General features: G+C 44.6%; 1 protein-coding gene across 1 annotated transcript; it reads right to left on the bottom strand.

Moving 5' to 3' along the window:
• Positions 1-29,929: 29,929 nt before the first annotated feature.
• On the bottom strand, positions 29,930-133,488 carry BACH1 (BTB domain and CNC homolog 1; the record flags this gene model as incomplete). The annotated part of the gene is made up of 5 exons (XM_082246626.1): positions 133,356-133,488; positions 51,226-51,510; positions 48,362-49,690; positions 43,889-44,095; positions 29,930-30,355 (listed from the first exon to the last, which is right to left on the bottom strand). The coding sequence occupies exons 2-5, from the start codon at positions 51,463-51,465 to the stop codon at positions 29,930-29,932; spliced, it is 2,202 nt and encodes a 733-aa protein (XP_082102752.1). The 5' UTR covers positions 51,466-51,510; positions 133,356-133,488.
• Between the last annotated feature and the right edge of the window lie 10,691 nt (positions 133,489-144,179).

The raw sequence follows: 144,179 nt of genomic DNA, 5'->3' as shown, positions 1-144,179 counted from the left end.
CCTGTGAAACTAGAAGTAATTTTGCCTGTCTGAATCAGGGCAAACAAAAAATTTTATTAGTCTATTTTCTCTCCAGGTTAAAAGTTTAAACGCAGAAAATATTGCATTGTGGACACAAGATGGAGCTAACGATCATAGCAAAAAAAAAATGGATTTTTGTAAAATCTTACCGTAAAATCCTTTTCTCTTAGCTCATTGACAGACGTAGTCCTCGGTGATACAGCACCTTCGGGTTATGTTGCCTCCACAGGAGCAGGACTAGACAGGAAATTAAAAAGCTCTGGCCACACCCTAGGGGCAGTCCCAGAGGGTATATCCTCTCTCTCTCTGCCTCAGCAAATCAGTTATGTGAAAAAGCAGTCTTTAGAGATTTTAACCCAACCCAACTCAAAAAACAGAGGGGCGGGGACTACGTCTGTCAATGAGCTAAGAGAAAAGGATTTTACGGTAAGATTTTACAAAAATCCATTTTTCTCTATCGCTCATTGACAGACGTAGTCCTCGGTGATACAGCACCTTCGGGACGTCCCAGAGCAGTATCACAAATGAGGGGTGGGAAAAATGGAAATCAAATCCCAATCTAGAAGGCCCAACCGGTGCCAACTAGAAGTTTACAATGCTCATCCTTAATGATGAGACTCAACAAAAAAGAGAAAATTTTTTTTTTTTTTTTCAAACAGAAAAAAACCCTCGAGGTAGACCACCGGTCTCCTCAAATAGCGGCCTGCAAAACCTTGCGGCCAAATGAGGCATCCGCCGATGCCGTCACATCAATTTTATAGAATTTTGTAAAGGTATGTACCGACAACCAGGTGGCCGCCTTACATACCTGGACCACTGACGCCTGATGGCGAAAGGCCCAGGAAGTACTGAGCGCTCGAGTGGAGTGCGCCCTAACAGGGAACGGAGGACTCTGACCCTTAATAGAATAAGCCTGTACCCCCGTCTGTCTAATCCATTTGGCAATGGTCGCAGCAGATGCAGGCAAACCCTTGCTGGGGCCATCCGTGATCACAAAAAGTGAATCCGTCTTACGGAATGATTCCGTAGCTTTCAGGTATACCCTGATTGCCCGAACCACATCTAAGGAATGCAACGCATGTTCCCGATGATGCTTGGGCTGAGGACACAAGGAAGGTAGTACAATATCTTCATTCAGATGAAAATCTGAAACCACCTTAGGAAGAAAAGATGGCTTAGGATGAAGTACTACCTTATCCCTATGAATCACTAGGTATGGGGACTGGCATGATAATGCAGCCAGTTCTGACACCCTGCGAGCAGAAGTGATAGCCACCAAGAAGGCCACCTTCTGGGATAAAGTAAGCAAGGGAATCTCCCTGATGTTTTCAAAGGGAGGTTTCTGTAGAACCGACAAAACCAAATTAAGATCCCAGGGCGGTAAGGGTGCGCGGACTGGTGGAGCCAGGTGCCGCACCCCCTGGATGAAATTCCGCACCAAGGACTTGGTAGCTAAAGGTTTCTGAAAGAAGATTGCTAATGCTGAAACTTGACCCTTGATGGTGCTCAAGGCTAGCTTCTGCTCAACCCCTTGTTGCAAAAAAGCCAATATTCGAGTCACCGAATAGGTACGTGGAGGAAATCCTAAAGATTCGCACCATGCAATATAAGTCTTCCATGTGTGATAATAGACCTTGCTGGAAGTCGCTTTCCTTGCTTTAATAAGGGTAGGAATGACTGAAGTAGACAAACCGCTTTCCTTCAGTACTTGGGTCTCAATGGCCAGGCCATTAAAACCAGCGACTGTAAAGCACGATGGTAAATTGGTCCTTGAGACCACAGACACTCCCTGAGACGAAGTTCCCACGGAACGTCTGCGACTAGCATGTCCACGTCGGCCAGGCCGGCTTGACGAGGCCAGCCTAGAATTTCTAGGACCACTGGCGCTGATTGGATCTGAACCAGGCGTCCCTAGAGGTATCTGGCCCCGACCATCCGAGAAAGTCTGGTCGTTTTCTGTTCCCACACATTTATCAGATACCTGATTGTTATCAGGAAGGGTGATCTTTTCTGGTTGAACCTCAGGGACCGAAGTCACCCGACTAGAGGCTTCTTGGCCTGTCTGGTCAACCAGATCCGATTCCTGTGAGGCATAGGGACTAATCTTAGGAAAAGGTAAAGGAAAAGATCTATTCAGGGAACGGTAACTACCGCTTCCTGTAGTACTTAAATGTTGGAAGGGAAGAATCGCACCGGTAGTAGTGGTTGATGCTCGATCTAATGTCCTGAATACCGGTGAAAACGTCCCCCCACCCTGAAACCGGGTGGGGGCGCACCTTCAGGCTGTGTACTCCTTTGCTTCGGGTTTGGCTGGGTTGGTCCTATGTTTGTCCGACCAGCCCTTCTTGAACCCTCCTGGAGGAGTCTTGCCTTTCCCGCTTGTACCAGCCGGGCGCCCTTTATGGGCGGTAAAGAAAGGTCCTCGCTTGTTGCGAGGTCCCTTAGCAGCCTGTGGCAAAAAAGTGCTCTTGCCCCCAGTGGCATCCTTAATGATTTCATCTAGGTTGGCCCCAAATAGACGATTCCCCTGAAAGGGGAGATTTGTCAAGGTCTTTTTGGAACCTAGGTCAGCTGACCAGCATTTTAACCACAGCACACGTCTGAGGATGATCGCTGACATAGATGCATGCCCTAATAGGGGAGTAGTGTCCAAGGCTGCGTCACAGATAAACTGTAGCCCTTGTATAATCTGTTCCATCAAATCAGATGTCTCCTGGGGAATATCTTTTCCCCTAAGGTCTTGGCGTACCATTCTCGCCCATTCCGTAAGTGTCTGGGAAACTAGACCAATAACAATTACTGGTCTAAATGCTGACCCTATCAGAGAGAAGATGGTGCGGGACTCTGCTTCCATCTTTCGATCCACCGGATCCTTAAAGGACGAAGTGTCCTACACTGGGATAACCGTGGCTTTATTCAGCCTGGAAATAGGTGGATCCACCACTGGTGGTACCGTCCATTTCTTAATGATGGATTCCTCAAACGGATAGCGTCTAGCAATACGCTTGGAAATAGTAAAGGTACGTTTAGAATGCTCCCATTCTCCTTTAATCTTATTACCAAAACACTTGGGTACAGGAAAAACCTTCACCGTTTTGATGGGCTTGTTAGTACCAAAAGGAATCTCTGTTTCAGTTGCCTCTGCCGGTAAAACCTCAAGTTTTAAGGTTTCCTGCACTGCCACAACTAGTGCGTCCACCAATGCTTCTTCCTGAATTATAGCGGGAGAAGAAACGTCCTCCTCACTGTCTGAGGGAGCTTTACCTGAGGTAATAGCCCTTGCAGAGGGACCTGCAACTGCAGTGACCATCTCTGAATCTGAGTCAGAGGTGTCAGATAGTATAGGGGTAGGCGGGGGTCGCTTCCTTGACCCCCGTCCCTGACAGGCCGCCTCCACCCGAGCCACCATAGACTCCAAAATTGCTGTAAATGCCTCTACACTCTGTGCACCGGCGGGTCCCGTGGCCCCCTCGAGGGAAACAGGTGGGGGAATATGTGTGGCAGGGTCCATGATAATTCCAGTCACTTCCTGGATAATATAATTCAAAAATAAAAAACTTTTTTTTCTTTTTTTTTTTCAGACCCCCCAGCGCCACAAAAGCCCCTTAGTGTTACCTGCTAGGGATCCCTATCGATCGAGAGAGAGAGAGAGATAGACCCCCAGGCTCACCACTTGATGCTCAGAGTTTAACTGCAACAGGTTACAGCGCTGTCTAGACAAACAGGAAGTCTTTTGGCTGGCTGCCCAGGAAGAAAGGAGGCGGCTCCGCCCCTCTGCACGCCTTCCGGCGCCTCCCCTAGCTCCACGAGGTGTTTGGATCACCTCAAACATGGCCGCCCCCATGCTGGAGACACGAGGCTACGCCAAAATGGCGGCTCGTGCGATCCAGCAAAAAAAATGGCGGCGGCCTGTACTGAATAGCGGTGTGCTGCAGGGCACACAACACTCTCTCTGCATGGGGATTTGGCGTGGTTGGCGGTACCTGCCCTGGCGGACCGCATGGCCGTTCCGGAGGCCTGCTTATAGCTGGAGATCTGATTTAGGAAGGCAGTCTACATGTCCGTGGCTTCTGACTGGTAGGTACCTTATTCTTATCACAGTAAGATTCCCAGAATGCCACTGATTACAATCTTTTAAACATGTATACAATTAGATTGTTAGCTCCCAAACCAAGCCTCCTGGCTTTTTGCACATAAAATCACACTCAAAGTAGGGGGATCTGTGTCATGTTATAGGATAGAGGGGGACTCTATCTTACCATACAGAGAGGGGCCCGCGTTCACCACAAGACCCGTCAGGGGAAAAGGGGGAACATACTACTCACCATACCGGAACCAGGCGGGCACCAACTCCTGACAGTACCCCTCTCCACCGGGGCGGGAGGGCTGTCGACCGATATGGACGCCGTGACTCATGGTCTTTGGCGTTTCAGCGAGACGTTTAACTCGCGGGGTCAGTCCCTTAATGGGACTTTGTCGCGGCCGACCCAGCGCGGAGCTATGGCCTGCACGCGCTCGTAGGCTGAACTGGGGTGACCACCGGATCTCAACATCCAGCCCGTCGCCCAGTTCAGCTTTCTTGCTTGAAGATCTCACAGGAACACTGGAGAAAAAAAGCTGTCTAAAAAATCTTTTAAGAAAAAAATCTTGCCAAGACCGAAGATCCCAGCAAGGTATCTAGGTCCTTACTCCTAACTAGACAGAAAATAACTGATTTGCTGAGGCAGAGAGAGAGAGAGGATATACCCTCTGGGACTGCCCCTAGGGTGTGGCCAGAGCTTTTTAATTTCCTGTCTAGTCCTGCTCCTGTGGAGGCAACATAACCCGAAGGTGCTGTATCACCGAGGACTACGTCTGTCAATGAGCGATAGAGAAATACTGATTTACTATGATCATCAGGTCCATCTAGTGGACATAATGCAATATCTTTCGGATTTACACATTAGTCCTGGAAAGAAAATAGCCTAAACATTTGATTTTTGACTTACTGCAAAATCCATTTCTCTGAGTTCATTGACAGACACAGCTCTCCATTATTCAGAACCACAGGGTTATATTGCCCCCTACAGGAGCAGGACACTAGGCAGAAAACAGACTTGGCTATGCCTATGGGCAGTCCTATGTGGTATACAGCCCCATCTCTGCTATAGGCCTTTAGTTTAGTAACAAGCAGTGTCAGAAGTATTAAAACTCTATAGAGGGGTGGGTGCTGTGTCCATCGAACTCAGAGAAATGGATTTTATGGTAAGTCAAAAATCCCATTTTCTCTTTCGTTCATTGTTTGACACAGCTCTCTATATTGAGAACCACAGGGACAACCCCAAGCAGTACCAAACATGAGGGGTGGGACAACAAAAAAAAAACCGCAAGGCTCAACACAATAGCAAACCAGATAACACAGCCAACTCCACCAGCAGAGGTGCTAGCCACAAAAAAAGGCCACCTTCTCAGACAGCCTAAGCAGGGGGATCTCCCAAAAATTTTCGAAGGGAGACTTCTGGAGAACTTAAAGCACCAAGTTCAGATCCCACTGCGGTTGAGGAGGCCGCATGGGTGGAGTCAGATGTCGAACCCCTTGAATAAAAGTGCGCACCCGGGAGGGCGAGGCCAACACCTGGTCCTTGATGGTACTCAAGGCTAATTTCTGCTCAACAACTCTTTGAAGGAAGGTCAAAATGCGAGCCACTGAAAAAGAATGAGGGTGAACTCCAATCGACTCACCAAGAAATGTACAACTTTCCACGTACCATGGTAGATCTTCCTAGAGGTAGACTTCCTAGCCTTCAACGGTGTTGTAATCATGACCCAGGCAAACCTCTATCCTTCACCACCTGGCCTTCAACAGCCAGGCGGTCAAAGCCAGCGACTGTAAAGCAGAATGGAAGATCGGCCCTTGGGACAGTAGATCCTCCCTGAGAGGCGGTGACCAGTCGTATTAGGTCGGTGTACCAAGACCGGCGAGGTCTTTCCAGGTCACTAGAATGAATCCCTTCGGCCTTGATCCTGCACAAAAGTCACAGCAGAAGCTTGAGAGGAGGAAAGGCAAAAATCTGATGATCCTGGCCCCAGGGGGCCACAAGCACACCTGTGGCATTCGCCAGGGGATCCTGTGACCTTGCCACAAACTTCGGTACCTGTCTGTTGAGTGGACACCAACAGATCCACCTTGAGGGTGCCCCACCGGAGACATATCTGATGAAACCTGTCCGGGTGAAGAGACCACTCCCCTTGGTCCAACACCTTCCAACTGAGATATTCCAGGAGTAGAAAACTGGCAGGTGGACTATGTACAGCGGAGAGGGCCGAAACAAAGCATTCTGCCCACCGGAGGTTGCTAGCTGCTTCAAGAGCTGCTAACACAATTTGTTCCATCCTGGTAATTGACCTAGGCCACCGCCATGGCATTGTCCAACTGGATCCATACCAGGAGCCCCAAAGTCGCTGTGTCCACTGATCCAAGCACAGCCTGATCACCCGAAGTTCCAAGACATTGATCGGTAGTCTGGATTCCTCCAGCGTCCAACAGCCTTGTGCAGAGCTCAGTCCCAGGACACCTCCCCACCCAGACAGCCTAGCATCCGTGGTGACCACTGTGCAATACAAGGGGAGAAAATTTTTACCCTGCCGTAGAGCCAGGCTACCAGACCAGGGACCCCAGGTTTCCTAGTTCAGCTGAATCTGATGGACCAGAGACTTCGGACACTTGTCCCATGGGCCTGATGGTAGATACCATCAGGCCCAGCACCTGCATGCAAGTCCAGGGGGAGAACCACCTGCTAGAAAGCAGTAGATTAATTGCAGCATGCAACATATGGAGTTTGTCCAGAGGAAGGAACACTCTGGCTAGAGCTGAATCTAGAGTCAGACCCAGATAATCCAATTTTCTGGATGGAATCAGAGCAGACTTCTGGTAGTTTAGAAGCCAGCCAAACTCAGGGTCTGTATAGTGATCTCCACGTCGTCCATGAGGGCAGCAGAGGACGCAAGAGGAAGTCGTCCAGGTAGCCCAGTACTGCAATCTCCTCTGCTGAAGTAGCAATGCCAGAACCTGGGCCAAAACTTTTGTGAAGACCCGAGAAGTGAAGGCGAGACCAAAGGGTAACACCACAAACTGATAATGCTCCTCCCCCACAGCAAAGAGGAGGAAGCACTGGTGTCGTGCACATATTGGAATGTGCAGGTAAGCAGCTTTGATGTCGATAGAAGCAAGAAAGTCCCCCTGATGAAGGGATGCCACCACTGCGCAAATAGACTCCATTCTGAACTTCTGTACCAGCACAAAGCAGTTCAGGGCCTTAACCACTTTACCACCAGAGGATTTTGCTGTCTTACGTCCAGGCCACTTTTTGCGATTCGGCACTGTACGAATTTAACTGACAATTGCGCGGTCATGCAATGCCGTACCCAAACGAGATTTACGTCCTTTTTTTTCCCACAATCAGAGCTTTCTTTTGGTGGTATTTGATCACCTGTGCAATTTTTACTTTTTGCGCTATATACAAAAAAAAGAGCGACAATTTTGAAAAAATAACATTTTTCACATTTTTTTATATGAAATTCCCCAAAAAAAAAAAAATGTAAAAATCAAAATTTAACTTTTTTGCCAATTTGTTTTCTGCTACATATTATTGGTAAAAAAAAAAAATCGCAATAAGCGTATTTTGATTGGTTTGCACAAAAGTTTTTGCAGCTACTAACTATGGGAAATTTATGTCATTTTTATTGTTTTTTTTTTTTAACTAGTAATGGCGGCGATCTGCGATTTTTTTAGCGGGACTGCGACATTGCGGCGGACAGATCGGACCCTTGACTGACATTTTTTACACTTTTGGGGGTACCAGTGACATTACTACAGTAATCAATGCTATAAATATGCACTGTTACTGTAAAAATTACACTGGCAGGGAAGGAGTAATTTTTTTTGGAGAGGGAGGGGTTAATGTATGCCTGGTGCTTACTAACGTGTGTGGGGGGGAGGTGACTGAGTGACACAGGGACAGATCGCAGGTTCAGCTATGCTGAACCCTGCAATCTGACCCTGCCTGTCACTTAGGAGATCCGCCCGCTTTGTTTATACAAGCGGGCGGATCTCCACGCTCCTCCCCTGGCCCGACTCCAGCTGTAACTGAATACAGCGGGAGAGAGCCTCCGGCGGCGCGCGCGCTGCGCCCACAAGGGGAGGAGTCCAGCGACGTAGGTCTACGTCGCTGGACGATAACAAGCCCCATTGCCGCAGTAGCAGCAATGTGAGCAGACGTAAAGTGGTTAACCACTTTACCGCTGAGTACTGGAATAGCACTGCGGCAAAGTGGCACGATCCCGTCTGACGACGTAGACCTACGTCGCCAGGCTCCTCCCCTGTAGGCGGCGCTCACGGGAGTCACAGCGGGAGTCGGGCCAGGGGAGGAGCAGCGGCGATCGCCGCTGCTCTGCCCCGATCGTCGGGGATCTAGTGTGGAGATCCGCCCGCCTGTGTAAACACAAGCGGGCGGATCTCCTCAGTGACAGGGAGTGACAGATCGGAGTGTTCAGCATAGCTGGACATCCGATCTGTCCCTGTCTCACACAGTCACCCCCCCCCCCCCCCCCCCACACGTCAGTAAGCACCAGGCATACATTAACCCCTCCCTCTCCAATAAAATTAACCCCTTCCCTGCCAGTGTCATTTTTACAGTAACAGTGCATATTTATAGCACTGATTACTGCAGTAATGTCACTGGTACCCCCAAAAGTGTCAAAAATGTCAGTCAAGGGTCCGATCTGTCCGCCGCAATGTCGCAGTCCCGCAAAAAAAAAACGCAGATCGCCGCCATTACTCGTTAAAAAAAAAACACCAAAAATGACATAAATCTTTCCCTTTGTTAGTAAACGCAATAACTTTTGCGCAAACCAATCAAAATACGCTTATTGCGATTTTTTTTTACCAAACATAGGTAGCAGAAAACAAATTGGCCAAAAATTAAAAAAAAAAATTGGTTTTTACATCTTTTTTGGGGGGAATTTCATATAAAAAAAAGTTAAAAATATTGTTATTTTTTCAAAATAAACGCTCTTTTTTTGTTTATAGCGCAAAAAGTAAAAATCGCACAGGTGATGAAATACCACCAAAAGAAAGCTCTGTTTGTGGGAAAAAAAGGACGTCAATTTCGTTTGGGTACGGCGTCGCACGACCGCGCAATTGTCAGTTAAAGTCGCACAGCGCCGAATCGCAAAAAGTGGCCCAGACGTAAGACAGCAAAATGCTCTAGTGGTAAAGTGGTTAAAGTCCAGAATTAAATACAGTTTTTGCATATACATGCAAACAAAAACACCCCTCCGGGACTGTGAGGCAGTTACAGATAAGGTAATAAAGTTTAAAAGGCTAACACCAAATTTCATTTATATATTATAATAAAAAAGCAAATACATACAAAAATATGAATGCAAAGATTTCATATGAATCTGGAAGATACAACCTACAATAGCTGCCCATATGGATTAGTCTAATTAACGGGATCTTACAGTCCAACCCAACATGTTTCGGAGGGATTCCTTCTTGGGGTACAAAAGAAATCTATGAAATAATACATGACAATTAGCATAAGTCATCTGTAATGTATAAGGTGATGTATTTAGTGTGTAAAAGCATCATAATACAGTACAAGAGGCTACTTACATTTGCATATAGTCAAAAAGACATGCCTTCAAATTGAGCTGGAGTGAAACGTTCCAGTTTGCTAAGAGGATTATAGTCGCCTGTGCCAAAAATGTGCTACCGCAAGGACCCACTCAAAGGGGTCAAGGAAAGTTGAGGTCCAGAATTGGACGTACCTTGCCATCTTTCTTCGGGACCGTAAATAGGTTTGTATAAAAACCCTAAAAAAATTGTTCTGATACCAGAACCGGGACAATCATACCCTGAAGCAACAGGTCTTGCACCGCCGCAAAGAGAGCTTACAATCAGCCTGGGGACAGACGCACATTGGAAGGGAAGACCCCCACCGGAGGGGAAAAAAAGGAAACTATCTTGTAACCCGACTGGACCCATTCATCATTTACCAAGGAGGTCCAAAGGCCTGGAAACTAGTAAAGACGCCCCCCCCGCCCCAGACATGGGGGATGAGCGCACCTTCATGCAGAAGAAGCCTTGTCTACAGGTCTACAGAATCCTGCTGTAGGCTTGCCAGACCAGGACCACTTGGAGATGAAAGGTTTAGAACCCTTGTCAGTGAACCCTGAGGGACGAAAAAAAACTTCTTGTGAGCCGAGAAAGACAGGCCACATCTACAAGTAGGTTCTTTTTCCCTTCCCAGACCGTGGAAGAAAGGTACTCTTCCCCCCTGGGAGACTTCTTGTAGACAACACTTAAGCCACAACACACACCTAAGCACCACTGCCGTAACAGATAGCTTAGAAATCAAGAGAGCCATGTCAAATAAGGCATCGCAGACAAACTGCAAACCTTGCACCAACTGATCCACCAACTCAGCAAAGGCAAGGGGAATCTGCTCACCCTTTAGATCATGGCGCAAACGTTTTGCTCATTCAGTTAGTGTTTGTGACACCAGGGCAATGGCCAGGACTGGCCTCAGCGCCGAACCAGCAATAGTGAACATAATGCGGGCCACATATGCCTTCATGTTAGCCGAATCCGTAAAAGCAAGAGATTTCTCTACCGGAATCATGGTTACCTTGTTCAACCTGGAAACAGGAGAGTCAACCACTGGTGGAACAGACCGCTTCTTGAGGAGTGACTCCTCAAAGGGGTACCTCACAGCAAAGCGTTTAGGAACCACAAAGCGGCATTTTGGACTCTCCCATTCTTTATAGACAAATTTGTCAAAACAGGAGGGATAAGCAAAAACTTTCACCACGTGAGACGGCTTGCTTGGCACCTCCGCCGCAGCCCCAGCTGCATCCTCCATTTTTAAAGTTTCCTGCACAGATGTAATCAGTGTGTCAACCAGCGGCTTCTTGTGTTAAAATTATCTCAAATTCATGTCACCTGTTTGCGGCAGTCTTAGTTTCTTAGTATTTTATGAACAATTTTATATGTCAATTGTAGTGCTGGCAGCTTCTATTGGATAGATAGCGCAGGGTGTTTACATATTATTCAAATCAGGGACTGTGGCTGAAAACCCAGCAGGGTGGGCCACGTCTGCGGTGGCAGAGTCAGATTCAGGATCTGATCAGACAGAAGAGGCAGGGGATGCTTTTTGTCAGCCCATCACCCAAAGGCCACCAGCTACCCGGGAAACAAAGGACTCCAGGACCGCCGTCAGTGCATCAATGGAGGGCTGAGACCCCGGGGGGACCTGCAGCCTCCAAGAGGGGGTCAGGTGGAGAAACATGCTCCTGAGACTCCACAAGTAAAGAGAGACTCCACCCCGCCAGTAGTACCACCGGGTTACCAGCAAGCACAGCACCCCACAACCTGCAGCAGAGAGAGGTAGGGACCCCACCAGACTCACCACCCCACCAGAGTAGCATCCAGGGGGAAGGAAAAACCAAGGAGTCACACCAAGAAAAAAGGAGGAGCTCTCACAGCCAATATCACTGCCCAGAGGCTCCCCTGTCATGGCCGCCGCTCTAGTAGCACACTGAACCAACGAAAAATGTCCACCGGACTATACAAACATGTCCACGGCCATTGAAACACAAAGGGTATGGCAAGATGGCCACTGCACACGGCTCCAGGAGGCTCCCAGGAGGGATCCCTGGAGCCCTGACATTGTCCAGCAAGGAGAGGGGGGACTGGGCACAGGACCCCAGTAGCAACCAGTGCCCCCTCCAGCCGAGAAGCCAAGCCGTGCACCTCCCTCCCCTGGTACACCAGCCACTGCCACTATCCCAACCCACCACGTTACCCCCAGATGAAGAGGGGGGGGGTGCGGTGGAGGGGTGCCAGGTGACCAAAACCACCACCAAGGGTGGTCTGAGGGGAACCCACAGGTCTGACCATCCAGGGGAGAGGGGGGATATCTACTCACCATACCAGGAACCAGGTGGGCAACGCTCCAGACAGAACCTCCTTGCCATCGAAATGGGGGGGGGGCTGTCAGCCAGCATGAACACTGACTCAGGCCGAGGCCCAGTCGTATGCAACCTCGCGAGGCATTTAACTTGCAGGCCAGCCCCTGTCCAGTGCGGCTATATCGTAGCCGACCTAGCACAGAGCTGCGGTATGCACACGCTCGCTGGCCAGACTGGGGTGACAACTGGATACAGATATCCTGCCCCTCGCCCAGTCCGGCAGTTGTTTGTAGATCTCGCAGGAAAAAAAAAATTCTGACTAGGCAGAAAGAAACTGAAGGTCTATAGCAGAGAGAGGGGTGTATACCACCTAGGACTGCCCATGTGGTTAGCCAAGTCTTTTTTTTTTTGCCTAGTGTGCCTACTCATGTAGGGGGCAATATAACCCTGTGGTTCTGAATAATGGAGACCTGTGTCTATCAACGAACGAAAGAGAAACATTTTTCCTGCATTAGCACACAACAAATGTACATGCAAGTCTTACAGGATGAACAGCCCTGCAAAGTTTTTGTAAGTACACCCCTCAAATTATATCCAAAGCCCCACTGGTATTTTAGACAGTCATTATTCATTTTCATAGATAAAGTTGGCATTATGGGTGTCATAAAAAATGCACTTTCTGCCAGACTTGGGATGACCCTTTGACCACCTTTGCTTGTCTATTGCTAGCCTAGGACTACCTATATATAGCCCAGTTAATCTGGGTTCATACATGTGCAGTGCGAATTGAAGCTCCGTTGTCACAGTACTTGTTCAGCGTTTTAGGTCATCAGTATCAGGTCAGGTTTACATCAGGATCAGGTCAGGATTTTATCTTGTTCGCAACTGAACAACATGTGTGTTTCAGAAGCGATCCCATAGAAGTCAATGGGCCTAAATTCACACCTGAGCCGGAATGCAAAGCTCAGAAAACTGACAGGACTCTTTTTTTTTTTTAATCCGCACTCCGGCTGCATCGGACATATGTGAACAGGCACTGTTCTTTTACATGTCATGCAAATTGGATGCAGTTTAAAATGCATCCAATACGCATGTGTGTGAGCCTAGTTTAAAATTAAGCAATTAAACCAATTAATCCATTATTTGTGGCCTCCAGGCCATGCAAGGTGTCATAACAGATGTCATCGCACAATGAGATCAGTCCCTCTGCCATGGAGGAAAAGTAGGAAGCTTTCATGTACGGGTGCCACTTCCACCATCATTGAAATCAGGGAGATGATTGAGAAGGAGAGAGTGAGAAAGCTGTGTACAGGTAAGTGCCTATCCTATTCAGTAGCCCATCTGCCCTTTTGTAGTCACATGGAAAACCAAAAGCAGGCAGAGAAAGTAAAACAGTACCCTCATTGGTACACTGTACTATATACTATGTTTATGTATTATACAAATTATTAACTGTGATCAAAGCTGAACTACTGGCAAACAAAGTTGGTGACCCGCTTTTCCTCCATGTAGTTAATAAATAATATAGATTGGTCACCCAACTTCCTCGAGCCTGCTTATGGTGTCATCGGCCTTCCTGTGCTTAACAGCACTGTGCAGTGTTTATAGTTAGCTTGACAAGCACTAGAAGGCAGATAGCCTATTGTATGTGTAGTTAGCACCTGCCTGCCCAGGTCAGGGGGAAGGGGCCAATTTTTTTAATTTCGTTTTTGCAGGTATGTTCACAGTCTTTCGCTGGAATCCAGCCTCCCTCTCATGTCAAATAAAAGGGAAGATGTCCAGATCCTTTAGGAGGGTTCTCCGGGAAAGTGGTTGGGGAGGTGGGCTTTACACGATACCAACAACTTGACAGTGTAGCAACACAATTACTATACAAGAGGAATAGCCAGCAGGAGGAAGGATGTCCTGATTTCTCTATATAGAACTTTAGTAAGACCTCATTTAGGCAAGCTTTAGCTGATTCAAATTTTGGTCAGTTCAGCAGAGACTGGCCAAGATTTAAACCACCTATGGGTAGGCTGATTGTACCCAAGTCAATCCATCAAACTGTTGAAATTTTCATGCGCTTACAATTAAATCTGTGTTCTCCCGACAGGGACAGCTCCCCGCACACCTTGGTGAAAGAACACAATGGGTCAGCGGGAGAGATTCTCCCATCAACACAGTCAGTATTGATAGGGGAATCGAGTAATTTTTCGCACCATTTATGGCCGGCTTTAGACTGTGTCCAGTTCTGGAGACCTCACTTAAAATACTGAGAAGATAAAACCAGTCTAGAGGCAGGCAACAAAAAAGATGAAAGGTCTGCCGTCGTTCTTCTATTTCTACTTTTTTGGTTTCAATGATCACTAATTTTATTTATAAAAAGAGCACAGTCAAGTATCTAAATCTAGTGTTTTAATTTTACTGGCTGCTGAAGGTATAAGAAGACAATCCACTAGCAAAACTATATAATATGATGACCTACCCAACTATCCAATCAATTTATGAGAATTCAGGCAGACTATGGCACTAGATAGTTGGTAGATCAAAGAGAAATCGTGTAATCAGATTATAACATTTGTGGAGAGCTTAACTCCTCCAGCCTCACAAATAAGAAAGAAGTACACTACTCGAAAAAAATTAAAGGACAACTTTTTAACCAACGTACAGCATCAAGTCAATTAAACTCCTGGGATATTGATCTGGTCAGTTAGGTAGCGGAGGTGGGTTGTTAACCAGTTTCAGCTGCTTTGGTGTTAATGAAATTAACAGGTGCACTAGATGGGCAACAATGAGACTACCTGCAAAACAGGAATGGTTTTACAGGTGGAGGCCTAGCTCATCTTTTCTGACTGTTTTTCACTAGTTTTGTATTTGGCTAAGGTCAGTGTCACTACTGGTAGCATGAGGCGATACCTGGACCCTATACAGGTTGCACAGGCAGTCCAACTCCTCCAGGATGGCACATCAATACGTGCCATTGCCAGGAGGTTTGCGGGGTCTCTCAGCACAGTCTCAGCATGGAGGAGATTCCAGAGACTGGAAGTTACACAAGGAGAGCTGGACAGGTTCGTAGAGGGTCCTTAACCCATCAGCAGAACCGACATCTGCTCCTTTGTGCAAGGAGGAACAGGATGACCACTGCCAAAGCCCTACAAAATGACCTCCAGCAGGCCACTGGTGTGAATGTCTCTGACCAAACAATCAGAATCAGACTTCATGAGGGTGGCCTGAGGGCCAGACGTCCTCTAGTGGGCCCTGTGCTTATTACCCGACACCGTGGAGCTCGATTAGCATTTGCCATTGAACACCAGAATTGGCAGGTCCGCCACTGGCGCCCTGTGCTTTTCACGGATCAGAGCAGGTTCACCCCTGAGCATGTGACATACGTGAAAGGGTCTGGACAACCCGTGGAGAATGTTATGCTTCCTGTAACTTCATTCAGCATGACCAGTTTGGTGGAGGGTCAGTGATGATTTGCGGAGGCATATCTATGGTCGGATGCACAGACCTCCACAGCCTAGACAATGGCACCCTGACTGCCATTAGGTATTGGGATGAAATCTTTGGACCCATTGTCAGACCCTTACGCTGGTGCAGTGGGTCCTGGGTTCCTCCTGGTGCATGACAATTCTTGGCCTCTTGTGACAAGAGTATGCAGCCAGTTCCTGAAGGATGAAGGAACCGATACCAGTGAATGGCCCCCACGCTCGCCTGACCTAAAGCCAATGGAACAACGCTGGGATATTAGGTTTTGAGCCGTCTGATGCCACCAGGTTGCAACTTAGTCTGTTTGGGAGCTCAGTGATGCCCTGGTCCAGATCTGGGAGGAAATACCCCAGGACACCATCCGTGGGGGCCATACAAACTACTGATTACCATTCTGAGTTACTGCAATATTTCAGCAAAATGGACTAGCCTTCTGCATCATTTTTTCACAAAAAAAGATGACTGATTTTTGGGGTGTCTTTGAATTTAGCCATCTGTAGGTTAATAATTTTTTTTCCATTAAATGATGTGGCATCCTTTTGATCCTAACACATTACCCAGTCCATATCAGTATAGATATCCAGCATATTTTTCCCCATTAAGATCGGATGTGTTTTCAAAGCGTTCCTATAATTTTTTTAAGCAGCCTATATCAACGGGTATTCCTGTCTGGAAAAACAAAAATCAACAACCAGCCTATCGCTTCGTGTGTGACTGGCACTTTCCGGTCTCTGCCCACTTACAGTAAAAAAAAAACAAACAAAAAAAACACAAGAATAATGGGCTTCATTCATTACAATACTGAAACTTTATTGTATTCACATAAGTATTAAAATGACATAGCATTGCTTTATCTTGCAGTGTCGTTTGATTATCAAAAGACAGAATTATTGAAACCACAAATACATGACATTACAAATGGTTATTAAACATCAGCTTAGATATGTACTATGGAGCAGGACACAAGGCTGGGTCTTTGTTAGGATGAAAATAAGTTACAACACTGAGGATTAATTCAATGGAATTGCTGCTGGAATCCATAATTTGCATAATGGAAAGTCCTTGAAGCTCTCTTTACTGGCTTATCGCCCCACTCCCTTACAGGATAAAAAGTCACAGAAGCTTAAAATATTGCTGTAGAACTGCCCAAGAATCCCATGGTGTCAGGTGCCTCTGACTTGTTCCCATCTGCTGTTGGTTAGTGAGGCTGTCCTTCACAGTATGGGGTCAATAGTGAGATGAAAGAGGGGTGGGCCAGAGGCAAGTACCCAGGGCCACAGCAAAAAGACCTGGAGGAGCCTACAAAATGCATCTGCAGGACTGTGCAGTGTGGTAACAATGGCACCTCAACACAGTAGCCTTCTGTGCACCACAACGCTACGCTGCTTTAACAAAATGGTGCACGCCCATTGAGGTGCTTGGCAGTCCATTCATAATGCATTACACACTGTAGTGGATCATACAGGAATATATGGGTCCTATGACAGACAAGTAGGCATGATCGTTGAGGGGGGATCTATTTTGACAAGTAGGCATGATCGTTGAGGGGGGATCTATTTTGACTAGAGTTCTGCTTGAAAATAAATCCAACAGTCATGTGCAAAACCCATTGCAACCACGTACAATTTATATCCCAAAATTATGTCAACACCATGTGGCCCGTTTTTTAGGATCATAACAATATTCCATCACCATATGCAATTCCATCAAAAATATCCATCAAGGTGTAACCCAGAACCCTATGTCATTGTCAGGATACTATAAGAAACATTTATGTTAGTAATAAAAAAAAAAGTAATTCATAGTTTATTAAATACATCACACCATAAGCCTATTGTGTACCATTATCCCTGAAAATAGCCATAATTTACTGCTATGGCAGGCGTATAATATTCAGTATGATCAACAATAAACATGGATTTCTCACTAGATAAGACTGTAGTTCAGAGTGGCTTTGTGCCCAAAGAAATTCAATGGATTGTCATGGATGTCATAATAAGGAGCATAGAGGCTAAGGAACCGGATGAATTGTTCCAGGCAGAGCTTCTGACTGCTCTTTCATTTTAAGGGCAAATACATAAATCTTAATAACTAGATCAGATGTATGCAGCGAAGAACATACCCAAATTTTACAGGCTATTTTATTGTACAGAACTTGCATTTGAAAATGAAAATGTGCTTACATCTGCTTTGAAGTACAGTACAACCCAGTGTTTTAGGCTAAAGATACACCCGAAAATACAAGATGGAAGGTGAATGATCTGACCGATTTTTGATTTAACTGGGAGACGGATATACAGCTGGTCAACTGATCTCCAGAGGAGAATACACTAGCTGGCCTGAAATTGGGTCTGCATGGTGCATTCATTAGTAAGGGCCTTTATCTGTAAGCACCTATACCCTTTAAGACTTCCTGTTGGGCCTTTACTATTCTCAGGAAGAGGTTTGTGGGAAATCTTCCCAAAAAATAAAGTTGAATTACATTGTAATTTAGAACTCTGCTATACTGGCAATTTTTGGTTTTAACCTCTTTAAACCATTGCTGCTCCTGAATGAGATGTGTTACAACGAACTTGCAACAATTGACGAAATGCGCAGACCACCATTGCAACACAGCAGCTCACATTAAAAGCGAGGCAAAAATTTAAATGCCGTCCATTAGTTATGTATTTATTAACAAAAACCACCATAAATATTTTAATACAGCTAGCATAGGTATTTAAAATTGATATTTCAAATAGCCCCCACAATCCTCTGCACAGCACAGATGAAAGTGGGAAGGCCAACACAGTGAGCCAACTGGGGCTCAACTGCTCTTCACAGTGCTATCCATCTTAAGGTGGTTACTGATAAACTGGGCACAATTCACTTTGTGGGTGGCTCTTTAAATGAAATATGTAAGGAGACGAGTGGAAATTGTTAGTCGAGCACCAGCTTCATCAAATCACATGCAGCTATTGTCAGGGGAAATCTTAAAGCCATGAGTGTCAGAATACAATAGTCATAGTGGGAGAATCGTCTGTTTGCGCCATAAAGCATGGATGGAGGAATCTGTTTGTTTCCTCCATCTGTGTCTATACCCAGCCTTACATTGACTGGGATCTTCTTCGAAGGAAGGAAGAACATGGCCAACTACATCAGTGTGCTAAGTAGCAGAAAAAGATGTAAATATATGGAAGGGACGCCAGACCAGGTCTGACGCTCCTTCCATCTTTGCATGTCGTCTTTTGGTAACCGGCTGGAGTACCCACAGGAGGGTAGCCTTGTCTGTTATAAGCAGCCTAACCTGCGCCAATGGGATCTTCAAATGTTTTTTTGCCTTCTCAATACTATGTTTAAACTCATATCAAAGTCCCAGCACCTATTTGATGCCCTTTTTTTTTTCTTTGGACTCTCCAAGTAAGCAGGCTGGGGTTGGGAGAAGTACCTAAGCTATACTACATAATCATAATAGGAAAAAAGTAAGGTCAACCCCCCAGCTATGCAATGTCTGAAGAGAATGGCACAAACATACATCAAATTATAAAGTCATTATTTTTCAGTAGAGCAGCACCATCAAGAACATACCATATAGCAAAGTCCTTACAATTACTGGCCCTTTAACTGAATTCTGATAACAAGGTGTCCATTAGTATATTGAACTGACACTGTAAGCCACTGATGTTGATTTATGAGGAATGAACTTCAACCCAGAGTCATATCATCTGAACGGTTTTCCAGTGTTTTGGTTACATCAGCAAGGTTATCTACCAGTCAGGGTGAACCCGGCCAGTTCATTTGCCTCTACTACTGACTATACCATGACAACCAGTTAAAAGAAAAAAGCATTCAAAATGTATACAAACATCAATGAATAATAACAAAAATAAATCTCCCAAATGTTGCACTTATATTGACTCCGCATACATATTAAAAAGACAAAAGTTGCATAATATTGGCTGCTGAACAAGCACCTACCTTAAACTATACAAATAAAATAAAAAATCAGATAATGCTTTCATCAGAAGAACAATTGTTGCACCCTGAAATCATCTGGAAAAGAGGTAGTGTATGTATATGTATATGTTTTTTTTTTTTTTTTTTTTTTTTTTTTTTAACATTGAGAATGACTGAATCCAAGTTTCTCATACCAAAGACTAAACAATTAAAATACACTGCTTCACAAAATAGTGACATCAAAGAAACAAGCATAACTGATAAGGCAAAGTGCAACATACAAAGTGGCGTGACCCAGAGCAACCAATCAGAATGCATGTTTAACTAATCTAGCAGCAGAAAAGCGATATCCGATTGGCTGCTCTCGACTATGGCACTTTTGTACATGTGGATGCTCTTTGCTCTGGACTAATAAAGAAAGTAAAAAAAATGGTAATCTCCATATACTGTACTTGGTAGCGTAGAGGTTTAAAGGGTTTGTGTTACCTGGGCAAGACAGAAGCGGCCATTTTATGGGTTAGACTGTATGTGGCTAGGTACCATAGGTGTGTTAAAATAAAATGCCTTTATTCTTAAATAGTACTGAAAGCCCAACAGAGATTATCCACAGGGGCATACTGGCTCCCATTATTCGGGACAGTAAAAGAACTTCCTTGCACTAGACCAAGAGTCATAGCTTCTTCCCAGCGCAACCTAGTCTAGAGCCGCACAAGTAAGAAGCAATGTTTTTGTACCAGCATGAGTGTGAACAGTCCACCCTGCTGCAATTTTCTGATGCTTTTCGCCCCCCCTGCTGGGACTTATGGGCCATACACACTATACAATTGCCTTTAGATCTACCAAAACCATATAAAATGAGGTCAAATCTAAACACTTTCAATTTGTATGCAATCAGTCAGGCCCCTGCACTACATAGTTGAAGGTAAATCTAAAGGAAATCTAACAACAAAAGTTGTATAGTGTGTATCCAGCTTTATTTATAGAATCATAGTTGGTTTAGTCATAGCTGACTCCACAACTAAGCCCCATGAGTGACAAAACACTCAGAGGGGCAGCTAGGTGGAGCATTTGTATATGTGCCAGAAAAATAAATTTGCTTTGAACTACATGGAACCAGTATGTGGCTCCAGACTACGTAAGTGCAATGTATGGAGGGAACAGACCTTGGAGGACTGTGCACCCTTGGACTGAAGAGGGAAACAGCAGTGCTCTTTTGAGTTGCATCATGCCCAATGCAATTGTTTCGTAGAGCATATTTAGGATAGTAGTGTACCCATGCTCTAAGAACACAGTCATTCACTATAACTACACTCCAGCCGATAAGGAACAGGGGTGGACAAGTTAAAGTGGTGGTAAACCTCTGGCATGAAACATGAACAAAGTATATCACTGTATAGTTAGTGTGTACTTGTCTCAATCCAGAGTACTGTCATTTCTCTCTGCTGCCTCCATGATTGGCTATGTGCAGGAGTCACTTCTGACAGCAAGAAATAAAAAGGTGACAGGGGAGAGGGCGCCAGCACAAAGCTTGTGATCGACAGCCTCAGCCCTGGTGCTGTGTGCAGGGGGGGTCCCTTTCCTTCCAATCAGCTCCCAGAGCTCTCCTCACCGAGCTCTGCATTGTGTAACTTCTGTACTTTGAACAGTCCTGGATAAGAGGGCTGCAAATTACCAGGTCCAATTTTTGTAGGAAGATTTAATTTCTTCATCAACTGGGGCCTGTTACTTCAGTGGGTATATGTAGGGGTTTAAAACCACTTTACTGCAGAACCTAGAAACCAGGCAATTTAAAGAACCACCAGATTGTTTCAAGGAGCCCAATAATAGCTTCAGTTAACAATAGTAGCACAGGTAACTTGTCTCACACAACAGCAGGAGCCTTTTAAAGTCCACAGTTCACTTTTCTGTACTGTGACTGAGAAGCATGCACCTACAAGAAAAGAAAGGCTCGGCCCAACCAATAGTCATCCATTGGCCTCCCTAATGCTACAACAATCCAACAGGGAGAGTGGGACCCCCTTGTACAGACCACAGCATGCATGCAGTCCTGTGAACCTAAGCACAGATATCTTACCACCGTAATCTCCAAGGTCTCGTACATACAGCTTTAGCTCTTGCACCTTTGCTGAAGCCTCTAGAATGGAGTGTTAAACTTCAGGCCTCAGCTTGCTTTCAGCAAGCTTGAAGTAACACTGAAGCCTACTGAAACATGCTAAGTAGTACAGCCAGCATTCCTATTAGGATCTATGTTTAACCTCCCTGAACTAGAGCTGAAGGGTGCTTTGAAGGCTTCAAACAAAAGGTGCTTGAAGCAGGTTCAATGCTTTGCAAATGATTTGTAAAGCAAGCTGTAGACACTGGTCTTATACAAGCTGAAGTCCATATGTACAATGTATTGGAGACATATTAACCTGTCAGAAGGTTAACTTAACCCAAGAACAAACAATAACATATTGCAGCTTACCAGTCCTTAAATGTGGTGGCTGCATTCGTTTTCCCTTTGGGGCAAAGAACATTTTTAGCAAGTACAGAAAATATCTTGAATTTGCCAGAAATGCACCTGTCAATTCCTGTAAGCAGAACATAAAGTACAAACAACCTCATCTTACTTATGTAAACTACTAATCATATCAGCCCTCAGTGTAGTAGAGACACACCAAGGCAAACATGTTTGAAATCAAGCCTAGGTGACAACTATAGCTCCATCCATAGATACAGTGGAAGAGTGAGCATAGCCACCCAGGTACAGAAAGTATGTTAATGGATGGATTACCAGTCCACACAAGGATAACACTGCTTCAGGTAGAGAGCACCCCACCACATATACAGTCCCCAGCTTGCAGCCGAGATGTAAGATGTATGAAGACAGGATGACGGCACACTCTACTAGAAACGTCAATTCTTTATTGAAGTATGAAAAGTTCAAAATAGGAGACATGACAGCAAAGAGCACACACAGGTAGGAGGGTTGACACGTTTTATGCACAGCAGCGTTTATGATTAAATGCTGCTGTGTGTGAAATGCGTAAACCCTCCTACCTATGTGTGCTCTTGCACTGATGTCTCCTATTTTGAGCTTACGATAATCTAAAAATTGGCATTTTGCCATCCTATCTTCAAATATCTTGGAATGAATACCAGGTGAGAACAAAGGAAAGGAAGCCGGAACTAATGTAGCACCACAAGCTGCAATAGATTAATTTTTTTGTTTTTGGGGGTAGATACACTTTAATTTTCTAGTATCATCAAAAACACAAATAACATATTTGAATGGCCTGAACCTTTAAATTGGGGATTAAAAATGGCTACCATGGAGTGATACATGGATCACAATTTGTCACAGTAACATATATAATACATCCTCATCCCAGTTACTTATTAAGCATATGATGGCAAGATGGTCAAAATGCAACAAACAGAATTTACATAAGCATGCATTCAGTGGAGTCATCAATTTTACATTTATCATTTTTTTATCTAGTTTAAAACCCCATAACGATTGTTCCCCGATATCCAAGGCAAGTGACAAATGTATTATATACAGCGTCAGGAAGAGGGTTACATCTTCTGTATGTAGAGATACACGTCAAGTTTTGAGGTAGGATTTTTTTAAATGTCCCTAAATTAAATGTTAATCACATTTTTTTATATACATATACATGCTGTTTTTTTTTTAAGGGCTGCTTTTTTTTTTCAGGGATTTTGCTTTTATTATTTAAAAAAAAAAAAAAAAAAAAAAAAAAAAACTTATACTGTATTTAACGTGTTCAACCTAAATCAATACATATATATTATATATTTTCCACTATAAATTTTTGTTTATGTATAAGCTGAACAAGAGGTATATAAAAACAAGCACATAAGATCATGCCCACATTGAATATGCAATAAAATTCATTTTTGATTTTAGCTATTATCTAAATAAAAATCGCCATTAGAAAAGCTGAATGCTTATGTCCAGCTAAAGTCATATTTACACAATAAAATAGGCAGGGCTATATATTATTTTTAATAATCAGAATTAGTATTTTTCTATTTATGACATGCAAGAAAAAAAAAACTTGTGCTTTACAGTGTGTAAAAAAACCAAAGGGAAGTATATGATTTTCTGTACAGTTTAGAGTTAAAGGACATATCCACTATCCAGGGTTAGGCGGATATGCTGTATAAATATTTTACTTGGGTAGAATACCATCCATTCACCCAGGATTTAAACAAAATCATGGGTGTTGCTAAGTGCTAATAAAGTTGCCTTTTAATATACACTCTACCCCTCACTAGCCTTACTGTTACCCAGTTAGCCTGCCAATCAAAGGGATAGGCCAATACCTAAAGTGGTTGGTAAAGAGTTATTCTTTTTAGAGCATTTAGAGCATTCTATTATGCACGAAGATTAAAAAAAAACCTTCAGGGTGCAGCTCCCCCCCCCCCCCAGCAGGCCCCCCAATAAATTCCCGAGCCCAATCGCGATCCAGAGATGTGTATGACAGCGGCTTGTTTCCAGGGTTTCTCCATCCTTATTGGCTGAGTCAATGGCTCCCAATCACAGCCATAGAGGAGAGAGTGGGGGGCGGGACTGAGCTGCGCTCTGCGTCTCCCATAGAGGGCGAGCATGCACAAGTGCCCCCAGAGCAAGCAGCTTGCTATGAGGGCACTCGGCAAGGGGGAGGGGGCAGAAGCAGGAGGATCAGGGCTGCTCTATGCAAAACCATAGCACATAGCAGACAGGTATGATATGTTTAATTTAAAGGAAAAAAAGCAAACCTTTAGAACCACTTTAGGAGCTAGCTATACTGTGCATTGATTTCCCTTGTTTAGTCCGCCGGCTGAATGAGAGAAATGTAAGAAATCTGCGAGGATTGAGGAATCTCCCCGGACAAAAGTGAACAATCACTGTTTGGCCAACAATTCTCTACCATTTTTCATTCAATGTTTACTATGATTTTTCATTCAATGTTTACTATGTCAGGTGGTACCAACAGAGCAATCCACGGCTCAAAACTTGGCCAATTCAGAAAAATTATCATCCGAAATTCAAACCGTGTATGGTCAGCTTTAGGCTCAGGAGGAGGAAAGCAAAACTCAAGGCTCTGACCCCCAAGAAGCTGTATAGAAACCCTGGAGGTTCCAAGATGCTGTTATACGCATCATCTGATATTTAGAATCTTGTTTTGTGCTTCTAGAGGAAGTTTCTGGTATACTGATGTCAGGTTGCAATTGTTGGGGGGGGGGGGCTCCTATCATTTTAATTCAGAATTCTCCTTTTGTTAACAATTCCCAGGGCTGAAGACCAAAAACTGCATTTAGAATTACTTTCAGGTGCTGTTCTACCTGCAAGGTGGCTGTGAGCTGAATGCTGGATGGCCAGCAAGCACAGGATAGCGCTCCAATCTGCAGTCATTGTGAAAAATTGATAGTGCGCTTATTCAAAAAGTGAGGTGTACCACTAAAGTGATAAAAAATGAAAACTTTTCATGGATGTGAGTGTTATAAAAAACCGATAAGGAGTTTACACAACTCAATTGTGATCCAAAATTATACAAATAATCTGTTGCTAATACACATAAAAAACACCTTCTCACAGGTGTATACTGCTGTGAAAAAGAAAATAAATATATATAAAGATATATGAATATAGTGAAAGTCCAGTTCAAAAACAACACAAAAAGTGAATGAGATGTCCCTCCACCTGGTGAAATTCCTCCTTACCTGGCGGATATAGGTAAGTGCGATGTGTATATATTCTCTGGTATAACCTGTATACCCTTTTGTATTCCACCTCCAAAAGTGCACGAACACCAGTGCAAGAAGACAAATGACGCCTCTTACCAGATATAGGAAAATAACAGGCTCAAAAGGTATCTGAAAAGGATCTGAGACCGGAGCTGGATTCCCTTATCCCTCTGATGATAGCAGTCCCCTCTTGGTTACAGCGGTGTTTCTCCAATTCACATATAATGAATAAAGGAGGCTAATAGTGCATTATCTCTGATAACATTTATTTACATAAAGAATTGCACTTACATATGCACGATGAGCAGTGAGCGATGAATATACACTTAAAGCTGAGAAATCTCTGGAGCGGCTCGGGTCCGGCTGCAGCACGGACCGCGAGTGACGTTGTGACGGCACGCCTCCCCTGCTAGCACTCGCGGTCCGTGCTGCAGCCGGACCCGAGTCGCTCCAGAGATTTCTCAGCTTTAAGTGTATATTCATCGCTCACTGCTCATCGTGCATATGTAAGTGCAATTCTTTATGTAAATAAATGTTATCAGAGATAATGCACTATTAGCCTCCTTTATTCATTATATGTGAATTGGAGAAACACCGCTGTAACCAAGAGGGGACTGCTATCATCAGAGGGATAAGGGAATCCAGCTCCGGTCTCAGATCCTTTTCAGATACCTTTTGAGCCTGTTGTTATTTTCCTATATCTGGTAAGAGGCATCATTTGTCTTCTTGCACTGGTGTTCGTGCACTTTTGGAGGTGGAATACAACAGGGTATACAGGTTATACCAGAGAATATATACACATCGCACTTACCTATATCCGCCAGGTAAGGAGGAATTTCACTAGGTGGAGGGACATCTCATTCACTTTTTGTGTTGTTTTTGAACTGGACTTTCACTATATTCATATATCTTTATATATATTTATTTTCTTTTTCACAGCAGTATACACCTGTGAGAAGGTGTTTTTTATGTGCATTAGCAACAGATTATTTGTATAATTTTGAATTTTGGATCACAATTGAGTTGTGTAAACTCCTTATCAGTTTTTTATAACACTCACATCCATGAAAAGTTTTCATTTTTTATCACTTTAGTGGTACACCTCACTTTTTGAATAAGCGCACTATCAATTTTTCACAATTTATCATTTACATATCCAGTAGCAGCTATTCACCTATCAGCGCACCCATCTTCCTCAAACTTAAATCTGCAGTCATTGCTCTACAAAGCAGCCGCTCCTCTATTTAAACACCACTTCCCACAATCCTGGCAACTGCTGTCTGAGAGCTCCCTCATATACAGTCCACTTACAAGACATGAGCGATCCAAAGGGTAAAGCCGTTGAAGTGCAAGCCGAATTTTTTTGGGTTGCAAAAGTATAAAAGAAGCGCAAAGTTTAGCAATAATTGCACACAATTCTCACCCCACTTTTATCTCCTTTACAATATTTAAATATATAAACTGAGTATTTAATGGCTGTAGAGCAGATAAAACTAAATTGAAAAGTGAAGCCGACGTCCGCTTATTCCTAGATATTGCATTTTTTTTTTCTAATTTTGTGTTTTAATTGGAAGCACCAAAATATCCCCGAATGACAGGGGATACAAGCATCACCTCCACTGGGTATTGTTTTACGACACACAGTGTAACAAACACTAATTCTAGGTACCCGGACAATCAGCGCGTCTCATATTTAGTATGAGAGAAAAAAAAAAAATGAAAAAAGACAAATCCCTATTTTCTACAAGCTGTTGTGTAACTGTTTTCCAGCACTTTTGTTCTTGCTGGGATCGTCCTGTTTTTGCAGGACATACAGTGGGAGTTCTGAACAAACAAATATAAAAAGGGGGGCACAGAGCATTTTAAGGAGGATCTCAAGCAAACTGTATTCACAATAATAAAATATGAACGCAAACTCAAATAAAAGGGTATAAACACCTAGAACACCCCAGTATAGTAATTGCCAATGGCACTCAAAGCCAATAAGTAAATAGGCATGGGTCAGCTGAACAGGACATGATTTATACCTGCTAGAAATTCCAATGCTAAGATTACCCCATTAAATCTGCCCCCCTATGTGGTCGCAACACTGTCCCTCTCAATTATCTGTTTATTCTACCATGCAGAGTCCATCAGCGGTGTGACACCATCCTTTAGCTTTGTAATGCCAGCAGCAGTTAGATGGCCAGCTAGGCCGGCCCCACATGGATCTAAATTTTGATGGTTTAGCGGGGATTAGCCGAATGTCAATCCATGCACGGGCAGGCTGACTGTACCAGCTTGATCAATCAATCAACTTGGGTACAACCAGGAATCTGATTTTTCTACATAAAAAGGTTCCTGGCAGCAGCTACAGCCGCTAGCAGTAAACATTACATTCTGCTGGCCCAGGAATGCTCCCTGCGCCCCCTGTTGGCAGACTGCAATAGAGTAGCTGGAGACATTCCCCCATCAACACCAACTGTGTCGATGGGGGAATCGAGCGATTTTCTTTCCTTCCACCCATGATGGAAGGAAAGAAAATCGCATTATCTATGGTCAACAGAATCTCTGAAATCAATAAGAAACCAAAACGTGATTCATGTTATCAGGCAGTTTGGAAAAAAAATACCCACGTTGGGTGGAATTGGCCTTGAAATTAAAGCAGAAATAAACTGCAAAAAATTGCAAACAGGTAGGTTCTTTATTGCTAAAGTGACATAAGAAACGCGCAGTATATACATTCACAGCACACCTTGGTGCTGGAATAATTGATCTTAATTGGTCTTAAATGGGGTATGGTGGGCAGATCCACCTCTTAGTGTTTGTCTCCTGAGAACTCTAGTTAGGGTCCTTTCACACGGAGCGGACCGCTTTTTGATCTTTTTTTTTTTACGGACACGGATGACACTTAAGTCATCCGGTCCGTATTTCTGTTTATCATCCCATCCATTTGCGGATGTGAGCGGATGAAACCACCGACATCCGTTTTTGCATCCGTTCTGGTTTTTTTTTTCTGTTTTTTTTAACAGAAGAAAAATAAAGTTCTCTTCCATTCGAAAAAACAGAACTGATCGGAAAGGATGCAAATCGGATGTCAGCGGATGGTCATTCGCTGACATCCGCAATCCCATTGAGATGCATTATGTCTGTTTTTCATCCGCAAAAAAATGGGATGAAAAACGGACATGTGGACCGCCCGTGTAAAAGGACCCTAACAAAGGCTACTTGCTCCTATTCCGCCTAGTGCTCAGGCCTGAGAACTAATGCACACAAAGTCCCCTAGAGACAAAAGAGTCCATAAAGTGTCTGCACCAAAAAACTCAAATGTCAGCGCTGAGTGAATCACCCTAGCTCAAATGTAAGCCCAGTACATGAGTCATTGTGTAATCCAAAATATTTCCAGGAAATACAAGTTGCATTGTAGACAGTTTAAAAAAAAAGACCTTTACCTCAAGTTATTTAGTTACAGGGAGAGGAAAATGCGCATATCTTGTGTGTAAAAATCAGCGTACCTTTGAACCCCCAAGGTGTGAAGATCCAATATACCAGGTGTTTCCTGAAACCTCCGATCTGCTTCACACACTCTTCACCTGTCAGAAACCTCTGTGAACCCCATTTCATGTAGAATTCTAAACTAATCTTTTAGTTTTTTAACAAAACTGTCATTTGGTTCTTTATATGAGCAAAATTTTGAAGACAATCTGAGTTCAGGTGTTTCCAGTGAAGGCAAACAACAGATAAGCAATGCATGTCCGGATCACCAGAGGAGGTGAGATATCATGCACAAGCTGTGTCTACCATACACCCCAAACAGTAGAAATAGCAAAGCTAGGCAGCCGGAAGCTTGAGGCATCCATATGCAAAAATTCCTTGATTTGCTACAGGGTGATTACATAAAGGAAAGCTTACGCGTTTCGACCCAAAGCCTTTATCTAAACACCCTGTATAAAATAAAGGAATTTTCTTATATGGATGCTTCGAGTTGCTGGCGGCTACCTTTGCAGTTTCCAGTGAAGGATATGGTTAATGCTGCAAGATAAAAATACATTTTTGATAACTGTAAGCTTCTAACAATTTTGGGACTGCCCTTTTCTGTTCCAGTAAAACTATGCCCCTTAGCACAAAGCCAGCTTCATAAAGAAATGCTTTGACAACTTTGGTATGGGGGTACTCAAGGGGCCTGCAAAGAGCTTGGACCTCAACCCTTGTAAACATTGGAGTTCATTTGGAACACCAACTGCAAGTCATATCTTCTCATCCAACAGAGACGCACAACGAAATCTTGCGGAAAGCCTTCTCAGAGAGGTGGAGACTGTTCAAGCTAAAAAGGTATGGGGCGGGGACCCCATATTAATGCCCATAATTCTGGAAAAGGGGATCCAACTCGCTCATACATAGGTGTGATGCTCAGGTGTCCACAAATCTTTTTCAGGACATTTCCCATTGCTATCCCAAGTGACAAACAGAACAAAGAGTAAAAGTAAATATACCAAACAAGAAGCAGTAAAAATCTGCCAGAGGTTCTAAGCTTTTACTCTTTGCAAAAACTTAACATTTGAGTTCTACTTTAACATCTAGGTAGTAAGGGAGGCAGAAATTGGCATTCCGAGTCTGCACAACGGCGTAGTAAAGGCAAGCAACATGTTACACACAGCCTTTCCCATCGCACTTCCCTATTTATAATGCTTTAATGATTATCTGTTACCTCTAAATTTTAGGATTTTTTTAATGCTACTTTAAAGATAACAAAAAAAAAATTCTTGTTAAGATACAAAAATAAAATATTGCTTTTTTTTTTTTTTTAAATAAACAGCTGTCCCCCTCGGGGTCAGGGTTAGTTTTGTTCGTCAGTAGTGCATTTAGCAGTCATCTGTTGGCAAAAATCAGCAATGCCCCCTGCTGTGGCAGACTGCCTTGGTAAAGCTGTTGCGGGTGGTTTAATTGCCATGGGAGGGGCATTTTGCTGAACACCGTTACCCTCCTCTGCCGGGTGCCGAGAAACCTCTCCAGTGTTTAGTAACCCTCCAGTGAACTCCTGCAATAAGGCTTCACGCTGAAGGAACTTCTTGCCTTTTTCTGGCACCAGGAAGGACAGCGGGCACTCAGAGCTGGAATATTTTGCCAGGATGTGGAGCTGCTCGCGGCTCAAGGCGGCCTCGCGGCACACTTGCTGGCAGAGTCCGGTGAGGTTTTGTTTGGTTTCTCCCAACGTTGATAAAATTTGGTCCCTCTCCTTGAGCAAATGTTCTTTCTCGTTTTGCTGTGGGTGGGGAAACAAAACATGAATTTCTTTATTAGGTTGTATGCAAATGTTTAGGCAAGCATGCTAAAATTTCAGGTTTTGTTGCTCTTCTATACAAAAGCGATCACAACCTGTGCAGAGAACTTCTTGTGAATTTTAATGCATCATTGCTAGATTATGTAATTATAAAGTCCAATCATGAGATGATTAATCATGAAATATGCTCGCTCCAGGACATCTCCCAAGCCTCCCCCATCCTCTGAAACTCCCTACCCAAATCTGTCTGACTATATCCTACTCTGTCCAAATAGACAATCCCTGAAAACACTTCTTTTCAGAGAGGCCGATCTTGCCCCCTCTCAACCACTGCCAGGCCTTTTTGGCACTTTGTCTACATGCAACAAATCAGTACTGTTTTGCTACAAAATTAATTAAGTACCCCCAAACATTTTATATATATATATATATATATATATATATATATATATATATATATATATATATAAATATAGCAGGGGCTCTAGAACAGGTATCCTCAAAACTATGGCCCTCCAGTTGTTCAGGAACTACAATTCCCATCATGCCTAGTCATATTCATCAATTGATAGTCATCAATGTCAGAGTTTTAAAATGCCTCATGGGAGGGCCATAGTTTGAGGCCTGCCTGCCCTAGAAAATAAATTGGTGGGTTTTGGAATTTTTTTTTATGTCATAAGATATTTGTGCCGTGCAACTTTATACCACCTATATCACCTATCTCAGGACCAATCCACTCTTGACACCCCTTCCTCCCCGTGCCTGGGCCTGTAGAGCCCAGAGCATGGGCACGTGCTATGCCATGTCCCTCTCGTGTGGTTGGTCCCTTCTGGGGCTCATATGACTTTTAAGGTATCCATGTTCTTCTCCATAGTTGGGATTCCTTAGCATACTGGCTCGTTCTTTCTAGTTTTTTTTAGGGTACCTTTTAGGGTACCTTCCGGGTTCATGGCTGCTCTACCTAGGCACAAAGACACACTCTGACCACCCTGGGTGACTTCTGGTTTACATTTGCTCCGGATGGTCGCCGCTACTTTTGTTCTTATGTCATTTCTATGTGATGGTGGGGTTGTTTCCTCTCATACTGTTCAATTGTTGATGTTTACTGTTCATGACTGTATCCTTGCATATGGCTTTCTTTTCCTGTAATGCTCCTATATTTCTCAATAAAATGTTTTGGAAAAAAAAAAAAAAGATATTTGCGCAGCGGTTTTTCAAATGCAACTTCTTTGGGGGAGAAAAAAAACACTTTTTTGAATTTTAATGCAAAACACACAATACATAACCCACTTTTTTTAATAAAATATAAAAGTTGATGTTATGGCAAGTAAATGGATACCAAACATGCCACGCTTTAAAATTGCATATGGCCGTGCAACAGCGACAAAGGTGTAAATTTTACTATCCATAGGTCTATGCTAGAATTACTGCCTATGATCTGATGTTCATGGTGATAACTCACGTGTAACAATCGCTGTTTGCGTGTATGCGGGACTGCTCGCACGTTCGCCTTTGTGCACGAGGACAGGTGCACTTACCTTTTTTTCTTTTTTTTTTTTACACTTTTATTGCTGTCACAAGGAATGTAAACATCCTTGTGAAAGCAATAGGCAGTGACAGGTACTCTTGATGGAGAGATCTGGGGTCTATAAGATCCCAAATCCCTTCTCTGCACTTAAAAACACTCAGAATCTGAGTTTTGGAATGCTTTTGATTTTTTTTAAAAATGGCGCCATTGACATCCAGGTAAGCCGGATAAATAAATTCAGTCATTCATATGATATAGAACACCACACATGATAAATCATCATAAACAAAAATAAAAAGTAATAGCGATATCAATAAAAATAAATAGTGAATGATTATAAAAATTGATGAGAAGGTGATGTATGATCCCAATCACCAGTGCTGTGAAAATAGTTGAAACGATATGACTGCTTGTCAGAAGTTTCGCCTCCACTCTTGCGACCCTCCCAATGGGTGGGTTCTCACCTCATTGAATGTGACCTCACAATTAAGCTTGGTCTAAAAGAGCTGATATACCCTCACAGGGTGATGGTGGATGGTTTCCTTTATTCCTCTTTTAATCCCTCCCCTGGCGAGTGTCGGTGAACGGAGTACTCCACAAAGGCAGGTACGCTGGAACGGATCCCACTGAAGAGGGTCTACCCTCGGCCATCCGTCATCTATACATATACCATCATTACATTTCCTGCTGGGATAGATTGGTGCGCTCAAGCACCAACTGCATATGAGTGAATTTACGTTTTTTTAATAAAGCTGATTTTACCATACGTTATTTGCACTATGGTTTTAGGTTTCTCCCCATATGCGAGAGAGCTGCTGGAGCTATATATCTAACACTGGGAGCTTGGATTAAAAGAGGAATAAAGGAAACCATCCACCATAACCCTGCTAGGGTACACCAGCTCTTTTAAACCAAGCTTAATTGCGAGGTCGCATACAATGAGGTTTGAGAACCCACCCATTAGGGGGGGTCACAAGAGTGGAGGGGACACATCTGACAAGCTGTCATAAGTATTGGAGAACGAAGCCATCTCTAGAGACTGTGCATTTTTTTCCCATGTCACCAGAATCTCTTTTTGCAGAGGTCTCGTGTGGAACTGTGCAAACAGAACCGCCTCAAAAAGGTAGACACCATCAGGCCCAGCACCCGCATTCAACCCCCGAGGGGTGACCGTCTGGTCTGCTGGACAACAGAAGCTGAGTTTCCTCCTTCAATTTCTGGAGTTTTTTCAGAGAAAGCAACACTGACTATCTGGCCGAATCCACTCAGATAGTCCAGTTTTGTGGACGAAACCAAAGCAGACTTCTGAAGGTTCAGAATCTAACCAAACTCCCTCAGAAATCGCAGAGCAATCTCCAAGGTGTCCATCAGGGGAGTCGCAGACTGTTCGCAGAAGAAGATCGTCCAGGTAGTTTTTTTCGCACATTTGATGCTTCTGCACCCCGGCTTCTGCCCTTCTATTCCCCTGGGTATATAAGGTATGCAACCAAGGTGATATATGTATAAATAGTATCACACTTATAGAAGACTACCGACTGTGCGTTACTACCGCAACACCCCAGGGAAAAAAATATGTAGACGGACATATGCATTTTCTGAAGTGCCGCTAGATGAACTGGACCCAGGCGTCTGCCTTACCCCCGGAGGATGGGCCGTGGAGAGCTTCATTTTTCCCCCCAGCAAATGTCCGAGCTGCGATAGCCTTGGAGTCCCGGCATCTCCTCCACGTTCCTTAGGCATGCTACAAAGCATGCAGTGCATTGCGCGCGTCCTGCCGTTGCGCCGTAAGTTTCGGTCTGAAGACGAAGCTTGAACTGCCCGCCCGTCAGAAACTTCAAGAAAAACTTCTGTGGAGGAGAGCTGCTGGCGCCGGACAACAATACCTGGAAACACACCGCAGGTGACCGAGGGCTTGTACGTCTGTGGGCAACCTGTGAGTTCTCGGAGGGGTGGCAGGTAAAGCTCTGCTCGTAGGGTCCCCCGGAGGGAACCCGTGACCTTCTGCTGAACCTGGCTCAAAGGGGTACCGTTCGACTCTCAGAGTCTGCAGGTCAGTGAACATAAACGTTTCGCTACTTGTGGGAAGAAACACATTCTAAACTGAGGGGCAGAGGGAAGGGTGGGGCCTTTTAACAAGCCTGGAATTGATTATGTTTCCTGTGGGGAGGAGCCCATCATCTCTCACTGTTGGGCCACCCTGGAAGGGGGGGAGAGAAATATATATATATCTGTATACTTACCCATTTTTTATTCTTCTCCTGCCTGGTCATGTGTTCCTACAGCACCTGCTCAGGGAGCACTCGAAAATGGCTGGGAATTCCAGTTATGTCACCCAAAAATTTCCATGGTCCAGCCATTGTCAATACTCCCTTCTCTCCCCTGCAGCAGCCACTCACTGACACAGCTAGCTGGAGCTGCAGGAACACGTGAACGGACTGGATCATAAATAGTAGTTTTTTTTTAATAATAAAAGTTAGGCAGGATAGGTGGTGGTGGTGGTGGTGGTGGTGGTGGTGGTGGGGGGGGGGGGGATTTATAAACATAGCTAGTTTTAGGCTTTTCTTTCGCTTTAACAGCTTCAAGATTGGGAACTTTCACCCCCTTCCTGCCCAGGCCAATTTTCAGCATTCAGTGTTCTCACACTTTGAATGACAATTGCGCAGTCATGCAACGCTGCACCAAAACTAAATTTTTATCATTTTTTTTCACACAAGTAGAGCTTTCTTTTGGTGGTATTTAATCAACGTTGGCTTTTTTATTATTTTTTTTTCTAAAGTAATTTTTCTCCTTTATTGATGTGCACTTATGAGGCAGCACTGATGGGCACTGAAGGTCACTGATGAGGAGGTACTAATGATTAGTGCCCTGATTACCTGTGCATGTCTCCCCTGTGAGAAAATGCTGCCGATTGGCTCTTCTCACACTCTTTCAATGTGAGGAGAGAAGAGCCGATTACCAACACTTCCATGTTTGCATGTGCTTAGACACAGCTGATCTCATGGGTAAAGAGCAGCGTCATTGGCTCTTTACCAAGATCGGGGTCACAGGAGACATGCGAGACATGTGGGCGTGCGAAAGTGGTGAGACTGGGGCAACGTCATCCTAGAACAAGAGTGCATCGTACCCGCCGTCATTTGACTATTCGGCGGGCAGGAGGTGTTTAAGACACTTACCAGGATTCCCGCTATACATTAAAGCAGAACTATACCCATCACAGCTTGATAAAAAACTCTTTAGCAAGGAATAAACATTCCACATTATTATGCAACCAAAATTAGTGTGCTGTAAATTGCCTCCAGCATTGCTCCTGTTTCTTCTTGCTGGAGGCTTCCATTTTGCTGAAGCCCAGAGCCCTTGAGCAGTAGTAAATCATAGAGTGGAACTAACCTCATTGGTTTCAAAAAAATAGTTTAATTCCTGGAATGCCAGGATTGCTAACTGTCACATTTGCTTGTGTCCTCAACCAAACTGTCAAACTATCAAAAGTCTGGTGTCATAACTGATCACGTGCAGCACTATGGCAGTTGCAGATCAAACAGAAGCAGCTTTCTTAGCTATAAAGGACAGGAGGATTCAGTTCTTTAAGGCTGTCAGCAGATCGGCCTCTACATAATATTTTACCTAGCTATATCTGCAAAAGGGGTCACCCTGAAGTGATCTAGCAGGACTTCATTTTCTGACTAAAGTTCTACTTTAGGAAGGACAGATTACAAGGTTCCATGGTTTAGAGAGGATATCGGGAACTAAATATTCATTGTACAAAATAAACCCATAAGAAAGTTTAATTCTCAGAGATTTCAGTGTGTCCTCACCCCCACTATCCTGCCAGTCATGCTGCGTCATGCAGCATAGTTATCTGCTGTAAACACTGACATACACAGCCTTAGTCAATGTATCACATCTGCTCACTACACACGCATTCCAACATTAACCTCTCTGCTTTCCTGAGCTGCCCAGACCAAAGTTATATAAACATATCAGGCTAGCAACCCCATTTGTAAACCCTATTATTAAAATCTCATATAATCTAATGCAAATGAAGAAATGGGGACCCTAAAATCACCAAGGGGCCACACAAAGCACTTAAAAGTAATACTAAAGCCTTCTCATTTTTACTTGTAATGTAGTGAAAGGCAATCAACTATTCCATGCCAAATACTGCAGAAAGACATTATTCGCTTTTCACTTCCACATCCTTTATCTTCTTCTTTGTCATCTATATGAATTCCGGGAGGGTAGAGCTCTCTCTAATCCTAACTTCAAGTTAAAGTGTTTGTAACCTTTTTTTGTAGTAAACTGTAATAAATCTGTCTCTTTAAAGCTTTCAACTGTGCTTTTCATATCATTACATAATTTTGTATTGTACTCCTTATGTAGTACCTGGTCGATCCTGCTAGTTCCCCATTTCCCAGTTGTAAACTGCCCATGCTAAGCATGGAAACAGACCAATGCCAGCATGATCAGTTTGTGTCCCTTCTCATCCAGTTTGGAGTTACAGGCACACTGTGCAAGCGCAAAGCATGCCTGTATCTTCCCTGGTCAGTTTTTAGCCATGCCCCCCCCCCCCCCCATCCATGCATTCCTCCTCTCCTGATTGACAGCAGGCCATTCAGTGGATTCCCAGCCTTGCAGTCAAACTGCAGCATCTCCCAGTCATGACTAGGTGATCACGCCCAACAGCAGGTGTGTGATGTGCTGAAGGAGGCAAAACAATCACATGACCTGGATCACTGATGTTATAAATAGATATACAAGCACCTTTTTTCTGTTTTTTTAATCAAGAACCGTAGATTATTGAAAGATATGCTTTCATAGGGGTGGCTCCATAGGACCCAGCAAGGGAAAGCAGCCACTGTAAAACTGGAAGTGAGGGGATGCACCTTTGAGGAGACTGAAAAAGACTGGAGGGAAGGCAAGCCCTGAAACATGAAGGTGGTGCATAGAAGGAGATGTTCATATGAGCAGCTAAAATTGGAAAATAATAAGGGTTTAATATCACTTTAATTACAACTGCATCTGATTTTGATGACGTCACAGACGAAACGCATAGAGCGTCAATACGTCACTTCCAGGTCGTGGAATGCACGGCCTTCCCGGAAGCATCGTCTTTGTACTGCTTGGTTTACTGCTTGTTTTTACTGATTGTTTGTGAGTATGAAACTATTATTTCAATAAATCTATTATACTAAACAGAATCACACTATGAGGCTATTTTCATTCCTATATATCCGTGGCCGCTGAGACGGACTTCCAATCTACTGGCATGCGAGGCTTATGTATTTAAAGTTTCCAATACTGGGCATATACACAAGAGCCATCCTAACTGTGATTGATGCTTGTTTTTCCAGTAGGTGTTACTTTATCTAGTTAGTGCGGTCCTGGGAGAGAGGGGGAGCACGCATGCTTTCACAGTCACGAATCACCATTGAAGATGGTGTGATGAGACCCTTGCTCGCTCCCTTCCGCTCTCCCGACACTCCTCTGTTTCTAGTGAGTCAGCTTGTAGATCGCAACGTCTGATGGTTCGGTCAACCAAGGCTCCGGGATCCGAACTACAGCTATGTGCCGTTCGGAATCCATTAGAACAAACACCAAGCAGGCTGTATGTAAGTTCAAACAGGAAGACAATTTATTGGAAGCACACAGCACACTTTTATACAGAATTTTGAACATCCTGTCCCCAACAATCGCTTTCCCATTGGTCAGTTGCACAGTACATGCCGTTCTCCTTCAGGTCCTCCTTAGCCATGCAAATGAGGACTTGAAAATGAGTCAGCAGGGATTGGTTAAGGACTGTTATGTGTAACGAGACAGAAGCCCCCAGGGGGCAATCAATGTACACAATAGCCAGACACGGAACAATGGTTCCATAACGAGCCCCCCTAATACACATTACTCTGAGTGTCAATACATCCCTTAGCAGACAACAGGTGGGTTCATTAGCACACCCGACAATAGGTGAATGGAAAGCCACCTCAGACAAAAGCAACATTGTTAGACAGTCTGTCTCCTCATTGAACTTCCTGGAATGACCATATTAGGAGTTGTACTTCCTGGCCAAAGACCTCATGGCAAATGGGAACAAATCTCAATATTTCTACATGGAGACCTTGCTGACAAATATGAATCAATCCAAACCAACACCCATCTGTCCTTAAATTCCAGTGACGGTGAACACCGTCACAGGTGGATTAAACCTTGGGATTTGATCATTTATTTTCATATTTTTTTTAATTTCTATACTACTATTTTTTGCACAGATGTCACTTTTTCCACTTTGTCACTTGTTTCATACACTCTTTAGTTACAGTACCGTTAGTACTGCTTCTTCTATTTACATTTACACTATTTTCTGCACCTTAGCACTTTACTTTTTCATATACATGTTTTGGATTATTGACATTTGTTAGATACACTCAAATTTATGACTGGTTTATACTCCTTTTGGTATCAGGCAGCACCATTAACCTCTCTCCCCTTTATTAATTTGGATCCATTTATTGGGATAACATATGAGATAAGTTGCAGCCGGTTAGGTATACCATAGCTCTGAATTTTTACATACAAACAGGATCACTAACATGCTGCTTGTCTGTCATTTTGGAATTACTCCCACTGTAGCTGACGCAGCAAGATTATGCTCCTATCACTAGCGATTGAGATTTAGCAGTGTTCGGGCCAGTGATAGAGCGACATCGACCTGCATCTGACTACAGAGGGAGCCATTACCTAGGGACAGACAGGCAGCCTCCTTAGCCATCCGACCACTGGCGGTTTGTCTCTAGTGGCAAAATCACAAATCGCACCTCATTCTAAGGGTTTGGCAACCCTGGATAACTTACTTATGACCTATTGGCACCCACACTTTACCATATCTATTTGAACATATCCCCCACCACTGTCATTCTTTTATTGTCTATCGGTCTTCTTTCCTCCTTTCTATTGCTCTCCTGAGTGTCATTTTCCCCTTCCAGCTCCCTACCCAACTTCCCCACCTTTTCCTTCCCTACCCTCGATATGCATTCTACTCCACCCCATGGGACACTTCAGGCTCCACCCTGGTCTATGACCCACAAACTCCTACCCCCCACTCCCCTTCCCATGCCCTTTCCTTGTCCCACAGCTAAAGGTTTGCACAGTTATATACTATATTACCAAAAGTATTGGGATGCCTGTCTTAACACACAGACATGAACTTTAACCACTTAACGACCAGCCACGTAGATCTACGTCGGCTGACTTTGAGTGGTTATACCGGGATGATGCCTCTGGGTAGAGGCATCATCCCGGTACCGTTGTTTGAAGCCGACGGTCGGCTTTCCGTCGGTAAGCGGGAGCCGCTCGATCGTTACCCGGGGGGGCGGGAGGGGACGTCGCAATTTTAAACCGTAACATGTTTGGTATCTATTTACTCGGCGTGACATCATCTTTCACAACATACAAAAAAAATGGGCTAACTTTACTGTTTAGTATTTTTTAAATGCAGTGAAATGTGATTTTTCAAATTTTTTCCAAAAAAATGGCGTTTTAAAGACCGATGCGCAAATACCGCGTGACAAAAATTTTTGCAATGACCGACATTTTATTCTCCAGAGTCTTTGCGAAAAAAATATATATAATGTTTGGGGGTTCTAAGTAGTTTTCTAGGAAAAAATACTGGTTTTAAACTTGTGAACAAAAAGTGTCCGAAATAGGGCTGGGGGTAAAGTGGTTAATGGTGTCTTAGTCCATAGGGTTCAATATTGAGTTGGCCCACCCTTTGCAGCTATAACAGCTTCAACTCTTCTGGGAAGGCTGTCCACAAGGTTTAGGAGTGTGTCTATGGGAATGTTTGACCATTCTTCCACAAGCAAATTTTTGAGGTCAGGCACTGATGATGGACAAGAAGGCCTGGCTCGCAGTCTGCGCTCCAATTCATCCCCAAGGTGTTCTATCGGGTTGAGATTAAGACTCTGTGCAGGCCAGTCAAGTACCTCCACCCCAAACTCGCTCAGCCATGTCTTGCTTTGTGCACTGGTGTGCAGTCATGTTGGAACAGGAAGGGGCCATCCCCAAACTGTTCCCACAAAGTTGGGAGCATGAAATTGTCCAACATGTCTTGGTATGCTGACGCCTTAAGAGTTTCCTTCTCTGGAACAAAGGGGCCAAGCCCAACCCCTGAAAAACATCCCCACACCATAACCCCCCCTCCACCAAATGATTTGGACCAGTGCACAAAGCGAGGGGCATAAAGACATGGATGAGCGAATTTGGGGTGGGGGAACGCGACTGGCCTGCACAGAGTCCTTACCTCAACCCGATAGAACATCTTTGAATTCGAGCGAGGACTGAATGCCAAGTCTTCTCGTCTAACATCAGTGCCTGAACTAACAAATGTGCTTCTGGAATAGACACACTCCTAAACCTTGTGGGCAGCCTTCCCAGAAGAGTTGTAGCTGTTATAGCTGCAAGGGTTGGGCCAACTCAATATTGAACCCTATGGACTAAGACTGGGATGCCATTAAAGTTCATGTGTGTAAAGGCAGGCGTCCCAATACTTTTGGTGATATAGTGTATATGTTGCATATCTATAAATAATGGTATACTATTCCAAACGAATCTGGCATTATTGGTTCACATTATGGGGTTGATTTACTAAAAGCAGAGAGAACAAAATCTGGTACAGCTCTGCAAAGAAACCAATCAGCTTCCAGGTTTTTTTTTGTCAAGCTTAATTGAAGAAGCCGAGGTTAAGCCGGTCATACATGGGTCGAATTCCGAACTAATTTTCTTTTTGAAAATCGTGATTAAGAATTATAGTTTAAATCTCACACCATTAGTGGACCGCAATGGCTGATTTTCGTGCGGCTATTGAAATTGAGTGATCAGACACCTTGAAATTTTTTTAAAAACACACAAATTTCTAATCAATGATGAAAGAATCATGCGAGAAATATTGAAAAATAAATGTGCATGAGTTGTGACCTGGGGAAAAAAAAAAAAAAGGATTCCCAGCCATAACATTTCTTTTCTGTAGCAACATAGGGTAAAATTGAAGGCTTAGTTGGTCGAATTACAAAATCAATGATGACACCATCAGATTACAAAATTAAAATTTCTGATTTTCGAAAGAAAATTTGTTCAGAATTCGACCCATGTATGGCTTGCATTAGAAGCTGATTGGCTACCATGCAGAGCTGCACCACATTTTGCACTCTCCAGTTTTAATGAATCAACCTCTATATGTCCTGCATTCAATAAAACAACTAAAAACAAAATAAAACAATGAACAGAAACTTGAAAAGCATAGCAAGGCAACAAAGCCGTATGAACTAGGTGAACATAGAATACAAGTTGTTCTGTCAAACGTTTTATCAATTCTAACTTTTTCTTTCACAATTGCATACTATGAAGTGTGTTGGCGTATAAATGCAGCTTCCATGCGTCTCCTCCCACTGGAATGTCTACAGACACTGAGTCATCACACACTGTACATACAGTGACTCCGGGACATAATACTCATGACTCAGTCACATGGTAGGACAAGTCAGAATGCGGAAATAATGATTTTGCTTTAACTCTGATCAGAAATATCAGCTTACTCTCTGAAATGAAACTTTACACTTACATGAACTTTAATGGCATCCCAGTCTTAGTCTGTAGGGCTCAATATTGAGTTGGCCCACCCTTTGCAGCTATAACAGCTTCAACTCTTCTGGGAAGGCTGTCCACAAGGTTTAGGAGTGTGTCTATGGGAGTGTTTGATCATTCTTCCAGAAGTGCATTTGTGAGGTAAGGCACTGATGTTGGAGAGAAGGCCAGGCATTCAGTCTCCACTCTAATTCATCTCAAAGGTGTTCTGCCGGGTTGAGGTCAAGACTCTGTGCAGGCCGGTCAAGTTCCTCCACCCCAAACTCGCTCATCCATGTCTTTTTGGACCTTGCTTTGTGCACTGGTCCAAATCATTTGAAGGAGGGGGGATTATGGTTTGGGGTTGGGCTTGGCCCCTTAGTTCCAGAGAAGGAAACTCTTAAGGCATCAGCATACCAAGACATTTTGGACAATTTCATGCTCTCAACTTTGTGGGAACAGTTTAGGGATGGCCCCTTCCTGTTCCAACATGACAGCACACCAATGCACAAAGCAAGGTCCATAAAGACATGGATGAGTGAGTTTGGGGTGGAGGAACTTGACTGGCCTGCACAGAGTCCTGATCTCAACCAAATACAACAGCTTTGGGATGAATTAGAGCAGAGACTGCAAGCCAGGCCTTCTCTCCAACATCAGTGCCTGACCTCACAAGTGAGCTTCTTGAAGAATGGTCAAACATTCCCATAGACACACTCCTAAACCTTGTGGACAGCCTTCCCAGAAGAGTTGAAGCTGCTATAGCTTCAAAGGGTGGGCCAACTCAATATTGAACTCTACAGACTGAAACTGGGATGCCATTAAAATTCATGTGCGTGTAAAGGCAGGTGTCCCAATACTTTTGGTAATATAGTGAATTAGGACAGAAAGGAAGGAAGGAAAAAGCTTGCACTAACCAAACCCTCCACCTAGGTTTGGCTTTGTACCAGCCCCCAGTAATCCTCCCTAGAACAGGAAATCTACTTAGATGCTCTTTTTTTGTACAGGTGGTGTTTAGTCACTTTAAACCTGAACTCTTAGTAAAAGGGTGCCCCCTCCCCAACCCTGCCAGGATACTGGACTGGCATGGCTCATGCCACTGGGTAGAGGTGAGGGAGCCAAGTGGACATGGGGGTCTTTTAAAGCCCTGATGTTTCAGTAAAGAGAGCCTGGTGGTGGCACACCAAGAGGAGGAGGAGCCAGGAGCACCGGCGGGAGACCCGAGAAGAGGAGGATTGGGGCTGCTCTGTGCAAAACCATTACACAGGGCATGCAAGTATAACATGTTTAGGTTTAAAAAAAAAAAATTGAATTTAAAATCACTTTAACCACTTGCCGACCGCCACAAGTAAATATACTGCGGCGGTCAGCCCCTCACAGGCAAAGTGACGTATGGGTACGTCACTAGCCTGTGAGGCTCTGGGGAGTGAGCGTTTACCGCCGGAGCCGCGCTCCCGCTCGGTCACGGACCCCCCCCCCCCCCCCCCCCTGCGTGTGTGTGCCCGGCGGACCCGATTGCCTGATGTAAACAAGCCGCCTGTCATTCTCCCCTGTGTATGAACAGTGATCATACGGTTCTACTATGTAGGACCGTTGATCACTGTTCCCACACCTCAAGCCACAGCCAATCACAGTTAGAATCACGCCCCTAGGGACACACATAACCCCTCCCTCTCAAAAAAAGTTAACCCCTTTACTGCCAGTGTCATTTTACAGTAACAGTGCATATGTACAGCACTGATTACTGTAGTAATGTCACTGGTAACCCCAAAAGTGTCAAAAATGTCAGTCAAGGGTCCGATCTGTCCGCCGCAATGTCGCAGTCCCGCAAAAAAAAAAAAAAAAAAAAAACGCAGATCGCTGCCATTACGCGTTAAAAAAAAAAAAAACAACAAAAATGACAAAAATCTTTCCCTTAGTTAGTAAACGCAATAACTTTTGCGCAAACCAATCAAAATACGCTTTTTGCGATTTTTTTTTACCAAAAATATGTAGCAGAAAACAAATTGGCCTAAAATGTTAAAAAATTTTGATTTTTACATTTTTTTGGGGGGAATTTCATATAAAAAAAATGTGAAAAATATTGTTATTTATGCAAAATTTACGCTATTTTTTTTGTTTGATCAAAAAATCGCACAGGTGATCAAATACCACCAAAAAAAAGCTCTGTTTGTGGGGAAAAAAGGACGACAAATTTGTTTAAGTACAGCGTCGCACGACCGCACAATTGTCCGTTAAAGTCACGCAGTACCGAATCGCAAAATAGGCCCTGGTCAGGAAGGGGGTAAAATCTTCCGGGGCTTAAGTGGTTAAGATTCATGAAAATTCCCATGAAAATCCACAAATATAATAAACGTTACCACAAACCAGCAGCAACCCACCAGCTTCATGATCTCAGTCTCCAGGTTCTGGATACAGTCCAGTTTTCTCTTTCGGCAGCGCTGAGCAGCAATCCTGTTCTTGCTTCGTCGACGTATATCGTGGATACAGTCCAACTGCTCCGTTGAAAGGGTGTGCGTTTTCACCAAGGACTGGAAGTCATAGCGTGAGAGGGAAATGATCTTCTGAGCATTAAATGGCAGTGTTTTCTGCAAGTCAAGAATAAATACAGTAGGTAGGATGAAACAATGTATGCTGGGATAGCAAATACAAGCCTTCAGATGACAATAGGCCCATTTTTCACATGAGTGGACCCATTGGGTTCACCTGTCAGTTTTTCAGGTGGACCCAATCGGATTATCCATTATCCTCTATGGAGCCACGTACCCAATCTGATAAAAACAGACGGATGGGGATCGTTCCCCATCAGTTAAGCGGATCAAATCGGATGGCAGTCGAGTGAAAATGAACAGGCGGTCCATTTACATCTGACTGCTCATAAAGGAGAGCGGGCTGTCTCTGCTCTGCATAAGTGAAGTGGACATGGAGCAGCCATCTGCCTGCTTAGCAGGGATCAGCAGACAGATTCCCCGCTTAGCTGGTGGAGTCTGCCCCGCATGGAAGGAAACTAATGGCGCTTTTCCACTGCATGGAACCGAATGGTTCGGCTCGCTTTTGTGCTTTTCCACTGCTGGTACCGCATGGTATGGTGTAGGAACGGTTTGGTACGGTACGGCGGCGCTTTTCCACTGCATGGAACCGAATGGTACGGCTCTCAAAAACAGTACCTCCTCGATTGTGGTTCCAAGAGGTACCATACCCGGTACCATATCCCACAATCCTTTGCATGCAGTCACTACTAGCCACTGATTGGTCAGAGAATCCCACCCACCCCGTTGTTATCCCACCCACTTAACTTTAGTACTACTTTAGAGGAAAAGCAAACCATACCGTACTGTACCGAACCGTTCCAACACCGTACCATGCGGTACCAGCAGTGGAAAAGCAAACCGGGCCAAGCAGGGCCGAGTAGAGCCGAGCCGGTACTTGCAGTGGAAAATCACAATTTTTTGTGAAATTTTTAACAAATGAAATCCTTACTATAAAAAATCCCTACTGTATTAAAGTGTAATCATTAATCCCAAACGTTTTAGTTTTGGATAGCACGGGGAAGGATTAGACCTCCTGTCAGTTATCTTTGCTGATATAGAACCTCAGTAAAAGGGACATTCTGGAGTATTGCTGAAGTGCTTGCTTTTCTCTACACTTGTATTTGTGTTGTGTCACCCTAATATCCAAGCACCCATTTATGTTTTTTTTGGGTCCTCAAACCAAGCAGAAGTGGGACTTTATGGGCAAGAAAAATGTTATGTGATTTTATAGTAAAAATTCATTATAGATAACGTCATATTGTTGTATTTTTTTTAGACATGGCGATATCCTTGATAAAGGCACCTGTTGAACCTAGCTGAAACGCGTAGAAATTCAGATGCTGTTTCATCCATAGTCTCACCAAACATGGATGGCGGGAAATGACATCAGAAGTCACCATTTCACACGTCACATTTTCTTACCTTCTTATCACCTTCATGGACCCTTAGCCCAATGTATGCAATTCTTTGTGCATTATTTTAGCCATGATATTTTGAATAAAATGAATTTTTACTATAAAAACGCATAACATTTTTCTTGCCCATAAAGTCCCACTTCTGCTTGGTTTGAGGACCCAAAAAAACCCATAAATGCATTTTAAGATATGTTGGAAAGTCTGTTAAATTTCTGTTAAATTTCAGGCCATTTAGAGAATTGCACCCCCCCCCCCCTAGAAATATCCAAGCACCCATCTCTCCAAAAGGGTTACAAGAGGCCAGCATGGTGTGGTGTGATGTATTACACGTTTTACTAAAGTCAAAGGTTCTGTTGGAGAGATACTCAAACTTCCTGTCTGGTAAAAAGGTTGTCCCCGGGACAGGAAATGAGAAGAAATCTCTCTCACAGCAACATGGATAGAAGTAAAAAGCTATTTGTAAACTGTCGCTTGTTCCTGTTGTAGATTTTTCCTCACTTTCTGTCTGATAAAAAGGTTGATTCCAGAACAGAAAGTGAGGGGTGATCTTCCTAATGTGGCCCCGTATATGAAAAAAAAAAAAAAAAAAGCCCAAGTCGATCAAAAAGAAAAAAAAAAAAAAAGTTTTGCACAGGTTATACTATGTGAGAACTTAAGCTACATGACAACCTGCACAAATACCAGCAACCCTGGACTGTGAACTTTCCTCCCCAGGCCGTAAAATATAAAAATGTTTTGTTTTTCAAGAATCTAGGCTAGGACATTACTCACATATACCTAGAAACCTGGTAACCCTGGATTTTAAACGTTCTTTCCTCATGCTGACTCAGCTCTTCTATACCCGTAGAGCTATGGCTTCTTACAGTCTTTTCTACCTCTCTTCGGGTTCAGGAGGTTTTCTTCTAACAGAAAACAAAGACTGAAGGTATTGTCCATACTTGAAACTCCCACCAAGATGCTCCAAGGCTGGCATTGCTCTGGGCTGATTGCTATACCTGCATGGCCCAGCCTTTGTACACATTTGTTGTGAAAGGTTTTTCCATGGCTGGGCTACTTTATTCAGGGATAAGCCAAGTAATGCTAAACTAGGGATGCACCGATCCGATATTCGGATCGGATATCGGCGCCGATATGGCCATTTTAGATGGATCGGGGGATCAGTAACATTGACCGATCCACTGGCCGATCCGGTTTTTGCTTGGTAACTGCTCAGCCATCCCTTACTAGGTACAGTAGTAGTATGGGATGGGAGCCGCTACTTTCTGTATAGGTCCGGCTCACAGGCGAAGTGATATCAGATGCACTCCGCCTGTGAATGGAGGAGCCGTACACATGAAGCAGCGGCTTTGCTCTGTACTGCAGCCGCTTGCTTTATGTGTAGCTCTGGATTGGTTCCGGTATCGGCGATTTCACAACGCCAGATATCGGTATCGGGTCCAAAAAAGTCGGATCGGTGCATCCCTACGCTAAACGGTGGCAACTTCAGGGCTAGTCAACAGTGCTACTCAAAAAGTAATTAGTGGGGGCTTACCCTGTGCTGACCTACAGTTTTCCATTTCAGTAAGCTGTCTGAATGGACACCATCAAATGTGCACAAGTTTGCTTCTCTTCATTCTTCTCTATGCAATTCACACATTGAGCTCCAAGGTACTTTGTGAATCCAACAATGTCCAATCCTATGCACACTAATTTACATTGAACGATCGACTTCATGTTAATGATAGCTCCATTCTTAATGGAGATAAATATTCCGCAGTCAAAACATGAAAATGCAAAGTGATAAGCTAACTATGTCTAATTCAGTTCAACAATCTGAGTCTCAGGGTAAAGCGCAGACTGAAGAAATCAATAGCAGGCAATCATATAACTACAACAAAATGAAATCTGCTTGACAGTTATTACACATTTTTCATGATTATTCACAGCTTTACTGACCAATTAAATTAGTCTCACAGCCTGAAAAATAGTGAGCTCTCCAACCTAGGAAAATGCTATTGCATGCCAGGACCGTAACTACAGGGGTCACACTTGCGACCTGGCCCCATATGGCACCCCTATCACACTTGGCTCTACACCCATGTCCCCCATTTTACTCATGCAGCTGCTGAAAGCCTGCTTCTTCTCCTCTCCCTCCCGCAGGCATTAAGTGGCATCAAGAGGAAAATGGAGGACAACAGTTCCTCTATATGAAGCTCCTGCCGTTCCTCCTCTTTTGGCTGCCGTGTGCTCCTCCCCCGTAGCAGTCACAAAGGTGTGGTAAATATGTCATTTTGTGGCCCCTTCCTTTTCTGAATGGACACAGTGAGTGATCTATACCAATAGCTCATGTGTCCATTTAAAACTGAAGCATAGCTTTGTGCTTTGGTTTGTGAACAAAAAGCTCTGTACAGATCTATTCCTGTCAATTCATTCTGTGCAGCTGAGACTGCGGATATGGAGACTGAGTGCCGTGTCCTCAATCTCCTTTCTCTGTTCCTAAGGGAAAATACCAGAGGTCTGTTTAGACCCCTGATATTTCACGGGGCTCCTAAAAAATTATAAAAAAATAAAATTGTAAAAAATAAAAAGAATGGTAAAAAAAAATAAAAACGACTGAAACTAGTGGCGAAACTACCAGGGTCACACAGGGCACAGCATGCAGGGCCCCCAAGACGGCAGGAAGGAGCCCGCTGCAGAACATGTGAAAGGGACCTTTCTGAGGGACTGTAATAAAAGGGCCCCATGATGGGAGTCAAGGGCCCTGGGGATCAGTGTAAGGACCCTGGGCCTGCAGCAAAAGGCCCCAGATGGGGGTCAGGTGGGCCCTTCATGGTTTCTTGCACTGGGGCCCCTAAGGTTCTAGTTACACCTCTGTTGCATACTATTTAAAGCCTTATTTCAAGCTCAGAAAAGTGAAATCAGATTTTACCTCACATTCTTGCTCTTTGGCAGATGATGACTCAATGCTATCATCTTCCTCGCTATCACTATCCGAGTCTTCATCCAAGTTGATGGAACAAGCATACGGGCACTCCTCTTGGGTCTTACTTGGAGCACTATCCTCACTGCTTAGCTGTGGACTGTTGGCACATGCATCATTAGTGAGATTGTTGATGAAGGGGCAAGATACTGGGTTGAGTGTTGTAAAAGTCCGTTCAGGGACCTCATTGGATATGGAGATGCCCAGCCATGGACATTCAGTCCTTTTCTCCATGTTGTTCTCTAACTGTGATTCCTTGTTGGTCACAATCTCCAACTGTTGTTGGCATGGATATTCAGCAGGGTACACATCAGACCAAAAACCTTTGGCAAGATGTTCAGCCACTTCTCTTTCCACATTACTGCGCTCCCTTAATAATGGAGGTTTTCCTGAAGCACAAAGTTGAGGTTCTACTACTAGCTCTGAGGTTAGAATTTCAGCTGCCTGGAGGTTGCTCTGGCGACTGTTGCTCCCTTCCGGCAAACCTGCGGTGCTGGAATCATTGGGGGTGTCCGAGTAGTTTAGGCTTCGGTATGGTTGATATGCACTGAAAGGCACTGAGCTGAAGTCTTGAGGACCCAAAGGAAAACAAGGTGAGTATGCAGCAGTCATGACTACTTTGTCATCAACACAGGTAAGGTTTTGATAAGAACTGCCAGGGCCCTGTGAAGGTACTAGATTTACTTCCATGTCAGACTTGGCTGCATGAATATCCTCCACCTGAGGTTTGGGCTGGCTGACTGGTTCAGAAGCATCACTGGATGGTGCTGGGGATGGACTCTGAGCATCCAGATTGCTAGAACACGTACTGACTGATCGCACCCGGCCACTTTTACAAGCTTTCTGAAACTTTCTGTACTTTGGACAAAGAGAGGAAAATCCGGAAGCACTGTCTCTGCCAAGGCAAAACGATTCACAGGGCTGCTTGGGGCTCTCAGGAGATGGGGAAATATTTTCAATCTCCGCTGGACATCTCAGGTTCTGAGTAAATTCCCCCCTCCACAGTTCCTCCACCTCATGCACCGGTGGTCTTCCCGACTCACTCTGTGGCCCAGCCGCCTTCGGGCAGAAAGACTTGCAGCATTTCTTTCTTGGGTCTGCCGGCTTGGCTTTGTTCTCCTGGAATTTTAACTTCAGGAATTCAAAACAGGTTTCTTCAACATCATGGATTTCGAGCAACTTAGCACACTTTCGGATTTCTGATAAGCTATCTCTGGTGATGAGAAGCTTAGAGGTATATGCAAACTGAAGAAGAGGCAAAAACCCTTTCACAGTTACCTAAAAAGTAATAAATTAAAAAAAGAAAAAGTCAACAAATCTGCATATGCACTTCAATAAAAACTTATGTCGCTAAAAGATTTAAAGTTCCATTCAGCCATTATCTAAAATGTGCCAGATTACTATAGGTTAAAGGCCAACTCCACCTTCAGCAACAGGTTATACCCGTATTTAGGGTTCACTGCTTTGTAGGTCCCTGTAAAAAAATAAACAAATGCACATTTTTTTTTTTTAATGCAAAAATATGTACATTTATTTTTTTTAGGCCCGAGTGTAAAGGAAACGTGGGCATGTGCATTTCTGCCTGCGTTTTTACAAATGTGAAAGGCGCCCCAATACAGGTAGCAGTTGTGTGTCTTGTTGGATGATTTTTGGCCTAAAAATACGCATCACCAAACACGCTTGGCTCAGTACCAAAATTTGGTACGTGAGCCTCATTGATGCGTTTTTCATGCAACAGGCAGCCCATTCAAGTCAACAGGCTGTCGCGCCAAAATGCGACACTACATATTTTACCGGATAAGTTCACCTTTAAAAAAAATAATAATAAATCCACATTTTTGCAGGTAAAAAGAAAAAAATGCATTTATTATTTTTGTCTTAGGAGCCTGTAAAGCATTGCACCCATGATCAGCAGATTGCAGGCTCAAGCAGACTGTGAGTAGAGCGGTCTGTCCAAACATCTGAGTTGCATGAAGATCAATGAACTACAAGGATGCACCCTTGTAATTCATTGAGAACTACATGCTGTCAGCAGCAATGGCTGACAGTAGTTGTAGTTCATTCATTCAAAGAACTCGGTTTTTGAATTGAGACAGCTGGTGCAGGGAGAAGTTCCCCCACCTGCTGTCAAAATGAAGGATCAGGTCGCGGTGTGGGCAGGTGATTTAGTAACATGTTCCTAAAAAAAATATCCTTTAAGTCCAATGAGGTACATGCCACCTGGTGAATTTAATCTCTTTAAATTTACATTTTTACTGAGCACATAGCTAGCGGTCTCTATACTTCCGCCACCTGACCTTCTGGTCTCCGCTCCTTGCGGCTGCATAGATGTTTGCAGCCACTCTGCCCACTCCTGCACTCTCCCTGCCCAATCACAGTGCAATGTATCAAGTGGACAAACAAGATACAAAGCTTTCAGAAAATGGACAGGGAGGGGGGAGGCGGGCAGAGCTGTTCCTGTGTGAAAAAGCAACAGCTCTTCTGTCAAAGTCCAGGGAGTGTGGTACTGTGAGCTGTACTCCAGAAGCTCAATAAAACTGTCAGTTGTAAATCATAGAGATAAGTCCACAAGGTGCCATGCATCTCATTTGACTTAATCCATAGTAAGCCAGCACATTTTAGTTTATCTTTAAAGTTAGGGCTGCAATGTGATTAGTACTGTAACTTGGGCATGCTGCTAGAAGAATTATTGGTTAATCATATGCTAACTTTAATATCAGCAGGTCAGCCTTACTGTTAGCAGTGTAAAAAGATAGACTCTGCATTAGCAGCATACAGGACATCGCTGCAAGATCAGTGCCATCCCCTCTCACCTCTTCAGGAAGGGCGATCGTGAAGTCCCCATCATAGGACTGGACAACACGGGACAGGAAATAATCACTGGAAGCTGCGAGCACAGTGCGATGAGCCCGGAACCTCTGATCTTCCACTACAACAGTCACATCGCATAGCAGACCCTGTTCCCGATGACTGTTCAGACGAAGGAGGACATTAGTGCTGTGGACCGAAGACTCATAGGCAAAAGGAGCATCCTTCTTCTCACTACAAGACATCCTGTATACGGTGCTCAGCAAGCATGCTTCCCTGTATGTCCACCACTGCAACACAACAGGAACAGAGTTAAATCATTGGCCATCAGTTCGGCGTCTTGTACAGATATTGAGAAATGAGTACACGCATACAACCTAAGGCTGAGCTCAAAGAAGATTAAAAAAAATTGTCAAGCAGTCATGTGCTCATTGTGTATTTTCATAAGCAACTGGTGTAAGTACTTGAATGTGACATGGTATCAGCCTTTTGCAGTCCCCTGTACAGCAGCACTCAGAATAGGAGAGTGAATATCCGCACAAGGAGTCAGGTGTTAAAAAGGAAAAATTCACATTTAACCACTTCAATACTGGGCACTTTCACCCCCTTCCTGCCCAGTCCAATTTTCAGCTTTTAGCGCTGTTGCATTTTGAATGACAATTGCGCGGTCATGCAAAACTGTACCTGAACCAAATTTATGTCATTTTTTAACCGCAAGGTTTTTTCTTTTTTGCTAAACAAATAAAAAAAAGACCGAAAAGTTTGAAAAAAAAAAAAAGTTTTTTTGTTTATGCTATACAATTTTGTAAATAGATACGTTTTTTCCTGCACTGATGAGCACTGATGAGGAGGCACTGATGGGGTGGCACTAATAGGCAGCACTGATATGCAGCATTTGTGGGCACTGATAGGCGGCACTGCTGGGCACTGATAGGCGGCATTGATCGGCACTAATGGGCACTGATAGGCGGCACTGGTGGGCAATAATGGGCACTGATAGGCGGCACTGGTGGGCAATAATGGGCACTGGTGGGCAGCACTGAGGGGAAGGCACTTGCGGGAAGCAACGATTGGGGAGGGCACTGGCGGAGATTGCCATTCCTGGTGGCCATGGTGGGCATCCCTGGTGGTTCTAGTGGCACCCCCCCCCCCCCCCGAGGGTCTGCACTGGTAATCAATCAATGATCTGATTACCAGTGCAGACCCCCCCTTTCAGGAGAGCCACAGATCGGCTCTCCTCTACTCGTGCCTGTCAGGCACGTACTGAGGGAAGCCGATCAATGGCTTTTCCTGTGTACTGTGTGACCAGCTGTGATTGGACACAGCTGGTCACATGGTAAAGAGCCTACGTCAGTAGGCTCTTTACCGAGATCGGAGATGCGGTGTGTCAGAGTGACATGCCGCATCACTGATCGCCGCGCCCTCCCGGGGGCATTATCCTGCCGCCATCATGACGTCCGGTCAGGATAATGCAACCACTTTCCCGCCGTCAATTGCCTATAGGGTGGGCGGGAAGTGGTTAAGTTAAAAAAAAAAAATGGATTTTTGTAAGATCTTACCGTAAAATCCTTTTCTCTTAAGCTCATTGACAGACGTAGTCTTCTTGATTCTCAAGAGCTGGGTTATGTTGTCTCCGCAGGAGTAGGTCTAGGCAGAAAGACAAAACGTTCTGGCTCCATCTTAGGGGCAGTCCCTGAGGGTATATCCTCCCTCTCTCTGCTACAGGGAATCAGTTCTGTTCTAAAGCAGTAACAGAGAATTTAACCCAACCCAACTCAATGATAGAGGGGCGGGTACTACGTCTGTCAATGAGCTTAAGAGAAAAGGATTTTACGGTAAGATCTTACAAAAATCCATTTTTCTCTATCGCTCATTGACAGACGTAGTCTTCTTGATTCTCAAGAGCTGGGACATCCAGAAGCAGTGCCACAAAATGAGGGGTGGGATTGACAGAATCAAAATCCAATCTAGAAGGCCCAACCGGAGCCAACCAGAAGTATCAAAGGACTCATCGAGTAAACAGATGAGACCTACCCCACAAATCCTCGAGGTAGACCAACAGTCTCCTCAAACAGTGGCCTGCAGGAACCTTGCAGCCAGAAGAGGCATCTGACGATGCCATCACATAAACCTTATACAATATTGTAAAGGTATGAACCGACTACTAAACAGTCGCCTTGAAAACCTGAACCACTGACGCCTGATGGCGGAAGGTCCAGGAAACTCTAAGCGCCCGAGTAGAATGCGCCTTAACAGGGAACGGGGGATCCCGACCCTTAGATAAAATAAGCCTATACCACCGTCTGTCTGATCCATCTAAAGATGGTCGCAGCAGAACAGGCAACCCCTTCTTAGGGCCATCCGTGATCACAAACAGTGAATCCGTCTTACAAATTGAATCCGTAGTATACAAGTATATCCTGATCGCCCGAACTACATCCAAGGAATGCCATGCAAATTCGAGGATGATTGGGCTAAGGACATAGGAAGGACAATACACTGTCCTTATTCAATGAAACTTTGAAACCACCTTAGAAGGAAGGATGGATTCGGATGAAGAACAACCTTATCCCTATGAACCACCAGATCTGGGGAACAACAGGATAATGCAGCCAGTTCTGACACCCTGCGTGCAGAAGTGATAGCCACCAAGAAGACCACCTTCTGGGATAAAGTAAGCAAGGGAATCTCCCTGATATTTTCAAAGGGAGGTGTCTGAAGAACCGACAGCACCAAATTAAGATCCCAGGATGGTAACGGCGCGTGCACTGGCAGAGCCAGGTGTCGCACCCCCTGGATGAAATTCCGCACCAAGGAATGAGTAGACAAAAGCTTCTGAAAGAAGATAGCAAATGCTGAAACCAGACCCTTGATAACACTCAAGGCCAGCTTCTGCTCAACTCCCTGTTGCAGAAAGCCAATATTCGGACTACCGAATAAAGATGTAGATGGAACCCAAGGGATTCACACCACACAATATAAGACTTCCATGTACGATGATAATCTTTCTGGAAGTCGCTTTCCTTGTTTTAACTAGAGTAGGAATAACTGAAGCTGACAATCCCTTGTCCTTCAGCACCTGGGTCTCAATAACCAGGCCGTTTAAAACCAGCGATCGTAAAGCAGGATGGAAGATCGGTCCCTGAGACAGTAGATCCTCCCTGAGAGGAAGTCTCCACGGGACGTCCGCCATCAGTCTGACCAAGTCGGCGTAACAAGCTCGACGAGGCCAGTCCGGAGCTGCCAGGATTACTGGAATTCCTTCCTCCTTTATCCTGCGAAGAAGTCTTGGCAGTAACCCAAGAGGAGGGAAGGCATACATTAGCTGGTATTGCCCCCACGGGGCGATCAGTGCGTCTGCGGTTTCTGCTAGAGGATCGCGGGAGCGAGCCACGAATCTCTGAACTTTCCTGTTGAATCGAGATGCCAACAGATCCATATCTGGGGTGCCCCATCGTAGGCACAACTGGTGGAAAACGTCTGGATGGAGGGACCATTCCCCCTGATCCAGAGTCTGACGGCTGAGATAATCTGCCTGCCAATTCTCCACCCCCGGAATGAACACCGCAGAGATTGCTGGAACAAATCGTTCCGCCCAGCGAAGAATGCAAGCCACTTCTTTGGCCGCTCGGACACTCTTGGTGCCCCCCTGGTGATTGACATAAGCCACGGCCGTGGCGTTGTCCGACTGGATCCGAACCGGGCTGCCCTGGAGCTGCTTGGTCCAGTGAATCAGACAAAGTCTGATCGCTCTCAGTTCCAATACATTTATCGGTAACCTGGATTCTTCCGGGGACCAAAGTCCCTGGACAGATAACTGACCGAGAATTCCTCCCCATCCAGATAGACTGGCATCCGTGGTCACTGTCGTCCAATATATTGGCAGAAATGACTTTCCCTGGCTGAGCATCGGAGACCGAAGCCACCAGACCAGAGACTCTCTGGTCTGTTTGCTCAATCGATCTGATTGTCCAGGGATTCCGGATTCCGATTCCATCTGAGAAGAATCTCTTGCTGAAGAATTCGGGTATGGGACTGGGCAAATGGGACTGCTACGAAGGAAGCCACCATCAACCCCAGAACCCTCATGCAAGTCCGAAGGGAAGACCAGCTGTTGGATAGTAACAACTGGACTGCTGATTGAATCTTTCGGAGTTTCCCTACCGGAAGAAAAAACTCTTGTCCTGACTGTGTCTAGAATTAGACCCAGATATTCGAGCCTCTGGGTGGGAACCAGAAATGACTTTTGCTGGTTCACCAGCCACCCGAATTCCTGTAAAGAAATCATAGTAATTTCTATGTTTTGTAGCAAGGTCTGAGGAGACTCTGCATGAAGCAGAAGATCGTCTAGGTAACCAAGGATCGATATGCCTCTTTGGCGTAGAAGTGCCAACATTGGGGCCAACACCTTCGTGAAGACCCGCGGAGCCGTGGCGAGAGCGAAAGGTAACGCCACAAACTGATAGTGGTTCTCTTCTACGGAAAAGCGTAGAAACCGCTGATGTCCTGCGAAAATGGGAATGTGAAGATATGCGTCCTTGATGTCTATGGACGCTAGGACATCCCCTGGATGCAGAAAGGCTGCTACTGTGCGAATGGACTCCATTCTGAATCTTCTTATGTTGACAAAAGAATTGAGTGCCCTTAAGTCCAGAATTGGACGCACTTTGCCCTCTTTCCTGGGTATTGTAAATAGGTTTGAATAAAACCCTTGAAACCGTTCTGTCCAAGGAACGTGGACTACCACTCCTTGTTGTAGTAAATCTGTGACTGCTCTCCGCAGATCGTCTAAACGATCCGGGGATAGTCGGCTATTGGAAGGGAAGAATCGCGCCGGTGGGAGAGATCGAAACTCGATCTTGTACCCTGACCTTATGACTTCCCAAACCCATCTGTCCGGGATTCTGGAAAGCCATGGATCCGGGAACCGGCGAAGACGTCCCCCCACCCCAGTTATGGGTGGGGGCGCACCTTCAGGCTTGGACGGTTTATCTTCAGGTCTAGAGGGGGCGGGCTTTTGCTTGCCCGACCAACGACCCCTGACGCCTCCTGCAGGAGCTTTGGAGGACTTAATTTTTTCACCCGCGGGACGAAAAAACCTCTTGTGAGCAGAAAACGAAGGCCCTCGTCTTTGACGAGTTCCTTTACCTTTAAAATTTTGCGGTAAAAAGGTGCTCTTTCCACCCGTGAGATCCTAATGATCTCATCTAAGTTGGCTCCAAATAGACGCTCTCCTAAAAAGGGGATATTAGCCAATGCTTCTTTGGAACCTTGGTCGGCTAACCAACCTTTTAGCCACAGTGTACGCCTGAGAACCACCGCAGAGACAGATGCTCGCGCCAATAATGAAGTGGCGTCTAACGCCGCATCACACACAAACTGTAACCCCTGTATCATTTGTTCCAACGAATCGGATACCGCCTGAGGGACCTCTTCTAGGTCCCGGCGTAACCACTTGGTCCATACAGTTACAGCCTGCGAAACCAGACCAATAGCAATTATTGGTCTGAAAGCTGATCCAATCAAGGTAAACATGGTGCGAGACATAGCTTCTATCTTGCGATCCACTGGATCTTTAAAAGACGGAGCGTCTTCTAGAGGAATAACCGTGGCTTTATTCAATCTAGCAATAGGTGAATCCACCAAGGTGGTTCTGTCCATTTCTTAATGAGGGTTTCCTCAAACGGATAACGCCTGTTAATGCGTTTTAGAAATAGTAGAAATGCGTTTTGGCAGACGCCATTCTTCTTCGATTGGATTGCCAAAACATTTGGGCAATGGAAAAACCTTCGCCACTTTGATGCGTTTTTTAGTCCCAAAAGGGATTTCAGTTTCAGCTATTTCTGACGGAATACCCTGTAATCTTAAGGTTTCTTGAACAGATACAATGAGTGCGTTTACCAACGCTTCCTCTCTGGCTATGGCTGATGCCGAAACATCCTCCTCACTGTCTGAAAAGACAGTACACGAGACACCAATACCAGATGAAGTACCTGCAACTGCAGAAATAGGCTCAGAGTCTGAATCCGAGGTTTCAGATAATAAGGGGTTAGGCGGGGGTCGCTTACTTGCGCCCTGTCCCTGACAAGCCACCTCCACCCGGGACACAAAAGCTTCCATAATAGCGGACAATGATTCAATCGTCAGTGGGGTGCTGGAGGATCCCGCAGACCCCTCGAGGGGATCCGGAGGAGATACATGAGTGGCAGGGTCCATGTTAATTCAGGACACCTTTGCCAGAAAACACAAAAAAAACTTTTTTTTTTTTTTTTTTTTTAAATAAAAAATACCTCTTTTTTTTTTTTTTTTTTTTTTAAATTTCTTTTTTTTTTTTTTTTTTTTATGTGTCTCCCCCTAGCGCAATAGCGCCCCTCAGAGTACCTGCTTCTCGATCCCACAGAGAGAGAGAGGGACCCCCAAGGCTCACCAACCGATGCAGTGAAGTTTCCAACCAACTGCAGTCAGCGTCTGTCATTTACAGACTGGAAGGAGCTGTTGCTTTTTCCCGGGTAGAAGGACGTGGCTCCGCCCCCTGTGTACGCCTTCCGGCGTTCCCAGCTCTCCACGAGGTAGCTGGGCTCATGAAACATGGCCGCCCCCATACAGGAGACATTAAACTCCAAAAACATGGCGGCCGACGTGACCTGAGGACATGCATGCACCTGGTCTACGGCAAAATGGCGGCGGACCGCCGAAATCGTTTTTCCCAGCACATCCACCTGCATCTCTGCTGAGTGGCGATTGATTGATCTACAGGAGATACACTACAAATAAGGTAGGATTATACCTCCTATGTCTGCTGTAATGCTACAGTCTGCTGGGTAGAGTGTTAGCTCTCAAACCAAGTCCACTTCCCACAAACACATACTGTATTTACAAGGGGGACTTTTAGTGTCAGATATATACTGACCATGTATGGAGGGGCCCATAATACATACTGCCTCATAACGAGGAAAGAAAAAAGGGAACGTTTACTCACCATACCGAACCGACAGGCACCCTCTCTTCACAATACCCTCTCCACCGGGGTGGGGGTTTGTGGACCACTCCGGACGCCTCGACTCTCTGGTTCCTGGCGTCCAAGCGAGACTTTTAACTCGCAAGGTCAGTCCCTCCACTGGGACTCAGTCGCGGCCGACCCAGCGCGGAGCTCTGGTCTGCACGCGCTCGTAGGCAGAAACCGGGGTGACCACTGGATCTCAACATCCAGCCCGTCGCCCGGCCCCGCATACTTACTTGAATGTGTCGCGGCCGACCAAGCGCAATGCCATGGTCTGCGCGCGCTCGTAGGCCGGCTGGGGTGACCACAAGTGTCGCCCAGTCCGGCATTTTTGCTTGAAGATCTCACAGGAAAAACACTGGAGAAAAACTACCTAAAAAATGTCTTTTTCTTAAAGAAAAAAGTCTTGCCAGGACCAAAAGATCCCAGCAAGGAACTTAGGTCCTTACTCCTGACTAGACAGAAAAAAACTGATTCCCTGTAGCAGAGAGAGGGAGGATATACCCTCAGGGACTGCCCCTAAGGTGGAGCCAGAACGTTTTGTCTTTCTGCCTAGTCCTACTCCTGCGGAGACAACATAACCCAGCTCTTGAGAATCAAGAAGACTACGTCTGTCAATGAGCGATAGAGAAATAATAATAATAATAATAATAATAATAATAATAAATGCACATATTTTTGTAGGTTAAAAAAAAAATGTACACCTATTTTCTTTCCCCACACAGGAGCTTGTAAGGTTATTGCACCCACGATCAGTAGATCACAAGTGCAATGTCAGGCTCCTGAACACTTTCCCTCCAGCTTTCTGCTCATACCTCCCTATGGGCTTTCAATCAGAAAGCTTGAGGAAGAGTCAATGGGGTTAATTTACTAAAAGCAAATCCACTTTGCACCACATGTGCACTGCAAGTGCAGTTGCTGTAGATCGGAGGGGGGACCTGCAAGGAAAATAAAAAACAGCATTTTAGCTTGTACATGATTGGAAGATAGAAATTAGAGCTTCCCCTCAGATCTACAGTACTGCACTTCTAAGTGCATTTGCAGGGCGCTGGTTGTGCCTTTAGTAAATAAACCCCAATGTCAACAGCATTTTGTATTCAGTGTTTTAACATGAATAAAATGGCATCCAGTTTGGGATGATATTACTTTAGGGCAAATTCACACTGCTTATCAGTTAAAGTGTTACTAATCCCAGGAGCCTGCATTCACTATATCTGGTCTCCCACCGTACAAAGAACATGGAAATGCAATAATATTAGTAAAACTGCTAAATACCTTTTCTCATCAGCAGTATATAGCAGTCTTGTGACTTCTACCAATGTCTGGCTGAGCACTGATTAAAGCTTGTAGTTTGTAAAGTTTTCATTATCTTCTGTCTTAGGAGGCTGCCTAACCCCTGACCCTCAGTCTAGACAGTGCTAATTGGCCTGTGCTGATCACATGTACCCTCCAAAAAAAAGAAAAACTCTCTCTAGCAATACACACCAAGCTATGCGCATGTGCAGAGTACCTCCAAGTCTCTGTTTTATCAGCAGATGGATTGGGGACAGTAAAAGAAGGGGAGGATCAGAAGACAGGAACAAACAGCCTTTTTACACAATGCAGAAGATTAACCCCTTAGGTTCCAGTGAGTATAACAAGCATGCTTTACGGCACATACATACTGATATTACTGTTGTGGGTTTAGTAACATTTTAAACTGCAGAGGACTGAAGTAATTCAGCGCACCATACAGAACCCTTTTTTTAGCACAAGCTTTATTAGAAGTGTACAAAATGCACACTTCATTCACTGCAATGTCAGGCAGTGTGATGGGCTGCTACAGTGCGATTCAGCCCTGTGCCCTGCGTTAAAACACAGCAGGTCTGCATTTTAGCACAGCTCTAGGCTGTGGTGCAGTATGAATGGGATACATAGGAAACAATCCTAGGAAAGAGTCTGTCACTGCACCCTATATAGTGTGAACTGGCCCTTAATCTAGACAGGGCGTAGCTTTCGCACTGGTTTGAGTAATTCCCTCTACATGTTCCCTGTAAACTGAAAAATAGTTGATCATCACATCAGAAAACAGCTTGCTATGATGAAGACAGTAATGTACTGAGCCAAGCAGAAAACGTTACTTTGGATTAGGTGACTCAGGACATTAAATGACACATACAGATAATGGGTCATGCGGGGACAAATGATAATGGGTTCTTTTGACAAAAAAATAATAAATGCACTTTTTTTTGCAGGTAAAAAAAAATGTGCATTAATTATTTTGCTGCAGAAGCCTGTAAAAGCATTGCACCATTGATCAGCAGATTGCAGATGCCATACAGCTCTCTTGCAGACCTGTCAGTGTATCTGTGTGCATAAGGAACAAACTATTCAGAGAAAGGGAATACAATAAGACTCGTGGCCACTCACTAAAACTAGAGGAAAGGCGGTTTAACCTTAAAGTATGCAAGGGGTTCTTCACTTTAAGAGCAGTAAGGATGTGGAATTCTCTTCCACAAGCAGTGGTGTCAGCAGGGAGCATCGATAGTTTCAAAAAACTATTAGATGGGCACCTTAAAGACCACAACATACAGGGGTATACAATGTACGGTTAACAGCAAACACACACACACATCATAGGTTGAACTGGATGGACTGATGTCTTTTTTTAACCTCACTAACTATGAAACTATGTGAGCTCGAACATCATACAGGTATAGCCAATACATGCTGACAAGAAGAATCAATTAACTAGTACTACCACAGCCCTCACAGTACCAAGGTAGTTCATCGACAACTATAAGCTGACAGCCGCTAAGGCTGTAGGGACTTTGTAGTTTTCCATTCACAGAACACCAAGCTAATTTTTTTAAAATAGTGACAGCTAGCAGGGGGAGAAAAAGATCCCTGGCTAGCTGTCAAAAGCGGGGGAGTGTGTAACATAAAATGTTACACACTGAATAGGAGTGTAACAAGCAACATATTATGAAAGGTGAACTTCTCCTTTAAGAGCATAATGTGCTAGTATGCAACACATACTAGCACATAATGAAAGATTACCTTAAAACAAAGCCCTCCAGTGGCACGCTGTCACCATTGACAGGGCTTCCATCTTCGCCCAGTGTTCCTTCTGGGTTCGCGGGCTTCAGACGTTTGAATGGCCGAGCTGTGATTACGTCGCTCCCGTGCGTGAGGACGTCATTGGCTGCTAAAAAAACAAATATCTCCTAAACGGTGCAGGTTTAAGAGATATTTACTGCATCTTCAGGTAAGCCTTAGCCTTACCTGTAGGTATAAATAAACAAGCGGACTTTACTACCACTTTAACCACTTGCCGACCGCCGCACGACTATCTACGTCGGCGGTCAGCCCCTCACAGGCAAACTAACGTAGGGCTACGTTGCTTGCTTGTGAGGGTCTAGGGAGCGAGCGCGCGCCCCCGGGGGCGCGCTCCCGCTCCCGCGTGGTCACGGACCCCCCCGCGCGTGTGACCAGCGGACCCGATGTCCGCCGGTCACTCGGCGATCGGCGGGGGAGAGGGAGAATGTCAGGCAGCTTGTGTAAACAAACTGCCTGTCATTCTCCTCGCTGCAAAGACACTGATAAAACGGATCTGGTATGTAGATCCGTTGATCAGTGTCCTTACAGATAGAGCCACAGCCAATCACAGTAGAAACCACGCCCCTAGGGACACACACAGCCCCTCCCTTCCAAATAAAGTTAACCCCTTCACTACCAGTGTATTTTTACAGTAACAGTGCATATGTATAGCACTGATTACTGTAGAAATGTCACTGGTAACCCCAAAAGTGTCAGTCAAGGGTCCGATCTGTCCGCCGCAATGTCGCAGTACCGCAAAAAAAAAATCGCAGATCGCCGCCATTACGCGTTAAAAAAAAAACAACAAAAATGACAAAAATCTTTCCCTTTGTTAGTAAACGCGATAACTTTTGCGCAAACCAATCAAAATACGCTTTTTGCGATTTTTTTTACCAAACATAGGTAGCATAAAACAAATTGGCCGAAAATTTTTAAAAATTTTGATTTTTACATTTTTTTTTGGGGGAATTTCATATAAAAAAATGTGAAAAATATTGCTATTTTTGCAAAATTGACGCTCTTTTTTTGTTTATAGCGCGTGATCAAAAAAATCGCACAGGTGATCAAATACCACCAAAAGAAAGCTCTGTTTGTGGGAAAAAAAGGACGTCAAATTCGTTTAGGTACAGCGTCGCACGACCGCGCAATTGTGCGTTAAATTCACGCAGTGCCGAATCGCAAAATACCCCCTGGTCGGAATGGGGGTAAAATCTTCCGGGGCTTAAGTGGTTAACCACTTTACGTCTGCTCACTGTGCTGCTACTGGGGCACAGTGGCTCGTTATCGTCTGGCGACATAGACCTACGTCACCAGACATTCCCCTCTCTCGGCGGCGCGCGCGGCGCCGGAGGCTCGCTCCCGCTGTATTCAGTTAGAGCGGGAGTCGGGCCAGGGGAGGAGCGGCGGCGATCACTGCTGCTCTTCCCCAATCGTTGGGGATCTAGTGTGGAAATCCGCCCGCTTGTGTAAACAAAGCGGGCGGATCTCCTAAGTGACAGGCAGGGTCAGATTGCAGGGTTCAGCATAGCTGAACCCTCGATCTGTCCTTGTGTCACTCAGTCACCTCCCCCCACACACATGTCAGTAACCACCAGTCATACATTAACCCCTCCCTCTCCAATAAAGTTAACCCCTTCCCTGCCAGTGTCATTAATACAGTAACAGTCCATATGTATAGCACTGATTACTGTAGTAATGTCACTGGTACCCCCAAAAGTGTCAAAAATGTCAGTAAAGGGTCCGATCTGTCTGCTGCAATGTCGCAGTCCCGCAAAAAAAAAAAAATTATGCAGATCGCCACCATTACTCGTTAAAAAAAACACACCAAAAATGACAGAAATCTTTCCCTTAGTTAGTAAACGCAATAAATTTTGCGCAAACCAATCAAAATACGCTTAATGCGATTTTTTTTACCAAAAGTATGTAGCGGAAAACAAATTTGCCTAAAATGTTAAACAATTTTGATTTTTACATTTTTTTGGGGGGGGAATTTCATATAAAAAATGTGAAAAATATTGTTATTTTTTCAAAATTGTCGCTCTTTTTTTGTTTATAGCGCAAAAAGTAAAAATCGCACAGGTGATCAAATACCACCAAAAGAAAGCTCTGTTTCTGGGGGAAAAAAAGGACTTCAATTTAATTTGGGTACAGCGTCGCACGACCGCGCAATTGTCCGTTAAATTAACGCAGTGCGGAATCGCAAAATAGGGCCTGGTCAGGAATGGGGTAAAATCTTCCGGTCTTAAAGCGGTTAAAAATACGCTCATTGAGAATTTTTTTGTCAAAGACATGTAGTTAAATACATTTTGGCCTAAATATATGACAAAAATTTAATATATTGGATATTTTTTAACTGTCAAAGTAGAAAAATATTGTTATTTTTTCAAAATTGTTGCATTTTTTTTTATTAATATCGCAAAAAATTTAAATCGCACAGGTGATCAAATACCACCAAAAGGAAGCTCTGTTTGTGGGGAAAACAAGGGCGTAAATTTTGTTTGGGTACGGCATTGCATGACCGCGCAATTGTCAGTTAAAGTTGCACAGTGCCGAATCGCAAAAAGTGGCCTGGAAGTAAAGCAGCAAAATCCTCCAGTGGTAAAGTGGTTAATCTCATGTGCATGACCCCCCCCCCCCCCCCCAATGTCCCCATCCCCACTCTCATGCTATAGCTGATCCTTTACGTGATGCACGAGGATAGTCCGACTCGAACATCATGTGTACCGTAGCCCTAAAAGATTGTCAGAAGTAGACAACGACATGGATTAAGTGACAAGGACAAGAGCAGAGGTCACGTTGCTAGATGGCAGCACACAAGAGGGTATGCACATCAAGGCAAGAGTCCACCAACCCCAAAAACAGTGAGGTTCATCTTTAGCCGCATATATTGTAGATCGATTTGAATAGTACACAGTTTCATAAACACACACACAATGCTGGTTTTGCAAACTAATATTTCAGACAGGGTGCACACAGAAGTCACAAACCATTATGGCTTTTCTAAAGAAGCAATCTCATTTTAGATACTGTCTTTGATCGAGACCTTCTACAAAACCAAATGAAGGTGGAAGTGGAAAGTAAGAAATAAGAGGAGTCACAGCTTTGACTCATTTATATGTGTAAATTTCAGCTTGGGCTTATGAGCTCCGTAAACAGCAGCCTTTCTTCAATGGAAGGAGAAACCAAGGAACAAAGAAAATGGCGTCCATACCTCCACCCGGTGGCTAAATATGAGTATTGCGATACACAATATTTTCTACTTCAAATGTTTTTATTTTTTAGTCCAGACATGTCTGTACCATGTGATCACTGTGACCAATCACAGAGATCAACACAAGAGTACACAATAAAAGGCATGAATCAAAGCCATTCATTGTGTACAATTGTCATGCGATCTGCTGTGATTGGTCACAATGATCACATTGTATCGGCAGTGGGCTGGTACACTGATCTGTCATCCGCTGTGAGGTCATATGACATTCACCCAGGATAATAGGGCTTCCGTTCGGCCACCATTTTACAATAGGCCAGGCGGGAAGCAGTAAAGAGAAAGTACAAGTTCATTGTGCAATTCATATAAAAAGGAATATAAACAACTCCGTAGCTCTGACATTTGATAACATATGCTGTCTCATGGCTTCTGAGAAGGCATAATGTTATCAGCATCAGGTCTGCCACAACCGCAGCTGTCAGAGCGATCGACTCCCTGCTCCACAGTGCTGTCAAACAATGATAACCAAGGGGTAAAATATAAATAGTTTACAACTGGTCCTCTTTAAAGTAAACCTGGCAAGCCCTGGGCAGTTCCAACTAAGCATTAGATGATAAAATGCATATGTAGAGATTACCTGGTTCAAGCTAAAGCAAATCACTTGATTCAGAAACTATATGCAAACCTTGACTTTATCCACCTTTTATTTTAAATTGACTGTAGAAAATTAGGAAATTTCCATTACAGTGTCATAGCGCCAAACATTACCTGCCAGCTAGCCAAACAAACCACATTTTATTACGCGGCAGTTTTGTGCTTTCGCAGAAAACCGATGTGAAACCTGCATGGCAGTCCAAAGTCCACTTTTGTCTGTTTACACGCACACATCAAAAAATACAATGGGTCTATTAAAACGATAGCATCACATGTTCTAATGGAAAAACCAGCAGCTCTGATGTGCCATCATTTATGGTAATTGTCAACACGTTGGATAGCCAGCTCAAAGTATTCATACCTACCCAAAATAATTATCGAGGACTCAAAAAACATATTCATTTATAAAAATATAAGTAAAGGGATCCATGCCATTCCCTCTGCTATCCTATATAAGAGTAGCTGTGCATAGAGATTGTTGTAAGCACCGTATTGATCCCGCTGTTATGTCTCAGCTCTCTAGCAATCCCTAGTTAGCAGCTGTGAAATGGTGTGTAAAAAACCAACTTTAGACGAGCTGCTCATGTGCCTGTGTACAGCAAGTCTGCCTGAACTTGATCTCTCCTTTCTCAATTGTCTAGAAAGGGTCTCTATGTACATAAATGGTTTAATAGAATGGCAAATAGAATAGCTAGGATCCCTTTAAAGTAACCCTGGTTTTACCCATGAAAGGAAAAGCTGCGATTTTGCTTTAATTATTCCTTTCCAGTTGCATATACTCCTCTTCCTTTCACTACCCCACTGCTGGGAGCAAAAAAAGATGTCCCTGTGACAACCTTGAGCACCTATATGACAGTGCTGAGTGTCTAAGTAGCCAAATATTGTCACCAGAAAGGGGGCAAGTCACATGCTCCCCATACCCAATGTACTAGGTAATTTGCTTCATTCCTGGTAGAAAGGATTAACAAAAAAAAAAAAAAAAAACAATCCCTGTGTTAGTAAAACAAAATGAATGAATGTGCAACTGATAACACATTCAGACCCCGTTCACACTGGGGCGACCTGTCAGGCGACCTGGTCGCCTGACAGGTCGCCTGCCATAGAGAAGCTGTGGACCCGTTCTAATAGGAGCGACACAAGTCGCTCCGACTTAGAAAAAGGGTCTGGAGCTTCTTTGGGGCGACCTGGAGCGACCTGCATAGAGTTCAATGATATGAACTCCGTGCCGGCCGCTCCGAGGTCACGGTGCGAGCTGCGCACCGCGACTTCACAGGTCGCCCGGCAAAGTCGGGTCGCCCCAGTGTGAACGGGGTCTCATTCTTTCATAACTGACAAGTACTACAATCTCTCTCCTTCCTTTGTTCTAAGGGGAACAGTAGGGATCAACAATTAGCATGTGATCGCTGGGATGATCAAATCACTTCGATTATATGGTACCCAGCCCCTCAGGTTGGCTGGGTACAGTATCTCGGTGTTGAAAGTAAAGGTTAACCCGCTCTACGGACCTAAAGAGTATATAAGGTTGGTACGTGCGGCATCAAAACCAAAATGGAATGGGTGTAACCATTCACAAGATAAGGTGATACCCACGCGGTGTGAAGGGTAAAAAGAAATACTTTATTCAAAAATTGAGAATTAATAACATGTCTGCAAACACAAATCACAAGACATGACATTAACATGATTAAAACATGCGACTGCTGCCCTCACTGTGGACTGCCACCTGGTGGTAGTGCCCCATAAAATACAAAAAATGCTAATGTGCAAGTGAGTAGTGGCGCTGCCTATTGATAAATATAAACTGAATGTAAACACATATGTGAAATGTTGATTAAAAATAGGTTTACAAATCAAAAAGATAGTTAGCACATAAACCAACACGATAGTGAGGTGTATTATTGGTGCTATAAAGTTGAATCTGACATGTGCAAAAAAAATGTATAAAAATAAAAAAACACAAGCAGTTGGGATATATACATAAGAGCTTCATACGAAGGTGCCTATGTGCTAAGTAAATAATACAATGTGCAAAAGGTACAGTATATATAGTGCAATGTGCAAAACGTGGCAGTGTATATGGAACAATGTGCAAAACGTGGCAGTGTATATGGAACAATGTGCAAAACGTGGCAGTGTATATGGAACAATGTGCAAAACATGGCAGTGCCAATGCACAGTGAATGTTTTTAGCTACAAGAGGTCCCTAAAGGGGATCCTTCTAGCCATACAATGAGAACAGTGGCAAACTTTGGTGGGATGTTAGAGTCCGTTCGTCAAGGGGCTAATGTTCCTTTAACAAGCCTCCCAATTGACAGTACAGTATATCCAATGTTGAGATTCAGTCCCAATCTTCTATGGTATTTCTAAGTACCTTCCTCCCTTCGCCACACCCAACCCCTATTTTCTGCTTTTGTTTCCTAATTTTAGTGATCAGCGTAATCTCTGACACTGATAGGTCTTTGCTGAAAAGGAGAGACTAGAGAGCCTAGGGCTTGCCTACCCTGAGGGAAATTTCTGAAGACTTCATGAGGGTTATGTCTGGGGAATTTCCTAAAGAGACGGTGATGTTACAAACTGTTGTCACATAACATGCCCACATACCAGGGTGCTAAAGTAGGCCTTGGTCAGAGGTTTTGCACCAGATTTAATATATGCACACTTAATAATGTCACATTATACTGTAGGTATTACAGAGATCTCGCTAAAGACGCCTTTATTTTCCTCTCTGCCCATAATGCTGGTCCTCAGTCAAGCATCATTCAAGTCCAACATCTACTTTCTGGCCTAACAAGCAGATCCGGAGAGGATACATTATTGTAAATCCTCGTAAATGTTCTTAGCCATCTGTAAACTTCTCACACCTCCCCTCTGCTTCAGAATTTACCGTATTACAATATATGGTTTAAGGGAATGTTCAATAGGGGAAATTGGAGAAAAGAAACACTTTCTCCTGCCTGCAGCAGACTGATGATCTCCTTCTCCCAGGCAGCACCTCTCAAACCTAGATACAAGACCTATGACTGGAGCACAGATAAAGACAAAAGGTACTAGCTTTTGAGAAAAATATACTGCTGCAGTATATTATGTCAATTTAGAAATGTAATAGATGGACTGGAGCCGATTACTACCCTCGAGATTGTTAAATGTACAGAACCCAGCCACCTCATTTCCATATTCTACTCCGAGCTCCACACACCCTCTTCCACCACTATGGCGTATGCACTCAAGACTCGTTGGGAGCGGAGTGTGGGGGCAATGGAGGATGAGGAGTGGGAGTATGCCCTGGAGACAAGTCGTCGTGTGTCGCCGAAGCTGTCGGACCGCTTGACCCAGACCTTTATACAGTACTCCACCAGGCCTATCTCACCCCCCTTAGACTGACGAAATATAACACAGACCTGGTCCCCTCTTGCCCTATGTGCAGAGACCCTGAGGCCTCCTTTTTTCATCTACTATGGAGCTGTCCCCAACTGCAGGCTCTCTGGCGCCAGATTGTCGCTTTCCTCCATGACAAAATGGGATCTCCTCTACAGCTCTCCCCTAAGGCGTGCCTCCTGGGGGTCAACCCGGATGCAGAGATGCCCAAGTCCACTATAATATTCCTTCAGGAAACATTGTTTGTTGCACGTAAACTGATAGCCAGACAGTGGATGAGGACCACTCCCCCTACTTTTGGGCTCTGGATTAAAGAAATAAACAGTATCCTCCCTTTTCATAAAATTCTCTACAAACACAGGGGATGCCCTCAAAAGTTTAACAAGATCTGGGACAGCTGGGTGCAATGTCCGGATACGGGCCAGTAACACTGCATATTACCGCCCCTTGATGGTCATGTCCCCTATTGTTCATATAACCGAATGTATGTTGCTCAGCTATTTCCCTGCCTTATGTGCTTGTATAGTTTTATACGTTCTCTTGGTTACTTTTTGTACCTTTGCAAAAGTTGTACAAGGCAAAACAATTTCAGTGTATATTTTATTTTTGTATTGTACCAAACTTTCAATAAAACTCACTGTTTTGAAAAAAAAAAGAAAAAAAAAAAGAAATGTAATAGATATAGACTTGTAAAATTACTGATAAGTCTCCTTTAACCACTTTTGTACCAAGGAACGTCTATCAACGGCGGATAGACAGCCCTTTGCTTACCCAGTGCTGTTTATAAATGACACTGGATGAATAGCTGTCAGACAGCTGACCCGCCTGGTAATCACTAAACCAAGATGTCATTATTCAGCCGCGTACTCAGAGAAAATGTACCAAGCCAAACCAAAGGCCTGGGTAGCATGTGATCACTGTGATTAGCATGGCAATCACATGGTATTGTTTACAGGGCCGATTCCTCACCCTTCCACTTGCAAAAGGAGAATGAGAGATCAAGTATTTGTGAATGGGACAGAATGAAGGGATCAGCGGCTACAGATTCATTCCGTTTCATTGACACAGGAATATTTTTAATTAATCCTCTCTCCTTTTAAAGCATCACGGAAAATATAGGGTACTGGCATGTTTAAGGTTTGACATGTTAGGTATCTATTTACTTTTACTCTTTAATGTTTTTTTACTAACATTTTGTGGTAATATTGTGTAGAGCTGCACGATTAATCGTATGAAAATCGCGATCTCGATTCACCCCCCCTGACGATCTAAACCTGACATTTGCTCGATTCTTTGCATAGCTGCATAGCAGAGAGAACAGCTGTGGAAAAAAAAAAAAAAAAAAAAGCCTCCTGGCAAATGCCTATCAGCATTCTCCCAGTAACTATAAACAAAAATGATTACATTGTATCTTTTCCTTCCCTCTGCCAGGGAGAAAGGAAGTTTAACCTCTTAAAGACTAGACCTTTCTCTGACACTTGTTGCTTGCAAGTTAAAATCAGTTTTTTTTTTGCTAGAAAAGTACTTAGAACCCCCAAACATTTTATATATTTTTTTAGCAGAGACCCTACAGAATAAAATGGCGATTGTTGTAATATTTTATGTCACACTGTATTTGCGCAGCAGTCTTTCAAACGCAATTAATAGACTTTAATGAATAAAAAAAAAAAAACGCAACAGTAAAGTTATCCCAATTTTTTTTGTTACACAGAGAATCGTGAGAGAATCGTGATCTTTATTCCAAGCTAAAAAATCGTGATTCTCATTTTGGCCAGAATCGTGCAGCTCTAATATTGTGTGACATAAATTGGAACTACCACTATTTTATTCTCTAGGGCAGTGGTCCTCAACCCTGGCCTACAGGGACCACTAACAGGCCAGGTTTGCAAGATAACTGAAATACATCCCAGGTGATATAATTTGCTGCTCAGTGATTGCAGTACTCTAGTCTGCATCTCCCCAAGGTAATACTTAAAATCTGGCCTGTTAGTGGGCCCTGAGGACTGGAGTTGAGGACCACTGCTCTAGGGTGTCTGCTTTATACAATATTTGGGGGTTTTATGTAATCTACAGGCCTCAAATGATTTTTTTAAACGCGTGCATAAAACAGGATAATAAAATGTTTCACCTGTAAGTTTTGTTAGCTAAAAAATACTGGCTCCAAACTTTTATATCTGGCTCCTAGATTGAAAGCAAATGTGTCAAACTCTGCATTAATGTATATGGTAAACAATTCTCAAGCTCCATGTTTAACCCACTCAGTACTGGCATGTTTCTTCATTTCCAAAACATGAAGGCAAAAAAAGAGGAGATTTTGGGGTGTCTACTTTCCAAAACAGGGTAATTTCAGGGTTTTTTCCATACTATTCTGACATATTTTTAATGCAAAGTAGGGGAAACAGTTTTGTGTTTTCATTTTTATAATGAAAAAATAAATAAATAAAAAATTGTGATTTTGACTTACCGTAAAATCCATTTCTCTGATGTTCATTGACGAACACGGCTCCTGATCTTCTTAACACCATTGGGTTATACCTACAGGAGTAGGACACAGGCAGAAAAAAAAAAAAAGTCTGGCTACACCTATGGGCAGTCCCAAGGGGTATACTCTCTCTCTCTGCTATAGGTACTCAGTTTTGTTACAAGCAGGGTCAGAAGAATTACAACTCCACAGAGGGGTGGGTGCTGTGTCCGTCAATGAACATCAGAGAAATGGATTTTACGGTAAGACAAAAATCCCAATTTCTCTTTCGTTCATTGACGGACACGGCTCCTGATGTTCTTAACCATTGGGACATCTCAAAACAGTGTTAAACATGAGGGGTGGGAACAGCGAAAAAGAAATTCCTAAGGCTAACTATAGCCGACCAGGTAAACAGGAGCTCAACCAAAACAACTAGAGCTCACCTGAAAAAAAACATACACCCTCAAAGAGGACCAGGTCCTCTAAACAGCAGCCTACAAAACCTTGTGGCCAAAAGGAAGCATCCGCAGATGCCAACACTTCCACTTTAAAAAACTTTGTAAAAGTGTTGCAAACCTGCATCACTGATGCAATTTCATTTGGATGTTTTGGCCTGGGACACAGGGAAGGCAATACAAGGTCTTTGATCAAATGAAAATCAGACAACCCGAGGAAGGAACGACGGACAGGGGCAAAAAAAAACACCACTGGAGGGGTCAAATGCCTAACTCTCTTAAGAAAAGAACACACCAAGGAGTATGTGGCCAAGGGTCATTGAAAGAAGACTGCTAAGGCCAACACCTGACCCTTGATAGTACTGAAGGCCAGTTTCTGCTCAACCCCCCACCCCTGTTGAAGGAAGGTCAAGATCTATGCCATCGAAAAAAGAGCGAGGATGAACCCCAAGAGACACTCACCACGCATTGTACGTCTTCCACGTACAATGGTAGATCTTCCTAGAAGTAGATTACCTAGCTTTTAACAGCGTTGGAATCACTGACTCAGACAAACCTCTATCTATCAGCACCTGGCGTTCAACAGCCAAGCTGTCAAAGCCAGCAACTCTAAAGCAGGATGGAAGATTGGTCCTTGGGACAGCAGATCCTCCCTAAGAGGAAGCTTCCAAGGAACGTCGGCAACCAGCCTCACCAGATCGGTGTACCAAGCCCAGCTAGGCCAGTCTGGGGCTGCTAAGATGACCGGAATCCCTTTTGCCTCGATTGTGTGTAGAAGTCTTGGCAGAAACTTGAGAGGAAGTAAGGCATAATACTGATCCCACGGGGGCCACCTGCGCATCCGTGGCGTCCGCCAGAGGATCCCGTGAACGAGCCACAAACCTCTGCACCTTTCTGTTGAGCCTGTGAGGCCAACAGATCGACCTCGGGGATGCCCCACCGGAGACACAATTGATGTAACACCTCCGGATGAAGGGACCACTCTCCTTGCTCCAACACCTGCCGACTGAGGTAATCCGCCTGCCAGTTTTCCACCCCCAGAATGTGTACGGCAGAGAGGACTGGAACAAAACGTTCTGCCCACCTTAGACTGCCGGCTACCTCCAGAGCCGCCAGGACGCTTCTTGTGTCCCCCTGGTGATTGACATAAGCCACAGCCGTGGCATTGTCTGATTGAATGCGCACTGGACATCCCTGAAGATGATGCGTCCAATGTTCCAGGCACAGCCTAATCGCTCGGAGTACCAAGACATTGATCGTTAGTCTGGACTCTTCCAGTGTCCAGACCCCCTGAAAATAATTTTTTGCTGAGTTCACCTCCCCAGCTGGACAGGCTGGCATCCGTGGTGACCACTGACTAATACAAGGGGAGGAAGGATTTGCCCAGCCGAAGCGCCGAAGAATGAAGCCACCAAATCAGGGACGCTTTCATTCCCGGTCTCATCTGGATCGGAATGTCCAGAGACTGTGGATTCTTGTCCCATTTGGCCAGAGTCTCCCTTGCAGGGACCGCGTATGGAATTGTGCAAACGGAACAGCCTCAAAGGTAGACACTATCAGGCCCAGCACCCGCATGCAAGTCCGGAGGGATTACCATCTGCTGGACAGCAGGAGACAAATTACAGGCTGCAGTTTCTGGAGTACGTCCAGAGGAATGAGCACTCTGGCTAAAGCAGAGTCCAGAGTCAGACCCAGATAATCCAGCTTTGTGGACGGAACCAAAGCAAAGCAGACTTATGAAAAATTCAGAATCCAGCCAAACACCCTCAAGCTCGTATGGTGATTTCTAGGTTTACTACCAGAGCAGTAGCAGACACCGCTCGCACGAGGATGTCGTCCAATTAGCCCAGTACTGCGATCCCCCACTGGCATAACAATGCTCGTGCCGAGACCAACACTTTCATGAAGACCCGAGGAGCAGAAGTGAGACCAAAGGGTAACGGCCACAAACTGATAATGCTCCTCTCCCACGGCAAAGCGGAGGAAGCACTGGAGACCGACACATATTGGAATGTGAAGGTAAGCATCCTTGATGTCGATGGAGGCAAGAAAAATCCCCCTGATGCAGGGAAGCCACTACTGCACGAACTGACTCCATTCTGAACTTCTGCACCCACACAAAGCAGTTCATCGCCTTGAGGTCCAGACTTGGGACGCACCTTGCCTTGTAAATAGGTTTGAGTAAAACCCATAAAAATGTTCCGACTTCGGAACCAGGACCATCATCCTTTAAAATAAAAGGTCTTGCACTGCCCCAAAAAAGAGCCTGTAAGCGGACCGGGACAGTCGCACGCTGGAAGGAAGAACCTTACCGAAGGGTAAGAATGAAAATCAATCTTGTAGCAAAGCAGAATGAAATTACTTCGTGGACCCCCCCCCCTGACTTGTACCAGGGTAGTCCACGGGTCCGGGAACCAGAGAAGACGTCCCCCCACCCCAGACACTTGTCCACGGGTCTGGAGAACCACCCCTCTTGACTTAGCAGACCAAGTTCGCTTGGATCCTCCAGAGGAGGCCCCAAAAGGCTCAGACGAGGGTCCCTGCCCTTAGTAGCCTGCGGAAGAAAGGTACTCTTCCCCCCCTGAGACTTGATGTCATCCAGGGTAGCAACAAACAGGCGATCTCCTTGAAAGGAAAGATCAGTCAAGGCCTTTTTAGAAGTCTGGTCCCCAAACCAGCATTTGAGCCAAAAGACACGCCGAAGGACCACTGCCGAAACAGAGACACAAGCCTTTAGGGGAGCCGCATCCAAAGAGACTTCATAGATAAACTACAGCACCTGAACCAGCTGGTACACCAGCTCAGCAAAGACGTAAAAGCCTAGCCCATTTGGTCAGAGTCTGCGACACCAGGGCCATGGTGAATATTGGCCTCAGCCAGGGTGTACATATTGTGGGCCACAGCCTCCGTCATCCTGTCAGCTGGGTCCCTAAAGGCCCGGGATTATCCAGCCCATCGCCCAGTCCGGCAGTTGATTGTAGAAATCCAGGAGAAAAAAAATATCTAAAAAAAAAAATTTTGCCAGGACAAGGAGATCCCAGCAAGGAATTAAGTCCTTACTCCTGACTAAGTACCTATAGCAGAGAGAGGGAGTATACCCCCTAGGACTGCCTATAGGCGTAGCCAGACTTTTTTTCTGCCCAGTGTCCTACTCCTGTAGGGGGCAGTATAACCCAATGGTTAAGAAGATCAGGAGCTGTGTCCGTCAATGAACGAAAGAGAAAAAAACGTTTTTTTTTTTTTTTAAACCAGCAAAAATGCTCTGTCTCCAAAAATGATATAAAACAAATTTGGGTACAGTGTTGCATAATGTCCATTAAGCTATAACAGCGCTAAAAACTAAAAAATGGCCTGGTAATAATGGGGCATTACAGGCTGGTACTTAAGCTACTTGAGTTTAAACTGAACCTGTGACTTTCTATGTAGTGGGACAGGGTTATGGATAACAGGATAAATCAGCCAGCAATGACAGACCCCATCTCTCACAGGTTCATTTTAATACACCTACAGATCTGCCAACTTTGATGGCTTTAAAAAAAATGTCTTTGATCTGTAGGTTTGCACTGACTGTCACTCTGTGTTCACTATACAGCTGACAGCCAATGACACCTTCAATGCTGGTGGATCTGTGCAGGTATAGATATGAAGCCTGTTTCCAAGTCACAGATGTCAGGCTGTTATGTTACAAGATGCTAGGAAGCAAACTTTCCTAAGCTAAGTAACCAGAAACTAAGACCTGATCTACAGTAAGTCCACCTGCAGCTAAACTGTACCCCAACCCAAACTTCAGGCTGATCCATTAAACTTCCAATAAATTTACAGGGACCCATATGTACCAAATCCACCCAAATAGCGCCAGACCTCAAGTTATCCTGTATTATGGGTATTAATGGGCAAAGAAAAGTGGTCAACTGTGCAAACGCTATCAAACTGCCCTCTAGCACCTCTGGCAGTCAGGTACTACCAATAACACCAATATTTTGGATGATGAATTTGTGTTACAGCAGATTTCCAGGTATGGCAATTTTAACACAGTTAACCTTAGACCAGTGTAAGATGTATATACCATACCTGTGGGATCCCCATTGAAGCTGGAAATCATTTCTACTGCAATGGTCATCACTAACTTCCAGGACCCGTGCCAAGAGGCTGCCCTGCTGCATTCTGAACACAGGTGGTCACATGCTCGGTATGGGCACCATTCAGAGAACTCTTTCCATTTTCTCAATGAATGGAAAGCATTTTCTGACTAGACAAGGTAGAGAGGCGGGGCAGTGCTGTCACAATCTCCACCTTATCCAATCAGCATAGGCTTTTCATTCTTTTTGAAAATGGAAAGAATCCTCTGAATGGTGCTTGTGCTGAGTAGGCACTTGGCACGGGGCATAGAAGTTAGCGGCAATCAATGTAGTAGCAGCATCATCTACAGGGTTTTCCACGGGGATCCCACAGGTATGCCACATGCATACATACATTTGAAAAAGCTGGAACAATGTAACTATGTAAAAGTTACCAACCGTGAAAATTAGCTTTACAAACTCATCAGCCAAAATGTTTGTGTTATTGGTAGTGCCCGGCTGCCAGAGGTGCTAGAGGGCAGTTGGATAGTGCCTGCATGGCTGATCACTTTTTTTTTGCCCATTAATACAGGATAACTTGGGACCTGGAGGTTGTTGGTATGTAAAAACTGCCATACCTGGAGTTCAGCTTTAAAGTCAATGAGAACATGCCAACTGGATTTGTAAGGCAGGTTCTGCCAGTGCCACTAATCTCAAGAGACAGGGAACAGATACTCTAATCAGTCCCATCAATGTAATCAGTCCCATCAATGTTCCCCCATAAGCAATCAGCCAGCAAATATCTAAAAAAAAAAAAAAAGTCACAAAAGTGGTTAGGTCACGTGACTGCCATCTCCCATCTGTGGTCTGTGTATGAGAAGATATCCGGTATGGACAGTTGCTCGGATATGCCTGCACTTTCTAAGAAAAACGTCAAGGGCCTCCACGGTCAATGCAAAATAAACTTCTCCTGCAAGGTTAAATTTACCAAACAGCCATCATTCACTTGTTAGATTTCAGCTGTGTTAATAACACATGGAAACTCTCAGCTGGGATGACCAGTTTATTTACTTTTGGCTTTAACTCTTTACGCCCTTTGAATGAAGTACAATACTACAGCACTGCATATCCCTGGATCTACATAGAATTATAAAAAAGCGCTATGGGCTTATATTTAAAACTGTACTCTAGACAGATAAATCAAATCAATCAAATTATCAAATGAACAGCCCTTCTCAACCAAGGCTCCATGGAATCTTTGGTTTTCTCCAGTGGTTTACAGGGGTTCCCTGAGCAATGAGCAGTTCTCGTGTCTCTACATGGAACCCCTGAGACCAATAATCTTTTTAGCTATCCAAGTTGTATACTCTTCCCAATGGCCACCAATCTAAGATGGCTCTTCTCCACTAACCACCAATATAAAGGAAGCATTTCACTGACCGCCAAGGTAAGGGTGAATGTCACTGACTGACAAGGTAAGGGTGAATGTTACTGACCGCCAAGGTAAGGGTGAATGTTACTGACCGCCAAGGTAAGGGTGAATGTTACTGACCGCCAAGGTAAGGGTGAATGTTACTGACCGCCAAGGTAAGGGTGAATGTTACTGACCGCCAAGGTAAGGGTGAATGTTACTGACCGCCAACCTAAGGGTGAATGCCACTGACCGCCAACCTAAGGGTGAATGCCACTGACCGCCAACCTAAGGGTGAATGCCACTGACCGCCAACCTCAGGGGGAATGCCACTGACCGCCAACCTAAGGGGGAATGCCACTGACCGCCAACCTAAGGGGGAATGCCACTGACCGCCAACCTAAGGGGGAATGCCACTGACCGCCAACCTAAGGGGGAATGCCACTGACCGCCAACCTAAGGGGGAATGCCACTGACCGCCAACCTAAGGGGGAATGCCACTGACCGCCAACCTAAGGGGGAATGCCACTGACCGCCAACCTAAGGGGGAATGCCACTGACCGCCAACCTAAGGGGGAATGCCACTGACCGCCAACCTAAGGGGGAATGCCACTGACCGCCAACCTAAGGGGGAATGCCACTGACCGCCAACCTAAGGGGGAATGCCACTGACCGCCAACCTAAGGGGGGATGCCACTGACCGCCAACGTAAGGGGGGATGCCACTGACCGCCAACGTAAGGGGGAATGCCACTGACCGCCAACGTAAGGGGGAATGCCACTGACCGCCAACCTAAGGGGGAATGCCACTGACCGCCAACCTAAGGGGGAATGCCACTGACCGCCAACCTAAGGGGGAATGCCACTGACCGCCAACCTAAGGGGGAATGCCACTGACCGCCAACCTAAGGGGGAATGCCACTGACCGCCAACCTAAGGGGGAATGCCACTGACCGCCAACCTAAGGGGGAATGCCACTGACCGCCAACCTAAGGGGGAATGCCACTGACCGCCAACCTAAGGGGGAATGCCACTGACCGCCAACCTAAGGGGGGATGCCACTGACCGCCAACCTAAGGGGGGATGCCACTGACCGCCAACCTAAGGGGGAATGCCACTGACCGCCAACCTAAGGGGGAATGCCACTGACCGCCAACCTAAGGGGGGATGCCACTGACCGCCAACCTAAGGGGGGATGCCACTGACCGCCAACATAAGGGGGGATGCCACTGACCGCCAACGTAAGGGGGAATGCCACTGACCGCCAACGTAAGGGGGAATGCCACTGACCGCCAACGTAAGGGGGAATGCCACTGACCGCCAACGTAAGGGGGAATGCCACTGACCGCCAACGTAAGGGGGAATGCCACTGACCGCCAACGTAAGGGGGAATGCCACTGAACGCCAACGTAAGGAAGAATGCCACTGACCGCCAACGTAAGGGGGAATGCCACTGACCGCCAACGTAAAGGGGAATGCCACTGACCGCCACGGAAAAAGTGCAATTTTCTACGGAGCGTAAATGAAAGGATGTCATTTCTTCACCAATCTAAGTATGAAAGAAAACTACAACTTTTATTGTCTTCAATTATCTTCTGGCCAATATATTTTTTTTAATTGTATTATTATTACTACTGAAAATAATTTACGGTATAGAGTAGTCCTGGGTGTCAAATGTGAATCACATTTCTTTTTATAATTTTTTTTAATTTATTCCTAATTTATGACACGCTGTTTATGCTTATGTATTGTGAGCTATAGATAAAAGTAATTACCAGGAGGTTTCCCGAGACCTAAAATTCCCTTTAAGGGTTCGTCTATGTTAAAGTGGTTGTTAAGTTAGTGATGACAACTACTGGCAGCACCTCTGTAATAACAAGATATACAGTGCAGTGTCTTTTTTTTTTTTTTTAAATCATGCAGCTAAATACCTTATTTCACATCGCTGCTGTGCGGGCACGTGACATCCCACCACTCTCCTTCCCTGATCTAAAGGACTACAGCAGGAGGGGCTGAGATTCCCCTCTGATGTCAGAGGCAATGTGAAATAAGGTGTTTTAGCTGCATGATGGAAAAAAAAAAAAAAAGACAAAGACACTGCACGGTATCTTGGTTATTACTGAGGGGCTGCCAGTAATTGTCAGTACTAGCTTTACAGACACATGGAATAGTGGCAGGAGGGGAGGGGTGGGGAAGGAGATGGCTCACAGACAAGGAACTGAAAGGCAGGGAGGAAGGGGGAGAGGGAAGGACTTTGAACACGGGGTGACGAAGGCATGTAAAGTGACCAGGCTATCATGGATCAGCAGCCATGAATACTGTGGTCAGTTCACCTAGGGTGACACAGGAACAGGCTAAATAAACCAGGTATTTATTTTACAGCATAGAAAGGGACAAAAATACTGCACAAGCAATATGCTGTTCAACATACTTTAACAGCTTGCTGACCAAATAATTTATATATATATAGCGGCAAGGCAGCTTTGGCTATGGGTAGGGGCACATGCGCACCGCCAGCGGACCAACCGTGCAGATGTCGATCCCCAGATGCCAGCCAAAGGATTACCTCGGCACCCGGAGATCATCATGATGTCACATAGGACAGAACCCTGCCTGGGTAAGCAAGGCAGAGCCCTGTCCTGTTAATGGGGGAGTCATATTTTCTTTCCTCACAAAGCAGGTAATAAAATCTATGACTTCCCCTAGTAAAAGAAAGGGAGGAAGGGGCTGGAAATTTCTTGGATCGCCGCACAACGATTGCGGTAATCCTACCCAAAAGTGGGAGCGGGTACCTGGTAATTAACAGGTATCTGTTACCCCCCGAAAGGTGCCAAACAAGTGGCGCTTCCCCTTTTGGGTGGAGCTCGGCTTTAAGCTCAGTGTGCATTGACCCTTAGGCTTTGGGTGCAACGTTTGAATATCGGACCACCCCAAGATCTCATAGACCAGGATGCTTGAAAAAAAAAAAAAATTAATGAGGGCCCCCCCTTCACACTACAGCAGTGGTGTGCCTCAATGCACATGCATTGGGGAGCGACTCATCGCACTGCAACGTACAATGATAACTATACAGGGATAAGCCGCTCTTTTCCGCTGCTGCCTATAAGCTTAGGCCTACTGTGCCTAATGGTAAATACAGCCCTGGGTGTAAGGTGTTAAACTATGTGCATTGAGGATCCTTCCAGATAACTAAAGTTCATCCACAGGGATGTACTGAAATCCTGCATAACAAGCTGCCTGCACACTATATGCATGTAACCTCTGTGCCAATGTTTACATAGTACAGCGCCCAGTATAAATGGACCCCAATGGCCCGTGGTCAAGGCTGACATGCAAACAATGTGTAGTCACCAGATTCGCACACTACTGATGTTAACATCTCAGCCCTGAATGACTGAAGGCTTAGGTCATTCTGCCCAGGTACCACTGCTGCGTAAAGGATTTATTTAGCCTTGTTTTCACAAGCGGCCAGGAGGATGTAAAACCAGGAGGTGGAGCTGCAGTCCCCCACCCCCTTCCAGAACACCGACATCCAGCCGCTCATGGCTGTACACAAGCTGTGGCAAAACTGAACCGCACATCATGTTTGTTAGGTGTTACCACATCCAAAGGCAACCAATGCATGTCAATGAAGCTGTGCTGTAATCACATGCAGCATTGACAGGGTTAATTGAGGCAGTGAGAAGGTGACATATCTCCTCCTCGCCGCCTGTCAGATGTAGAGGTACAGTGCATGTAAATAATATAAATCAGGGACAGCAGCCAGTAGAGTCCAGGTATGCTGGGACACTGTACAAATGTAAACCTTAGCACAAATGTTTACTTGTATACAAATGTAAAATATAGAAAAAGTATATAGCTAAACCGGCGCTATGCTAACAAAGTGCTACAAAATGTGCAACTAAAGTAACAAAGCTGCTGCAACCTCAAAATACTAAAATCACATGAATAAAAGTGCTGCTTCAAAATATATATAAAATATAAGCGCACAAGTGCAATAAATAATATAAAGTGCTAATGCAAAAAATGAATATATTATATATATATATATATATATATATATATATATATATATATATATATATATATATATATATTATAAAGTCCATGATTAAAAATGATTAAAAATAAAGTGCAATAAAGTGTCTGTGCCAATAGGTATCTATTTGATCTATACTTCTGGTTTGTAGGGACCACAGGAGGGGAGCACATAGAAGCACTGTTAGATCACAAGCAGAAGATACCTATCAGGACGAACACTTTATTGCACTTTTTGCACTATATTTTGAATTTTGCCATAGCACTTTATATTGTTTATTCCACTTGTATGCTTATATTGCACAATATTTTGAAGCAGCGCTTTTATTCATGTGATTTTACAATGTAAAATATGGCTCCAAATATGGCCCCAGATGCATCTTTATTTTTTTTTTTTTACACTGTTTAATTATACTTTAAAGCGGAGTTCCGGCCTCAAATACCTTTTTTTAACTAAAAATACCCCTATAATACTAATCCATCGCCCTTTACAGAACTGCTATTCTCATACTTACAAGGTGTACAGTATTGGATTTTAGTCAAAATCTTTCTTTTAAAAACGCTGTCTGGGCACGGCCATCTTGGATGTGGGCATCTGAAGCCGCAGTGTAATCTGCTGTGTCCTTCTTCCTGATTCCAGGGAGTGTTCTGGGGGTTCTTCCTGATTCCAGCCTCCTGGGAGTGATGACAAACAGCTCCCAGGATGCAGTGCAAAGGCGGAAGTGATGTCGGTGGCCGTGGCCACAGAGGGGGGGGGGGAGGAAGTACAATCAAAAATGCCCTGAAAATAAGGTAGGGGACCCCCGGAAAAAAATGTAAAATGCCCAATTGTTGATCAGCATAGTGAGCACTCCAGGAATCACTAAAGTTGCAAAATAGGCCGGAAATCTCTGCTTTAAAGGCAAAATTTATTTCTTTTAATTTTGGATAGAGGGATTCGAACCCCTGTAAGTTTTTACTACTGCCTGTGCCTCACCCTCTCTATTTGTCCTGTTTACTATTATCAGTGAAAGTGAAAATAAAAGAAAATCCCACATTTTGGGTTGTCCCCAGAAAAGTAAGGAGGGAAAATCTTCCAATGGGGACACTAGTTCTAGTGACCTAGGGGGCCCCAAGAGATTCCCTTAATTTTCAGGCATTTCCACTCACTTCCTGTTCAGCTATGGGACAGGAAGTGAATGGAAATCTCCGAAATGGGACATTGATTGGAGAAAAAAAAAAAAAAAGGACTCTCCACCCCTTATTGGTTGAGAGACAGCAGCGGGAGCCATCGGTTTTCATTGCAGCCAATTACAGTCAGTGAGCCCATGAAAAAAGGGAGAGGGTGTTGGGTCGAGACACGGCACTGTGTGTGAATGAACATGCAGAGCAGTGGCTACAGAGCAGGTCTGATTGGGTTCCCACCATTGCAAGCTGCTTGCTCTGGGGCCACGCGCATGAGGGAGGGGCCAGGAGACCAGAGAAGAGGAGGACTGAGGCTGCTCTACTGCTCTATGCAAAACCACTGCACAAAAGGTAAATATGACATGTTCGTTATTTTAAAAAAATAAATAATTAGTAGACTTTTTTATCACTTTAACGTTGAGCAACATTACGCTGCCAAGAGCAGCTGAGAATGACCCATTGACTTTTATAGTGCTGTGTACAGTTGGCTACAAAGCTATACACACCGGAATGCAGAGTTTTTACAGAGAGGTGAATAAACATGAAGATAAGACATAAGAGGGTCTTAAAGTGGTTGTAAACCCTTCTATATGCCCCGTGAAGTGCCAGAGATTAAACAGATTCTCCTACATAAGTTGCACCTATCTATCTGCAGTCTCCTCTTTTCTACAGCCGTTCAAAGTCCAAAATGTATAAAGTTGGTCTAAACTGCCAGAAAAAGGGGGGGGGGGGCAGGGTGTAGAAGTTACACTCTGCAGAGCTCAGTGAGCAGAGCTCTAAGGGCTGATTGGAGGGAAGGGAAGGGATACCCCCCCCCCCTTCACACAGCACACAGGAACAGAGCGAAGGCTGTCAATCAACTGCAAATCCCTTCCGTTACCTTTTTTTCTCTTGGTGTCAGGAAAACTTGTCAGAAGTAAAGGAATGAAGCAGCAGACAGAAATGACATGTAGTGCTCTTGACACAAGTACACACTTTACAGCATGTGTGTCAAACATAAGGCCTGAGAGCCGAATCGGGCCCATTAAGGCCATTTCATGTGGCCCTCGCACCTCTCCTGCAGCAATCCCCCCACCTCAGCAGTTGCCAGAAGAGAGGTGGCTAGAACTCCTCCTACAGATCCTGCACCTCTCTGTGCAGCTGCACTACCCCCTCATCTCCCCCTCCCGTGGTCTCAGCATTCAGCAGACTCTGGCAGCTGACTCCAGCCCTCCTCTGGTTCCTCCTCCAGACCCTGCATTTTTTGCTTCCCAGCTCCTTCCAAGTAGAAAAGCACAAGGTAAGGTTTACAATCACTTTAAAAAAGAGACCCTAAAGCCCCATAAACATGGGCTGAATGTCGGAAAACATCAGCTGGTAAAAAAAAAAAAAATGGGCAACATTCGGCCCTTGTGTATGCCATCCTGTTCGATAGAAGCCGGATGTTTTGCCAACATTTGGCCCTTGTGTATGCCATCCTGTTCGACAGAAGCCGGATCTTTTGCCAACATTCGGCCCTTGTGTATGCCATTCTGTTCGACAGAAGCCGGATCTTTTGCCAACATTCGGCCCTTGTGTATGCCATCCTGTTCGACAGAAGCCGGATCTTTTGCCAACATTCGGCCCTTGTGTATGCCATCCTGTTCGACAGAAGCCGGATCTTTTGCCAACATTCGGCCCTTGTGTATGCCATCCTGTTCGACAGAAGCCGGATCTTTTGCCAACATTCGGCCCTTGTGTATGCCATCCTGTTCGACAGAAGCCGGATCTTTTGCCAACATTCGGCCCTTGTGTATGCCATCCTTATCGACAGAAGCCGGATCTTTTGCCAACATTCGGCCCTTGTGTATGCCATCCTGTTCGACAGAAGCCGGATCTTTTGCCAACATTTGGCCCTTGTGAAAGCCATCCTGTTCGACAGAAGCCGGATGTTTTGCCAATATTCGGCCCTTGTGTATGCCATCCTGTTCGACAGAAGCCGGATCTTTTGCCAACATTCGGCCCTTGTGTATGCCATCCTGTTCGACAGAAGCCGGATGTTTTGCCAATATTCGGCCCTTGTGTATGCCATTCTGTTCGACAGAAGCCGGATCTTTTGCCAACATTCGGCCCTTGTGTATGCCATCCTGTTCGACAGAAGCCGGATCTTTTGCCAACATTCGGCCCTTGTGTATGCCATCCTGTTCGACAGAAGCCGGATCTTTTGCCAACATTCGGCCCTTGTGTATGCCATCCTGTTCGACAGAAGCCGGATCTTTTGCCAACATTCGGCCCTTGTGTATGCCATCCTTATCGACAGAAGCCGGATCTTTTGCCAACATTCGGCCCTTGTGTATGCCATCCTGTTCGACAGAAGCCGGATCTTTTGCCAACATTTGGCCCTTGTGAAAGCCATCCTGTTCGACAGAAGCCGGATGTTTTGCCAATATTCGGCCCTTGTGTATGCCATCCTGTTCGACAGAAGCCGGATGTTTTGCCAATATTCGGCCCTTGTGTATGCCATCCTGTTCGACAGAAGCCAGATGTTTCGCCGGCTTCTGTTGGACGAGCATGCTGGAAAACGAGCAGCCGACCAACTCCCGATCAGCGCTCTCTGCCAATGGTGGAAATCGCTAATCGGAGTGTTCTGGCGGGGGGCTGTCAGAACACACCCACTCAGCATGGGAGATCACTATATCAACTTTGCATAGTTAGTACAACGGCTCCGACCAGAGTTGACCCTTTTTTTTTTTTTTTTTAACTCAAACCCAATGGGTTGAACGAAAAAGAAAAAACACATAGTGTGTACCAGGCTTAAGAGTAATATCTTTACAGAGTGTTCTGCTAATATAGAGCTTTTGCACCCAGGTATCCTATTCTCCATCACTCCAGTAATGTTTTTGGTAATGAAATAGGTGGTAAGCAAGGAAGAGAAGGAGACTGGATTAAGGTAGTACACAGTGCTAATATTCTCCATGCGCTAATGTACAGAACCAAGTAAATATTGGGGAAAAAAAGCATAAGAAATAAAATGTGATTGAAAAAGAAATCAGAACTGCTGTGTATGTGATCAGTCTATATGAATCGGCCCATCCCGCTCCCAGAAAAAAAAACACTGAACAAGACTTTCTTGATATCTCAGCCACTTGTCAACATTCCATTGTACACAAGCCGTGCTGTGTCAGCTGGAGTGTGGTGAAAAGGTGACACGCTGATATGACCCAGGAAACAACGTATGAATGTCACTGTGCAACCTGCATCACTGGAATACCTTCATCAATGTTCTTTGTGGACATTGAAAACAAAGCAAACACAAAGATTTGGTTAAAATTAGGGGAAAATCCTGGACGTGGAAATATTGACATTGTGCTGCTTACGCCATAGGCAAACTACACAGGTTTACTTAACAAGACAACAACCCTGTGGCAGGACCCAGGCCTATTATGCTAACTAAAGCACATGCTGTACAAGTAAAGGGTTTCTGGGGCTTTCCCAAAGCAGAACTATCCTTTTCCCTCCAGTGCTGGGCGGATCTGATCTTCTCCCAGGTTCAGGATCTTCAGCCATCATGGTTGGCCATGCCGGGAACGTACGGACACAAACATTTCTTCCTATCTATACAGAGAAACAGCAATCGGCAAGTATCCTACACTCCCTGTATGTAAGCTTTGAGGCTTTGGCTGGAGTGTACCTTACAATTTTCTGTTCACACTTCTCCGTTCCTGTATGTTGCACTAATGTGCTAATGTTAACATTGCGTGTTAACGTGATAATAAAGTCTGTTCTTTTTTTCTTTAAAAATAACAAAATATGTTATACTTACCTGCTCTGTACAGTGGTTTTGCACAGAGCAGCCCAGATACTCCTCTTTACGGGTCCCTCGCCGGCGCTCCTGGCCACTCCCTCCTGCTGGGTGCCCCCACACCAAGTAGCTTGCTATGGAGGCACCCCAGCAGCTGCTGTGTGTCCATTCAAACAGGCAACTGTGGCTTGGCCCCGCCCCCTCTCTCTCATTGACTCGACTGACAGCAGCAGGAGCCAATAGCCTCAGTTAATACACAGAGATTAAACAAATCCTCCTACATTCAGTTTTACTCATAAGTTTACATACCCTGGCAGATTTTAGGATTTCTTGGCCATTTTTCCGAGAATATGAATAACACAAAAAATTTTCTTTCACTCATGGTTAGTGTTTGGCTGAAGCCATTTATTATCAATCAACTGTGTTTACTCTTTTTAAATCATAATGACAACAGAAACTACCCAAATGACCCCGATTAGGGATGCACCGAAATGAAGATTCTGGGCCGAAACAGAAACCGAAAATTCAGGATGCCCTTGGCCGAAAACCGAAACCGAAAATGACTTTTTCCCCCCCAAAACTTGTGTGATTAACATTCCCGCACGCCGGCTCCTCCATGTCAGAGAGAGAGAGACAGAGAATAGTTGATAATTTAGATGTGGCACATTGATATCCAGAAAAAACAAGCCACCAGTGACTCGAGAGAACATGCTGGGACTTGTAGTCCTGCAGTCATGGGAAACTGATGTTGAAGGCTATACTGTTCCTATAATCATTAAAGTCATTTAACAGGAAATCATAAAATGTAGCGAATTACACCAATGAGCATACTTGTCACTGATATGGAGAGAGAGAGAGAGAGAAAGAAAGAAAGAGAATGAGAATAGATCATGCAGCAGTCAGCCAGATTACCTTCCGCAGCACAGAGTGCACATGAAGGGAGGAGGTGGGTGGAGCCATTCTGGAATAGGCGCAGAGGACGACGAGGAAGATCCTCCTCCGCTCTGCATTCTGGGTCCTCTCCTTGGGACGTCACTGGTTACTAGACACCAGTCAGCTGGCCTAGCAACCAGCGTAGCTCACACTAAAGCGCCCGGCGGAGGAACAAAGCGGAGATACCCGCCTGACAGGGAAGCGAAGGGCTCACTTCATTACAGCTATTAGCGGTCGCCCGCCTGCTGTGTTAGTACTTCACCTGCGCTGTGCCCCCCTTCTGCGCCCATTCATTTTTGTCATCTTTGACCCGTTTTTGGCCCAAATGGGATAGGCCCATTTTTGGCCGAAAATGTTGGTTGCGGAAATTTCAGTGCACCAGTAAACCTGATCAAAAGTTTACATACCCCAGGTCTTAATACCGTGTATTGCTCCCTTTAACATCAGTGACAGCTGAGACAACTGTTAAACTTACCCATGTAGTGGTGTCCTTCCAACACTGCATAGGTTAAGTGGTTGTTTGGCTAGAAGGGGGGGGGGGGGGGAAGACTAGGTACAAATAATTTCCTTATTCGTTGCTGCAGGTTTTCTTCTCTTCACACGACCAGCCCCCAAAGCGGTTTATTTTGCTGCCCGGCCTATCAAAGCTTTCTGACTTCATCACATACAACGCTAGGTCAGCAGTCCTAAAATGTTCATGAGGGCGGTGAAGTTCCAACTACATCCTAAACCCTGGTACACACCATGAGATCAGAAAACGACCATCGTTTTGTTTTGCATGCTAGTCTCCATATCAAGAAAGAAGAGAAGTACAAAAATTCTCATATGACATAATGAAAATTTGGAAGTAAAGTAATGTGTTGTATTGAATGGCATTCGTATTGAATTTTCGAAAGGCTACTGATTAAAACGAAAATCGTACAATCTGGTAATTCAGATAATTTTGGACAAAGCGGTATACAAACAATCAGATTATGGTATGATCAATTAAAAAGCAGCATTTTCCATTTTATGATCGTGTGTACGGCCTTAAGAGCATAGAACATTGTAGGAAAACAACTTCTGCCAGGAGGCGAGGAACAAGGGAAGTATTCCCACTTATTATCTTCCTCCCTTAGCCAAACAAGCATTTCATTCATGCCATGCTATGGGGGGACCCCACTGCATGGGTAAGTTATCAGCAGCCTGGAGCTGGGCTTTAAACATTAAGGCATGAGATATAGCATTGCCTTCTCTCAACTCACTCTTTCCAGCACAAAACCCAAAAACAAGGATTTCTGCTTATGGGCGAGTAGGGAGGAGATAGCACTCTTAGCTATCTGTGCATCCAGAAACTCTGGTGTATATCCATACATCGATCAGCCATAACAAATATGACCAACTAATATTGAGTAGCCCCCCCCCCCCCCTTTGCCACCAAAACAGCCCTGACCCATCCAGGCATGGATGCCACTAGACCTCTGAAATTATGCTGAGGTATCTGGCATCAAACCATCAGTAGCAGATCCTGTAAGTTGCAACGTGTGGTCTCCATGGATCGGACTTGTTTTTTCCAGCGCATCCCACAGAGTGAGATCTGGAGAATTCGGTGGCCAAGTCAACACCTCAAACTCGAGGGTGTTCCTCAAATTCTTCTTGAACCATTTTTGCAGTGTGGCAGAGCATATTATACTGCTGAAAGAAGCCAATGCCATCAGGAAATGCAACCAACCTACCACCCACCACTAAGATCAAATAAATCAAGAGTGTGATGAACAGTGTGTTCCGACACTTATCTATTGGAATCAGCAATAACTTTTTCAGCAATCTGAGCGTCGGTGGCTCTTCTGTTGGAATGGACTACACAGACTGGCCTTCCCTCCCCATGTGCATCATCGAGCTTTAGCCACTCATCACAATGTTGCCGGATTTCCTTCCTTAGACCACTTGTGGTAGGTCCTGACCATTGCAGACCAGGAACAACCCATAACAGCAATTTTGGAGATGCTCTGACCCAGTCATCTAGCCATTACAATTCCTCCTTTTGGCAGAGCTGGAGAGGCGGGCCAATGACATCATGATCTCCAACTCAGCCAATCAGTGAAAGCTTTATACAAATCGAAAGACCACAAATCTGCCTACGAATGGCTAAGCACTGCTCAGCCCGAAGCTATATTGCTCTGGGTGTGAGACAGGAAGGAACTCACTGCTGTACACTGTATGTAGCTGAGGCTAGATACAGTGGATACAGCGCATCCAACTGGCACACACAATGGGAAAATAGGACGAATGATAATCCATTTGTTTTTTGCATGCTACATCTTATTGAAAATGAGTAATAATCTACATTGAAATGAATAGGTTAATAAAATTTAGAAAATTCTCCTAAAACAGAATACAATACGATGATGTATTCTATGTATGTATGTATTCTTTCATTTCTGAGCATATGCGGCCATTCAATTTTTTATGGATGAATACTGAACAGATTAAATGAAAACCATTTGTTTTGTTATCGCTAAAAAGAACACATTTTTATGCTTGTCCATTCCGAAAATTTCACACAAATTGTCGTGATCGGTTCTCAAAAGCTGTGCACCAACAATCAGATTATTGGACAATTGCTTCGAAAGCAGTATTTTTCGTCTGATTTTCTTATCATACGTACTAGGCATTAGCGTAGAAAATAATTTATTTGGGCAAGCTTGGCACAAACAAGGTATTTACAGTGAAAGTAAAGTCTAGTATCAGAAAATAATACTAAAAATAGCGGCTTTCAAATCGCTCGTATGATAATTTTATCGTTAATACACAGCTTTCAATAACCGAGCACGACAGTTGATGCAAAATTATCTGATGGGATAAGCATGAAAATTTTTCTCGTGCGATAACAGAATGGAAGATTTTCGTTTAATCAGTACAGTATTTGTCCAAAGTACAATACAAATTCATTACGTTACATCATTCCTGAATTCTTATTCTGTCGTATGAGAATTTATGTAACTTTATTAACCTCTTTTTCGATATGGAGACTAGCAAAACCAACATATGCAGCACATCTCCACAATACATGCACAGTTTGCAGTGTTCTGTCTCTTTAAAATGCTGCATTTACAGAGGAAAAAAATCATCCCAAGGGGCCTCTATCTTCCCGTAATGGGCTGAGCAGCAATACAGAACCATGTAAGGGGCGTCTTGCATGGCAATTTCATGTTGTTCACATGCCGGCTGCAATGTAGATCAATGTCCTACCTAATGTATATGGCAGGGGGAAAAAAAATAATAAAAAACAGTATACAGTTCTCCTCTACAATACATGAACTCTTCCCATTTCTCTCTCTTTACAAATGCCACAAGAACAGAAAACTGTTGATCTGCCAGAAATCCGGTGTGCTACTAATATTCTGATTGGGCTGGCCAAGTCCTTTGCTGCACTGCCCTAGCAGCATTATCAGCTCTGCCTGATATCTTCCATGCTGGACAAACCCCCCCCCCCCCCCCCTTTATGGATGAAGATCCTAAGAGCATCTGCAGACATCAAATACAATCAGAATCTACAAATACAAATTTGAAAATGCAACTCATAGAAAAACATTGTTTAAAAAACACAAAAAGCACTTACAGTATCTATATATATATATATTTTTTTTTTATCTTATACCTTTTCATGTGACAACACTGAAGAAATGACACTTTGCTACAATGTAAAGTAGTGAGTGTACAGCTTGTATAACACTGTAAATTTGCTGTCGCCTCAAAATAACTCAAAACACAGCCATTAATGTCTAAACCGCTGGCAACAAAAGTGAGTACACCCCTAAGTAAAAATGTTCAAATTAGGCGAAATGTGTTGATATTTTGTGTTGCCACCATTACTTTCCAGCACTCCCTTAACCCTCTTGGGAATGGAGTTCACCAGAGCTTCACAGGTTGCCACCAGAGTCCTCTTCCACTCCTCCATGATGACATAAAGGAACGGGTGGACGTTAGAGACCTTGCGCTCCTCCACCTTCCGTTTGAGGATGCCCCACAGATGCTCAATAGGGTTTAGGTCTGGAGAGATGCTTGGCCAGTCCATCACCTTTACCCTCAGTTTCTTTAGCAAAGCAGTGGTTATCTTGGAGGTGTGTTTGGGGTCGTTATGTTGGAATACTGCCCTGTGGCCCAGTCTCTGAAGGGAGGGGATCATGCTCTGCTTCATTATGTCACAGTATATGCTGGACTTCATGGTTCCCTCAATGAACTGTAGCTCCCCAGTGCCAGGAGCACCCATGCAGCTGCAGACCATGACACTCCCACCACCATGCTTGACTGTAGGGCAGACACACTTGTCTTTGTACTCCTCACCTGGTTGCCGCCACACACGCTTGACGCCATCTGAACCAAATAAGTTTATCTTGGTCTCATCAGACCACAGGACATGGTTCCAGTAATCCATGTCCTTAGTCTGCTTGTCTTCAGCAAACTGTTTGTGGGCTTTCTTGTGCGTCATCTTTAGAAGATGCTTCCTTCTGGGACGACAGCCATGCAGACCACTTTGATGCAGTGTGTGGTGTATGGTCTGAGCACTGACAGGCTGACCCCTCACCCCTTCAACCTCTGCAGCAACGCTGGCAGCACTCATACGTCAATTTCCCAAAGACAACCTCTGGATATGATGCTGAGCCTTGCACTCCACTCCTTTGGTCGACCATGGCGAGGCCTGTTCTGAGTGGAACCTGTCCTGTTAAACCGCTGTATGGTCTTGGCTACTGTGCTGCAGCTCAGTTTCAGGGTCTTGGCAATCTCCTTTTAGCCTTGGCCATCTTTATATAGAGCAACGATTTTTTTATTTTTCAGAGTCAGATCCTCAGAGTTCTTTCCCATGAGGTGCCACGTTGAACTTCCAGTGACCAGTATGAGAGAGTGAAAGTGATAACACCAAATTTAACACACCTGCTCCCCATTCACACATGAGACCTTGTAACACTAACGAGTCACATGACACCGGGAGGGGAAAATGGCTAATTGGGCCCAATTCGGACATTTTGACTAAGGCACCTTTCACACAGGCGGACCGTTCAGATTTTTTGGCGGATCTGAACGGTCCCCCCGGCGGTCCGTTTCCATCCGATTTCCCCCACAGAGATGCATGGGGAACATACCTTGTACATTGAATACTTTCATGTTTCACTATGTGATACAGCCCATATTCTAATACTTTGATATATTATTCCTTGCATTTTCAGCCAGTGTCACATCATCTTTAATTGATCACATTCACATATGTTTCCTTGCCTGGCTCCCCATTTTCTTGTGGGTACTCTTGTCTCTTCAGCTCCCGGATCAGACGTTGGCACCCCACCTCATGGCAGCATTTCTCAATCTGATTTGGCCCAATGTAAGTGTTTCCCCACTTGGGTCATACATTTGTTGAAACTTCACAGTTGTTGGCCAATATAAACGCACAGCAAATATTGATATTTTATTATTTACTTTTAGATCTACTTATATACTCCTGATGAGTGGGCATATTAGACCCACGAAACGCGTAGAGTTTTCAATACAGATATACCCAATACTATGCTACACGGATGCTGCAATGCTGTCATCATGCGCAATTTGCTGCTATGTTGTTATTAGGTCAATTGTTTCCTACATGCTGTACATGTTTTGTAACTATGCTTATTGCTATACATTTATATCCATTGTATGCTTTTACTGTACTAATACATTTTACTCTTTGACTCTTCATGACTATTGTGGCAACCTCATAAAAAGTCCCGCCTGGGCGACCGTTCTCTTGTCTTTACATGGGGACTGACAGCTGTGTCTCCGCACACAGCTGTCATCCTCCTGCTCAGCGGGGGATCGGCGGATCGATCCCCCGCTGAGAAAAGCGGAGTCCGTTTGACGGACTACAAGTGTGAAAGAGCCCTTAGGGGTGTACTCACTTTTGTTGCCAGCGGTTTAGACATTAATGACTGTGTGTTGAGTTATTTTGAGGGGACAGCAAATTTACACTGTTACACAAGCTGTACACTCACTACTTTACATTGTAGTAAAGTTTCATTTCTTCTGTGTTGTCACATGAAAAGGTATAAGATAAAAAAAAATATATATATATAGTCGTGGTCGTCTCGATATCGTCGTGGTTGGGTTACAATATTAAAAAGGACAGGTGTCCGTCAAAAAGCAAGAGGAATAAACACAGTCCCGCGGAACAAATCATTGTTAACTACATAGACCAGAGTTTAAGGATTTTTTTTACTGTTTTTTTTTTTCTTGCAATGTAGATATTTTGATCTTTCTGATGAAAAACGTGAACATAAGCTAAATGATCGGTCAGTAATTTTTTAAAGGCTTTTTGACTGACTATTTTATTTAAGTTTAAGTTATGCTCCTAAATACCAGTTTTAAAAGGCTGCCTTTATTTGCCTTGCACATTTAAACCTGACTTAACTTGATCTTTGTTTGCACTTAAAGGGAATTGCCTATTGTTTGCTTACAATTGTTCTAGCTGCTTCTTAAAAACGGAGTTCCGGGCACAGATCTCATTTTTTAATGAACATACCCCCGGGACAGTCAGGGTTAGCACATTCCACAATGGCTAGCCTCTGATCTGTCCTGGTTCGCACTTACCTGCAAGAAGAAATACTTACTTTGAAAATTTCTTCCACAGCGTTGCCATCTCTCTTGTGGGCAGCTGAAGCCGGCGCGGTCCTCTTCGGTGTCTTCTTCCGCGTCTTCTTCTCCCAGAATGCGGCGTCGCCCGGAAGTGACGTGCGGGGCCGGTGCCGTCGCATTGATTCCTGGGAGCGATGACGTTCAGCTCCCAGGAATCACCGCGAGGCCGGAAGTGACGGGGTGAGCCTCGGCGCTGGAGGAGGAAGTACCCTGAGGTGAGTATTTACGATCTTCGATTACGAGGTGAGTATACAAAAAAAAAAAATAACTATCCAATTCCTTTTCAGGTTATGTGTAGCTAGCGGAGGGGCACAAAAAAAAAAAATACCGATTTTGTGCCCAGAACTCCGCTTTAACTTGAACATTGCACAGAAGAATCAGTTATGCAACCAAATATTACTATACAGAATATTGATGTTCCTGACTACAACTTGCACTTTAAAAGCACTATGTGATCAGTGTTTTATTTTGTCATGGATCCCTAAATACAACAATAAATTGCCTGTTGACTGGCAAAAGCAGAATAAATGTCGGTATTATTTCGCTATTATCATCACAAACACTATCATGAGCTATTTAACAATACCGTGAGCTTTTCCACAATATCGCAATAAATATCGTACCGTGAGGTCAATATCGAAATTGTATCGTACCGTGAGATTTTGATATCGTTACATCCCTACTCATATATAATATGACTCCCTCATATACAGTCCACAGACATGTATAATATGACCCCCCTCCCCTATATACAGTCCACAGACATGTAAATGACCCCCGTCCGCCCACAGTATGCAACACACAGACATTTATATGACCTGCCCTCCTCCTGTATGCATAGAAACATAGACATAGAAACATAGAATGTGTCGGCAGATAAGAACCATTTGGCCCATCTAGTCTGCCCTATATATCTGAATCCTATGAATAGTCCCTGGCCCTATCTTATATGAAGGATAGCCTTATGCCTATCCCATGCATGCTTAAACTCCTTCACTGTATTTGCAGCTACCACTTCTGCAGGAAGGTTATTCCATGCATCCACTACTCTCTCAGTAAAGTAATACTTCCTCATATTAATTTTAAACCTTTGCCCCTCTAGTTTAAAACTGTGTCCTCTTGTGGTAGTTTTTCTTCTTTTAAATATGCTCTCCTCCTTTACCGAGTTGATTCCCTTTATGTATTTAAAAGTTTCTATCATATCCCCTCTGTCTCTTCTTTCTTCCAAGCTATACATGTTAAGGTCCTTTAACCTTTCCTGGTAAGTTTTTTCCTGCAATCCATGTACTAGTTTAGTAGCTCTTCTCTGAACTCTCTCTAGAGTATCTATATCCTTCTGGAGATATGGCCTCCAGTACTGCGCACAATACTCCAAGTGAGGTCTCACCAGTACAGCGGCATAAGCACTTCTCTCTTTCTACTGTTTATACCTCTCCCTATACATCCAAGCATTCTGCTGGCATTTCGTGCTGCTCTATTACATTGTCTTCCCACCTTTAAGTCTTCTGAAATAATTAATTATGCAGCACACAGACATTTATATGACCCCCCCCATCCCCCAGTATACAGCACACAGATGTGTATATGACCTGTCCTCCCCTGTATACAGATCACAGACATATATATGACCCATCCCGCCCCTGTATACAGCACACAGACATGTATATGGCCTGTCCTCCCCCATATACAGGACACAGATATGTATATGACCCCCCACCCCATATACAGGACACAGACATGTATGTGACCCACCCCCCACCCCACCACCACATACAGCACACAGACATGTATGTGATCCATTCCCGTCCCCCCGGTATACAGCACACAAACATGTATATAACCCCCCTGTATACAGAACAAAAACATGTATATGACCCATCCCTCCCATATATAGCCACAGACATGTACAGTTGTGCTCATAAGTTTACATACCCTGGCAGAATGTATCATTTCTTGGCCATTTGAATGATATCACAAAAACTTTTCTTTCACTCATGGTTAGTGTTTGGCTGAAGCCATTTATTATCAATTAACTGTGTTTACTCTTTTTAAATCTTAATGACAACAGAAACTACTCAAATGACCCTAAATCAAAATTTTATATACCCCAGTACACCTTTAACATCAGTGACAGCTTGATGTCTTTTGTGGTATTGATGGATGAGACTCTTAATCTTCTCAGATGGTAAAGCTGCCCATTCTTCCTGGCAAAAAGCCTCCGGTTCCTTTACATTCTTGGGCTGTCTTGCATGAACTGCATGTTTGAGATCTCCCCATATTGGCTCAATGATATTGAGGTCAGGAGACTGAGATGGCCACTCCAGAACCTTCACTTTATTCTGTTGTAGCCAATGATAGGTCGACTTGGCTTTGTGTTTAGGGTCATTGTCATGTTGGAATGTCCAAGTACGTCCCATGCGCAGCTTCCGGACTGATTAATGCAGATTTTCCTCCAGTATTTTTCGATAACATACTGCATTCATCTTGTCATCAATTCTGACCATAATTCCTGTGTCTTTGTAGCTCACACATCCCAAAACATCAGCGATCCACCTCCATGTTTCACAGTAGGAATGGTGTACCTTTCATCATAGGCCTTGTTGACTCCTCTCCATATGTAGCGTTTATGGTTGTGGCCAAAAATGCTCAATTTTGGTCTCATCACTCCAAATGACTTTGTGCCAGAAGGTTTGAGGCTTGTCTCTGTGCTGTTTGGCGTATTGTAAGTTGGATACTTTGTGGCATTTGCGTAGTAATGGCTTTCTTCTGGCGACTCGACCATGCAGCCCATCTTTCTTCAAGTGCCTCCTTATTGTGCGTCTTAAAACAGCCACGCCACATGTTTTCAGAGTCCTGTATTTCACCTGAAGTTATTTGTGGGTTTTTCTTTGCATCCCAAACAATTTTCCTGGCAGTTGTGGCTGAAATTTTAGTTGGTCTACCTGACCGTGGTTTGGTTTCAACAGAACCCCTCATTTTTCACTTCTTGATTAGAGTTTGAACACTGCTGATTGGCATTCTCAATTCCTTGGATATCTTTTTATATCCCTTTCCTGTTTTATACAGTTCAACTACCTTTTCCGGCAGATCCTTATGCCTCGTACACACACAACGATTATCGGCTGACCGATCGTTCGACTTTTGTACAGTGTTGTTGTGTTGGTTGAAATGTGCTCTAGACTGCACACGAATTTTCTCGACCAACAAAAATCTACTTCAGAAGTGATGTCATGTGCTGGTTTACTTTCCGTGTGTTTTTTGTTCTCTCAGCATGCCCAGTCTTGCTCATCAGATTTTTGTCTGCCGAAATCTGTACTGACTGACGGAAAATCGGCCGTTGTGTTGACGGCCAACAAAAATTTTATAGCCTGCACACCAGATTTTATTCGGCCGAAAAGTCGGAGTCGGTTGTCGAAAGCATCATACTAACAAGCCGAAAATCGGCCGATCGGACATTGGCCGAAAATTCCCGGCCAATAATCAATGCGTGTGTACGAGGCATAAGACTCAGAATCCAGAAACTTTAGTGCAGCACTGGATGAAAGATTCAAGGGCCTGTCAGAAATCCAGAAACTCATTGACCTTTTATACACACACACTAATTACAAGCAAACCAATCACAGGTGAGGATGGTTACCTTTAACCACTTACCGCAAAGTAACGTATATTTATGCTGGCAGACTTTGCGGGGTTATACCGGGGTGATGCCTCTAGCTAGAGGCATCCCCCCATTACCGTTGTTTAGAGCCGGCGGTCGGCTGTCTGGGGGTAATGACCGATGCGGCTCGGGAGCCGCTCAATCATTACCGCAGCGAGCGGGAGGGGACGTCCCCCTCCTGCGGCTTTGCCCAGGTCTCCTGTCCCAACGGGAGACCCGAGCATCCAGCCGGCATGTCCGCCGGCTGGAGGGAGTCCCGATCTAAGCTGGATGCGGCTTCGATCAGGTCTCCGATGACGTAACCAGGAGGCGGCGTCCATGATGTCACATCCGGGTTACTCTGCTGCTAAAGGCGGCAGATTAAAAAAAACGAGTGTATTCAAAAATGCAGTTTTCAGCGTTTTGAATACATGGAAGTGTAGTGGAGGGGTCTTTTAGACCCTTGATCCCTCCATAAAGTGTACCTGTCACTGCATATTGCTGTCACAAGGGATGTTTACATTGCTTGTGACAGCAATAAAAGTGATACGATTTTTTTTTTTTTTTTTTAGCCCCCGTTCACACTAAGGCGACCTGTGAGGCGACCTGGTCGCCTCACAGGTCGCTGTAGGTCGCCTCCCATAGGGAAGCTGCGGACCCGTTCTAATAGAAGCGACACAAGTCGCTCCGACTTAGAAAAAGGGTCCGGAGCTTCTTTGGGGCGACCCGGAGGCAACCGCCATAGACTTCAATGTTATGAAGTCCGTGGCGGCCGCTCCAAGGTCGCGGCGCGCTGCTCGCACCGCGACCTCGGAGGTCGCCCCCCGAAGTCGGATCGCCCCTGTGTGAACGGGGCCTTAAACCTGCGATAAAGTTAAAAAATAAATAAATAAATAAATAGGAAAAAAAAAATTTAGCCGCCCCCGTCACCGTTAGCTCGCGCACAAAAGAAAACGTATATGGAAGTCAAGCCGCAAATGAAGTCGCTGTTCAAACCACACGTGAGGTATCGCCGCGATTGCCAGAGCATGAGCAATAATTTAACAAAAAGAGCTACACTCTAACTCTAAACTGGTAACCGTTAAAACATTTTAAATCGTCGCCTATTGAGATTTCTATTGACCGTAGTTTGTCGCCATTCCACGGGTGTGCGCAATTTTAAACCGTAACATTTTTCGAAATTTTTCCAAAAAAATGGCATTTTAAATACCGCATGACAAAAAACTATTACCATGACAGCCATTTTATTCTCCAGAGTCTTTGCTAAAAAATATATATAAATGTTTGGGGGTTCCAAGTAGCTTTCTAGGAAAAAACACTGATTTTATCTTGTAAACAAAAAGTGTCCGAAATAGGCCTGGGGCTTAAGTGGTTAATAGCCAGTGTCAACTTGTGTGCATGTTATCAGGCCAAAATGACCAGGGTATGTAAACTTTTGATCAGGGTCATTTGGGTAGTTTCTGTTGTCATTATGATTTAAAAAGAGTAAACACAGTTGATTGCTAATAAATGGCTTCAGCCAAACACTAACCATGAGTGAAAGAAAAGTTTTTGTGAGATCTTTCAAATGGCCAAGAAATTATACATTGTGCCAGGGTATGTATACTTATGAGCACAACTGTATTATGACCCATCCAACCCCCCACCCGTATACAGCATGCAGACATGTATATGACCCATCCCCCCCCCCCGTATACAGCAAGCAGACATGTATATAGCCTGTCCTCCACCCAATATACAGCACGCAGGCATGTATATGAACGGAACCCCCTATATACAACACACAGATATATATGACACTCCCCCCAGTATACAACACAACGACATGTACATGACAACCCCCCCGTATACAGCGCACATGTATATAACCGTCTCCCCGTATACAGTGCACAGACATGTATATGACCCCCCCTGTATACAGTACCCAGACATGTATATGACCCCCCCTGTATACAGTACACAGACATGTATATGACCCCCCTGTATACAGTACACAGACATGTATATGACCCCCCTGTATACAGTACACACAGACATGTATATGACCCCCCTGTATACAGTACACACAGACATGTATATGACCCCCCCTGTATACAGTACACACAGACATGTATATGACCCCCCTGTATACAGTACACAGACATGTATATGACCCCCCCCTGTATACAGTACACAGACATGTATATGACCCCCTGTATACAGTACACACAGACATGTATATGACCCCCTGTATACAGTACACACAGACATGTATATGACCCCCTGTATACAGTACACACAGACATGTATATGACCCCCCTGTATACAGTACACAGACATGTATATGACCCCCCTGTATACAGTACACACAGACATGTATATGACCCCCCTGTATACAGCACACAGACATGTATATGACCCCCCTGTATACAGCACACAGACATGTATATGACCCCCCTGTATACAGTACACAGACATGTATATGACCCCCCTGTATACAGTACACACAGACATGTATATGACCCCCCTGTATACAGCACACAGACATGTATATGACCCCCCTGTATACAGCACACAGACATGTATATGACCCCCCTGCATACAGTACACACAGGCATGTATATGACCCCCTGTATACAGCACACAGACATGTATATGACCCCCCTGTATACAGCACACAGACATGTATATGACCCCCCTGCATACAGTACACACAGACATGTATATGACCCCCCTGTATACAGTACACACAGACATGTATATGACCCCCCTGTATACAGCACACAGACATGTATATGACCCCCTGCATACAGTACACAGACATGTATATGACCCCCCTGTATACAGTACACACAGACATGTATATGACCCCCTGTATACAGCACACAGACATGTATATGACCCCCCCCTGTATACAGCACACAGACATGTATATGACCCCCTGTATACAGTACACACAGACATGTATATGACCCCCCTGTATACAGTACACAGACATGTATATGACCCCCTGTATACAGTACACAGACATGTATATGACCCCCCCTGTATACAGTACACAGACATGTATATGACCCCCTGTATACAGTACACAGACATGTATATGACCCCCCCTGTATACAGTACACAGACATGTATATGACCCCCTGTATACAGTACACAGACATGTATATGACCCCCCCTGTATACAGTACACACAGACATGTATATGACCCCCCTGTATACAGTACACACAGACATGTATATGACCCCCTGTATACAGTACACAGACATGTATATGACCCCCCCTGTATACAGTACACACAGACATGTATATGACCCCCCCTGTATACAGTGCACAGACATGTATATGACCCCCCCTGTATACAGTACACACAGACATGTATATGACCCCCCCTTGTATACAGTGCACAGACATGTATATGACCCCCCCTGTATACAGTACACACAGACATGTATATAACGTGTGGTTGCCTCATCCCTTTAATCTAGGACACACAATCATTACACAGGTTCTGTGGATGGTAAATAAACTCACTTGGTGCATTATATCAGCCTCAGAACCTGGATTAAAGGGAAGAGGTGACACCCCTAATATAATGTGTACACAGAACAGTCACACACTTACAACACACGGCTCTCAACAGTCCCGATCCCAACCCGCCGCCGTCCGGATCGTACTACGGAATTCCCAGCCAGGCAGAGGACCCGGAAGTGATGTCGGGGGATGGAGCGGGGGGCGGGGTTCGCGGTGCTCACAGCTCTCAGCACACAAGTTCCGGGAAAGAAAGTTACCAGCCGGAGCTGTGTGTCAGTGACTCCGTCACAGTGTACACAGCAACATAGAGGAGGGGCGGCCCAGCACTGTGTAGGGGGGGCGCTGTGTATAATGGGGTGTGTGTATGGGGGACGCTGTGTATAATGGGGTGTGTACAGGGGACGCTGTGTATAATGGGGTGTGTGAAGAGGGGTGCTGTGTATAATGGGCTGTGTGTACGGGGGCGCTGTGTATAATGGGGTGTGTGTACGGGGGGGCACTGTGTATAATGGGGTGTGTGTACGGGGGTGCTGTGTATAATGGGGTGTGTGTACGGGGGGCGCTGTGTATAATTGGGGTGTGTGTACGGGGGGTGCTGTGTATAATGGGGTGTGTGTACGGGGGGCGCTGTGTATAATTGGGGTGTGTGTACGGGGGTGCTGTGTATAATGGGGTGTGTGTACGGGGGTGCTGTGTATAATGGGGTGTGTGTACGGGGGGCGCTGTGTATAATTGGGGTGTGTGTACGGGGGGTGCTGTGTATAATGGGGTGTGTGTACGGGGGGTGCTGTGTATAATGGGGTGTGTACAGGGGACGCTGTGTATAATGGGGTGTGTATGGGGGACGCTGTGTATAATGGGGTGTGTACAGGGGACGCTGTGTATAATGGGGTGTGTATGGGGGACGCTGTGTATAATGGGGTGTGTACAGGGGACGCTGTGTATAATGGGGTGTGTGTACGGGGGGTGCTGTGTATAATGGGGTGTGTACAGGGGACGCTGTGTATAATGGGGTGTGTATGGGGGACGCTGTGTATAATGGGGTGTGTACAGGGGACGCTGTGTATAATGGGGTGTGTGTACGGGGGGTGCTGTGTATAATGGGATGTGTGTACGGGGGACGCTGTGTATAATGGGGTGTGTGTACGGGGGACGCTGTGTATAATGGGGTGTGTGTACGGGGGGTGCTGTGTATAATGGGGTGTGTGTACGGGGGACGCTGTGTATAATGGGGTGTGTGTACAGGGGACGCTGTGTATAATGGGGTGTGTACGGGGGGTGCTGTGTATAATGGGGTGTGTGTATGGGGGACGCTGTGTATAATGGGGTGTGTGTACGGGGGACGCTGTGTATAATGGGGTGTGTGTACGGGGGTGCTGTGTATAATGGGGTGTGTGTACGGGGGGCGCTGTGTATAATTGGGGTGTGTGTACGGGGGGTGCTGTGTATAATGGGGTGTGTGTACGGGGGGCGCTGTGTATAATTGGGGTGTGTGTACGGGGGTGCTGTGTATAATGGGGTGTGTGTACGGGGGTGCTGTGTATAATGGGGTGTGTGTACGGGGGGCGCTGTGTATAATTGGGGTGTGTGTACGGGGGGTGCTGTGTATAATGGGGTGTGTGTACGGGGGGTGCTGTGTATAATGGGGTGTGTACAGGGGACGCTGTGTATAATGGGGTGTGTATGGGGGACGCTGTGTATAATGGGGTGTGTACAGGGGACGCTGTGTATAATGGGGTGTGTATGGGGGACGCTGTGTATAATGGGGTGTGTACAGGGGACGCTGTGTATAATGGGGTGTGTGTACGGGGGGTGCTGTGTATAATGGGGTGTGTACAGGGGACGCTGTGTATAATGGGGTGTGTATGGGGGACGCTGTGTATAATGGGGTGTGTACAGGGGACGCTGTGTATAATGGGGTGTGTGTACGGGGGGTGCTGTGTATAATGGGATGTGTGTACGGGGGACGCTGTGTATAATGGGGTGTGTGTACGGGGGACGCTGTGTATAATGGGGTGTGTGTACGGGGGGTGCTGTGTATAATGGGGTGTGTGTACGGGGGACGCTGTGTATAATGGGGTGTGTGTACAGGGGACGCTGTGTATAATGGGGTGTGTACGGGGGGTGCTGTGTATAATGGGGTGCTGTGTATAATGGGGTGTGTGTATGGGGGACGCTGTGTATAATGGGGTGTGTGTACGGGGGACGCTGTGTATAATGGGGTGTGTGTACGGGGGACGCTGTGTATAATGGGGTGTGTACAGGGGACGCTGTGTATAATGGGGTGTGTACGGGGGGTGCTGTGTATAATGGGGTGTGTGTACGGGGGACGCTGTGTATAATGGGGTGTGTACGGGGGACGCTGTGTATAATGGGCTGTGTGTACGGGGGTGCTGTGTATAATGGGGTGTGTACAGGGGACGCTGTGTATAATGGGCTGTGTGTACGGGGGTGCTGTGTATAATGGGGTGTGTGTACGGGGGGTGCTGTGTATAATGGGCTGTGTGTACGGGGGCGCTGTGTATAATGGGGTGTGTGTACGGGGGACGCTGTGTATAATGGGGTGTGTGTACGGGGGACGCTGTGTATAATGGGGTGTGTGTACGGGGGCGCTGTGTATAATGGGCTGTGTGTAGAGGGGGACACTGTGTATAATGGGCTGTGTGTAGGGGGGACGCTGTGTGTAGGGGGGGGACACTGTGTATAATGGGGTGTGTGTACGGGGGCGCTGTGTATAATGGGGTGTGTACGGGGGGACGCTGTGTATAATGGGGTGTGTGTACGGGGGGTGCTGTGTATAATGGGGTGTGTGTACGGGGGGTGCTGTGTATAATGGGGTGTGTGTACGGGGGGTGCTGTGTATAATGGGGTGTGTGTACGGGGGACGCTGTGTATAATGGGGTGTGTGTACAGGGGGGACACTGTGTATAATGGGGTGTGTGTACGGGGGGGACACTGTGTATAATGGGGTGTGTGTACGGGGGGACACTGTGTATAATGGGGTGTGTGAAGAGGGGACGCTGTGTATAATGGGGTGTGTGTACGGGGGACGCTGTGTATAATGGGGGTGTGTGTACAGGGGTGCTGTGTATAATGGAGTGTGTGTATAATGGGGTGTGTGTACGGGGGACGCTGTGTATAATGGGCTGTGTGTAGGGGGGACGCTGTGTATAATGGGCTGTGTGTACGGGGGGGGGACGCTGTGTATAATGGGCTGTGTGTACGGGGGGACACTGTGTATAATGGGGTGTGTGTAGGGGGACTCTGTGTATAATGGGGTGTGTGTACGGGGGGACACTGTGTATAATGGGGTGTGTGAAGAGGGGACGCTGTGTATAATGGGGTGTGTGTACGGGGGACGCTGTGTACAATGGGGTGTGTGTACGGGGGGACACTGTGTATAATGGGGTGTGTGTACGGGGGGGACACTGTGTATAATGGGGTGTGTGTACGGGGGGGACACTGTGTATAATGGGGTGTGTGTACGGGGGGGGACACTGTGTATAATGGGGTGTGTGTACGGGGGGGACACTGTGTATAATGGGGTGTGTGTACGGGGGGGACACTGTGTATAATGGGGTGTGTGTACGGGGGGGACACTGTGTATAATGGGGTGTGTGAAGAGGGGACGCTGTGTATAATGGGGTGTGTGAAGAGGGGACGCTGTGTATAATGGGGTGTGTGTACGGGGGACGCTGTGTATAATGGGGTGTGTACGGGGGACGCTGTGTATAATGGGGTGTGTGTACGGGGGACGCTGTGTATAATGGGGTGTGTACGGGGGACGCTGTGTATAATGGGCTGTGTGTACGGGGGACGCTGTGTATAATGGGGTGTGTGTACGGGGGGACACTGTGTATAATGGGGTGTGTGTACGGGGGGGACACTGTGTATAATGGGGTGTGTGTAGGGGGGACGCCGTGTATAATGGGGTGTGTGTAGGTGGGATGCCGTGTATAATAGGGTCTGTGTCGGGGGGACGCCGTGTATAATGGGGTGTGTGTAGGGGGGACGCCGTGTATAATGGGGGTGTGTGTACGGGGGACGCCGTGTTTAATGGGCTGTGTGTACGGGGGACGCCGTGTATAATGGGCTGTGTGTACAGGGGATATTGTGTATAATGGGGGGGGGGGGTGCAGTATGGTGGGTGATGTATAAATTGAGGAGCTGTGTTATTTCTTTATTGGGGTGCTGTATATAATTGGGTGCAGTATGGTGAATGATGTATATGATGGGGTGCAGTTTGTTCCTTGTATTGAGGTGCTGTATATAATGGGGTGCAGTATGATGGGTGCTGTATATAATGGGGTGCAGTATGATGGGTGCTGTATATAATGGGTAGCAGTGTGGTCTTTATTTTGGGAAGAAGTAACGTGGGTTTTGTACATATTAGGCTGCATTCACACTTTGGCGTAGCGTTTTACCGCGTTTTTTATCGCGATTTTCAGATGTTTTTGGAGGCAGGCATTGACATTTATCAAAAACGCTGGTAATCAGCCCAAAAAGAAGCTCATGTACTTTTTTCAGCTACAGGCGTTTTGCAAAACGCTCAGATGTGAACAGGGCCATTGAAATGAATGGGGTTTTACTTGTTGGGCGTTTTGGAAAGTTTTTTTTTTTAGCGTTTTTGGAGCTGAAAAACACTCAAAAACGCCCAGGTGTGAATGGAGCCTTATGGTGCAATATGGTCCTTGTTTGGGAGGTTAGAATGTTGGATGCTGTAAATAATGGGATGCAGTGTTATCCCTGTTTTGCAGTCAGTATGGTGGATGATGTATATAATGGGGTGTAGTGTGGTCCCTTTTTGTGGTTGCTGAATATATGGGGGTGCATTGTGGTTCTGGTTTTGTGGTGCTGTATTGTGAGTTATGTGTACAATGGGGTATAGTTTGATCCCTGTATTGAGGGGGGGGGAAGCAGAATACTGTACTTAGGGGTCAGTATTGTGGGTGCTGTATGTAATGGAATGTAGTGTGGTCTTTGTGTTGGTTTGTAATGGGGTTCAGTTTTGTTCCTGTATTGGGGGTGGTATAGAGGATACTGTATGTAAAGTGGTGCAGTGTGGTTCCTATATAGAGAGGGCAGTGAGATGGGTTCTAAATGTTTTGGGGAGTGATCGCTGTATTGGGGGGGGCTGTATGGTATGGTGGATGCTGTATATAATGAGGTGCAGTGCGATTGCTGTTTTGGGGGGTGGGGGGGGGTTGTACAGTCCCTGTTTTACCCAGTAGTGTTGCGGAGTCTATATAAATTGGGATTCAATGTGGTCCCTGTATTGGAGGGTCTATATATGGTGGGTTCTGTCCCTATTTTCCTTTTTTTTTTCTTGTTTCGAATCCCTCTCCCCTGTTTTTTTTTTTTTTTTTTAGCTTTTCTCTTTAATTTGAGCTTCTGCTCACACTGTGTAATGTGGTTACCATGTGTGACTGGTTTGGAATGAATGCATTATATTCAGGGGTAATGTGTATATAATTAGGAGGTTGTGTAGCCCTGTCATTGCCCTGCTCTACTCTCACTCTATGATTAAGGCCCCTTTCACACACTCCGTCCGTCGGACGGATTCCGTTTTTCGATCCCCCGCTGAGCAGCAGGAGGACAGTTGTGCCTCCCTGCTGTATGCGGAGACACAGCTGTCAGTTCCTCATGCATCTCTATGGGGGAAATCGGATGGGAACGGACCGTCTGTCCGTTCTCATCAGATCCACTGTACGGATGGAAAATAGGGTTGACATCCGATCCGTCAAATCTGGACGGATGGAAGTCCTATTTTCCATCCGTCCAGCGGATCGGATGAGAACTGACCCATCCGATCCCCCCATAGAGATGCATGGGGACCTGACAGCTGTGTCTCCGCACACAGCGCGGAGAGACAGCTGTCATCCTCCTGCTCAGCGGGGGATTGGCAGATCGATCCCCCGCTGAGAAAAATGGGAGTCCACCGTTGGACTCCCTAGTGTCAAAAGAGCCCTTATATACACATTAAGCACCTGCTCATGGTAAATATACTGCAAGCGGGTAGCAAATGCAGGCTTGGCAAGGTACACTATATTCTCATAAAGTATTGGGGCGTCTGCCTTTTCACACACATGAACTTTAATGACATCCCAGTCTTAGTCCGTAGGGTTCAATATTGAGTTGGCCCACCCTTAGCCGCTATAACAGCTTCAACTCTTCTGGGAAGGCTGTCCACAAGGTCTAGGAGTGTGTCTATGGGAATGTTTGACCATTCTTCCAGAAGCGCATTTGTGAGGTCAAGCACTGATGATGGACAAGAAGGCCTGGCTCGCAGTCTCCGCTCTAATTAATCCAAAAGTGTTCTATTGGGTTGAGGTCAGGACTCTGTGCAGGCCAGTCAAGTTCCTCCACCCCAAACTCGCTCATCCATGTCTTTATGAACCTTGCTTTGTGGACTGGTGTGCAGTCATGTTGGAACAGGAAGGGACCATCCCCAAACTGTTCTCACAAAGTTGGGAGTATGAAATTGTCCAAAATGTCTTGTTATGCTGACGACATAAGAATTCCCTTCACTGGAACTAAGGAGCCAAGCCCAATCCCTGATAAACAACCCCACACCATTATCCCCCCACACCAAATGTTTTGGACCAGTGCACGAAGCAAGGTCCAGAAAGACAGGGATGAGTGAGTTTGGGGTGAAGGAACTTGACTGGCCTGACCTCAACCCAAGAGAACACCTTTGGGATGAATTAGAGCACAGACTGTGAGCCAGCCCTTCTTGTCCAACATCAGTGCCTGACCTCACAAATGCACTTCTGGAAGAATGGTCAAACATTCCCATAGACACACTCCTAAACCTTGTGGACAGCCTTCCTAAAAGAGTTGAAGCTGTTATAGCTGCAAAGGGTGGGCCAACTTAATATTGAACCCTACGGACTAAGACTGGGATGCCATTAAAGTTCATGTGTGTGTAAAGGCAGGTGCCCCAATACTTCTGACAATATAGTGAACATGTATGTTTGCCAGCTTGCTTCCGGGTTTGGGGCGCACATGCGCATGCCCCTGCTGGCCTGAGCTGTGATTGGACACGGCACCAGTTTGCCAGCCAGTTTCAACGAATGATTTTGGCTAAAATCGGCTAAGTTCTGTGTTTACAAATACAGAGAACAGCGATCTGGCTGTTTCTTTTCTGTGAAAAGAAGGGGAAAAAAACTGCCAGATTTGTGAGTTAAAAGCAGCACATAGTTAACCCTTTCATTGCCCCTAGATGTTAAAGCGGAGTTCCACCCTAGAAATGTTTTTTTAGATAAAAATACCCCCGGGACAGTCAGGGCTAGTGCATTTAAACAACGATAGCCTCTGAACTTTCCTGTGTTTCACTTACCTTTTAGAAGAAATACTTACCTTGAAAATGTCTTGTCCAGCGCTGCCATCTCAGGTGTGGGCAGCTGAAGCCGGAGCGTCCTCTTCGGTGACGTCGGAGTCCCAGAATGCCCTGTTCATCACTTCAAGGGCAGGCACGTCATCCCTGCACAGCCTCTAGGCATGCCCAGAAGCTGTTCAGCAGGGAATGATGCACCGGAAGTGACGAGCGGGGCCGGTGCAGGCGCATTGACTCCTGGGAGCGATGAGGCTCATCTCCCAGGAGTCAATGCAAGGAGGAAGTGAGGGAGCGGGCCACGGCCGCAGAGGGAGGAAGGAAGGTAAGTATATTTTCATTAAAAAGAAGGTAAGTGAAAGAAAAAACAATTTAAATTATCCAATTCTTTTTCAGATAAATTGAAGCAAGCGGACGGTGAAAAAAAAAAATATTTCATGGTGGAACTCCGCTTTAACCCCATTTCCAGCCAATATTAGGACAGTGTACAGTATTATCCCCATGCAGTCTTCTGGGACACCCGACAGGTCCCAGAAGTCTGAATCCACCATTCACAATGCGCAGCACGACTCACACATGTGCAGTGGGCACCCTGGATGCCCCAAACAATCGGAAAAGGGATTCATCAGAGAAAATGACTTTACCCCAGTCCTCAGCTGTCCAATCCCTGTACCCTTTGTATAATATCAGTCTGTCACTGATGTTTTTCCTGGAGAGAAGTAGCATCGCAGCCCTTCTTGACACCAGGCCATCCTCCAAAAGTCTTCCCCTTACTGAGTGTGCCGATGCACTCACAACTGCCTTCTGCCATTCCTGAGCAAGCTCTGCACTGGGGGTGCCCCGATCCTGTAGCTGTATCAACTGTAGGAGATGGTCCTGACTCTTGCTGGACTTTCTTGGACACTCTGAAGCCTTCTTCACAAATGCAGTTGAAATGTTTTTTATGGGAATAAATTCATTTTCATGGCAAAGAGGGACTTTGCAATTAATTGCAATTCATCTGATCACTCTTTATAACATGTTGGAGTATATGGAACTGGCCATCATAAAGACTGATGCAGCAGACTTTGTGAAAATTAATATTTGTGTCATTCTCAAAACTTTTGGTCACGGCTGTGTACCATGGTAGACACTATAACTTTCACACAAACCAATTAATACACACTTATTGGGATTTTTTTTTTTACCAAAGATGTGGCAGAATACATTTTGGCCAAAATTTATGAAGAAATTATATTTTTTTTTTTTTTTTTTTTGGATATGTTTTGTAACAAAAAATATTGTTTTCTTTTTTCAAAATTTTCAGTATTGTTTTTTTAATATATATAAAAAAAAAAAAAAATGTATATAAAGCCTATTGAAGTCAATAGGACACAAGTCAATGGGGCACGATTTTGCATTGAAGTCCAAAGGGGGCGTTTTTGAATTGAAGTCAATGGGATTTGATTTTGCATTAGTGAATGGGACGTGATTTTTGCATTGAAGTCAATGGGACGTGATTTTGCATTGAAGTCAATAGGGGGCATTTTTGCATTGAAGTCAATTGAATTAAATTTTGCATTGAAGTCAATGGGACGCAGCATGCCATTATCTGCACTTTTATATTTCTATTGGCAAAATGCAGATAACCCTAGTTTCAGTCAATCATTTTTGGCAGTGGATATATCGGTGCATGCCTAATCAGGGTCGCTGATAAGGCAGCACAACCGGTCTTGTACTGGGCCCAGGTCCCATCAGCGAAACAGGGGGCCTGGGGCAGCTTTATTGTTAATTTCTGCCTAAATAAATGGATTTTACTAAACCACATCCTCACTCCTGCTTGCTTACAAAGGCTTAAAGTAGAACTATAGGCAAAACTTTTTTTTTTTGTTTTTTTTTTTTTCATTTTGGATAGAGCAAGGGAGGGTTATAACCCCTGTCTGTTTTTTTTTTTTTTTTCCTGCCATCTGTGTTCCATTGTGGAGATTTCAATTCACTTCCTGTCCCATAGCCAAACAAGAAGTGAGAGGAAATCACTGCAAATTAAGGGAATTCCTTGGGGACCCCCAGATCACCGAAACTAGTGCCTTTCTTTGGAAGATTTCCCTTATTACTTTGCTGGGGACAACCTAAAATTTGGGATTTTCTTTTACTTTAACTTTCAATGATAATGGTACACAGGACAAAGAGGGTGAATCTCCCTAATGGGGACACACAGCAATAAAAACTGCCAGGTGTTCTAATCTCTCTGCACTCTTTCCAAAAGCAAAAAAGATTTTGCCTTTAGGGTATACTTTAAATTACATTTTGCTAGGCCCCATCAGGTCAACAGAGGAGCCCAGAAGGTGGGAGCAGAGGAGGGACTTTTTTTTTTCCGGGGTGTAGGCGGATAAAGTAAAAGGCACTGTTGCGCTGCACCCTGGGGGGTTGGGTGTCCATCATGAAGGATGTACGGGAGCCCATTATTTCTTAGCAGCCCTGTCCCTAATACATGGCATGATTTTCTCTCATTCAGCCCACAGGCGAACAAGAGAAAGGCAGTCAGTATCCCCTTAAAGCCATAGTAAAGCCCGTTTTGTGATTTTTTTTTTTTTTACCTACAGGTAAGCCTATAATAAGGGTTACCGGTAGGTAAAATGAATATCTCCTAAACCTGCACGAGATACTCGCTCTGCATGCACCAGTGACATCTCCAGCGCATGTGCTCCCGAAGGCCTAGCATACCATGCCGGAACTTCGGAACTTTATACCGGAACCAAAAGCTCCTGCATGCATGAGGAGACTAATGTTATTGCGGCTCTGACCAATCCCACAGCCGAAACATGCAAACCCGGAAGAAAGACCGGGGGGAGATGTCCGCCCTCTCAGCGGTGACAGTGCGCTGCGGAAGGGCTTTGTTCGTTCTAAGATTAGTATTCCATAATGTGCTAGTATGCGATGCATACTAGCACATTATACAATTGCCTTACTGGCACTTTTTGTTTACACGCCGCTCTCCCTGCATGGTACACTAACCTCAATACGGCTAGTTGTCCTACCTGCCTCTAGAAGCCCTTTTTTATACTCATTTGATGAGCCTTTGAAATTCTACAATATTGTAAGTGTACATCTATATGTTTTAATAAATACATTTTTGGAACGCATTACACTATCTGGGATCTTTCTTCTTATATCGAGCATTGGAGATTAAAGGGGCCCCATCCACACTTGCTTACCAGTACCAAGCCTGTTAGACCCCTATGCAGTACTGTCTAGGTGTCCACATCTTCTGGTAAGAGGATCTACTTGGGGGGGGGTGTAGGGGTGTGAACACAGGAGTCACAGTTCACATGAATCACCTGGATGTTTCAGCTTTGAGCACTAATAACATACTTTCACTGGACACTTGCTTATTCATCATTTAAAATTTTTTGGGGGGATTTTTCATATATAGTTTTTTTGGCACTGGGACTTAATATATTCACTCATCCACCAGAATTAAACACGTATTTCTGGATTCTTTATTCAATATATATTTTTTTAGTCACATAAAATATTAAGAATATGCACTGTCTATAGCTCTGTGCTGTAGTTTATATATAAGGTGTTTTTTGTTGTTTACAAGCCGCAGTTTACAACCGCTTTAGGCCCCTTTCACACACTCCGTCCGTCTTTCTCAGCGGGGGATCGATCCGCCGATCCCCCCCACTGAGCAGGAGGGTGACAGCTGTGTCTCCGCGCTGTGTGCAGAGACACAGCTGTCAGTTCCCCATGCATCTCTATGGGTGAAACTGGATGGGAACGGACCTTCGGTCCACTGGACGGATGGAAAATAGGGTTTGCATCCGTCCAGATTTGACGGATCGGATATCAGCGGACATGTCTCCGCTGCCATCCGATGCCCCATAGAGATGCATGGGGGGACCGTTCAGATCCCCCAAAAAAACGGACAGGCGCATCTGAACGGTCCGCCGGTGTGAAAGAGCCCTTAAACAGAGTGGATGGCGGAATCTCTGCTGCCAGTATTTAGCAGCCGCAGCACTTTTTTTAAATTGACTTTTTTTCGGGTTGTGCTTGCAGGGTCAACATTGGATGGAATTTCAGTGGAAATTGGCTGACATTTGTGCAGTCTATGGCCATCCCAACACGCAATCTGATCTCAGATGCTAACTCCATTTCTCTGGGTCATTGCAGGACAAATGGAACCATAAGGACTCGCTTAGATTGTAAGCTCTAAGGAGCAGGGCCCTCGGATTCCTACTGTATTAAAGTGTATTGTATTTGTACTGTCTACCCTCAAGTTGTAAAGCGCTGCGTAAACTGTTGGCACTATAAAAATCCTGTATAACAATAAGGATTCATTAAGCCTCGGTTCACATTTATGCGATACGGGAAGGCTGCGAATCCGCAGCCTTTTCCCGCATCACACACGCACCCCAGGCAGTTCACACTGCCATATGCGATACGCTGGGGGTGTCAATGTAATCTTAACGACACCCCCAGTTTGATCGCATATCGCAGTGCGATCGTGCAGTTCGCACAGGATCGGATCGCACAAGTGTGAACCGCTGTGCGATCCGATCCTGATGCGGCTGCCAAAAAGGGTCCCTGTGCGTGTTTGGTGCGGCTGCGGTGCGAATTTAGCCATACAAAGTGTATGGCTAAACTCGCACCGCACAGCCGATCGCATGTAATGTCGGAGCAGTGCGCTCCGACATTACATGCGAACCCCGCACACGCACAAGTGTGAACCGGGGCTTACATCTTTTCATTGGGCTATTCATTGGGCGTTATTCCTCATTTTTCAGTGTAATCTGCTATCAGGCCTATTGTAAAGCTAAATGATACATATAAGAATTGTAATGAATTCTAGTTCTCTATAGAGGAACAGACGTGTGTATTGTCATCTGACTCTGCTCAGATCGGTGCTGAGTTCAGCCAAGGCTGCTGATTCATTGTGGATTTGCTGATTAGGGATGATTCAGCATTTCCTTCTTGCTACATGACTGAGCTGATTGTGTAATTCTGAATATTTCATCACAGTGTACAGCTCTGTTACCAGAAATTCAAACGTCTCCCGAAGATCCCTCTTCTGAGGAATACAAATACAATGTAATTGCAGAAGAATGCATGCCGGTGAATTATATTGTTTCCTAGTGTTAAATAAAGTTTGTGCAATCCAGCAAATGTTACAATAAGCATTCCATTCTTCTTTTTATTATAGCAATTATGGAAAGTGAGGCTTCACAGATGCTTGCCCAGAATTATTTTCACTATAACTGTTCGGTATTTGAAGTGGTTTGGGGAAATCCTCCCAATTGCTGAACAGAAGAACTTACCCTATTCCCCCCCCCCAGCACCCACCGATAAGGAAGGGTAGCCAGACATGATGACAGTACAGTGCTCAGAGCCAGGCACAGCACAATACCACTTTTAATTGGACCACTCATGCCCACACGAACTCTAAGGCCCCGTTCACACTGGGGCGACCTCACAGGTCGCGGCTGGCACAGACTTCATAACATTGAAGTCAATGCAGGTCGCTCCAGGTCGCCCCAAAGAAGCTCCAGACCCCTTTTCTAAGTCGGAGCGACTTGTGTCGCTCCTAATAGAACGGGTCCACAGCTTCTCTATGGCAGGTGACCTACGGTGACCTGTCAGGCGACCAGGTCGCCTGACAGGTCGCCCCAGTGTGAACAGGGTCTAAGTTGTACGTCAAGCATGTCACTAAAAATGTATCCAAAACAAACACTGGATGGTGGCTCTACCAAAAAAGTTAAAGAGTAACTCCACTTTTGTTGCAAAAAAAAAAAAAAACATTCCCCTCTGGGTGATCTATGCACATTGCAGGGATTTTAACAAACCTGTTGCAGAGTCCTACGTTTTGTTATTCTTGAGAAATAGCTGTTTGTGTCCATGTGCAAAGTGAATCCGTACAGAAGTAATTTTATAATCATCAATCAGCTGCTGTACCTGCAGGGCTCTAATAATGAAATGAATGAAAGAGTCTGCATTCCTATAGATGTAATTTTCCTTTGGGAGCATCACCATTGGAGGAGAAAGCAGGGAGGAGGACCGAGCCACAGCAGGGAGGAGGACCGAGCCGCAGCCGCGCCTCACCAAAAATTACATTTTATTTCTCTTTTTTGCAGGGGGTGCTGAAAATTTGACTTGTGCAGACTTCTAGAAAAATTATTAAGCCAATCACACAAGCAAGAAAGGACATTTCTGAGGGGGGGAGGGGGGGTGGCATTCTGTACACCATCTTTGTAACACCTCTAGGTTGCAATATTGCCCCAAAGAAGCTCTTGTACCTTTTTTGGGCGTCATGCGACCCTCGATTTTGTTTGCGCGATGTTACCGCGATTCGGGAGGCGGAAATCGTGGCAACAACGCACAGCGTTTGGGGTGCCATTGCAAATCAACGGCAACGCACAGGCGTCCCGCGATTTGCAATGATTTCCAGATCGCGGGCAAAATCGACGTGATTCTGCCCGCGATCCGCTACGCTAACATGTGAACGTAACCTTAGTGTAAACTTCTAGCTGGGATTTTACACGTGTAGGTCTGCAGATTTTATGTGCGTAAAAATGAGTACTTTTAGATGTATATTTTACACAGGAATAAGTTCACTTTTTAAGAAAAAATACATGCACATATTTTTGCAGAAAATAATGTGCATTTATTATTTTATTTTCCTGCAGGATCCTGTAAAGCATTACACCCATTATTAGCGGTTCAATGTCAGGGTTCTGCAGACAATCCCTGCAGCTTTCAGCCTGTACAGTCTGTTCAGAACTACAAGCCATCAGCCGTGGTTGCTGATGGTAGTTGTAGTCTATTCATTTGCAGGAAACTGGAAATGAATGATGCAGTCCTGTGGGCGGAGCCTCACACAGCTGCGCTGCTTTTGAATTGTGACAGAGGGTGCAAGGAGAGGATCCCCTGCCTGCTGTCACACTGAGGCAGGAAATGGGGGGAGAGGCTGCAGGAGCTGGAAAACGATCTACCCTAAATGCAAGTGGAACATGCAACATGTTCCCAAGGATGAACTTTTTCTTCAATGGCACCCTCACACATCTCAAACAACGCAAAAGCACCATGTGATTTTCCCCCACCTCCCCCCGGCTGCGTTTAACCCCTTGGAGACTAAGCCTTTTTCTGACACTTGTTGCTTGCAAGTTTAAATCAGTATTTTTTACTAGAAAATGACTTAGAACCCCTAAACATTTTATATATATATATATATATATATATATATATATACACTACCGTTCAAGAGTTTGGGGTCACCCAGACAATTTCATGTTTTCCATGAAAACTCAAACTTTTATTCATCAAATGAGTTGCAAAATGAATAGAAAATATAGTCAAGACATTGACGAGGTTAGAAATAATCATTTTGTAGTTTCAACTTTTCTTTCATCAAAGAATTCTCAATTTGCAGCAATTACAGCCTTGCAGACGTTTGGCATTCTAGCTGTCAATTTTTTGAGGTAATCTGAAGAAATTTCACCCCATGCTTCCTGAAGCACCTCCCACAATTTGGACTGGCTTAATGGGCACTTCTTACGTACCATAAGGTCAAGCTGCTCCCACAACAGCTCAATTGGGTTGAGATCTGGTGACTGTGCTGGCCACTCCATTACAGACAGAATACCAGCTGACTGCTTCTTCCCTAAATAGTTTGGAGGTGTTCTTTGGGTCATTGCCCTGATGTAGGAGGAAATTGGCTCCAATCAAGCGCTGTCCACAGGATATGGCATGGCGTTGCAAAATGGAGTGATGGCCTTCCTTATTCAAAATCCCTTTTATCTTGTACAAATCTCCCACTTTACCAGCACCAAAGCAGCCCCAGATCATCACATTACCTCTACCATGCTTGACAGATGGCACCAGGCACTCCTCCAGCATCTGTTCACTTGTTCTGCATATCACAAATGTTCTGTGTGATCCAAACACCTCAAACTTAAGCCCCGTACACACGATCAGATTATCGAACGATCTGTCTTCCGTTTTTTGTGGCATGCTAGTCTGATGTGGAAAGTGAAGAGGTTATTTTCATACGAATTTTCCCGTACGACAGAATTCTACTTCAGAAATGATGTCATGTGTTGGATTGTTTTGTATGTGTTCTTTCATCTCTGAGCATGCCTAGTCTTGTCCTTAAGATTTTTTTCTGTTGAAATCTGTACTAATGAGACGAAAATCAGACGTTGCTTTGACGGACGACAAAAATTTTATAGCCTGCACATCAGGATTTTGTCAGTCGAAAAGTCGGAGTCGGCTGTCGAAAGCACCATACTAACAATCTGAAAATCAGCAGATCGTTCATCAGACAAATTTTCTCTACAGATTTTCTTATCGTGTGTACGGGCCTTAGGATTTGTCTGTCCATAACACTTTATTCCAGTCTTACTCTGTCCAATGTCTGTGTTCTTTTGCCCATCTTAATCTTTTCCTTTTATTGGCCAGTCTCAGATATGGCTTTTTCTTTGCCACTCTGCCTAGAAGGCCAGCATCCCAGAGTCGCCTCTTCACTATGGACGTTGAGGCTGGCTTTTTGCAGGTACCATTTAATGAAGCTGTAAGTTGAGGACCTGTGAGGTGTCTTTTTTTCAAACTAGAGACTTCAATGTTCTTGTCTTCTTGCTTAGTTGTGCATCAGGGCCTCCCACTTCTCTTTCTTTTCTGGTTAGAGCCCCTTTGTGCTGTTCTCTGAAGGGAGTAGTACACTCCGTTGTAGGAAATCGTCAGTGTCTTGGCAATTTCTCGCATAGAATAGCCTTAATTTCTCAGAACAAGAATAGACTGTTGAGTTTCAGAAGAAAGTTCTCTTTTTCTGGCCATTTTGAGAGTATAATCAAACCCACAAATGCTGATGCTCCAGATACTTAGGTCAAAGGAAGGCCAGTTTTATAGCTTCTCTAATCAGCACAACAGTTTTCAGCTGTGCTAACATAATTGCACAAGTGTTTTGTAAACATCAATTAGCCTTTTACCACGATTAGTTAACACAATGTACCATTAGAGCACAGGAGTGATGGTTGCTGGAAATGGGCCTCTGTACACCTATGTAGATATTTCATTAAAAATCAGCCGTTTTCAGCTAGAATAGTCATTTACCACATTACCAATGTCTAGACTATATTTCTGATTAATGTTATCTTCATTGAAAAAAAAAACAATGCTTTTCTTTCAAAAATAAAGACGATTCTAAGGCTGGCCATACACTATACAATTTTCTTGTTCAACTTTCCTTTAGATTTACCAAAACCATGTAATATAGGGTCAAACCTAAACACTTTCAATTTGTATGCAGTCAGGCAGGCCCTTGCACTACATAGTTTAAGGTAAATCTAAAGGAAATGGAATAAGAAAATTGTATAGTGTATGGCCAGCCTAAGTGACCGCAAACTTTTGAACTGTAGTGTGTGTGTGTGTGTATATATATATATATATATATATATATATATATATAGAATAAAGTGTAGGTCGTTGCAATGTTTTATGTCACACTGTATTTGCGCAGCGGTCTTTCAAACACAATTTTCTGGGAAAAAGTACACTTTTATTAATTAAAATAAAAATGGGCTGCACTCTCCAAAAAAAGGTATCCTAAGAAAATTGAAATATTCCTGCGAGCAATCGAGGTGAGCACTGGTTAGGTACTGCAGCGAGCACTTCACTCTCTCATAAGTGTAGAAACAAATAAATAAATGCCACACAATTAAAGTGCTATCAGTATAACCTATACGCAAATAAACGTATAAATATCAATGTGCTGATAAAACATGCAAACCCGTGATCATAGGTATATTGTGAATCAAAAATATATAAAGTGCCACAATTCATATAAAATCCATATAACATTAGGCAAATATAAACAATACTCTTCAACCACTTAAACCCTGGAAGATTTTACCCCCTTCCTGGCCAGGGGGTATTTCGCGATTCGGCACTGCGTGACTTTAACGGACAATTGCGCGGTCGTGCAACGCTGTACCTAAACTAATTTGACGTCCTTTTTTTCCCACAAACAGAGCTTTCTTTTGGTGGTATTTGATCACCTGTGCGATTTTTTGATCATGCGCTATAATCAAAAAAAGAGCGACAATTTTGCAAAAATAACAATATTTTTCACATTTTTTTATATGAAATTCCCCAAAAAATGTAAAAATCTAAATTTTTTTACATTTTTGGCCAATTTGTTTTCTGCTACCTGTGTTTGGTAAAAAAAATCACAATAAGCGTATTTTGATTGGTTTGCGCAAAAGTTATTGCGTTTACTAACTAAGGGAAAGATTTGTCATTTTTGTTGTTTTTTTTTTTAACGAGTAATGGCAGGGATCTGCGATTTTTTTTTTTTTTGCGGGACTGCGACATTGCGGCGGACAGATCGGACCCTTGACTGACATTTTTTACACTTTTGGGGGTACCAGTGACATTACTACAGTAATCAGTGCTATACATATGCACTGTTACTGTAAAAATGACACTGGCGGGGAAGGGGTTAACTTTATCTGAGAGGGAGGGGTTAAGTGTGTCCCTAGGGGCGTGTTTCTAACTGTGCAGGGATGTGGCTGTGTGTGTAACAGCACAGATCAACGGTCCTACATAGCAGGACTGTTAGATCAGTGCTTTTACACAGGGAAGAATGACAGGCGGCTTGTTTACATTAGCCGCCTGCCTTTCTCCCTTCACAGCGGACGATCGCAAGTGACCGGAGGACATTGGGTCTGCCGGTCACACGCACGGAGGTGTCCGTGAACGAGCCGAGGTGGGAGCGCGCCTCCGGCGGCGCGCGCCCGCCCGCTATTGGCTCCCAGGCTAGTGACGTACCGATACGTCACTTTGCCTGGCCGGGGCTGACCACTGCAGTATATGTACTTGAGGCGGTCGGCAACCGGTTAAAAAGTGTTCAATAGTGCTGTGAACATCCAAACAAGTGATCCGATAAGTAGTCCACTCCAAAGTGACAAATGTGCTCCAAAGATTCCTCCGTAGTGACCGACACCATCAAACTTAAAACCCCCAGTGGATGGATCCTCACCTCAATTCCAGTGACCATGCAATTAAGCTTGGTCTAATGAGCAGTGTGCCTCTGTCGGGCCAAAGATGATTAATCAATCCCCCCAGGTGGGGATCCTACTGTGAGTAACTTCTCCTTGTGCAATCAATCAATGTGACATACAAAAAAGAGGGATATCCCTCTCCAATAATGCTTAAATCTTTTTTAACCACTTAAGCCCCAGAGGATTTGGCTGCTCAAAGACCAGGCCCTATATTGCGATTCGGCACTGCGTGACTTTAATGGACAATTGCGCGGTCGTGCGACGCTGTACCCAAATGAAATTGACGTCCTTTTTTTCCCACAAACAGAGCTTTCTTTTGGTGGTATTTGATCATCTGTGAAATTTTTATTTTTTGTGCTTTAAACAAAAAAAGAGCCACAATTTTGAAAAAATAACTATTTTTCAAATTTTTTTATATGAAATTCTCAAAAAAAATGTAAAAATCAAAATTTTTTTAAATTTTAGGCCATTTTATTTTCTGCTACATATTTTTGCTAATAAAAATCGCAATAAGCGTATTTTGATTGGTTTGCGCAAAAGTTATTGCGTTTACTAACTACGAAATATTTGTCATTTTTATTGGTTTTTTTTTTAACTAGTAACGGCGGCGATCTGCGATTTTATTTTGCGGGACTGCGACTTTGCGGTGGACAGATCTGACCCCTGACTGACATTTTTGACACTTTTGGGGGTACCAGTGACATTACTACAGTAATCAGTGCTATAAATATGCACTGTTACTGTAAAAATGACACTGGCAGGGAAGGGGTTAACCCCTTGTCCACCAGTAAAATTATGTCCCTAGGGGCGTGATTCTAACTGTTATGGGGCGTGGCTTGTGAAGTAATCACAGAGACATGCGATCCTATATAGCAGGATCACATAGCCTCTGTGATCAGTTCAGGGAGAATGACAGACGGCTGTGTTTACATCAGCCATCTGTCTTTCTCCCTCTCCTGCGGGAGATCGCGAGTGGCCGGTGGCCATAGGAGCCGCTGGTCACACACGCTGGCTCCCCAGGGAACGAGCGGGAGTGCCCCGCCGGGCTCGTGTGCGAGCGACGTACCCATACGTCACTTTGCCTGTAAGCGGCTGAGTGCCACAGTAAATAGTCATTAGGCGGTCGGCAAGTGGTTAAAGACTTCAATTTATTACACATAAAAGGTTTACTCACATATTCCGCTGCAATGCACCAGATTTTACAAAACTTTCCAAATTAGATATGTTGTGGTAACAGTGGGTTGTGTGAATGGTCAGCCTCTCTGTGGAGTGTCTGCAGCTGCCGTCGAGCCCCTCCCCTACGCATGACGACACAGGAACCACATGTCTTCCTCAGGGAGATATGATTGGATGGCTAGGACTGAATAAATTTATATAGGAAAGACTAGCATCATATCGATAATGGACTGTAAACACCGCGTCCTTGACAGCACAAAGTAATACTACCGAACATCCAAACAAGTGATCTGATTATAATTACTACCGATAGTTATAACATTATTTCCACATCGGACATGGGAAGCTGTTATTCACAATACGCACTGTCACCAAGAATCAAAACATACAAGCAACAATATGGGTGTGTTGAATATAAAAAAAACTATCCCTACACATTTGAAGCATAAGTCTAAATAATTAAAACTATCATTGTATATTTAAAGACAAAAATAGGGTATAAAAATATATAATTAAAACATAGCAATAGAGTATAAACCATACATTGGGCCATATGAGAGATCAAATTAATAATATTAGGATAAAATAATAGTTATAAAATAAATAAATATATCCATATGTATACATATACATCTATACATATATATTCCTCCCTTCATTAAACAATATATACTCAGGGAAACTACCTGTTAATATGCTTTCCCATACATTAACCTAGCAATTACTGATGAAACATCCCAGATCAAATTCTTTATTCAGACCTCCCGGCGCCAAAGATCCCAAAAGATATATCCACCAGGACTCCCTTTACTTAACTCCCGCACAAAGTCTCCCCCCCCCCAATGTTTCTTGGGGGCCTCTATCCCAAAAAACTGCAACCCTCTACAACTCTGATTATGTTTCTCCTTAAAATTTATTGAGAGGTAATGTTTGTCAAAACCCGCGTTAATGTTACATACATGTTGCCTTATCCTTTATTTTAATGTATGTTTAGTTTGTCCCATATATAACATATTACAGGGGCATTTAATGGCATATACTTCCCCTTTCGTGTCACATGATACAAAATCCTTAATCTCATGTACTTTATTTGTTAGGGGATTTTCAAATTAGGTTCTCTTTTTAATATTAATAGGTACCCTTACACAGCTATAGCACCGTCCACAAGCCCGAAAGCCCTTAATATGCCATGTAAACATCCTATTCGTTTTTGGGGGTTCAACCACATTTTTCACAATTCTCTCCCGTAAATTTTGGGGCTCGTTTGTACATAAATTGGGGTTTATCTGGTAATACCTGTCCTAATATATTGTCCTGTTTCAATACCTGCTAGTATTTATTCAAAACCTTTTCCACTGCTCTATATTGTATGTTATAGTCAAGAATAATTTTCAAACCTCCTTCATCTACTTCTCTTTCTTTCACCTTCTCTACCATAAGATCCTCCCTTTTCATATTTCTAATCCTATCCTTCTCTGCGTGCAAAAATCTTTGTATCCTTTATCCATAAACATTTCCATTAGACACTTTGATTGGTTATCAAAATCATCTATTTCTGTGCAATTCCTTCTGATCCTAGTATATTGTGACCCCTTGGTATATTAAAAACCCATAGTCTGTGATGGCAGCTACTCAATGGTATATAGGCATTTCTATCCGTACTCTTAATGTGGGTCTTTGTGCATATTTTATGATTTAGAATATTAATCTCCAAATCCAGGAATTGTATCTGTTGTTTGCTAATATTCCATGTCAATCTAATATTTTGATCATTCACATTCAATCTTTGCAACATATTTTCTTGATCTGTTTCATTCCCATTAACTATAAGCAATAAATCATCAATGAAGCGCCTGTAAACAATCAAATGTGGATTATGATGGACTCTCATCCATTCATCCTCCCATCTAGCCATATATAGGTTCGCAACTCTCGGTGCAAACTTAGCACCCATGGCTACGCCTCTAATTTGCAGATAATAAGTATCATTATACCAGAAGTAATTATGTTGCAAACAGAAAGTTAGACATTTAACAAAGATTTCTAAATGTTTAGAACTCAATCCACTATTCGGATTCAATGCCCACTTAACTGCCCTAATCGCACCCACATGATCAATGCTGGTATACAATGAGGAGACATCAGCCGTTGCCATGACTGTGTTTCCATCAATTTTAAGCTGTTCCAATGTCTGTAACACATGCTTAGTATCTTTTAAAAAAGCTTTAGCTTCACGTACAAGGGGTTGTAGATTTAGATCTATGTATTCACCCAATCTCGCAGCGAGGGAATCGATACCACTAATTATAGGTCTTCTCGGAGGATTTAAATTGTCTTTGTGAATCTTGGGAAGATAATAACTGACAGGCTGATGGTAACAAGTATTTCTCTTCCTGTTTATTTAAAATGTCATTCTTAGCTCCATACCTAATCAAACATTCTAAATCCTTCCTATATCGTTTAATAGAGTTGGAGAGAAGTTTCTCATAAGTGTCTCCATCCCTCAATAATCTCTCCATTTCATTCTGGTATTGTTTCTTTTTTTTTTTTTCACTTTATTAAGGATTTGAGATAGGACCATACAACCAAAAACATACATTATAATCATGTAATTTTACAATGTAGGAAAAAGTAGAGTTCTTACATCATTTTTAATACAAATATCTAACAATCACAATCTCTTATCTAAGCTTATTCGTAATAGCCTACTTCTGTTTCTATACAACCAATTTGACTTCATAATAAAGCTACAAATAGTACGGTCTCTTACAAATCCAGTTTTTCTTCTTTTATGTATACATAAACAACCCAAAAAAAAGGCCCCCAAAAAAAAAAAAAACCCAAAGAGGAGGGGAAGGGGAAAGAAAGGGATGGGGAGGAGGGATATTAATCCCTTCCATTTCCTGGCGGGCGCATGTTTCGTCTACCCAAAAAAAGGAAAAAAAAGAAAAATACTCGACACTTATACCGTACTTTCATACTATTTTTCAGTCTATTAATGCTAAACCTCTCGATAGTATAAATAAGTTCCATGCTCCCCACATCTCTATATATTTTTCCCTCTTATGTTGAGCTGTCATTACTAGATCCTTCATTTTGTTTATTTCCTCTATTTTCCGAATCCAACCTGCTATTGTTGGAGGTGTTTGTTTTTTCCAATTAAGAGGTATACTAAGTCTGGCCGCATTTGCTAAATGACATATTACCGATATTTCCTCATTGATAAGTTATTTAGTTGTAGCAAAAAGAAAGCCAGATCTTCCGGGATCTCAATTTCTGTAAACTTTTACTTAATCTCTCTAACCTTTTTCCAAAAATCCGTCAATCTAGGGCAAGACCAAAAAATATGAATTAACGTGCTCTCCTCCACCAAGCAGCGCCAGCATCGATCTGAGTTATTAATCGAGATTTTATGTAATTTATATGGAGTGTAATACCACCTCGTCATTATTTTGAAATTCGTTCCTTGATATTTAGTACATATAGAGGATTTATGGACAAGATTGATCATACTCTGACGCTGTTCCGGTGAGAAGGCCTGAGACAGCTCCCTCTCCCACTTATCAAAATAAGATAGCTGACATTGCCTTTCAGGTGTATTTATCAAATCATATATTTTAGATAACACATGATAAATATTTCCTGTATCTGAACAGTATCTTTCAAAGGTTGTTAATTGACGGTTGTAATTCTGAGGGTTGGGGATTGACCGAAAAAAGTGTGATAGTTGAAGTGCATTCCAGAAAGGAAGTCTAAAAATATCCATCTCATTCATTAATGTCTCCAGAGAAGGCCATTTATCTTCCCTTAAGAAATATATGGCTTGGAAATGACCTGCCGTACTAAGAGATCTAAAAGATTGTGCCTCCATGACTATGGAGAATTTTGGGTTCCCCAAAATTGGGAATATGGTATTGCTTCTTTGACAGAACGACAATACCACCCTCTTTATCCGCTGGTGGGACAACTATATCTTTCCTATTCTCCAACAATTTAATAACCTTCCTAACATCAGCTTGTTCATAAACCTTTTTAATGGGAAGTTTTTCTAACTCTGAAGTGGTCAATTTTTTAAACATAACCACACACCTATTATCTTTTATTTTCTGATTAAAAACGGACTTGTTTCTGAGCACAGTTATATTATTAACCTTACTTTCACGTAATGAGCTAATAAAGTAATGAGTAATAAAACTCAGTATTGTCAACTTTTTTGGAAATTGTTTTTGTGTTCATTTAGATATTGATTCAAATCTTACTTTTCAAAAGTGGTGTTCTCAATTAGGCTGAGCACTGTACGTTGTACCTGTTTATCTGTAGCGCACTCTTCTCTACATCTGTTGAAAGTGTAGAACATATAAAGCTTGTCTGAGGTTTTAGAAAGTGGGCCAGGAAGTTGAAATCACACACTGCAGAGCTCAATGAGGAGAGCACTGGGAGCTGATTGGAGGGAATGGAAACACCCCTTTCACACAGGAGCATTGCTGAGGATATCAATCACAAGCTGTGTGCTGAAGATCCTTCCCCTGTCATCTTTTTTTCTCTTAGTGTCAGGAAAACTTGTGGAAAACGGAAGCAGCAGACAGAAATGACTTAGTACTCTTAATTAAGACAAGTACACCCTATGTAAGGATATGCTTTGTTCAAATTTCATGTCTGAGGTTTACATCTACTGCAAGTAACTTTGGATCCAAGAAGGGGAACCCCCTTGTAATGGTGTTGACAGGTGAATGGACCTGAGACAACAAGCACAGTGATCTGATCTATCTATTCCTGAGAGATTTAGATTTATACCATCTTTGGGTGATTTATCACCCCCATCATCTAAAAAAAACTTTCCCTGCTGAACAGCTTCTTGGCATGCCCAGAAGCTGTGCAGGGATGATGTGACGCGCCTGCACCGGAAGGGACGAGAAGGGCATTCTGGGACTTCCGACGTCACCGAAGAGTACACACTCCGGCTTCAGCTGCCCACACCTGAGATGGCAGCGCTGGACAAGACATTTTCAAGGTAAGTATTTATTCTAAAAGGTAAGTGAAACAGGGGACAGTTCAGAGGCTATCATTGCTTAAATGCACTAGTCCTGACTGTCCCGGGGGCATTTTTAGGTAAAAAAAAAATTTCTAGGGTGGAACAACGCTTTAAACCCCCTTCCTAACCAGACCAATTTTCAGCTTTCAGTGCTCTTACTTTTTGAATGACAATTACTCAGTCATGCAACAATGTACCCATATGAAATTTTCATCTTTTTTTCCACACAAATAGAGCTTTCTTTTGGTGGTATTTAATAATATTTGGGTTTTTTATTTTTTGCGCTATAAATGAAAATTTGGTGAAAAAATGCGTTTTTCTTTGTTTCGGTTTTAAAATTAGAAAATTTAGTTATTTTTCTTCATAAATTATGGCCAAAAGTTATACTGCTGTATATCTTTGGTAAAAATAAAACAAATAAGTATATATTATTTGATCTATGTGAAGGTTATAGAGTCTACAAGCCATGGTGCCAACCATTGAAAATTGATCACACCTGATATATTGAAGGCCTATCTCATTTCTTGAGACACTAACAAGCCGGGAAAATACAAATACCCCCCAAATTACCCCTTTTTGGAAAGTAGACATTCCAAGGTATTTGATAAGAGGCATGGTGAGTTTTTTGAAGTTGTAATTTTTTCCCACAATTCCACGATTTTTTTCCTTTTTTTTTACAAAATGGTCATATTAGCAAGTTATTTCTCACACACTGTATAAGTATACTTGCAACTACACCCCAAAATACATTCTGCTACTCCTCCTGAGTATGGCAATACCACATGTGTGAGACTTTTACACAGCCTGGCCACATACAGAAGTCCAACATTTAAGTAGCACCTCCAGGTGTTCTAGTAGCAAAAATTACACATATAATTCCCTGACAACTTATCACACTTTTGAAGGTCCTGGAGCACCAGGACAATGGAAATGCCCACAAAATGACCCCATTTTGGAAAGCAAAACCCCAACACATAATCTAGGAGGCATAATGTGTCTTTTTTTCCACAAGTTTTTGGAAAATGTGGAAAGAAAATGGAAACGCAAAGTTGCCTATTTATAAGATATTTCTAACACATAGCATGCACATAGCAAAATTTACACCCCAAAATACATTCTGCTACTCCTCCTGAGTATGGCGATACCACATATGTAAGACTTTTACACAGCCTGGCCACATACAGAGCCCAACATGCATTTCCTGACTTCCCATTATCATTTTGTGAGGCACTGTAGGGCACTGGTAAGCACTGTAGTGGCACAGATGTGTCAGGGATGAGCACTGAGGTGGCATGGGTGGGCACAGATGAGGCATGGGTGTGGCACGGATGGGCATGGGTGGGGCACGGATGGGCATAACTGACATAGAGGCATGGAGGAGGCAGGGGATGAGTGTGGCTGCAGTTTCTCTCCTCTCCTTGCACGCTGTACTCGCTGTGTACAGAGTGTGAGGAGAGAACTGAATCGGACATGCACCGGTTTGTTAACAGACCGATCACGTGGTAAAGGGCCGCTGTCATTGGCCCTTTACCATGATCTGTGATGCGCCAGATCTCTTGGATCGAGCATGGTCACTTCTGTGTGCGTGCCCCTGGTGCCATTTGGCTATGGCCCGGTCGGAAAGTAGTAAATTTAAATTCGGGATAGACCGATAGTTTTTTTTCAGGGCCGATACAGATACCGATATTGTGGTCACAACGTATCGGTATCGGCCGATATGGGCCGAAATGTTGTACATTTAAAGTTTTGAAAAATAAAGACAATTTTTGGCACAAATCTGGTACTGGACATGTTAATTTTTGTTTAATACTTAATGGCTGGCTTGCTGGCACCCTGTGGTGGCTGTCTGGCTGGCACCTTGTGGTGAGTGGCTGGCTGTCTGGCACCCTGTGGTGGGTGGCTGGCTGGCTGTCTGGCACCCTGTGGTAGGTGGGTGGCTGGCACAGAGCCTGTGGGTGGCTGGCTGGTACAGGGCATGTGGGCGGCTAGCTGGTACAGGGCCTGTGGGTGGCTGGCGGTCTGGCACCCTGTCTGTGGGTGGCTGACTGTCTGGCACCCTGTGGTGGGTGGCTGACTGGCTGGCACCCTGTGGTGGGTGGGTGGCTGTCTGGCACCCTGTGGTGGGGGGCTGGCTGGAACAGGGGCTGTGGGTGGCTGGCCCGTACAGGGCCTGTGGGTGGCTGGCTGGTACAGTGCCTGTAGGTGGCTGGTACAGTGCCTGTAGGTGGCTGGTACAGGGCCTGTGGCTGGCTGGCTGGCTGGTACCGCGCCTGTGGGTGGCTGGCTGGTACAGGGCCTGTGGCTGGCTGGTGCAGTGCCTGTGGATGTGGGTGGCTGGCTGGCACCAGGCTGCTGTGGGTGGGTGTTTGATACACTCCCGCGAGACTAGTCCCGACTCCAGACGAGGCTGTCCAAGGCGAGGGAGGCGGCCTAAGAAGGCAGAATGACGTCACAAAAATATCGGCAATATTGGCCAGTTCTGGGGCCGATACCGATATATCGGGGAAAGTGCATATCGGCCCCCGATATATTGGCCTTGCTGATAATCGGTCTATCCCTAAATTAAATATACCCAGAGGAGCTGTGTTTTTTTTCTGTTTGATATTTACACGGCTCAGTCCTGTCTGGGATAAAAGGGATCCTGATCTTTCTTTGCTACAGTTTCTCTTTCACTTACAGGTCTTATTCCAACCCTGGACAGGGAAAAAAGAAGCAGCAGACTGATGAGCCTTTCTCTCTGTCACTCTGATCTCTCCTCTTATCAGCATGTGCCTTGCACTGCAGTACACCTCTGGGAGCTCTGTATGCACTCCCAGTCTTAGCTCTGCTGTACGGTAGACTGCAAAACAAAAACTGAGGACTCAAAGACTGAAAAAAAACCCCAATATTTTAAAATGGTATTAATAAATGCAGAGCGGCATTGTTTGTGTCTTTTATATCTACCTGGAGTTCAGATTTACAGACCAGCATTCTTAAGGTACATACATATTCACCAGCACACCATGGATCTTGCAAAAGCAGTCCAAAAGCTTTATTGCAAAAAAGGTCACATCAAAAACAGTGCAACGTTTCGGAGTCACGCAGGACCCCTTCGTCAGGCATGTGATGGGGTCCTGCGTGGCTCCGAAACGTTGCACTGTTTTTGATGTGACCTTTTTTTGCAATAAAGCTTTTGGACTGCTTTTGCAAGATCCATGATGTGCTGTATGTACCTGTGATAGATCCAGTGTTCAGCGGGTGATTGCTTCAGCACCCAATATATATGTGCCTATATCCAGCAAGGTGTGCGATGGGAGTATGAACTTTACAGCATTAGGTTCTAACCAACAGCTGAGCTGTACCTGAAGGCAAAAAACCCTTACGGGGTCTATGTATAAAACATTAGTTGCGTGGATATGTCAATCATCCACATATTTAGATTTAAAATCATTTTATTTAATCTATGTAGCTCCTATATCATCAGCCCCACCTAACAGCCATAGTGTGTGCGTGCGCGTGTGCGTGTTTTTTTTACCTGATTGAGGTGTTTATGAAAAAAATGCATTATGGCCACTAGGTGGCACTAACAATACAGGAACCTGCATACTGTATATTGGAGTAAATATGGCAGTGTTTCCCTCTTTGTTGGATGTCTTTCTACATTTGTATTTCTTGCTCTTTTGAGCTTTTCTGGTATGTTGTACAATGCCTGTGTTTTCTCATTGCATCTATCCTCTTCATTTATAATATTTCTGTATTTTTTACACTTCAATAAAAATGAAAATGGCGATTTTCGTTCCAAATGTGCGGATGTTTGTCACATCTGCACAACAAGTGTTTTAAACATGGGTGGTCCTCTTTCTTCCAACAGGAAAAAAAATCCTCTCTGATCCCTTAAGCCACATTTGTCAAACACAAGGCCCGTGGGCCAAATGCGGCCCGCCAGGCCATTTCATGTGGCTCTCACACCTCTGCTGTAGCTGTGGCACCCCCCTCATCTCCACCTGACCTTGTATTATTACTATTATTATGAATAAGGATTTGTATAGCGCCAGCAGTTTACGCAGCGCTTTACAATATTAGAGGGAGACAGTACATATACAATACAATAAAATACAAGAGGATTTAGAGGGCCCTGCTCAGAAGAGCTTACAATCTAATGGGGTATGTATCAACAGTCAGCAGCAGAGAGGAGGACAGGACTCTTCCTACAGATCCTGCACTTATCTAAGTAGCCGCAGCACCCCCTCATCTCCTCCTCCATTGGTCTCACCATGCAGCTGACTCCAGCCCTCCTCTGGTCTTTCTTTAGATCTTGAACTTTCTGTTCCCAAAATCCTTCCCAGCAGCAGCACAAGGTAAAAGGGTGCATAATAGGGTGACCACATCTCTAAACTGCCATTCAGGGACCCCCTCCCCCTCCCCCTGCAACACCCCACCCCCTCTAATCCCCCAAAAAGATGATTTTTTTTATATTTTTTTTGCCAATTAGTTTAGACAGGAGATTTACAATGTGCAAATACATCTTTAAGGCCCTACACCCGGACACTCATCCATTAAAAAGTTAAACTTACATTTGTCCAGGTTTTGTCCTCCTCTTAAATGCTGATATCGGCCGGCCGTGGTTGGATTACAGACAGTCACAGTCAGTGACTCAGTTACAGCAGCAGGCTGAGGTGAGGCGGAGCCGCACAGACAGATCCCGGCTCCGGAGTCCGGCTGACGTCACCGTCGTCACGTTACGTGACTCTCACTCGGCCGCGCACTGCGCAGCGTGCAGCAAGGCAGGGGAGGAGCCAGTGGCTCCGAGCCACACACACTGGACACTCACGCTGTTGTGACACAGAGCACAGCAGACATTCTATTCATTTACAATACACTCCTCTGCTCACTGCTCTGCTCTCGTATTGGCTCGAATTGTACAGCCCGCCCTGAGCGCCCTCTAACATGGTACAGCCCAGCCAGCCATCCTCTCATCCAGCGGCCGTACATGGTACAGTCCAGACCAGCACATGATGATGATGCACTAGTATGAATGCAGCTCGCGCTGCCGCGCACTTCCTCTTCCTTTCTGCCGGTTCGGTGGGGGAGCGGCAGTGCGGCACGTGTTCTCGCGGACGGCGGCTCACGGGCTCAGATCATTCCGGGACACTGCATTGTCCCGGAATGAGGGTGACCGGGACCCGGGACAGACTCTCCAAATGCGGGACTGTCCCGGGCGATCCGGGACACGTGGTCACCCTAGTGCATAACTATGATGTAAGGGCGGGTGGGGGGACTCTTGACATCTGATAGTGAGTGGGCTCTTAACATCTGATATAAGGGGGATGGCGTGCTCTGGACATTTAATATTACAGATACAAGCTGCGCTTTGAGGGCAATCATAATGCTGATGCGGCCCTCAATGAAACTGAGTTTGACACCCCTGTCTTAAGACAATTGTTTGCATGTTTGTTCCATGTTTATAATTCAGAAAATACTTAAGAGCAACCATACATGGTGCAAATTCCTTTCCTGCAATCGCAGGTTGCAGGAAAGAAATATGTACGATTCCCCCATTAACACACTGTGCTGACAGGGGAATCCCTCCTGCCGAGCCATTGTCTGCTCCCGGCAGGGGAAGCCATCCCTGCCAGAAGAAAACGGTAATTGTTGCTAGTGGCTGTAGCAGCTGCTAGCGATAATCGCAAGATTATGGTGTGAACTGGCCCCACATGCACTGGGTTCACACTTGTATTACTGAAATGTATGGTAAACACACACAGTAACTACCATCTCACTTGCACTACGGTGCACCAAACCACATATTGTGCAATGTTGTGTTAAATCATTGATAATGGTAAGGCACCACTTTTTTGTGTCTTTAACCGCTTGCCGACCGCCGCACGACTATTTACTGCGGTGGTCAGCCCCTCACAGGCAGAGCGACGTAGTACTACATCGCTAGCCTGTGAGGGTCTAGGGAGCGAGCGAGCGCCCACGGAGGCGCGCTCCCGCGCGGTCACGGATCCCCCCGCGCGTGTGACCGGCGGACCCGATGTCCGCCGGTCACTCGCGATCGTCCGGTGCAGAGGGAGAAAGGCAGGCGGCTAATGTAAACAAGCGGCCTGTCATTCTCCCCTGTGTAGGAATGGTGATCATACGGTTCTACTATGTAGGACCGTTGATCACTGTTCCTACACCTCAAGCCACAGCCAATCACAGTTAGAATCACGCCCCTAGGGACACACATAGCCCCTCCCTCTCAAAAAAGTTAACCCCTTCACTGCCAGTGTCATTTTACAGTAACAGTGCATATGTATAGGGTCCGATCTGTCCGCCGCAATGTCTCAGTACCGCAAAAAAAAAATCACATATCGCCGCCATTACGCATTAAAAAAAAAAACAACAAAAATGACAAAAATCTTTCCCTTTGTTAGTAAACGCGATAACTTTTGCGCAAACCAATCAAAATACGCTTTTTGCGATTTTTTTTACCACACATTTTGAGCATAAAACAAATTGGCCGAAAATGTTAAAAAATTTTGATTTTTACATTTTTTTGGTGGGGAATTTCATATAAATATCATATATTATATTTCATATAATATTTTTGCAAAATTGTTGCTCTTTTTTGTTTATAGCGCATGATCAAAAAATTGCACAGGTGATCAAATACCACCAAAAGAAAGCTCTGTTTATGGGAAAAAAAGGACGTCAAATTCGTTTAGGTACAGCGTCGCACGACCGCGCAATTGTCCGTTAAAGTGACGCAGTGCTGAATCGCAAAATAGGCCCTGGTCAGGAAGGGGGTAAAATAGGTTGTCTTTGCCTGGAGTACTGCCCACAAAATGCAACCGGTGGTAAAAGTTGATTGCTGCTGCCCATCCTGCCACCATTGTAGCTTAAGGTGGACAATCGTGGGTGGTAAAACTATGTCCAATTGCTTATTTTACTGCCCAATCAATATACTTACCCTTTTCCAGGTGTCTTCAGTCCAGACCAATGATGTCACAGGCCCTCTTTCTCTGCTGGCACCACAATCTGCAGTATTCACCTGTGAGCCCAGGGCAGGGGGTGAGCCTTGACGCTCTGCGCTCAAAGAAAGTTGGTTGAATGATTCTGGGTGTCATTCAATCTGGAAGAGGAGTCACACTGAATTGATAAGTTTATGGGGTGCAACACTGGAGATCAGGTGATTATAAAAGCTGGAACTGCTGAGGGAAGCCATAAATACCCTGCAGTATTCACCTGTGAGCCCAGAGCAGGGGGTGAAGCTTTGACGCCCTGAACTCACAGAAAGTTGGTTGAATGATGCTGGGCGTTATTCAATCTGGAAGAGGAGTGGCACGGGATCCATAAGTCTATGGGGGACAACACTGGAAATCAGGTGAGTATAGAAGCAGGAACTGCTGAGATAATCCATAAGTACTCTGCAGTATTCACTTGTGAGCTCAGAGCAGGGGGTGGAGCCTTGACACCCTGAACTCACAGAAAGTTGGTTGAATGATGCTGGGCGTCATTCAATCCAGGAGAGGAGTGGCACGGGATCCATAAGTCTATGAAGAACAACACTGGAAATCAGGTGAGTATAGAAGCAGGAACTGCTGAGATAATCCATAAGTACTCCGCAGTATTCACCTGTGAGCTCAGAGCAGGGGGTGGAGCCTTGACGCCCTGAACTCACAGAAAGTTGGATGAATGATGCTGGGCGTCATTCAATCCGGAAGAGGAGTGGCGCGGGATCCATAAGTCTATGAGGGACAACACTGGACAACACTGTAAATCAGGTGAGTGTAGAAGCAGGAACTGCTTGATGCCCTGAGCTCACAGAAAGTTGGTTGAATGATGCTGGGTGTTATTCAGTCCTAAAGAGGAGCTGAACTGGATTGATGAGTCTATGGGGGGGGGGGGGGGTGGACAACACTGGGAATCAGGTGAGTATACAAGCAGGACCTGCTTGGGAGATCCATATTTTAGTTTTTTTTACAAACTGGGAACTGGTTTTACTTTGAATCAAATCCAACTAAAGAGGAAACAAATGATAACAAAAAATACCCATAAAATAAAAAAAACTGATATGGAATTGATGTGTCTCCAGCATATAGAATTGTAGAGGACCACATACTACCCCAACCACAAATAAGACCAAGACAATGTACCTACACAGTGCCACCCAGTATATACTTCATGTCCGTCCTTACCTTATAAAAGCAGCCTTCTATATCGGCACCCTTTGCTAAACACAAAGCAGTTGCATGCGTGGCCTTTCCTGGAAATGTGCTGGTTGTATATTAGGGGTGTAGAAGTTCTGGTGAAATGATAAGTGGAAGAAGAGTGAGAGCCGAGCTATCTTCTAATCTCCCCAGCCCAGCAATGTGAAAGTCAGCTGATGACAGTTCCGCCTCTTTCATCATGCATGCATCATACTGTATGGAATGCACCCAAATTCCTCTTTTCTCTTTCTGCAGAAGGATCACAAATAATATCATCATAAATTTGTCAGGAATCATAGTTCCCAGCACTCCACTACATTTTTTTTTAGAAGAGCCTGTTTGGGAAAATAGAAAAAAACAGGGAGGTGGAAAAAAAGTGGTGATTGCTGATTTTTGTTTAGTTTTGTAGAATTCTCTACACATTGCTGACAATCAAACAATTCACAGAGATGCTTAGTGACAATAAAAGTAGAAGAGTGCATTTCTAAAGGTCCTATGATGAGGAGAATCTTACGGGTCTATTTTTTTTAAAAGGTTTGCATAGTTATTCATTCATTGAATCTGCTGGTACATTCATTGTGTGTAAATGGGGTATAATTGTTTATTCTCTTCCTATTTCCTCAACAGGTCGAATGTTATTTATTCATTAAAAAAATACAGTGGTTTTGGAAAATATTACATTATGGCCACTAGATGGAGTTGAGAATTATAGAAATATAAATTCAACTCCATCTAGTGGCCATAATACAGTATTTTATGAAACCACTTGATTTATTTATTTTGTTTTTATGAATGAAGAACATTGATACTATTCAGGTGATTATAGTTGTATTCGTGTACTTTTAACAGTACTGTCCGTTATAGGGCTCTTTCACACGGGCGGTCCGATCAGATCCGCCTGTCAGTTTTTTTGGCGGATCTGATCGGATCCTCCATGCAGCTCTATGGGGCAGCGGATGTCAGCGGAGACACCTATGCTGACACCCGCTGCCATCCGTATCCGATCCTGTCCGTGAAATCTGGACGGATGGAAACCCTATTTTTCCATCCGTTCAGTAATCGGATCGGATCGGATCTGATGAGAGCGGACAGGTGGTCTGCTCTCATCCGATCCCCCATAGAGGGCAGCGGGACTGAGACACCTCCCTCTCCGCTCTGCAAGCGGAGACGGAGCTGCCATCTGCCGGCTCAGCGGGGATCGCGGATCGATCCCCGCTGTGCAACACGGATCCGCCTACGGAGGCGGACCGTGTGAAAGAGCCCATACTGTTGAGGAAATAGAAGGAGAACCTTTGATTTTGCCCAGTTGCACAAAATGAATAACTTTGTAAAAAATTTTTTTTTTTTAATAAATAGAATCCTTAGTGTAACTATACCCATGGGAAGAGGTAAAGCACCATCAGTGCCGGATCACACTGATGCGATGCAGGAACACTGCCATATGCAATAAGCTAGGTGTGTCAATTCAAAGTTAACGACACCCCCAGATCAGATCACATATCGCAGTGCGATCTGACAGTTCGCACAGAAATCGGATCGCACTGGTATGAACCACCATGCAATCCGATTCTGCTGCAGACCAAAAAAAGGGCCCTTGCGTGTTCACTGTGATTGCGGTGCGAATTCAGCCATACAAACTGCATGGCTAAACTCACACCGCACAGACATCGCATGTGATTTTAGGAGCAGTACGCTCCGAATCATATGCGATGTCTGTGATCACAATAGTGTGAACCGGCACTTAAAGCCCAACTCCGTGAAACTTTAAAATTATCCCTTGCAGTGGGGATTGCCCACACTGTAAGGGTTAATTGCTCATTTAGGCTTAGGGAAACAGAAAAGTAGATTTACTTAAGCCCCGTACACACGCGTCAATAATTGGCCGTGAATTTTCGGCCAACGTCCGATCGGCCGATTTTCGGCTTGTTAGTATGATGCTTCCGACAACCGACTCAGACTTTTCGGCCGAAAAAATTCTGGTCTGCAGGCTATAAAATTTTTGTTGGCCGTCAACACAACGGCCGATTTTCCATCAGTCAGTACAGATTTCGACAGGGAAAAATCTGATGAGCAAGACCGGCGCCCCCTTTCTCTCAATTATCTTCAGGGCTTAGACACTGGCACCCCCTTTCCTAAGCCTCCTCTACTGGTTAGCTGGCTCCTGGATCCCTTTGACCTTTGCCAAGGAGTGGCCCCCTCTCCTTGGCAGACCCCTAGGCAGTTTCGAGTACTCACAACACTGTTTTTCCTGGAAACTTTTGCCCAGCAGCTCCACTTGGTCAGCAACACTCTGGATCGTCTTCCTGCAGCCCAGCCCAACCTCCGGTCCTCTGGGCCGACTGCCCAGGACACCCTCACTTGCTCTGACAGGAGGAGAGACAACCGCCAGCCTCCTCCTGGGACTCTGCTTCCCGCCAAAGACGCCCTGTCACACGCTCCCCTCAGGCCCATACCCAATCCCAGGGTGCACTGCGGCAAACTCCACCCACTGAGACAGCCACAAACCTCAATGTGCCATTGGCCAGGTTTCCTCTACTGTCCAACAAGAGCCCTCACCGGACACAGCGGGGAGACTCCCCAGACCCAACAGACCACATCTGGAACCACATGACAGCCTCACCAACTGAATCAGGCCCCCCTGATAAGCAGACAGGGCCACATATATGCCCCTCCCAGCACCTACCTAGAAGGGTGCTACACTTATAACATCCAAGTGAAAGATATACAGTATCTCACACCCTCACATTTTTGTAAATATTTTATTATATCTTTTCATGTGACAACACTGAACAAATTACACTTTGCTACAATGTAAAATAGTGAGCGTACAGCTTGTATAACAGTGTAAATTTGCTGTCCCCTCAAAACAACAACACACAGCCATTAATATCTAAACCGCTGGCAACAAAAGTGAGTACACCCCTAAGTGAAAAAAAGCCCAAAGTGTCAATATTTTGTGTGGCCACCATTATTTTCCAGCACTGCCTTAACCCTCTTGGGCATGGAGTTCACCAGAGCTTCAGAGATTGCCACTGGAGTCCTCTTCCACTCCTCCATGACGACATCACAGAGCTAGTGAATGTTAGAGAGCTTACGCTCCTCCACCTTCCGTTTGAGGATGCCCCACAGATGCTCAATAGGGTTTAGGTCTGGAGCAGTGGCGGCTGGTGCATGATAATTTGAGGGGTGGCAGCAAATCCACCCTCCCCCCCCCAGCAGAATGGACGGATGGCCAGCCGGCTGGACAGCCAGCATTCTTACCTCCTCCGGCCGTGTGTCTCCTCCCTCTTCCTGGACAATGACTAGTAAAATCGTTTCTCTTTTCAGCCAATCAGGAAAGGAGTCTCACAACCCGCTTCCAGATTGCCTGGGAGGAGAATCAGTGTGATAATTGCGAATATTAATTCGCTATTTCATACAACTGGGTGGGCTCAGGGCGTAGTGCTCTATACCCCCCGAGCTCACCCTTTTTTTAAGCCTATTAGAACCTCTGGTTCTAATCAGGTGTTAAAAAAAAACCCTATTGGAATCCATGCATCCGGTGTCCTGCATGTAGGTTAGGGGGGCTGGATGCATGGATGGGGGGGCGGCGCCCCTGTGCCCCAAGTGGACAGGCCGCCACTGGTCTGGAGACATGCTCGGCCAGTCCATCACCTTTACCCTCAGCTTTTTTAGCAAGGCAGAGATAGTCTTGGAGGTGTGTTTGTGGTCATTATAATGTTGGAATACTGCCCTGCAGCCCAGGCTCTGAAGGGAAGGGATCATTCTCTGATTCAGTATGTCACAGTATATGCTGGGCATTCATGGTTCCCTCAATGAACTTTAGCTCCCCAGCACTCATGCAGCCCCAGACTATGACACTCCCACCACCATGTTTGACTGTAGACAAGACAACTTGTCTTTGTACTCCTCACCTGGTTGCCGCTACACAGGCTTGACACCATCTGAACCAAAGAAGTTTATTTTGGTTTCATCAGACCACAGAATATGGTTTCAGTAATCCATATCCTTAGCCTGCTTCTCTTCAGCAAACAGTTTGCGGGCTTTCTTGTGCATCATCGTTAGAAGAGGCTTCCTTCTGGGAAGACAGCCATGCAGACCAATTTGATGTAGTGTGCTGCGTATGGTCTGAGCACTGACAGGCTGACCCCCCCCCCCACACCCCTTCAACCTCTGCAGTAATACTGGCAGCACTCATATGTCTATTTCCCAAAGACAACCTCTGGATATGGCGCTGAGCATGAGAACTCAACTTCTTTGGTCGACCATGGTGAGGTCTGTTCTGAGTGGAACCTGTCCTGTTAAACCGCTGTATGGTCTTGGCCACTGTGCTGCAGCTCAGTTTCCGGGTCTTGGTAATCTTCTTTTAGCCTAGGCCATCTATATGTAGAGCGCCAATTTTTAGATCCTCAGAGAGTTCTTTGCCATGAGGTGCCATGTTGAACTTCCAGTGACCAGTTAGAGCGATAATTAGGGCGGCACAGTGGTGTAGTGGTTAGCACTTTCACCTAGCAGCAAGAGGGTCGCTGGTTCGAATCCCAACCACGACACTACCTGCCTGGAGTTTGCATGTTCTCCCTGTGCCTGCGTGGGTTTCCTCTGGGTACTCCGGTTTCCTTCCACACTCCAAAGACATGCTGGTAGGTTAATTGGATCCTGTATAAAAAAAATTGTCCCTACTCTGTATGTATGTGAGTTAGGGACCTTAGATTGTAAGCTCCTTGAGGGGAGGGACTGATGTGAATGTACAATATATATGTAAAGCGCTGTGTAAATTGACAGCGCTATATAAGTACCTGGAATAAATAAATAAAATAAATAAATAAAACCAAATTTAACACACATGCTCCCCATTCACACCTGAGACCTTGTAACGCTAACGAGTCACATGACACCGGGGAGGGAAAATGGCTAATTGGGCCCAATTTGGACATTTTCACTTAGGGGTGTGCTCACTTTTGATGCCAGCGGTTTAGACATTAATGGCTGTGTTGAGTTATTTTGAGGGGACAGAAAATTTACACTGTTATACAAGCTGTACACTCACTACTTTACATTGTAGCAAAGTGTTATTTCTTCAGTGTTGTCACATGAAAAGATATAATAAAATATTTACGAAAATGTGAGGGGTGTACTCTCTTTTGTGAGATACTGTATAAATGGTACTACTTGGAAATCATGGAGTACGACTTGTCATGAGACTGCAGTCCCAAGACACAGGACAAGTTGCACAAGTGTGAAAGGGGCCTTACTGTTATGCAACATTGTTTCTATCTGCCAAAGGCAATCATCAGCACCAGTTTACAGGATTATTATACTCCCTTGCCTATTGATCTAGACTGGGGGTCAGCAACCAGTAGATCGTGATCAGGTGACTGGTAGATCGCGGTCTAGGCGTCCTGACCCACCATCCCAGAGCAGCAAACAATGCAGAGGGACTACTTGTAAAGTTGGAGCTGTAGTAGGGATCAAAAGCCGCATAAGCCGATGCCTCCTCTGCAGTGCTGGCTCCTGTCCCATATGGAGTGATACCAACTGCACTCCATTTCTTATCCTGGATATTGGTCACTAGAGTGGTGGCAGCAGCAGGAAAGAAGAGGTCTTCAGATTAGTGGGAAGCAATACATTGGGCATAATAGTATAGGGCTGCTTTCACATTGATCTGTTGCGGTGTACCCACACCACAGGTGCAGTGCAGTGTACTGAATGCAGGAGTTTTGGTGTGCTTTCAGAAAGTGCACCACACCTGCAGCATATAATAGAAGTCAATGGCAAAAATCAGCTAGCCCAGGAAGGTCGCAGATGCACAGTGCTGCACCGGTTGTGGTAAACCGCAGCACATCAGTGTGAAAGCATCGTTATAGGGGGCTCAGAACAGTAAGGGTTCATTTACATGTGCAGTTTTGGGGGGGGGGGGTAAAACCCTATAGTTAAGACATGTTTTTATCACCCCAACTGCACCCCTTCAGCTGCAGTGGCCAGGTATATACACATCAGCATTGCCAATTGTCAGTAAATTCCCGGACAGTGTGTAAAATCCATGATTTTTACATCTGTTTGTGAATGTTCATTATGGAGATGCAATCTGCCTGCCCGTAATGGACATTCATGGACAGATGTAAAAATCACAGATTTTACAAACTGTCTGTGAATTTACTGACAGTTGGCAACCCTGGTACACATGCCACAGCCGCAGCAGGAGTTATACACCGTGTCATGGTTGTTGGGTGTAGCACCTGCCATGCATGATCCTGCAAGTGCCCTGCAACCTTGTGCAGTACAGCAAACAAGGAGTTAAAGCAGGCAGCATTGTGTTGCTTTCTCATGACCTGCTTTAACCCCTTGGACCCCACAGAAGCATGCAGTTTCGGGGGCACTTGCAGAGTGACCCTCTTTATTTAAATGGATCGTGATTCGGGATTGGTAGCATCCACCAAAAGCAACAGGGGGTTTACCTATGTGTACACCTTTGTTCTAAAGGAGGTAGAGATTGGGGGTGTTAAAAACGTGACTCAACCACAGGGTTTTACCAACCCTCAACTTTATGTGTGAACGAGCCCTAAGGGTGCTGCTCCTGAATGCAACTGAGGGCTCATTCACAAGTGCAGCAGGCTCCTCTGAAAAGCAATCTGAGTGTGTTTGACAGGTGATGAGGAGGCGTTATGTTGCCTCCTCACCACCAGATTAATACCCATGATTGGTGTGCAATGCCCACAATTGTCACACTATAGTATGGCAATTAGAGGTTTAAATCAGGTGTGGGGAGGCAACACTGTGCCCAGTGATCTTTGACTTCTCCCATGTTCTTCAGGTAGATCTTCACCTCTTTAAAGCCTCGTACACACGCAACGAATTTCTGCCGACTGGTCATCCATCTTTTGTCCAGAGTTGTGTTTTGTTGGTTGGAATGTGCTCTAGACTGCACACGAATTTTGTCAACCGACAGAATTCTACTTCAGAAGTGATGTCATGTGTTGGTTTGCTTTCTTTGTGTTCTTTCTTTTCTGAGCATGCCCAGTCTTGCTCATAGGATTTTTCCCTGTCGAAATCTGTACTGACTGCACGAAAATCGGACGTGTTTTGACGGAGGACAACAATTTTATAGCCTGCACACCAGAATTTTTTCGGCCGAAAAGTCGGAGTCGGTTGTCGAAAGCATCATACTAACAAGCCGAAAATCGGCAGATTGGTCGTCGGACGAAAATTCCCGGCCGAATTTCGACTCATGCGTACGGGGCTTAAGGTTGCCTACCCCTGTTCTAGTCTAGAAAATGTTCATACTGTTTTTGTGTTGGTACGTTCACATTTGTTGTTCGGACAAAAATTTCATTTTCGGACATTCGGATGAATTGTAACAAATCCGAACTAATCCGAAAAAGTTACAACAAAATTTTTGGATTTATTGAGAAAAAAGGGTTGTCTTGTCACCAAATCACGTACCTGGTACATCATTTGACTTCAAGTGGTTGTACCGTTTTTAGAGCCAACAGTCGGCTCTCTTGTAATAACAACCGGAGTGGCTAATCAGCCTTCAGCTGCTTTCTCAGGCTCTCCCGTTCCACCAGGAGACCCGTGCTATTAGATCTGAAGAAAGCCGGGATCGGCTTTGATTGGGTCACCGCTATGGTAACCCGGAAGCAATGACATGACATCACTTCCAGTTTACCGGCATCATAAAGGCACAGTTTTTTGAAAATCGAAACAAAGCAGTCACGTGCTTATTGCCGTCACAGGGATATTTAAAATCCTTGTGATAGCAATAAAAGTGATCAAAAAAAAAATGTTAACGCAACAGTGTAAAAAAAAAATAAATAAAATAAATAACGAATCAGTAATTTATTTATTTTTTTTAAAGTGCCCCCAGTCGCTTGTGCTAGCATGCAAATGCGAACGCGTGCGTTGGTCCCTTATACACGCAAACCGTGACCATCCCACACATGTCAGGTATCACCACGAACATCAGATTATGGGCAGTATTTCTAGCACCAGACTTCCTCTGTACATCTTAAGTTGTAACCTGTAATGGCTTTTAAATCATCACCTATGGATAGTAAAATGTACATAGTTTGTCGCAGTTGTGTGGACGTGCGCAATTTAAAGCGTGATATGTTTGGTATCTGTTTACTCAGCCTGACATCATCTTTTATATTTATGTGGGGTAGGTATTTTGTTTTTTGCATTAAAATTTAAAACGTGTGTTTTTTTCCCAAAAACGCATCTGAAAAACCGCTGTGCAAATATAAAAATTTGCAAAACCCACCAATTTATTCTCTAGGGTCTCTGCTGCTTTAACTACTTCCCACAAAATGACATACCTGTACGTCACTTTGTTAAAGTGGTTGTTCTGCGGTAAGGACTGCAAGCTGCTGGCTTCACCCCGGTACTGATTTTTAGAGTGGACAAAGTATTCAAAAAAGTATTCAAAATGCCGATCTTCACGTCTTTTAGACCCCAGATCCCTCCAAGGGCTGTTTACATTCCTTGTGACAGCAATAAAAGTGATCAGATTTTTTTTTTTTTTTTTAAAAGGACTGTGTAAAAAAATAAATAAAATAAATAGGAATAAAAAATAAATAAAAGATTTTAGAACAGCAAAGTAAAGGCATACGTAAGTCGCGCCCGCAAATGTAAACAGTGTTGTGAGGTAGCGCTGCGATTGGCAGGGCGAGAGCAATATTTCTAGAAAAGACCTCCTCTGTAACTCTAAGTCCCCATTCACACTAGCGCGACTTGTCAGGCGACTTGGTCGCCTGACAAGTCGCGGTGGGTCGCCTGCCATTGATTAGCACAGGACCCGTTCTAATAGGAGCGACACAAGTCGCTCCGACTTAGAAAACGGATCCTGTACTACTTTGGGGCGACCTGGAGGCGACCTGCATTGACTTCAATGATATGAAGTCCCGGCAAGTCGTGTCGCCCCTGTGTGAATGGGCTCTTAATTGGTAACCTGTAAACATTTTTAAATCGTCGTCTATGGAGATTTTTATGTACCGTAGTTTGTCGGCATTCCACAAGTGTGCGCAATTTTAAACCATAACATGTTAGGTATCCATTTATTCCGCATAACGTCATCTTTCACAATATAAAAAAAATTTGGCAAACCTTAGTGTTTGAATGTTTAGTTTTTTTAAATTCAGTGAAGTAATTATTTTTTTTTTCTTAAAAAAAAAACGTTGCGCAAATATCATGTGACGTAAAATATTGCAATGACTGCCATTTTATTCTCCAGAGTCTTTGCTAAAAAAAATACATATAATGTTTGGGGGTTCTAAGTAATTTTCTAGCAAAAAATACTGATTAAATCTTGTAAGCAACAAGTGTTAGAATTAGGCTTGGTCCTTACGTGGTTAAAAAAAATATAATGTTTGGGGGGGGGGGGGGGTGGGGGGGGGTGTCATACTATTTTTCTAGCAAAAAAAAATAAAAAAAAAAAATAGATTTTTCACATCTAAGCAAAAAGTGCTAGAAATTTCTGGTCTGTAAGTGGTTAAAGAACAAGCCACGTTCTTAACAAATATGACTCATCTACTGTCAGCAGAATTCTCTGCTGTCAGCAGAATATAAACAAAACAAGTGCTGGTTAAAAAAAAAAAAACCCACACCAAAGTAAAAAAAAAACAACATAGGGTCACTCCCAAAATCCATTTCAGATCCATTTCAGACCCTTATGGAGCGTTCTTAACATCCATGACTCATCTGCTGCCAATGGGATGAGTCATGATTGTGAAGAACACAGTGGCCGTCCGCTCCCTAAAGTGGAACTTTACTCTTTCAATCAACGTTGACTGTTTTGAAACCTTATGCTGCTCGCATTATTAAATAGATAGGACAGTATATTGTATTTACTTGTTTTAAACTGTTTTTTACAATTCTTTAGTTACTTCCTGGTTTCCATGCCTAGGCTAGGGTGACCAGACGTCCCCGGGTCCGGGGACAGTCCACGGACTGAGGACACTGCCTCGGGACCAAGTCTGTCCCCGGTTTTGTCCCTGGAATGGAATTGAACAGGGGCCTGGGCAATTTTAAAGACTGTCAGTGCAGAATTAAAGAATAAAAATTCTGAATCACACGCCCCCCGCTCCGCCGCTCCTACTAGCTTTGGGGGTGTATTTTTTTCCATTATCTGTGCCCCCTTCTGATGATCATGTGCTGGTCGGAGTGGAGGGACTATTTCTTCAGTTTCAGGCACATACCCATTCTGCTTCCACTCTCATGTTCTTCTGCCTTGGCTCAAGTCCCGGCCAGCCGCCTGCCTGCCTATCTCCTTACCTTCCCTGGCGGAGAGTGTCAAAAGTGTGACTTAGTGTTCATTTAGCCTGCCGCAATATCGCAGTCCCGCTATAAGTCCCTGATTGCCACCATTACGGATTTCATTTTTAAAATCTGGTCACCTTAGCCTAGGCAAATGATGTCATACATTCTAGGAGTCTACAGGAGGGGAGGGGGGGGTTTTTTCAGCTAAGCACACCCTCCTACCTGCATGTCTGAGATAAGAGCAGATGGATTCCAGGAAGCAGGGCTTTTTTTCAGCAGGAACACGGGGGAACACAGTTCCGGCACCTCCGACACTGAATGTATGCAAGGGGTGCTGGGGTGTGCTGAAGGGTCTACTGATACTGGCTGCTAGGGGATGTATTGTAGCTGGAAGGAATCCATATTTGCACTGCAGGGGGTCTATTGTTGCTGGGGAAGTCTATTGTTACTGGTGGGGGATCTATTGTTGCTGGGGTTTGTCTTATGTTGCCGGGGGGTCAGTTGTTGCTGGGAGAGATCTACTGTTAAAGGGGGGGGTCTATTGATGCAGGCTGTGGG

The sequence above is a fragment of the Pelophylax lessonae genome (genome assembly GCF_965119305.1).
Source record: "Pelophylax lessonae genome assembly, chromosome: 2".
NCBI lineage: Eukaryota > Metazoa > Chordata > Amphibia > Anura > Ranidae > Pelophylax > Pelophylax lessonae.
Note: the sequence above shows the minus strand (reverse complement) of the source record. Positions and strands in the feature narration are given on the sequence as shown.